The following is a 125,070-nucleotide window of genomic DNA, read 5'->3' on the forward strand; positions in this document are numbered from 1 at the left end:
AATAGTGGTCTTCTATTTGAACAGGGTATCATAGGATCTGTCAATCACGCTGGTGCAATTACTCAGCACCTAGCTTTGCTCTCTCTCTGTGAGGATGACAGGGAGGACAGTCAGCTACTTGGAGCTGCTCTACCAAAAACAGATTCCGTCCAACCTCCTGACATCAGCACCCTAAACCAGCATGGCTACACAACAAGTTCTGGGCTAAATGGACCTACATGAGACTCAAAAATCTAAAAAGAAAGAATGAAAAATCTAGTGTAGATGCTGGGAAAAGTTAATTAGTTTGATTTAATAGTTAGAGGTTACAGGGGTTATAATTCAGTGGTAGAGTGCTTACATAGCATGCCCAAGGCTCTGGGTTCCAACCCTAGTATCACAAAGCAAAAAAAAAAAAAAAAAAGGTCAATGCAGGTCAAATAGTGTAGAAGGTTCTGCCCTGACTCAGTTCTTCATTGAGATGCATGTGATGTCCTAGCACTCACCTGAGCATGATGCCGCCTAGACGGATGGCTCTCTTCCAGTCCTTCAGGGTGGACTTGCCAGCCAGATGAACAAAGTGCTTGGGGCTGATCAACTGATCATTGAACTAAAGTACAAAAGAAAAATCCAAGGTGGTCCAGTGTGAACATAGAAAGAATGAAATAATGCTACTTGCTCTATACAAAACCCCATACAATGCTATAAGCCATATCAGTGCCAATCAACCCCCTGTCCCATGATACCAAACACTATCCTTCTCTGAGTACCTGTCCTTTCCTAGGACAAAGTTACAGAGGATGAGGACAAGAAATAAACAAATCCATTTATATCATGAAACAGGGGGTTGGGTCTAGTGTTCCAGAGGCTGGTCAAGTAACTGAAGAAATCTAAGTAGCACTAAAGATGAATGGGCCAGGAAGATAACTCATATGTAAAAGTGCCAATTGTGCAAGACTACAGAAATCACTTAAAAAACGTGAACTGCATCTGTAGTTCCAGCACTCTTGTTGTGAGATGGGAAGCTGGAAGACTGGTTAGCCTGGAATACTCAGTCCAGCAGCAGAAGTCAGTCAGTCAGTCTCTCTCTCTCTCTCTCTCTCTCTCTCTCTCTCTCTCTCTCTCTCACACACACACACACACACACACACACACACACACACACACCACTTGTAGTGGGTAGCCATTCCAGCCTTGGCTTGGAAGTTCCAACCCCCATTGAGGCTTCGGTAATGGTCACGCCCACAAGGCGGGGCTGTGAGAGGATGCTGAAGACCCAGGATCCAAAGGAGAGGGATCTCTTGGTGCCAGGAGGTAGACAGAGCAGAGCACTCCAGAGAACACCGCCAGACTGCGCCATACCTTTGCCAGACCCTACAACCTACCTATCCCTTCATTTGTAAGTTACGCCCCAAAATAACCTCCCTTTTAACTATTTGGAGTGGCCTTAATAATTTCACCAATACACACTGAAGACCCTTATAAAGATTGATGTTTATCATATGTGCAAGGATGTTTTGCCTGCATACGTGTCTGTGCACCACACACGTGCACTGCCCACAGAGGCCTGAAGACGTGACAGATCCCCTGAAACTGGAGTTATATAGACTGGTTCTGAGCTGCTATATAGATGCTGGAAACTGAACCCAGGTCCTCTGGAACAGCAGCCAATGCTTTTAACACTGCACCATTTCTCCAGCCACCTAGTTCATTATTTCCTAGGGATTCAAGATGTTAGAGTAAATATAGTAGAAACCATGAACACTGCAGAGCCTCAGACTCTGCAGCCCTTCTTAGCCTAGGCTGGTAATACTAAACTCCCATGAGGAGGCAACATGACCATGTGCAGAGATCATCACTGTGGCCACCAAAGGAGGCAAAATGAACCACTGTGGCCACCAGTGGAAGCAGAATGAACAGCTATTTACAGATGCTCTGAGGAGATTTTTCTTCTTTAATTTTTTTTTTCCTGAAGCAGGATCTCACTGTACAGCTCTGACTGGCCTGGAACCAGACTGGCGTTGAACTCACAGCAATCTGCCTGCCTTTGCCTCCCAAGTGCTGGAATTAAGGGTGTATACCACCATGCCTGGCTCTCATGAGATTTGTTTGTTTTGTTTTTGGGGGTCAGGGTTTCACCATACAGCCCTGGCTGATCTAGGACTCCGTGAGTGTAGACAAGGTTGGCCCTGAACTCACAGGGATCCACCTGCCTCTGCCTCCAAGTGCTGTCATTTAAAGTGCACCACCATACCTTTTGGGTTTTTTGAGACAGGGTCCTACTCCATCACCTCTTAGCCTCAAACTTAAATCCTACTGCCTCCATGCTGGGATTACAGGCATGACCTATCACACCTTACTTATTCTTAACAACAATTCTGAATGAAGCCTATTATAATGCATACCAGTCCAAGGTATGTTACATTTATGATCTTGTTTACTATAACACAGTGTATGTGCTATATATATAGCTGTATGTATATTGATGAGAATGATTACTATTTTAATACCTAAGGCTCAAGAGTTTCTTTGTGCAGCCCCAACTCTCCTGGAACTCACTTCATAGACCAAGCAGGCCTCAAACTCAGAGATCTGCCTGCCCCTGCCTACCTCTGCCTCCTGAGTGCTGGGATTAAAGGTGTGCACTACAATGCCCAGAAAGGCTATGAAATTTTCATTATTAAACATCCTGCTCAAAATCACATGGCTCGGCAGAGATAGAGAAGGGTTCTGGCCATTCGTTCACTTACCTGTTGAACACTTATCAAACACTATTATATATCAGGTACCACACAGGGACAGCCTTTGTCATGCACAAGGTCCTGCCATCACCACCGAGGCATCATATGGACGAGGTTTGCCTTGGTGGAACAGACAATACTCTCTGCTTGCACAAGTCTCGTGCACCAGTGGAGCTAGGGCTAGACCCATTTTATTTCAAGATCCTTAGGTTTTTCATTGTGACGCCGTAAGAACAAAGCTGTGGGGACAGCGAGACAGCTCAGCTGATGAAGGCATTTGCCACCTGTAGGAAGGGGCAGACCTTGAAGGAGGGAGGGAAGCCCGGAAGGAATGAGTATTTTTGTTGTCGCTGTTTCAAGATAGGGTCTCACTATGTAGCCGTCTGTCCTGGAACTCACTCTACAGACCAGGCTGGCCTTGCCTCTGCCTCTCAAGTCCTGGGATTAAAGGTGTGCACCACTATGCCCGCCGGCTGAGGATGTATATTTTGACATGGGTGCAGCCATGCCAAGAAAGCCCAAAGCCTCAGACCATGGGGCAACTGACAAAAATCTTTACCCACACGGCCCAGGCTTCCAAGTACAAGTGCTTATGAATGAATACTTGATCAGTGTAAGCCCAGACTAGCAACTGCAGCTTCCAGATGTTTACACCTACACAGACCTATTGTACCAAGACTACCTAACCTTTTTCTCTGTGCTGTACCCAGATTTTAATACACTGAGGTTGTAGGTAGCAGTTAGAGAACTCCACCTGACCCCAGCTTTACTGTATATGTGGTTGTCTTTCTTCATCCCCTACATGCCCTAGCCAGGGTTCCAGGACCCAAACCATGCAGGAACTGCAGCTGCCAAGCCTGACAAGCAGAGTTCAAGCCTCAGATGAATCCACACGGGAAAGGAGAGAAGAAACCATGCTGCAAACCTCCTTTGCCCTGCGTGGGCGCCACGCAAAATAACTGAACAAATAGCACTTGCCCAGCATGCTCCAGACCCTAGATCAGAGTGCTCCATTTCCCTGCAGAAGCTGATCTGGTGAAAGACAGAGAGAAGTCACTGAAACAAAACCTCAAGAGGAGACAATTACCTTGACGCACTTCACATTTATTCCCGGACACACAAACTTCTTCCAGAGGAGGATGGCTTTACTCTCTCCACAGGTTATAGGGTAAGCAATTTCCATATCCTCGTTTGCTTCTATACTACTTGCATCTGAAAATGAAAAAAAGCAATCCACTGTTCACTGAACAATTCTTCCCTAAACTTAAAATCCAAATGTACAGTTTTCGGGTTCCTTTCAGGCCATATTTTTTTTTTTTTTAAGATAGGGTCTCATGTAGCTCAGGCTGGCCTTGAACTCAGTATACAGCAATAATGACCTCGAATAACTGATCCTTGCACTCTACCAACTGGGCAATATTTCCACTACTAACAAGGCACTCTTTGAAAAATAAAAATAAAACATTTTTTAAATTCTTATTTTATGTGCATGGGTGTTTTGCCCACATGAAAGTCTGTGCACCAGTTGTGTGCCTGATGCCTGCAGAGATCAGAAGAAAGCACTGGCTGCCCTGGTCCTGGAGTCACATGACTGTGAGTTGCCTCATGAGCACTGGGAAGCTAAGCCAGGTCCTTGCAGCAAGTGCTCTTAACACTTAGTAATCTCTCCAGCCCCAGGAGGACTTCTGAAGTTTGACATAGAGCTATGTCTCACCAAGGCACCAATGAGGTAACACTCTAATGACATATTCTCTCTCTATATTTTTTTAACTTAAAAATATTATTTGCTGGGCAGTGGTCACGCACACCTTTAATCCCAGCACCCTGGAGGCAGAGCCAGGTGATCTCTGTGAGTTTGAGGTCAGCCTGGGCTACAGAGCGAGATCCAAGACAGGCACCAAAACTATATAGAGAAACTCTGTCTCAAAAAACAACAACAACAAAAAATTATTGATTCTTATTGGGGAGGGCATGCGCATCATGCTGTGGAGATGGACAACTCTGGAGAGCATCCTCTTCTTCCACCTTTATGTGGGTTCTGGAGACTGAACTCATGTTGCAGGTTTGCCTCCATATACGAAGGCAAGCAATTGTAACTGCTGAGCCGTCTCTCCAGCCCCCATATTTGTTTGTTTTGCATGTTGTTGAGGATAAAACCCAGAGCATTATACATGCTACTTAAGTGTTATACCACTGAGCTACATGGCCAACCCTACCATAAACCTTTACATGTGCTACTGTAATTCTTTTGTTTGTTTTTGAGACAGTTTCAAACTGTCATGAACTTTTTATGTAGCCAAGGATGGCTTTGAACTCCTGTTTTATTTATTTATTTGTTTGTTTGTTTGTTTATGTGCATTGGCGTTTTGCCTGCATGTGTGTTTGTGCGAGGGTGTCAGAATCACTGGAACTGGAGTTCCAGACAGAGTTGTCATATGGGTGCTGGGAATTGAAACTGGGTCCTGTGGAAGAGCAGCCAGTGCTCTTTTTTTTAATCCCAGCACTGGGAGGCAAAGCCAGGTGAATCTCTGTGAGTTCGAGGCTAGCCTGGTCTACAGAGTGAGTTCCAGGACAGGCACCAAAACTACACAGAGAAACCCTATCTCAAAAAAAAAAAAAAGGAAAGAAAGAAAAATGTAAAAAAAGTCAGATTTCCTTAGATTCGAAGTTTTCTTTCATTGACAATTTCCCAGTCAATACAATGCCTCTTCAGTCTTCACCTGCAGCCTCACCTAACGACATGGACCAATCTAAAAGCTCCCTTTCCATTGTGGGATTACTTTTTAAGGCAGGGTTTTGCTACACAGTCCAACCTCAAACATAGTCTTCCTGTCTCAACCCCTCAACTGTTAGGATTTCAGGCTGGCCTCACCATGCCAGTGCGGATGAGGGGTGGAGGTGGGGATGGCTGCAGACTGAATCTAGGTCTTTGCACATGCCAGGCAAGCATTTTACTACTGAATTTACACACGTAACCTTCTGGCCTTAATGTACTCTGTAGTGCAGATTGGCCCCAAACCTGTGATTCTCTTGCCTCAGCTTCCTGAGTAGCTAGATTTACAGATTAACATCACAGGCCCCCATGGTCCTTTCTGTTTTGTTTTATCTTCAATCCCCACACCAACAGTGTTTAGGGATCCCACATAGAGACTCAAGCTAAATATTTTATCCCATGCCTCTTTATAGGATTTTTATAGACAAAAACATTTTTTTTGGCTCTTGTAGCATATTGATATTAGGTGATCAAGTGACAGGTCTGCCGTCTTTTTGGTTGGTTAGTTAGTTTTTTGAGACAGTTTTCTTTCTTTCTCTCTCTCTCTCTCTCTCTCTCTCTCTCTCTCTTCTTTTCTTTTTTTAAGATTTATTTATTATGTATACAGTGTTCTATCTGCATGTATGCCTGCGTGCCAGAAGAGGGCACCAGATCTCATTACAGATGGTTGTGAGCCACCATGTGGGTGCTGGGAATTGAACTCAGGACCTCTGGAAGAGCAGCCAGGGCTCTTAACCTCTGAGACATCTCTCCAGCCGAGAAGTGAGTTTCTCAAAAACAGTGAAAAATGTAAAAAAGCAGGCAGTGGTGGCGCACACCTTTAATCCCAGCACTCGGGAGGCAGAGGCAGGCGGATCTCGGTAAGTTTGACGCCAGCCTGGGCTACAAAGCAAGTTCCAGGAAAGGTGCAAAGCTACACAGAGAAATCTTGTCTTGAAAAACCAAAAATAAACAAAAAACAAAAAACAAAACAACAACAACAACAACAACAAATTTTCCTATGTAGTCCTTGCTGTCTAGGAACCTGGAACTTAGAGGTCTGTCTGCCTCTGCCTCCTGTGTGCTAGGATTAAAGCATGCACCACCATAAGTCTGCCATGTTAATTAGCAGTATTGGTAAGCACACTGCATTGGTGGAGACAGAAAGTAAGACATGAAAGGCCAGAAATGATAGGCTGGGGGCACAGCTCAGTAGTGGAGCACCAGCATGGCTTGAACAAGATCCCAGGTTTCACCCCCAGAAATTTAAAAGCAAAAATATATAGAAACTCTCAACCAACAAGCTGAAGTCAAAGGTACTGGATAGAACGGCAGAAAGACTTACCAATTCCTTCTTCAATTTTGTGTATCGTGTGGGTTTCTACAGCTACAACTGCTGCGTTGTTCTCTGACCCAGCATCATAAACCCTGTTGGAAAAATGTCCATCCATAAACAAACTCCACAGATCGTGAAAAAATTAATACTCACAGCACAGAGTTCAGACATTTGTTTTAATGTATCCCAAAACGAGTCAAGTAAGTATATTTTACAACACTACCTTAGTACTTTGACAAGTTTCCTACTGTACTTTAAACTCTAAGAGGTCCAGAACTGCTTAGCAGTTAAGGCCAGGAAAATGAAAACAACTCACCTCACCCCAAGTAAATTAGTATTTGCTATATGTACTCCCTTGCTACTGTATTACACAGACTTTTTCTGTAATAACTTTAAAGATTTGTTGCTTAAATGTACAAAACCACGTGATTGCTTGCACACATACACACTGGTGTATGAGAATGCGCATGAATGTGTGTATGTGCCTAGAAGAACAGAAGGGGGTGTCAGAACCATGGAGTTGGAGTTACAAGTGACTGTGAGCTGCCTGATGAACTGAACTTGGGTCCTACAGAAGAGCAACATGCTCTCTTTTAACTACTGAGCCAGCTCTCCAGCCCCTTCCTCAATAACTTTAAATCACTGGTTTTCAACCTTCCTAATGCTGCTACCCTTTAATAGAATTCCCCATGTTTTAGTGACCGCCGACCATAAAATTATTTTCATTGCTACTTTATAACTAATTTTGCTACTGTTATGAATTGTGGTTGTTGGGTTTTTTGTTTTTTTTTTTTGAGTTAAGGATTGAACCTAGGGCTTTGCACTTGCTAGGCAAGCGCTCTACCACTGAGCTAAATCTCCAACCCCTGTTATGAATTGTAATGTAAATATCTGTGTTTTCTGATGCTCTTAGTGGACCCCTGTGAAAGGGTCAACTCTCAGAGGGGTCATGACCCACATGTTGAGAACCACTGCTTTAAATGCACAAGATATAAGAGTGCTGTTTCAAGTACAAGATAGACTTTTTCATAACATTCATTTGCCAAAAGTAGAGTCAGCAGACAGTGCAAGACAGGAAGCAGCAGATGACCCAGAAACAATGACCCTTGCCGAAACCTGGACATTTTAGCATTGTTTTTTTTTTTTGGTGTTTTAGACTTTCAGGGCATCAGAACTAAATTATTGACATAAACCAAGCATATAGAAACAAACCAATCAACATGGAACTGGCCCAGGTAACCAGCAATCACTAGAGGCTCCACCAAACAGGAGGCTATCTATGCAAGACACCACTGGAACACACCCAATGCCATCTGCTCTAGGCAGCTAATCAGGACTGGGCCTATTTGGGACTTTGAGGGGGTAGGTTAGGTAAAGCAGATCTTCCTCAAGGTACATTCTCAGCTCAGGTAACCTAACACCTCAGATATCCTTCCTTTCATTTCTGTAATCAGCCTAACGGGTTAATTTGTAGTGGTATTTACTCTGTCCACAACCTTGGGCTATAGAGCCAGGAGGCGGTGCTTCCTTGTACTTGACCTCTATACAGCATGTATGACCAGAAGAGAGCACCAGACCTTATTAAAGATGGTTGTGAGCCACCATGTGGTTGCTAGGAATTGAACTCAGGACCTCTGGAAGAGCAGTCTGTGCTCTTAACCTCTGAGCCATCTCTCCAGCCCCATACTTGACCTCTTTTAAAAGATTTTATTTATTGTGTATACAGAAGAGGGCACCAGATCTCATTACAGATGGTTGTGAGCCACCATGTGGTTGCTGAAAATTGAACCTGGGTCCTCTGGAGGAGCAGTCAGTGCTCTTAACCTCTGAGCCATCTCTCCAGCCCTGTACGTGACCTCTTAAAGGAAAGGGAAAGGGGTCACATGGTCCCTTCCTTTTATTTATTTATTTCTTTATTATCCTGGTGTGATTGGACTCCAGAAGACCTGGGAATTGAACCTGGTTCCTCTGAAACATCAGTCAATGCTCTTAACCACTGGGCCATCTCTCCTCTCCTCTTTTTTAATGAGTAGTAGGGATGTATTAAGATATAAATTGAGGAAATACACTCTAAAATACAGAACAGAGTAGACAGCTGAAGTCGTCCTCTGATCTGACTGGGAGTGAATCCACCTCGAAGGCAACCAGAAGAAGGGGCATGTGACCCCTCTCTATTTCCTTTTAAGAGGTCACAAGGGCAAAAAGCACCACCTCCTTCTGGCCCTATAGCCCAAGGTCATGGGCGGAGCAAATCCCTCTACATTAATCCTTACATCTTGTTATCTGATAGCATGGCCTGTACACTCTTCTTTGCGTGGGTGCTGGTCCACCTCTGTGGTGACACTTCTAGTGCAGACCTCCCCTTTGAACTTCACACCACAATGCACAACGCTCAGTGAACAAGCAAGCATATTTGGACATTTTTATCTCAAAGAACGTCCCTGTGCTCATTATGCTTGCAATAATCACCATGTACTTTTTTATTCCTGAGCTGGCGTCACACACCTGCAGTCCCAGCACTTGGGAGATAGAAGCGGGAGGGCCAGGAATTCTAGGTCAACCTAGAATACACAGGAGACTGTCTCAAACAAAACCAAACGATACAAAAGCTATATACTCTGGGCTGCAGAGATGGCTTGGTGCTTAAGAGCACTGACTGCTCCTCTGGAGGACCCAGGTTCAATTTTCAGCACCCACATGGCAGCTCATAACTTTCTGTAACTCCAGAATCCAACACCCTCACACAGACATATATATACAGGCAAAACACTGATAAAATAAAAGTAAATCTTTTTTTTTTTTTTTTTTTGGTTTTTCGAGACAGGGTTTCTCTGTAGCTTTGGAGCCTGTCCTGTCCTGGACTAGCTCTGTAGACCAGGCTGGCTTCGAACTCACAGAGATCCACCTGCCTCTGCCTCCCGAGTGCTGGGATTAAAGGTGTACACCACCACCGCCTGGCAAAACAAATCATTTTTTTAAAAAAGCCATCTTCTTGTCTCTTGTCCCCCATCCTCTCCATCCTTATCACTGGTGTCACCTGGCACAGTGGATGGGACCTGGGCACTGCGCTAGACATACCTCTTCCTCTCCTTCCTGCTCTTGGGATGGGATGGCAACTGCTTTTATTTCTTCCCCTTTCTTGAATCCTTTTTTTTTCTTTCTTTTTTTGTTTTAGTGGAGATTAAACCTGGTCCCTTATGCATGCTAGATAGGCACTCTGTGACAAAACCACACACCAGCCCTTCTGCTGGAGTTCCCCCAGTTCCTGCGTGGTTGTCAAATCTTGCCAGACAGACCTTTGTGACACCAGTTGTTCTCCCTGCCTCTAATGCCACTGCTACCCTTTGACTCGGGCGTCATTAATGTCCAGCCTGGAACAGCTTGCCCAGCCCATCTCATCAATCCTGTACACTCCAGCAGAACAATTATGGGATTCTCCTCTTTTTAAAACACTGAATGCCAGGCAGTGGTGGTGCACACCTGTAATTCCAGCACTCAGGAGGCAGAGGCAGGCGAATCTCTGTGAGTTCGAGGCCAGCCTGGTCCACAGAGCTAGTCCAAGACAGGCTTCAAAGCTTCACAGAGAAACCCTGTCTCGAAAAGCAAACAAACAAACAAAAAACATCAAAAATAAAACACTGAAAATGTGTTTCTTCGTTCTTGTAGTTCTAGGGACTGAACCCAGAACCTGTCAGATGCTAGCCCAGGGTTCTGTCCTGGAACTTGCACTATAGACCAGTCTGGTCTTGAATTCACTGAGATCCACCTGCCTCTGCCTCCCAAGTGCTGGGGTTAAAGGTGTGTGCCACCACCTAGCTTATTTTTTACTTTTTATTTTGAGACAGGTCATAGTAAGTTGATTAGGCTGGCCTAGAGTTCAAAGTGATCCTCCTGCCTCCACAGTGTTGAAATTACAGGCATTGCCATCATTCCCAGCTTTAGATACAGTGTTTTTGTTTGTTTGTTTGTTTCTCAGTAGCTTTGGAGGCTGTCCTGAAACTCACTTTGTAGACCAGGCTGGCCTTGAACTCACAGAGATCCACCTGCCTCTGCCTCCCAAATGCTGGGATTACAGGTGTGCGCCACCACCTCCCAGCCCAACGGTGTTTGTTTTTGTATTTTTTGCATTGCTGGGGATAAAACTCAGGACCTCATGCTCATAGACAACAATGAATCAACTGAGCTCCACTCTCCACCTGTCTTAATAAACAGTTCACAGATTAGACTTCCACAAAGTAGCCCAGCCCCAGGCTTGTCACAGCTACTGACTAACACTGATAGAGGATAAGGAGACACAGAGAAGCAGGAAATGGTCCTTCTCCAAACAGGTATTCCACCTGCCTCAGGAGATGAAGACATCACCACGATGGGAACTCACTGCAGTGACTGATACTCAAGGCTCCACCCTGGGCTCTAACTTACTACAGTCTTCAGAATAAACTCTCTGTCATGTGTCCCTACTGAATGTCTCTAGTGTGTCACTGACTACAAAAGATGTTATTCTACACTAATTATTTGGACCAGGAAGTAAGTCATCAAAGGAGTGCAGTGTTTCAGGGAGACAAGAAAAGTCAGGAGCCACTCAGATGCCAGCTTGTGTGGTTCAGACATACTTGTCACAGTCACATGCAACTGTGTTACCAATAGTTTTCAGGTGTTGCCCACATTTAAGATGTAGACTGAGCTAAGGCTGGCTAAGATATTTAGTTATTTTCTGTATGAATTAGTTATTGATTCTGTGTGATCCAAAAGCAGAACTGGATGCTGAGGTTAAATGTATAACAGCTGTCTTTAGGTTTGTGATATGTTTGATGTGTTGCCAAAGTCTTTGAGTTCTGAACATAATTTCAATAGTAGTTATAAGACCACATGAACAAATCAAATAGAGGAATGCTAAGTAAAAAACTGGGATTAGGGCTGGAGAGATGGCTCAGAGGTTAAGAGCACTGGCTGTTCTTCCAGAGGTCCTGAGTTCAATTCCCAGCAACCACATGGTGGCTCACAACCATCTGTAATGAGATCTGGCGCCCTCTTCTGGCATGCAGGCAGTACAATGTATACATAATAAATAAATCTTTAAAAAAAACAACAACTGGGATTAAAGGTGTTCCTCATAACCAGGTGGTGGTGTCCCATGCCTTTAATTCCAGTACTCGTGAGGCAGAACCTGGTCTACAAAGTGAGTTCCAGGACAGCCAGGGCAACACAGAAAATCGCTTTATCAAAAAACAAAACAAAAACAAAGGTGTTCATCACCATGCCCACTTGAGATGCCAAGTTTAGTCACCAGCACCGAAATATAGGTTAACAAACATCTCTAACTCCAGGTCCTTTTCTGGCTTCTGCGGACACTGTATGCACCTGGTGCTCAAACATCCATACACATTAAAAACAAAGAACAACATCAACAAAATGAAAACAAAAACTGTTCATTATGAATCCAAAATGGCTTGGAAAGTCAAGAACGGTGACAGAATCTTAGGACCTTCATTTCTTCTGAGAACTCTAAATATGTTATAAAAGAGATTTATTTGAAAAAATTAATAACCATTTAGAGATGGTTTATTTTATTTGAAATGCTGAAGATGTAACTCGGGGCCTTCTGAATACCAAGGAAGTACTGGGTGACATTTCCAGGACACTCTTGTAGTTACTGGGCCTTTTCAATGGATTTTTGTTTGTTTTGAGATTGGGTTCCTTGTAGTTCAGACTGGCCTCAAATTTGCTATGCACCTGAGCATAGCCTTAAGTCTCTGATTATCCTACAACTCCCAAGTACTGGATTTACATGCATACCCCACCATGCATGCACTTCTCCCCAGTACTTACTCACTCTCTCTCCCTCCCCCCACCCCCTCTCTCTCTCAAAAAAGTACATGCTGAATATATTTTCTTTTATGCTATTATGGAAAGCTCTGGAAATCATCATTTGCAGTGATAGAAATGTGAACTCAGGGCCTTGCCCATGTCAGGCAAGTGCTTAATCACTGAAATATACTCCAATCCTTCCCTAGAATTAGTAAAAAGCTTTCTAGATATCTCATTGTATATGGGGGAAAACAAAGGTTTTGTTTTGGTTTGGTTTTGATACTTTTATATTAATAGGTTCACTTTATAGTAGGCCTACAGTGGGCTGGAGAGATGGCTCAGAGGTTAAGAGCACTGACTGCCCTTCCAGAGGTCCTGAGTTCGATCCCCATCTGTAATGAAATCTGGTGCCCTCTTCTGTATACATAATAAATAAATAAATCTTAAAAAAAAAATAGGCCTACAGCTTAACCTTTGTTTTCCTCCAGCACTCGGGAGGCAGAGGCAGGTGGATCTCTATGAGTTCAAGGCCAGCCTGGTCTATAGAGCTAGTTCTAGGACAGGCACCAAAACAACACAAAGAAACCCTGCCTCGAAAATCAAAAACAAAACTAAACAAAAATACCTAAAGTATCATCTCATACAGTATGCCAGCTTCTTTGTGTACACATGGGAAGACTGTTCCAATCTACCTTTGCTGCCTAATGCACTCCTGCAAACATGTACATAACAAATATCTGGAAAAGTTCAAATAGAAGTTTAGTGCTGCATGCCTGTAATTCCAACACTTGGGAAGCTAAGGCAAGAGGATTTCTAGTTTGAAGTCTGGGCTTTATAGTGAGTTCAAGGACACGCTGAGATCCTATTTGCAAAAAAAGAAAAAGAAGGGTACTGCTGAAGAGATGGCTCTGAGGTTAAGAACACTGTTTTTCCAGAGGACCTGCCCACATTCGGTGGCTCACAACTACCTATAACTGTAGCTCCAGGAGATCTGACTGCCTCCTCTGGTATCTATGTGCACCTACACCCATATGCACATGTCTGTGCAAAGATATACCCAGAATTTTAAAAATTAATTTACAAATATTAAAAACAAAAAGCTGGAGGCCGTCTTGTATACCCTAATATCAGCATTTATGAGGTAGAGGCAGATGGCTGAGAATACAAGGCAAATCTGTGCTACCCAGTAAAGACTCTGTTTCAAAAGAAACAAACAAAAAAAATAAAGTATAAATGCTCCTCCACCTCACCTCAACTCCACCCCCAGCTTTGGAAGCAACTATCCTACCTTGGTTGTCCTCGTACCATTTTTTGTTTGATGGTCCAGTTACACCTCAATGTTTCTTTCTTTCTTTTTTCTTTTCTTTTCTTTTTTTTTTTTTGAGACAGGGTTTCTCTGTAGCTTTGGAGCCTGTCCTGGAACTTGCTTGGTAGACCAGGCTGGCCTCGAACTCACAGAGATCCACCTGCCTCTGCCTCCTGAGTGCTGGGATTACAGGTGTGCACCACCACTACCCGGCCTCAATGTTTCTTGGTTTGGTTTGTGATTTTTTTTTTTTTTTTTTTTTTTTTAATGTATACAGCGAGTGTTCAGGATGCAGGCCAGAAGAGGGCACCAGATCTCTCATTGTAGATGGTTGTGAGCCACCGTGTGGAACTGAACTCAGGACCTCTGGAAGAACAGCCAGTGCTCTTAACCTCTGAGCCATCTCTCCAGCCACTGGTCTGTGATTTTTTAAAAGCAGATTTACTTTTATGAATGAATACCTGCATACAGGTACACTACATGCATACAATGCCCACTACCATGTGGGTGCTAGGAACTGAATCAGGGTCCCATTCAAGAGCAGTCAGTGTTCTTAACTACTGAGCCATTTCTCCAACGCCAAATTTTATACATTGAAATGTATGTGTGCACTTGGGAAGCAGAGACAGCGGATCTTTGTGAGTTCGAGGCCAGCCTGGTCAACAGAGTGAGTTCCAGGACTACACAGAGAAACCCTGTCTGAAAAAACAAAACGAAACAAAAATGTGTGTATGTTTTGGCTTTGTTTTGTTTTTATTTTTAATTTATATATATAAGGTATGAATGTTCCATCTGCATGTATCCCTACATACCAGAAGAGGGCATCAGATCCCATTATAGTTGGTTGTGAGCCACCATGTGGTTGCTGGGAATTGAACTCAGGCCCTCTGGAAGAGCAGCCAGCACTCTTAACCACTGAGCCATCTCTCCAGCCCGCCCCCTCCTTTTTTTAAAGATCTTAATTGACTTTAATATTTTTAGATCTAAAATAAATGTATTCCATTTTTTTCTTTTTAAATCTTTTTTTTTCTTTTTTTGCCGGAGCTGAGGACCGAACCCAGAGCCTTGTGCTTGCTAGGCAAGCGCTCTACCACTGAGCTAAATCCCCAACCCCTTAATTCATTTTTTATTTAAAAATTTTTTTCCTTTTCTTTTACATAGCAACCCCTGTTCTGCCTTCCATCCCTTCTCCCATCCCTTGCCATCTACCCCCATCCCACCCCAGGCCCTCCTCATAGGGAGTAAGGCGTCCCTTGGGTAGTCAACACAGGCTGGCACACCAAGTTGGGGCAGGACCCAGCCCCTCCTCCTTCCATCAAGGCTGAGTAAGGCATCACACCATAGGGAATGGGCTCTAAAAAGCCAGTTCGTGTACCCAGGATAAGTCCTGGTCCCATTGCCAGGGGACCCACAAACACATCAAGCTATGCAACTTTCACCCACATTCAGAGGCCTAGTTCCATCCCATGCAAGTTCCCCAGCTGTCAGTCCAGAGTCCGTAAGCTCCCACTGTCTTGGGTCGGCTCTCTCTGTGGTTTTTCCCACCATGATTCTGACCCCCTTGCTCTTATAATCCATCCTCCCTCTCTTCAACTGAACTTGAGTATCTTGGCCAAGTGCTTGGCTGTGGGTCTCTGCATCTGCTTCCATCAGTGACTGGATGAAGGTTCTATGATGACAATTAGGGCAGTCACCAATCCGAGTACAGGGGAAGGCTAGTTCAAGCATCCTTTCCACCATTGCTATGAGTCTTAGCTGGGGACAATCTTGTGAGTTCCTGGGTTTTCCCTATCTGCAGATTCCTCCCCACCCCCTTAATGATACACTCTGTCAAGATATCTCTTTCATTGCTCGCCCTCCCTGTCTCTCCCCCAACTAGGCCATCTTGAGCCCTCATGGTCCCACCTCCCATCCCCTCCCCTCTACTCCCTCCTCCAAGTTTACCCAGGAGATCTTAACCCTTTCCCCTTCCTGGGGTGATCCATGTGTGTCCCTCTTAGTGTCCTCCTCTTTACCTAGATTCTCTGGGGTTGTGGACTGTAGCCTGGTTATCCTTTGCTTTGCATCTAATATTCACTTATGAGTACATACCGTGTCTGTCTTTCTGGCTCTGGGTTACCTCACTCAGGATGATATTTTCTAGTTCCATCCATTTGCCTACAAATTTCATGATGACATTGTTTTATACCACTTCGTAATACTCCATTGTGTAAATGTACCACATTTTCTTTATCCATTCTTTGGTTGAAGGGCATCTAGGTTGTTTCCAGGTTCTGGCTATTACAAATAATGCTGCTATGAACATAGTCGAACAGGTATCCTTGTGGTATGATTGAGTATCCTTTGGGTATATGCCCAGGAGTAGTATTGCTGGGTCTTGAGGTAGGTTGATTCTCAATTTTCTGAGATCTGCCATACTGATTTCCAGAGTGGCTGTACAAGATTGCATTCCCACCAGCAGTGAAGGATAGTTCCCCTTTCTCCACATCCTCTCCAACATAAGCTGTCATCTGTGTTTTTGATCTTAAGCCATTCTGACAGGCATAAGATGGTATCTCAGAGTTGTTTTGATTTGCATTTCCCTGATGGCTAAGGATGTTGAACATTTCCTTAAATGTCTTTTGGCTATTTGAGATTCTTCTGTTGAGAATTCTCTGTTTAGCTCTGTAAATTTTTTTTTTATTAATTTTACATACCAACCACAGATCCCCCTCTTCCCATTCCCGCTTCTTGTTTCGTTTTGAGACAGGGTTTCACTGTGTAGCCCTGGCTGTCCTGGATCTCACTCTGTAGACCAGGCTGGCCTCAAACTCAGAGATCCAACTGCCTCTACCTCCCAAGTCCTGAGATTAAAGGTGTGTGCCACCACTGCCCAGCTTGAAAGAAAAACTTGTTAAATTTTATTTCTTAGGGCTAGCATATAGCATAGCTCAGGGGCAGATGACCTGTGCAGCATGAGAAAGGTTCCAGGTTTGACTCTGGACATTGCAAAAGAATCTTAGTCAACTTTCCTTTCTAATTGACTGTGATCCTCTGAAGTCCCAGGCCACTCCACTCTTCTTAGCCTTCACTATGTAAGGATTCCATACTATATACATGTATACGTTTGTTTTACAACTAGATGGCAAGCCTCATGCTGGCGAGGATCTTGTACTCTATTCTTCTAACACGTTCATAACGCATCATCATGGGGGCAGTGGACAGACACTTGTGATAGACTCAGCTCGATAATCTACCGATCAGGAGAATTTCAGAGCTTATAGTAGGAATATCTTTGGAGGTGCCTTGCTTAGTCTCTGAGTCAACACTGCATTTGAGAAACATGCAGCTGGGCCCTGTGTTAAATAGTGTGGACAGAGAAGATGAGGGAGCCGTGTAACTCACCCTCAGAGAGCTCACACTGTAAAGACAGAGAGGGACACTAGGAAACAGCTGCTGTAGTCAGAAGTGAGTGACAACTTGGCATGGTTACATACATCTGTAACCCTAGTAATTGGGAAGAAAAGGTAGGAAGATCAGGAGTTCAAAGCTACCCTTTACAACATAGTAAGTTTGAGGCAAGCCTGGGGCTACATGAGACTGTCTCAAAAGTTACAAAAACTAAAACTAACTAAAACAAAAAGCCCTAAGGTGACAGCGGGAGGGCCTATTCCTGAGATGAACCTCAGCCACCTCTGACTGACGCCAGTGCTCATGCTGTACTAAACTCCTGCAGTTCCTATTTCCCATCCTTTAATCTCCCAATAATACCTTTCAGAACAGCCAAATCTCCAGCTACTTACCCTTGTTGCACAGGCTGTAACTGCAAGATCACTTGGGTTTTAGTGTCTTCAGGGTTCTCCCCTTCATTTCCTTCAGTGGGTACCACAACCACATCTCCCACTGGGACACCCACTTCCGCATTAGCCATCTTTCACATGAAGTCAGCTAGCTGGGACTGCTGGGAGAAACAAGAAGCATGATGACTTCATCTTTGAAAGAAAGGAATGCCGAGATAACCAACAGTTCTGAGAGCCCCGGAGTCACCATCCTCTGTCAGGAATGAGGACTGAGAGGGAGCTGACAGAAGCTGACACAGGCTCTTAGTAAGCTTTCATTGTACATGTGACTCACCCAGTGGTTTGCCAGAACTAACTCTACCAGCCTCTCAGACCTCATTGTGCATCTCTTCTCCTCTCAAGTTAGAGATATCAAATTGGTAGCTAGCTTGTTGTTTTGTTTTTAAGACAGTCTCGGCTGGGCGGTAGTGGTGCATGCTTTTAATCCCAGCACTCGGGAAGCAGAGCCAGGCAGATCTCTGTGAGTTCAAAGGCCAGCCTGGGCTACCAAGTGAGTTCCAGGAAAGGCGCAAAGCTACACAGAGAAACCCTGTCTCGAGAAAAACAAACAAACAAACAAAAAACACAAAGACATAGTCTCACAAAGAAATGCTGTCTGACCTGGAACTCAGTATGTAGACCAGGCTCGCCTCAAACTCAAAGATGAACCTGCCTCTGTCTCCTGCTTCTGAGATCAAAGGCCTTTGTTTTCTTTTGAGAAGGGAATATCAATAAGTAGTCCAGGCTGGCTTCCATTTGCTGATCTGCCCACCTCTGCTTCCCAAGCACTGGCATTACGAGCATGCACCACATCTAGCTTGTTTTTCTGTGGATCAATTTACAACACATACTAATTCCATCCCAAAGAGTGGGCTCTGGAAAGTATGAATCGTACCTATTTTAAGACCAAGTAGCCATTTCATATCAACTACATGACATTGCATACAGTGCTCTCCTTCATAAATATTCAGTATCTGAGTTCAGCTGCATAGCTGTTAATAAATGTTGAATTCACTGTATAATCTCTAAGAACCTTTTCTTCCTTCCTTCCTTTCTCTTTCTTAGACAAGGTTTCTCTGTGCAGTCCTGGCTGTCCTGGAACTTGCTCTGTAGACCAGGCTGGCCTCAAACTCAGAGATCTTGATGCAGGGATTAAAGGCATAGACCACCACCAAGAGGCCAAAAACTTTTCTTTCTGAGACTAGGTCTCATTCTGAAGCCCAGCCTAGTCTCAAACTCAAAGCAATCCTTCTGCCTCAGCTTCAATGTGCTTGAATTACAGGGTGTGAGTCACCAAGCCTGGCTCTAAGAACTTTATGTTCTTGTTTTATTTTTAGAGACGGAGTCTCAAATGGCTGACTTGAAACTTGCTATGGAGCTGAGAATGATCTTGAACTCCTGATCTTCCTGCTCCCACTGCGAGTGCTGGGACTCAGGTGTGTCCCTCCAGGAGGGTCACAGGAACACCTCAGCTCCTCAGTGTGAATGGAGATGACCCTGTCTGACAGTTCCTTGCACAGCTACTGAGAAAACTATCACCAAGAACCACATGTTCCTTCAATCTAAAGTACTAACCCAGTCTTTTTTATTATTGTTGATGTTTGTATGTTTGTGCACACGCCACAGCACACATGGAGAAGTCAGAAGACAACTTTCAGGAGTCAGTTCTGTCCCTCCATCACGAGATTTGGGTATCAAATTCAGGTCATCAGGCTTGCATGGCAAGCACTTGTCCCCTTGTCCCAATCTTTATTGGGACACAGAGGGTCTCAGGATATCCTGCTACTGTGAGCCTTTAGAGTTCAGGAAAATCGATTTTTTCAGTGCTAGGGACCCAACTCAAAGCCTGGTGCATAGTGGGGAAGCACTCTAACACTTGAGCTTACCCTGAACTATGTCTGCAATCCTTTACATGTTACAGTTGAAAAGAATGGGGGCCAGGTGTTGTGACTCACACCATAATTCCAACACTTGGGAGACTGAAGCAGGTAGATTATGGGGCATTTGAATACAGCTTAAGCTACATAAATTGAAGACCAGCCTGCCTTTAAAAATAAAAGTTACTGGGCTAGAGAGATGGCTCAGAGGTTAAGAGCACTGTTTGCCCTTCCAAAGGTCTCGAGTTCAATTCCCAGCAACCACATGGTGGCTCACAACCACCTGCAATAAGATCTGGTGCCCTCTTCTGGCCTGCAAAGATATGTGCAGACAGAATACTGTATACATAATTAATAAATAAATAAATCTTAAAAAAAAAGTTACTGTAGAAAAAAACCACTGAATTTACTAAATGAATATATATGAACATGAACATGTGAAGGTGGGCAGGGGACAGCTGTGTTGATCACAGATGCAAACTAGAATATGTAACTGGCAGCTAGAGACTCAAGTCACTCCTCAGCTCTGCCAGTCTTGAAAACACACATACGTGGACTAAAGAGAGGGCTCAGAGGTTAAGAGCATTGGCTCCTCTTCCAGAGGTCCTGAGTTCAATTCTCAGAACCACATATGGTGGCTTACAACCATCTCTAATGAAATCTGGGGCCCTCTTCTGGCATGCAGGCATACATACAAGCAGAACACTATTTATATATATATATATGTGTGTGTGTGTGTGTGTGTGTGTGTGTGTGTGTGTGTGTATGGTTTGTTTTTGTTTATTGGGTTTTTTTGTTTTTTTGAGACAGGGTTTCTCTGTGTAGCTTTGTGCCTTTCCTGGAATTCACTTGGTAGCCCAGGCTGGCCTTGAACTCACAGAGATCCACCTGGCTCTGCCTCCCAAGTGATGGGATTAAAGGCATGCGCCACCACCACCCGGCTTATGAATATTTTTTTGAGACAGGAATTTCCTGTGTAATTTTGGTGCCTGTCCTGGATCTTGCTCTGTAGACCAGGCTGGCCTCGAACTCACAGAGATCGGCCTGGTCCTGCCTCCTAAGTGCTGGGATTAAAGGTGTGTGTCACCACTTCCCAGGCTAAATAAATCTTTTTTTTCTTTTGGACCTGAGGATCAAACTCAGGGCCTTGCGCTTGCTAGGCAAGCGCTCTAACACGAAGCTAAATCCCCAACCCCAAAACCACATTTTTTTTTGGTTTTTCGAGACATAGTTTCTCTGTGTAGTTTTGGTGCCTGTCCTGGATTTCACTCTGTAGACCAGGCTGGCCTTGAACTCACAGAGATACGTCTGCCTCTGCCTCCCAGTGCTGGGATTAAAGGTGTGAGCCACCACCACCCGGCTAAATAAATCTTTTTTAAAAAAAGAAAATACACGTACATAACGTGGGGCTCAAAGTGGACCTCACTGGCCTCGGAATACTCCAGTTTAGCTACAGCATTACTCCCCTACCATATCAGCCACTCACAGTACTCTCAACACTTAGCAATGTGCTTTCAGAGCTCCCAGCCCTTCTATGTTCTAAGCTCTAAGCATCTTCTTCGTCCCTAATGTTCACTCCTCCATGAAGACATCACTATACTTTCTTTTCCGAATGTCCCCTAAATGTGGACTGTCACTCCCGCCTGGTCTTTACACATTTCTCTTCACTGCAGTTCCCCACGGAGACCTGGACGGCCACAGCTATCCTGTGTCCTCTTGTGTGTGTGCTGCTGCTTCTGGGGATGGAACCCAGGGCCGTGCACACACCAGCAAGTGTCTCACAACTAAACTATAATCCATCCATATCTCCTGTTTCCTTCATTCCTTCCTCTCTTGGTTTTGTGAAATAGTTTCTGTGTAGCCCTGGCTGTCTTGTACTTCAATCTGTAAAACAGAACCTAAGAGATGCCCCTGCCTCTGACTCCCAAGTAAGGCATGCACCACACCACTCAGCTTGTTCTTGGTTTCTCAAGACAAAGTCTTGTTATGTAGCTCAGGCTAGCCTCAAATTTCAGCCTCTGACTACCAGGTGCATGCCATCAGTTTGAGTGCTTAGGCATTGTTTTTTCGTTTGTTTGTGTTTTGGTTTTTCAAGACAGGGTTTCTCTGTGTAACTGTCCTAGCTGTTCTGGAACTTACGCTGTAGACCAGGCTGGCCTCGAACTCACAGACATCAGCCTGCCTCTGCCTCCCAAGTGCTGGGATTAAAGGCGTGCGCCACCACTGCCCTGCACTTAGGCACCGATTTATCTAAACATCTTTGTGCCCTCATCACTCTCAACTTCGATGCTGATATGTTGATTCAATCACTTTTGCATGTATATACGACCTAGTCACATTTCTTCATATCTGGCTTTTTAATCCCATTAAATTTTTTTTTATGAATTCTATATCCCTATATTTATCAGCCTCTACTACATTAAACTGAACCCTATTTTCTCAAATCTGCTCCTAGATTTCCTGTTTCCCTAAGTGATGCTATCTTCTGCCTGTTTTCAAAAAGGGGGAACTTAGAAGTTATTTTTGCCTCCTCTTTCTAAATCGATTCAGCCACAAAATCCTATCCAGTCTACCGGGTGTGTGTGTGTGTGTGTGTGTGTGTGTGTTCCTCACATACACCATCTGTGCTGTCAAAATATATGTGGGCTGCCACACTGTAACCTGGGTTTTTCCAGCTACTTTCCCATATCCTAACCTTTGGTCTTGGATTCCTCCAATTCATTCCCCATATAGCAACCAAAGCGACCCTACTAAAGGCCACAGGCCACTTTCCCACTTAAAAATGTCTTACTGTATTCCTGTTGCTGTGAAAATAAAGTGCAAGCACTTTAACGTGGCCCACAAAGCTTCCTGGTCAGCCCCCTTCCTCCCAGCTAGCACCGTCACTGTTCTCCAGTTCTCAGATGTGCAACCTTTCCTAGACTGAGCCTTTGAACTTGCTTCCTGTCCCTAGGGCTCTTCCCTTCCTTTTGGGCTAGTCTGTTAACTCTCTGAAGCGTCATTCTTTGGAAAGGTCTTCCAGTGACTTCCATCACTAGGTTTCAGCTTATGCTCTAGTTTCCCATCATGTATTTCTTTCATGGGGGGATTGGGAGGTGGACTGTTGAGGAGTGAGGTGAAGGCTCTTCTGTTTAGCTTCAAGTTCAGGCTGGTCTCCAACTCCTGGGGTCAGAGAGAGCCTTCTGCCACAGCCTCCAGAGCAGGTGAAATTATAGGTTACTAATTTTGGGGGTTACTTGGGGTGGCCTTGAAAACCACTGTCACTAAGGATGCTCTTTGTGTTTGTTTGAGACGGGGCTTCTCTGTGTAGCCCTAACTATCCTGGAACTCGATTTGTAGACCAGGTTGGCCTCGAATTCAAGAGATTTGCCTGCCTCTGCCTTCTGGGTTTAAAGGCATGCACCACTTCTGCCTGGCTTAAGGATGATCTTGAACTCCTGATCCTCCTGCCTCCACTTCCAAGATACTGGTATTACAAATGTATGCCACTGTGCCCAGCTTTGCAGTACAATTTAAGAAGAAATCCTGCCAGGCGAATTTAGTCCTAGCATTCAGGAGGCAGAGGCAGGCGGATCACTCCAGAGCCAGTTCCACGACAGGCAAAAAAAAAAAAAAAAAAAAAAAAACCAAGAAATCCTGAGTTTGTTGCATGCTGAAACAGTAGCCTCTTAAAAGTTTGAAATAGGGCTAGAGAGATGTATTATCAGGTAAGAGCCCTTGTTGCTCTTGCAGAGGACCCAGATTGGAGACCCAGATTGGATTCCCACCACCTACATGAGGGCTCACAACCACCTTAACTCCAGTTCCAGGGGGTCTGATGCACTCCTGACCTCCCTAGGCACACATGTGGTAAATATGCATAATATGGGCAAAACACTAATATTCATTAAAAAAAAAAAAAGCAAACATATCTTTTTGTTTTGTCTTGGTTTTTTTTTTTTTTTGAGATAGAGTCTCACTATATAGCTTTGGCTAACTTGAAACTCACTATATCAGGTTGGAGTAAAGTAAAGTAACCCCCCACACACAGGGTTTCTCTATGTAGTCCTGGCTGTCCTGGAGCTCTGTAGACCAGGCTGGCTTCAAACTCAGAGATCCACCTGCTTCTGCCTCCCTAGTGCTGGGATTAAATGCATGTACCACATACTCATCTAAGAAAGTAAACCTTTAAAAATAAAACATGTTTTAGTAACAGAGAAGAGACCACGGCAACACGGTGATTCATAATCCTTTAGTAAATGAAGTTTAGGTCCAATATCTCTCATTACCTTATTTCTAGCAAGTAACCCCAAACCAACCCCAAACAGCAGACTACAGCAAGGCCATCTCTGTAAGCTGTGTACACAGAAAACTGCCCCTTGTTTCTAACAACACAAACTCCTGAGACAAGGTGAGGGAGCTGGTCCCATGGGTGTTTCACAGAAGAGACCTTGCAATATCCCTTGTGAAATCAGTATGTGCTCTGTAATTCTATGAGAACATACAAAAACATGACAAAATTTTGTTAAAACTTAGTCAACTGATGTGGAAAGAAGTATTGCAAGGGGAGTATAGCTCAGGGCAGATGCTTGGCATGGACGTGAGTTCAGTTTGCAAAAAAAGAGCTTCTCTAGTTTTGTTGCCCTTGCTTTGGTTTTGGTTTGGGGTTTCTGAGACAGGGTTTCAGCAGCCAAGGCTGGCCTCAAACTCACTATGTAGCAGAGGAGGACCCAAGCTCAGGAATTGCATGCAAGAATCCCACACTCAGTTACTTGGGGTTTTTTGTTTCTTTTGAGACAAGAGATAGTTTAGGCTGGACTTGAATTTTCAATCCTCCTGGTTCAGCCTACAGAACGCTGGGTTTATAGACAGGTACTAATGGGCTGGTGCTCTGTAGTTATTTTCAAGACAAAAATTTAAAAAAAAAAAAAATGCCTCTTGAAAGGTGCTTGTCCTGCAGGCCTGGTTACACCCTGAACCAGGCACCACTCCCAACATCATGCACACAGAATAAATTTAAAAATTTCAAAGTGAGCATGAAGCCAGGCATAGTGGGAAAGTCTGTAAACCAGCACTTGGGAAGCAGAAGGGTCAGGGGTTCAAGGTCTCCTTCAGTTACATAAGAAGGTTGAGAGTTGGGGATTTAGCTCAGTGGTAGAGCGCTTGCCTAGCAAGCACAAGGCCCTGGGTTCGATTCTCAGCTCAAAAAAACAAAAACAAAAAGAAGGTTGAGACTATATGAAACCTTTGTCCCAAAAAAAAGGAGTGGTGAGAGGGATGCCTGGTGAGATGGATGCCTGGTGAGAAGGCTCAGCAGGTAAAAGCGCTTGTGGTCAAACATGAAAACCTGAGTTTCATCTTCAGGGTACACATGGTAGAACAGAATCCAATCCTGTGTTATCCTCTGACCTCCACAAGGACACTGGGATATACACATCCTGCCACACACACATACTTTTTCTTTTTTTTTTTTTTTTTAGACAGGGGCTCAGTATGTAGCTCTGGCTGTCCTGGAACTTACTCAGTAAACCAGGCTGGCCTCGAATGCTGGCCTCAAATGCATGCCTCTGCCTCCCAAGTGCTGGGATTAAAGGCGTGAACCACTACCACCTGGCTTTATTTATTTATTTATTTATTTTTTTTGAGATAGGGTCTCATTATGTAGTCCTGGCTGTCCTCGAACTCACAGAAATCCACCTGCCTCTGCCTCCCTAACAATGCCAGGCTGTTGTGTATGTTTTTTGACACTGGGACTCACTGTATCCCATGTTAACGTTGAACTCACTATGTAGCCAGGCTGGCCTTGAGCTTTTGGCAATCCTGTCTCAGAGGCTCAGGTGCTTGAATCATAGGTGAGGTCATACCAGGTTTTTGTGCTTTGCTTTTCTTCCTTGCCATCTCACCTTGTGGCCCTGGTTTATCCGGAACTCGCTAGGTAGCCCAGAGATACACAGAGAAACCCTGTCTAGAGAAAAAAAAAAAAAGAACATATCCACCTGCTCTGCCTCCGGGAGCTGGGATTAAAGGTGTACACCATCACTGCTGGATGGAAAAAACCAAACCAAACACAAAACAAAACAAAAAAATCTCCAATGTGCAACTTTATTATTTAAGAAAAAACTCTTTGCCAGAGTGACCTCAGATATAATGAACTCAAGGATTACAGAGAACCACTTTGCAGAAGTATTCAGAGGAAACGAAGTTCTATATAAATCAGATTGGAGACTTCTATGTAGGTGTTTGGAGGAATCAATGGATGTATTTTTTTTCCCCCGAGACAGGGTTTCTCTGTGCAGCTTTGCGCCTTTCCTGGAACTCGCTTTGTAGACCAGGCTGGCCTCGAACTCACGGAGATCTGCCTGCCTCTGCCTCCCTAGTGCTGGGACTAAAGGCGTGCACCACCACCACCCGGGGGATGTTTTTTAAAGTCCTCTCTCAAGAGTTTAAGGAACCAAAAACCAGGGCCCAAACTAACCCAAAGATACTCTGGGGAACGCAGCTAATCAATGGACTTGATCAAGTACAGATGAAAAACAAGTTATTAAGACTGAAAAATTAAGAGCAGGCCCAAGCCCTCCTGAAAACGCTCCATAATACTAGCTAAGGCAAATGGGAAGTCTCCAGACATGGAGGAAACCCCTACTTCCTGGTTCTCTGAGACACTGTGACAAGTCTCCCTTTGAGAGTTTCCCTGGGCCTTGGACAGCCAAGCCTTCCTTCCTCGGATTCCTAGGTCAAGACCCTCGGGTAAGATTCTGCCCTCATTCCTCTTACCTCTCAATTAAAGGACACCTGGCCAATTCCTCTGTCATTTCTGAAAACAAGGGGTTCCCTATCCCCGTAATTACCTTCTCACCACCCCCGTAACCACAGGTCTCCCGGAGCAGAGGGCCACCCTGCTCCCCACCAAGCCACCGGACGCCCTCCATTCTGCGGCCCTTGGGGGGACCCCTTCCCCACTGCCCCTCCTTGGGGAAGGGCGCTCCTCCCTCCCCTAGCCCTCGAAAGGACCTGCCTCCTCCTCCTCCTCCTCCTCCTCCGTAGGCCCGGCGGCCCAGGCCTCTTCCCTCGGGCCAAGGCTGGCCCCTAACTCCCCACACTCGGCACACACACCGGCCCCCTCCCCGCCGGCGCGACCCAGGCCTGATCCAGCTCCGCCGCGCAAGGCCCGAGCTCCCAGACCCCGCCTTCGGGGGGGGGGAGTACCCCGGCTCCCCCGGCCCCTCCGCGGGGACTTCCGGGCTCCTCGGTGCGGGGGCGCCGAGCCTCCCCCCACCCCCCGCCCGGCACGCGGCTCGAGGGGCCGGGAGCCCAGGCCCTGCCGGCCACGCTGGGGGCGGCCCGGCTGCTCGGGCGGACCCAGCGGCAGCGTCCCCCCACCCCCCCCGCGGCGCCGCGACGTCCGCTCGCTCCCCGGCGGCGGCGGCGGCACGCACAGGGCGTGGGGAGGCGCCCGCGGAGGCAGCAGCCCCCCGCCCCCTGCGCGCCCGCCCGCCCGCCCGCCCTCGCCGGCCGCCGCGCGGCCCCCGCGCCCGCCCGCCCCCCCCACGCCCCCAGCCCTCGCCGCGCCCGCGCCGCGCGCCCACCCCTCCCCCTCCTCACCGTCTCCGTCGGGCGGGCGGGCGGGCGGCGAGCGGCCAGGGCGGGCGGGCGACGGAGCATGCGCACAAGCCGCCACGGCTACCGCCGCCACCGCCGCCGCCAAGCCGGGCTCCTACACTTCCGGCCGCCGCTGCAGCTGAGCTGGCGCCTTAAAGGGGACGCGTCCCTATTGTGGGCCGCTGGGAGGCTGCACACCTCAGCCAGGGGATTTGGGCGGTACGCGAGCTTAGGCCTTCTTCGGCTGCTGAAAGGCAGCGTTGGAGCGATCGCGGGAGACCCCTGGGACTGAATAAGGCCTAGATGCAAAGGTCAACTCGTCTTGGCTCTTGTGGAGGGCTAGGGTTTCTTGACAAGTGTAATTGTTTATTGACAATTACAGTTTATCGGGGTTTCGGGTCACTAGTGTGGAATCAAAAGAGGTGGCTGAGCATAGAGATCAGTCACCCCGTCCTGCGTTTGAACCATGGCTCTTGGCCCAGGCTTTCCTGCTTGTGCGGGTTCTGGGTTCAAGTTTGGGCTTACTTGGAACATGTACAACTGTAGAATGCAGCTCTACGCCTCTTATTTCCCAAAAGGTATATGTCGCGCGTGTTCAATGAAATGATACTTGAAAAGTACTTAGGAAAGTTCTTGAGGCCAGTAGTATTAAGTGACAAGCATTAAGACAATGTGGTCAGGCCTTGGGGTAGATGCTTTGGGTTTATAATCCTCACAGCAACCTTACTCTCTTTCATTCTCATCTTAAATATTAAACGTAAGCATCTGGGCATGGTGGTTCACGCCTTTGATCTCAGAACTCAGAGGCCGAAGTAAGAAGAGTTCCTGGCCAGTCTAGTCTACATAGTGAGTTCTATGCCAGCCAACGCTACCTAGAGGGACCCTGGCTCAAAAAAGCAAGCAAAAAGAACAGATGGGGGATGTGAGGAGGGAAACAGATCGGTGGTAGAATACATGCCAAACCTGGGTTCCTTCTACAGTGTTGGGCGGGGAAGCAGTGTTAGGCGGGGAAGCAGTGTTAGGCAGTAAGTTTTTTTGAAGAGGGAGAATTGGATTGTTTCTCCATCTTGCTTCCTATACATTGTATCTGTCTTCTTTCATTTAAAACGTGGGGGATGGAGGGTTGGTGGAGATGGCTCATCTGGTACAGGCTGCTGAAGACCAGAGTTCTATCACTCCAGCCCACAATGATGGAAGGAGATGCAGCAGACACACTCTAAATAAATATAATTTTTAAAAAGATATATAAGTATGTGTGATGGTTATTCTTGGTTGTCAACTTGACTATATCTGGAATGGGTTATAATCCAGAAATGGAGGGCACACTTGTGATCCGGATGTCGAGGCAGAAAGACTCATTCTTTTTGTTTTGTTTTGCTTTTGGAGACAGGGTTTCTCTTTGTAACCCTGGCTGCCCTGGAGTTCCAAAGTGCTGAGATCTAAGGTGTGTGCTGCCACAGGATGGAATCCCAGCCCTCAGGAGGCAGACTCAGGTGTATTTCTGTGAGTTCAAGGCCAGCCTGGTCTACAGAGTGAGTTCCAGGACGGGCACCAAAGCTAAAAAGAAACCCTGTCTCGAAAAACAAAAAACAAAAACAAAACAAAACAAAGGCGTGCTACCACCGCTCTGCTAAACCTACCCTTTCGATCAGGATCTTGAGGCAGGATGACACAGGCACTGAACCCAGATCCTGAGGTGGAAAGGTACATTTTTAATCTGGGCCACACCTTCTGCGGGACAGTGGAAGAAGGAAGGGTTCATTCATTCCCCTCCTTGCCCTCACCTTATCAGCACATCCATTCCATCACTGGCATTGGAACCTGCTTCTTTGGGATTCCAGCACATACAGAAGACCAGCTCATACACCCAGCCTTGTGGGATGGAGAAACTACTAGATTCTTAGACTTCCCATTGACAACTAGCCATTGTTGGACTGCAGCCTGGAAGTCATTCCAATATTCCAATAAATTCTCTCTCTCTCTCTCTCTCTCTCTCTCTCACACACACACACACACACACACACACACACACACACAGATTTATTCCATAAGTTCTGTGACTCTAGGGAACCTGACTAATACAGTATGTGAGAGGGTTTTAACAGGGTTTTACTTGAGAGCAAGCAGGAAAGGCTAGGAATCACTGGGGGCTGGAGGGCTGGAGAGATGGCTCAGCATTCAGGGTATATATTGTACTGCAGAGGACTCATGTGGGGATCCAACATCTATTGTGGTCTCTAGTGACACTGCATTCACATGAACAAATAGATACTTACAGTTAAAAATAAATAAAATGTTGACCCCCCCCCAAGGACAGGAATTAAACAGTAGAACTGGGTTGGGGGGAGGAGGGGGGAGACTACCGGAATTCCAGGCTTGGTGCTCGATGCTCTGGATCACAGTCAAGTCACACCTCCCTTAACTCTGCTGTCTTCACCTATCAAACGGTTGTCCCACAGTGCTCAAGACTGTCACCTGGGCCCAATAAGAAGATTCCGTACAATGTTAAGTCTGTGTTTGTGAGATCAGCACTTAGTAGTAGATGGTGACCTTGAAGACCTGCTTCTCCTCTCCTCTGCCTCCCAAGTGTTTCAAATAAAACCCAACACCACCAAGCCCAGTTTCTGAGGTATGAGGACAGAACCCAGGGCTTCGTAAATGCTTGTCAAGCATTTTACCAGCTGAGCTTCATCACCAGTCCCAAGTCTTTTATTTGTTTATTTTTAAGATTTATTTAGTGTGTAGAGTATTTGAGCTGCCCTACAGATGAAACCACCAAAGTCAAAATGGATGGGGTCACCCAGAAAAGAATGAACATCCAGAAATAGGGTGGGAACCAGGAGCCCAAACTTAGAGAGCACTGAGCCTAAGGAACCCTCAGCCAGCCAGAGTGGTTGGAAAGGTTGGGTCCCTGGGCAGAGGGAGAAAGGAATGCCACAGAGCAGACCGGAAGTTCCTAGGAGGAGAAGATGCCAACAATATCAGAACCTCAGAGAACTCTGGACGGGAAAAGGAACAGCCATTGGTTCAGCACATGAGAGCTGATCCTGCTGGGGTAGCGTCCTTTCTGAGGCTGGGAAGGAGGCTAGATGGCATAGGTGGAGCGTGGACAGAAAACACTGAGTAGAGACAACTTGAACTGGATTTATATGTATTTTGCTGGAAGGAAGGGAACAATAAAACAAGGCAATAAGATGACTGTTTAGGCTTTAAGAGGAAAATGGTGTGAAAGCCCCTCCCCGGCAACACCTAGTCATTCTTCCTGTAACTAAATGTTCACTGTGGAAAACTGCAGAGTACATAAAGGATGGAAAAACACAGAATGCATTTCTATTTATAACTGATGTGTTTCCTTCCAACATTTTCTATTAATTTTCCTCGTTTACCTTCGTGATTTATTATAAATATATAATTCTGAAATATACTTCTTTTTAGTCGACTAAATGCTGTTTCTTAAGCATTGAAGAGGTGTTAGCATAGTTTAGTTTTGAGGGTTTTTTTGCTATGCTGGGATCAAACCCAGTGCCTGGTGCATGCTAAGAAAGTGCCTCACCATTGGTTTATACTCACAGTCTTCTTGTCTCTTTACAATATGAAAGATGCACACACACACACACACACACACACACACACTCACTCACTCACTCGCTCATAATTAAAAATAAACCTTAAAAATAAACAAAGAAAGGAAGATGCTCGGACCCAGCCTGGTAGCCCAGCCTGCGATCTCTGCTACTGGGGAGGTTGAGTCAATAATGTTCACAAGTTCAAGGTTGGCCTGAGTTGCACAGTGAGTTCAAGGCTAGTCTGGGTAACTTAGAAAACCCAGTTTAAAATAAAAAGTAGAAGCCAGGTGGTGGTGGCACAGGCCTTTAATCCCAGCATTCAGGAAGCAGAGGCAGGTGGATCTCTGAGTTTGAGGCCAGCCTGGTCTACAGAGTGAGTTCCAGGACAGCCAAGGCTACATCGAAGAACCCTGGCCAAGGCTACATCGAAGAACCCTGTCTTACCCCCCCAAAAAATAAAAATAAGAAAGAAAAAAGTAGAAAGGGACCCCGTAGGAACCCCCATCAAACACACAATGCAAAGGAATAAAGATACTCAACACCCAATCTGGTTCTATTCTACCTGCCAGCATTTTTGGGTTCTGGTAGCTGATTTTGTTTAGGAGATGATTCTGTTTATTGAGTGAAAAAGGCAATTGAACAATGGAACAACCAAATTTTCTGAAGGAGTAACCATCAAGGTTAAGAACATTTCCCCGTGAGATAGTAAAGACCTCCCAAGCCCCATTGAGGAGATTACGGGGATAAACTGGACATAGGCCCTCCATGGCTGCAAGCCAGTTTGTCCACAGTAAGGACATTAGGGTCTCTGCTCAGGCTTGCTTCCAGCTTGCTAGGTTCCAGGCCTTGCCCTAAACACTGGATCTACCCAAACTCCAGGGCTCTGTTACTGCTTTTGGGGTGAGAAGCGAGGCAATTTCTTCAAGTTCCCAGTTATGAGATCTGAAGATAAGCAGGTGACCTGCAGATCCCCCACTACTGTCCCTGGCTGCATGGGGAATCTCCTGGGAACAGTATGTACACACAACCCAGGGCACTCCAGATGACCCCAGGCAGTATCTTTGGAGGAGAAAATGAACATGAATGTTTTATGTGTATTTAGTGTATTTATCTGATTTTTGTTTTGACATAGGCTCTTCTCCAGCCCCTATAAATACATTTTGTTTATACATTTAATATATATTGAAATATATATATATATATATTTTTTTTTTTTTTTTTTTTTTTTTTCCTCAACATCTGGGTAGGCTGAGGCAAGAAGTGTTAAGACTTTGAGACTAGCCTGGGCTACACAGTGAGTTCTAACCCAGCTCATGAGATTAGAATTGTCTCAAAAAACAAGTAAAAAAACAAAAAACAAACAAACAAAAAACCACCCCTCTTCTCTGTACCCCTACTTGGTCTTGACCTCTTCACATAGCTCCCTAACAGTCAGAGAGCCCCCTGGTGGTCTTCTCACTTCCTGTCCTGCTGCAGGAAGTAATAAGTATTCAGCCTTCTAATGTGCCCCCCATGGCCTTAGAACAAAACTCCGGCCTTCTCATCAGGCTACCTGACCTTGACTTGTTTTCTTTCTGTCCCTCTGCTGCCTCGCACTGGCTTCCCTCTCCCCACTTCCCACTGAACACACCCCAGCCCCACATTGGCCCTCTCATTCCAACACAGGAATTCCATAGCCTTCAAAAGTATGCAGTTTTCCCATGCCTGGGACATTCGTCCAGATCAGCAGCCTCCTTCCCAGGCTGAGGCCTTTCTGGTCCTCATTGTCCTCATGGACACTCCCTTCCACCTCTGTTTACCCATACCTGACCCGGCTCCCTCCTGCCTGCACTGGTCCCCCTCCACAATACATGCCCTCAACAGACACTCTGTGAGGGCAACACCAGCTTCTATTAGTCACAGAGGACGCCCTGGTACAAAGAACTCTCAAAATAATTTGTTGCTTAAGGACTACTGCACTTTTGTTCCAACCTCCCCACCCCCCACAGCTTGTCCCTCCCTTCCAAGATCTCAGAAATCTGAAACTAGTGACAGATGGGGTGTGAATCAGAAAAGGAGGCAGAATCAGAAAGAGAGGAAGCTCTGCAGTGGATTAAAAAAAAAAGAAAGAAAAAATCTGAGACTAATGTAGATTGGAGACAGGTGAGTCACCGCCTCACCCACCCACCCCACCCCTGCCCCATCTGCACCCCACTGTCGGGGGCCAAAGGAAAAGACAGACTTCTGGCTTAGGAGTCAGGGTAAGAGTCAAGGCCTGCTGGAGCTGCGCTTATGAGACTCTGCAACTACAGTATCCTTACATACAGCAGGGAAGTGGAGGTCAGGATGGTGGCCCACACCTTCAGTTCCAGCACTCCGGAGGCAGAGGCAGGAGGATCTCTGTGAGTTTAAGGCCAGCTGGTCTACATAGTAAGTTCCAGGACAGTAGAGAGACCATGCCTCAGAAAAAGGGGGAGGCAGTGGGGACAAGCACCTTAGACATAGGTGTGTATGTTGGGTCAGGGGTTGTAAAGAGAAAATGAGGTGCAGCACCGATTTAACCAACACTGCACACATGCAGAAACATCTTAGAACATGTCAAGAATGTAGTGAGTACTCTAGAAATGCCAATTGGAACTGGGTATGTTAGCACAAATCTTCAACCCCAGCAGATCTCTGTGAATTCTAGGCCAGTCTGTTTACATAGTGAGCCTTTGTCTCAAAAAACAAAAACACCCCCAACAAAAAAGAAATTCCAGCTGGCACCACTATTAATATTCCATGGGCACTCGCCACCTACCTACCCACCTAAGTGCTCAGTGCCCAGGAAGTGCTGCCTCAGCTACCTATGGGACCTGGGTTAAGACCAGAGTATCTTCCACAGCGGGCATTAAGTGAGCTGGTGCCATACATGCAGCTTTGTCCGCTGGAGTATGAGATCCTTGAGCCCGTGACCACTTTCCTGCCCAGTGCAGGAACATCAAAGCCCATAGGAAGTCCAAATTCTTTTTCTTTGCCATTTGCTTTTCTCTTTTCTTTCTCTCTGTCTCTCTAGTTTAATCCCAGCACTTGGGAAACAGAGACAGGCAGATCTCTGTGAGTTCAAGGCTAACCTGGTCTATACAGTGAGTTTAGGACAGACAGAGCTACAAAACAAAAAGAAAAATATCCCCCGTGTGTGTGTGTGTGTGTGTGTGTGTGTGTGTGTGTGTGTGTGTGTGTGTGTAGCTATTTCAAAGATTTTTGTTTTGTTTTTTTGAGACAGGGTTTTCCAGGGCTGTCCTGGAACTAACTGTATTTGTGGATCAGGCTGGCCTTGAACTCTTAGAGATCTGCCTGCCTCTGCCTCCCCAGCACTGGGATTACAGGTGTGTGCTACCACTACCTGGCTTATTTCAAAGATTTTTTTTAAAGATTCATTTATCTTTAAATTGATCTATCTGCATGGATGTATGCACAGCAGAAGAAGGCATCCAATCTCACTACAGATGGTTCTGAGCCATCATGTAGGTGCTGGGAATTGAACTCAGGACCTCTGGAAGAGCAGCTAGTGCAAACCTCTGAGGCATCTCTCCAGCCCCTATTTCAAAGATTTTAAAATTATATTTATTTATTGATTTATGGGGTGGGGGGCACACCATGACTGACCTATGAAGGTCAGAAAACAGCTGGTAGAGGTTGATTCTTACTTCCACCACGTGGATTCATGAGGAGCAAGATCCTCATGGACCCACACATGGCACACACACATATACATAAATAAAAAAATCTAAGCTCTCAAGGGGCAGAAGCAGGCAGTTCTATGAGTTTAAGGTCAGGCCTGACCTGCAAAGAGTAAAAAAGGTCAGCCATGAGTACTACATAGTGTGATCCTGTCTCAAAAATAAAGAAATAATTTTAAAAAGGGATAGGGACCAGCCTGGTCTAAAAAGTGAGTTCTAGGACAGCAGGGCTGTTATAGAGAAACATTGTCTCAAAAGCAACAAACAAACAAACAAAACAAAACAAAAAAGGGATATGGACACATATACACATCAAAATATGTATCTATATACATTAGGATATTTTAAATATAAATACACATATTGTATATGAAATATATATCAAAAGACAAAATTTTACAGTCAAGTGTTATGTGAAGGCATTTTGAAGTGGGATATTCCTTTTGCCTGCATATTACAGTGTAACCCTCAGTTTTCTAACCTGTGAAGTAGAGCCACACTCCTCTTAAGAATCAGTTGGGGGTCGGGCGGTGGTGGGGCAAGCCTTTAATCCCAGCACTCAGGAGGCAAAGCCAGGCGGATCTCTGTGAGTTTCAGGCCAACTTGGACTACCAAGTGAGTTCCAGGAAAGGCACAAAGCTACACAGGGAAACCTTGTCTCGAAAAAAAAAAAAAACAAACAAACAAACAAAAAAGAATCGGTTGGGGCTGGGGCTGGAGAGATGGCTCATTGAATAAGAGCATTGGCTGTTCTTCAAGAGGACCCAGGTTCAATTCCCAGCACCTACATGGCGGCTCATACCTGTCTATGTATTCAGGCAAAACACTCACACGTACAAACCAAAAATAATTTAAAAGTATGAAAAGATACTTAGGCATATCAAATATATTTTAAACTAGTCTTCACAAACTTGATAACTCATGGCCAATACTAGTTCCATAGCATTATGGGACTACACTCACCCTAGTAAACACAGAAAATGCCAAAACAAAGCCAGGTATGTAAAAGTCTGCTATTTTCCCACAAAAAGCGCAGGCGCCGGGACCAACGATCACCAGCTGCCCAAGTACCAAAAAATTATGCTTCCGAAATCTCTTGATGTCGATTCCGCACGCAGAGCAATCGAGTTGCCCTACGTGTGCCACTCACGACAGAAGCCCTTTTTGCCTGAGCGCCGCCAGGAGCAGGGTGGCACCGTCGGTCTACCCATCTTTGAGTAAAGGTGAAAATGAAGTCCAGCCGACTTTCAATTCTATATTGCTGACGCTAGCGACCAAAACTCTGGACTCTTCTGAGGCAGAGGAAGCCTTCACAAGAGAATTGATGTTTTTAGATTTTTGAATCGAAGTAAAGGGACGGGCGTGAGTCATTATGCAAATAAGAGCAGTGCTTGTCGGGAAGGCGCTGGCGGCGAGGAGGGACAGGTAGGCGGCGCTGCCAACAGCTGTTTCCAGCTCGCGGTGGGAAGATCCGCCCAGGGAAGCCTAGCTCTAGGAGACTGTGGGTAATTTACAGGGAGCACCCAGCCTCCACCTATCAAAACTGAAAATATGCAGTCTAGTGCCACTCGTAGCCGTCCCCATCCCCATCCCCACCCCGTTTTTCGGCACAGGTTTCTCTGTGTAACCCTAGCTGTCCTGGAACTTGCTTTATAGACCAGGTTGAGCACAGACATCTCATATGTATATTATATATGTAATATATATGTGTGTGTGTATATGTATATATATACACACACATATATATATATATATATATTAGTTTTGTTTTGTTTTTTCGAGACAGGGTTTCTCTGTATAGCTTTGCGCCTTTCTTGGAACTCACTCTGTAGACCAGGCTGGCCTCGAACTCAAAGATCCACTTGCCTCTGCCTCCCAAGTGTTGGGATTAAAGGCGTGTGTCACCACCGCCCGGCTCAGATGTATTTTTTTAAAAAGAAGTTGGGCAGGGCGGTGATTGCACACACCTTTGATTCCAGCACTTGGGAGCCAGAGGCAGGTTGATCTCAGTAAGTTCGAGGCCAGCCTGGTCTACAGAGTGAGTTCCAGGACAGTCAGGATTGTTACAGAGAAACCCTGTCTCCAAAAAACCAAACCAAACTGACCCCCCCCCCAACCCCCACAAAAAAATTTGGCCTGGTGGCTTATTCCTGTAATTCCTGCACTCAGGAGTGTGGCGATATACTGTGTACCCCAATATATTGTGTACCCTAATAAACTTATCTGGGGATCAGAGGACAGAGCCAGATTAGACAGAGGCCAGACAATGGTGGCACACACCCTTAGTCCTATCACTTGGGAGACAGAGATCCTTCTGAATCTCTGAGTTCAAGGCCACACTGAGAACTGAGTCAGGCTGTAGTGGCACACACCTTTAATCTCAACATGAGATCTCACGCCTTTGCTTGGAAAGCACACATGCCTTTAATCCCAGGAAATGACATGGCTGGGTGGACAACAGGTATATAAGGCTTGAGGAGACAGGTAGTAAGCAGCAGTTCAAGTGAGACCCTCAAGGGTGAGGACGCAGCTTTCAGTCCGAGGATTTGTGGATACAAGATCAGGTGAGGAGTTGGTGAGGTGAGGTTGGCTGTGGCTTGTCCTATTTCTCTGGTCTTTCAGCTTTTGCCCCAATATCTGTATCTGGGCTTTTTATTAAAAGACCATCTAAGGGGTTGGGGATTTAGCTCAGTGATAGAGTGCTTGCCTCGAAAGCACAAGGCCCTGGGTTCAGTCCCCAGCTTAAAAAAAAAGACCATCTAAGATTTGTGTTACCCAGGAGGCAGAAACAGGAGTACCATAGGGAATTCTAGCTAGCCTGGAGTAATGAGTTCCAAGCCAGCCTAGCCTACAAGACACCCTCTCTCAACCAAAACACAACCATTGGACCTAGGTCAGTGGTGCACGTAATCCAAGCCTGGTCTACAGAGCTAGTCCAGGACAGGCTCCAAAGCTACAGAGAAACCCTGTCTTGAAAAACCAGAAAAAATAAAAAAATTTAAAAAGGCAGAAAGCACCCCAAAAAAATGACTGATGAATTTTAATCTACTTATTTCTGAGACAGGGTGTTGCTCATGGTAGACTCCACGCCCATCAATCACCATCTTGGGGTGTTCAGCTGGACCCACTTGCAAAAGATCATACCAGTTAATTGATATCCCCTCAAGAAGGCGGTTGGGTTGCCATAAAACTCCAGTTGCTCAAGAACCACCCTGTCCTTAATTGCATGTGGTGTCCAGCAAAGGTGACGTACGTAGGCCAAGGAACACTAGGGGAGGGGTCTCATTCATGCCCTATAGGAGAGCCATTATCCCTGCTGAGTAAAGATTTTAAGGTATGACTTGTGGGGGACAAAAATGCCCACACCCCTGTTGCTAACCACTCACCTACTCAGTAAAGCAGCCCAATAAATTAATAACTAATTGGCTGCCCAGAGTGAACTTCGGTGGAATCATGCCTCAGTTTGGTTTGCCATTGGGACTTTGGGAAGAAGGGTTGATGTTATGTCTGCTCTTAGAAGTGTCTCGTTGTGTAGTGGCTGTTGCTTCTGCCTCCAGAGTGCTTTTTAAGGACAAAAAAAAAAAAAAAAAAGGCTCTCACTATTCGTTATGTCTCTGCAGCCCTCTAACTCTGAATCCAGTAGCCAGAGTGACCAGGTTACTGGAATGTCCCAGGAATGCTCAGTTTACTGTTTGTGTAGGCCAGGGGTCAATGTCGGATGTTTTCCCCATTCACTTCATTTTTTTGAGGCAGTGTCTCTCACCTAACCATCTTCAATTCATGTAGATGACCAACAAGCCCCAGGAATCGTCCTGTTCTCCCTTTCTCAGAGCATACAGGTACCAGTCTGGCGCAGCTTTCTGAGGATGCTGGGGCTGGAATGCAGGTCCTTATGTTTGCATCGAGTACTTTCCTCACTCCTTACCATTCTCACATAAACGTGTGTAGAAGCTAGGTACAGTGGCATATGCTTATTTTTGAAACAAACAACAAAAACAAAAACAGAATTTTGGACATTATACTTTAATATATTTTAATAACGTATAGTTCCCTGCCCTTTATGAAGTGGAATCTACAAAAAAAGGATACATGAATAACAGCTCTCACACTGCAAAAGGAGGAGGTAGTTGATACTAGTGAGTGCGATCAAGTGTCTGTCCATCAAGGAATCCTTCCATAACCCAACAGTGTTCGTGTGTTCCCAACCTTTTATTTGACACATGGTCTTACTGTGTAGCCCTGGCTAGCCTGGAACTCCGGAAATAGACCAGGCTGCCCTCAAACTCAGAAAGATTCACCTGACTCTGATTCCTGAGTGCTGGGATCAAAGGTGTGCGCTAACACACACACACCACAAGTGTTTCTGTAAATATAAATTACCATCTCACTCCTCGGTTTGTGCCTTTCCAATGCACACTGAATTAAATCCCAAATGAATACCATATTGTACAAGGTGTGGCCTAAAATGAATCCTCCTACCTCTTCAACCTATCTCTCACAGCTACCTATCAAGCTTCAACCACTCTGGCTTAGTCTGTAAGCTCTCTTAACTCACAGCACCGGCTTAGGAACCTCCATCCCTCAGGTAAGTTTGGTTTTTGTTTGTTTGGTTGTTTGGTTGGTTGTTTGGTTTTTCGAGACAGAGTTTCTCTGTGTAGTATTAACTTATTGATATTCTTACCTTTTGTGCACTTGCCTATAAACTCTTAAGGACAAAGGTGTCTGTCTTACCCAACAGTATATACCCAGCACTCGGCAGAAAAAAAAAAAAATTTAGTAAATGCAGAAATTCAACGACAAAAACTGGTATGCAAAACTCTAAAGACTATGATAGGAAAATAAGGGTATGGCTGGAGAAACGGCTTAATGGTTCGGAGCACTCCGGCAGAGGGGGATTCAATCTCAGCAGCCACAGGGTGGCTCACAAAGCATCTAGAAATTCAATTCCAAGGCTTCAGCTACCCTCTTCTGAACTCTTTGTGCACTAGCAATGCACATATATAAATGCAGACAAAACACTCATACATACAAAGTAAATTTTAAAAAAAGGGAAGCCACAGACAGTTTGCCACTTAATGGTAACTAAGCCCTTGCATCCAGCACTTTGGATGAGACTGGTAAAATAAGGACGGAAGGATAAAGACAGGGAACCAATCTGGGAAGATGTTGATAGCTCTGAGATGTCTTCTATACATTTGTTTGTGGGGGTCTCCATTTTACTGAGAACCCCGCCAGATGCTGAAACCGCGTGTTGCTTACTTGCCTAGCGTTTTTGTAATAGGATTAAAAAAAAAAAAAAAGTTGCGGGGTGGGGGTGGCGGCGGCGGCGCACGCCTTAATCCCAGCACTCAGGAGGCAGAGGCAGGCGGATCTCTGAGTTCGAGGCCAGCCTGGGCTACCAAGTGAGTTCCAGGAAAGGCGAAAAGCTACACAGAGAAACCCTGTCTTGGAAAACAAACAAACAAAATTTGTCACCAAACATTTAATGGATTAAAAAGACCCTCAAAGCTCGGAGCTTAACTGTTGTTACAGGACCAGTCCAGGCTTTGGCGTGAGAATTCTCAAGTTCAAGCAGAAACCCTGCGTCTCTTAGGTAGAATCTTGGTATAAATTTCACACAGGTTTCCCCCACGATTACATGACATACTGCAAAGAGGGACGTACACCAGTCCCTCACAGATAGCTCTCGCTCATCGTTATTAAACTACGATTTAACGGGCACAACCTGCCTTTCTAGTCCCCAAGTTCTCGCGCTGCCGACTCCCCTGTTGGGAGTCGCATGGCTGGTGTCTACACGGAACTGCGGTCCCACCACCAGAGCACCAACCGAAAACGGCGACTTTGAAGCCATCCGAGGCCGCCGACTACCGGTCACGCTAGTGAAAGGTAGAGGAGTCGGAAAGAAACATCGGGTGCAGGGGTTCACGCCGAGGTAGGAGACGCTGAGCTCGCCCACGCCAGCAACCCGCTAGCTAAATCCAGCGCCAGCCGCACAGCTCAACCACGTGTTGAAGTCTGCGCCTGCGCGAGGCAAGGCGCGCGCCCGGCGGCCGGAAGAGCCGCGCGTTTCCGGGTTGGAGGCGGGGAGCGGTGCCGGAAGTGCTTGGGGAGGGCCGCGCAGTCGGACCGGCTGCTGAGACGAAAGCTTCACTGGGGCAGTCTCCGCATATCATGGGGAGATAGACGCTGCTGCCTGTGAGTCTTGGGCCCTGGCAGTGGAGGACGAAGAGCGGGAGGAGGGCGTCAGGACCCAGACCCACCGCGGGTCCGTGCTGGAAGAACTAGGTTGTGGAAGAGACGGGGCTGTGAGGAGCCAAGCTCTTGGGACGGGACCTGAGGGGTTCGGGCTCGCAGAAGCAGCGGCTGTTGGGGACTCGGGCTCTGAACGAGACTTAGGGAACGAGGACGTGTGTGAGTTCTGCAGCATCTGAGGGAAAGCCGTTTGAGGGACAGGATGGTGAGGACCGCACTTTTTAGGAGGCGAGGGTAGGGTCGAAACGGGGTTTGAAGACTCGGGCTCCAGAGAGACAGAAGCGGGGCAGCAAAGTCCCAGCTCCTAAGGATTCAGAAGCAGGGCAGCAGAGACTTAGGACCGGAGAGACAGAAGCGAGCAGAGAAGACTTGATTTTGGGAGGGAATAGAAACGGGCAGTGAGGACTGGGTCTACTTTGGGACGACGGAATCGGGGCTTTCGGAGTAAGAGTTCCTGAAGGGACAGGGCTGTGAGGACCCGAGCCCTTAAAAGTGGAGGATCTAAGGGGTCGTGGCTGGGAAATCAGCCCCTAAGGGAAAGAGGTTTGAAAAAAAGATTTAGCGATCTGTTCTCTGTACCCAGAGTGATAAAAGGTATATTCGGGGGAAGACCTTGGCGCTGCCTGTTTGGCTTTTTGCAGTTAGGCTTTTCTTGTGGCAGATACTCATCTAGAAAACCCATATGAAACATCTTCGTTTTTTCGTCTTCATTATTGTAAACTGGATGTGAAGTTGGAAGCAGTTTGAACTCAGTTATATACTTGATAAGTGCCTTAAGCCCCATTCCTTTCAGCCCTATTGGGGGCTTGTACCGCAAGCAAACTGTCATAGATGGAAGGGCAGCAAAAGATCACTTTGAATTCTTTTAAAGGAAAGGAGTGTCCAAAGAAGGATTAGGGTCATGGTGAGCCAATTCTTAGGTTATTCAGTACTCTTATATGTGCAGCAATTAAGAGATGCTTGGTTCAAATTACTTGAATAAATGCTTTTAGAATCTCTACCCTCAGACTCAGAAGGAGCATTTTTACAGATTCTAATACTTTGATTACTATTTTGGCGTCGACATAAGATACAGTAAATGTCACAAGTGAGGAAGTGAGCGAACCTTTAAGCCAACCTTTCAGTGAAATGCATCTTGTTCTTCAGTAAGTTGTTGAGAAAGTCACAAATAAGCGTGGCCTGTATTTTTAGCAGGAACATTCTTAGAAGAGTGCCTTGGACCCAGCCCTTTCCCTTCATAATACCCTCCTCAGATGAATCAGGCACGACTCGACTGGAGCACTTTTTGTTTTGTTTTTGAGACAGGGTTTCTCTGTGTAGCCCTGCCTGTCCTGGAACTCGATCTGTAGACCAGGCTGGCCCCTAACTCACAGAAATCCAGAAATCCGCCTGCCTCTGCCTCCTGAGTGCTGGGATTAAGGTGTGCGCCACCACCCAGCAACTGAAGTACTTGCAAGAACTCCATCACTTCACTGTCACAGCTCCACATTAAGTATTGGTAGCTCTAGTGTACATAGAAGTGTGTCCAAAGGGGTTAAGAACTTTGCCTTAAATGGCATAGGAGTGATTTAGTCCCAGATGTGCCTCTAAAACTTCCTTGAACTTTTCTAAGTGGATTTCCTTCCATGTCTAGTTTGCATGTCAACAAAATAGTTATACAGAGCCTGCCATTGAATGAAAGAAAGCACCCCTCTCCTCCTTCACTCCTCCTTCCCCAACCATTTAGCTCCCCCTAACCTGGAAACTGCTATGTAGACCAGGCTGGCCTGAAATTCAAGAGATCCACCTGCCTCTGCCCCCTGAGTGTTGGGGTTATAGGCTGCACCACTATACCCAGCTTCCTCATCTCCTTCTTAACACTTTTTAATGTCAAAGACTGTAACTTCAAGGATACTTCAGTAGTGTAGTAGTTAAGATCTAATTCCTGTATTTTCACAGAAGCATAGACATTCAAGGTAGAAAAAGTAAAAGGAACATTTATAGAGTAAGATGTATTTAATTTTTTGAAAATCAGGGCTACATCAGATTAACTTTCCAGTTAATTGCTAGCATGCACTAGATATTGTCGACACTTGGGCTAACATAGCCAGGTGTCATGGTGCTTGCCTGCAGTCCCATTGTTTTGGAGGTGGAGGCAGGAAGATCTGGAGTTCAATGTCAACATGAGACTGTGTCTCAAAAGAAAGTTAGTTGTGATATAAAGATGATTGCCACCAAGGCTGATCCCTGAGTCCTGCAAGGTAGAAGGAGAGAACCAACTCGCAGAATTATCCTCTGATTACATGTGCACACACTAAATAAATAAATAAAGGAAAACAAGGTTTGGGTTTTTTTGTTTGTTGGTTGGTTGGTTTGGTTTTTCGAGATGGTTTCTCTGTGTAGCCCTGGCTGTCTTGGAACTCACAGAGATCCATTGCCTCTGCCTCCTGGTTACTGAGACTAATGGCGTGGGCCACCATTGAGTGGTGGGTCTATTTTTTTGTTTTTCTTTATTTTGTTTTTTAAGAAAAAGAAAATTAGGTTAACATACTTGAAGGTATTATTTTCTCAGTAGCTTAGCTGGTACTATTTTTTTCAAGACAGGGTTTCTCTGTTTAATCCTTGCTGTTCTGGAATTCACTTTGTAGACCAGGTTAACTCATATATCTTCCTCCTCTGCCTCCTGACTGCTGGACTTAGGTACTATTTTGTTTGTTTGTTTGTTTGTTTAAGGCTTTCATTAACATTGAGGAGACACACCAGGCCCACAGAGAAAGACCCACAAAAAGCAGAGGGAGGATTTGGGAAGTCAACTCTCCTGGCACTATTTTTTTTTTTTAAAGATTTACTTATATATTTCTTTTTTCTTTTTTTGGTTTTCGAGACAGGGATTCTCTGTGTAGTTTTTGCGCCTTTCCTAGAACTCACTTTGTAGACCAGGCTGGCATTGAACTCACTGAGATCCGCCTGGCTCTGCCTCCTGAGTGCTGGGATTAAAAGTGTGCGCCACCACCGCCCAGCTTATATTTTTCATTATTGGGAAAGGGTATTGAGACAGGGTATCTCCAAGTTCTGGCTGTCCCTGAACTCTGAACCATGCTGGCCTCTAACTCAGAGATCCACCTGCTTCTGCCTCCTAAATGCTGGGAGTAAAGGAATACAACACCACACCTAGATGTTTGTTTGTTTATGGGTGTGAGTGTTCTGCCGTAATATATGTTTACATATACATGTACCAGGTTCTGTCAGAGTTCTGAAAGGTCATTGGATCCCCGGGCACTGGGTTGTGAGCCACTCCGGGTGCTTGGGACTGAAGCTGGGTCCTCTGCCCTACCCCTCTCACCCCCACCCCGGTTTTTTGAGACAGGGAGTCTCTATGCAGCAACAGGTGCTCTTAACCACTCACCCATCTCTCCATCTCCTGGTACTGTTTTCAAATGCTTTTCCGAAGTGATCAGAATTATTTATACTAAATTATGAGAAAAAGCAAGCCCATATCACCATCTTGTTTAGTATAACGGGGGGGGGGGGGGGTGGGGGTGTTCCTTTTTTTTTCCAGAGCTGAGGATCGAACCCAGGGCCTTCTGCTTGCTAGGCAAGCGCTCTACCACTGAACTAAATCCCCAACTCCGTGGGTTGTCTTTTTAAGATAGGATCTCTGTATAACTCAGGTTAGCCTCAAAGTTCAATCAAATATTCAATCTCTTTGCCTTAGTTTCCAGAATGCTGGGGCTACAGGTATGCACTATAATGCCCAGCTTGTTAATTTAATAATAAAGAATTTAATTAGTGACAATTTTTGATGAGTTGGCATTCTTACCTGTATTTAAAAAATAGTTCAATTTTATTTTCTTTTTTAATTATTTGAAGGGGGGATTGGGTGCAGGTGCCTCTAGAGACCAGAGGAGTCAGATTCCCCCTGGTACTAGGAGTTTTAGGTGGTTATGAATCACTGAGCCACCTCTCCAGCCCCCTACAATCTCTACAATCCCTACAATTTCTGAGACAGGGTCACTAGCCCAGTCTGGCCTCAAACTCTATGTAGCCTAGGATGACTGAATTCCTGATCCTGTGAGTGCTGGGAATTACAAGCATATGCCACGATACCAAGTCTATGTGGTACTGGGTATCCAACCCAGGGCCTCCTCACATATGCTAGGCAAGCAGTCTACCAACCGATGCATTGCTAACTCAACGTCAGCACCTTGTGTTCTGCACTGTCAAACAGGTGTGGAGATAATACATTCTGAAATATTCACATATGGATCCATTGTTGAAGCTTGAAGGGACTTTAGAGTTTGCACTGGTTCAGCTGCTAAAACAGATGGAGAACCAGGGTCAAGGATGGCACCTAGCTCACCTGACTTGGGTTTTCCACGGTGCCTCCTACAAGACTCCTGCAGTCTATTTGCTGTTACCACCCCCCACCACACACACACACCCTTTTTTTTTTTTTCTCCTGAGAAAGGGTTTTTCTGTGTAACAGCTCTGGCTGTCCTGAACTCCATCTGTAGACCAGGCTGGCCTTGAACTCAGAGCTCTGCCTGCGTCTGCCTCTCGTGTGCTGGATTACAGGCACATCAGTGCTGTTACCATTCTTCAATTCATTCTTTCCTTTATCATTTTCTTGGTCCTTTAGTTTTCACACTGTCTCATGTAGCCCAGGTTAGCTTTTACCTGACTATGTAGCTCAATACTACCTTGAATTTCTTCCTGCCACTACCTCAAAAGTGCTGGAATTACAGACATTCACCCTCATGCCCAGGTATTTATTTTCATTCTTGAGATGGGGTCTTACAATGTGGCCCAGACTACCCTAGAACAGCTGGGCCCAAGTGATGTTACTGCCTGGTTTTCCAAGTAGCTGGGATTGCAGGCGTATTCCTCTAACCGTCCATCCTTGTGCAGAAGATCAAACCCATAGCCTCATACATACTAGGCAAAATGTCCAGTCTCTTCCGTAAAAACAAACAAAACATAAAAAATAAAAAACCCTCAAAAACAACTCCCCTCATTAGTGCCAGTGAGATGCCTCAGGATAAGTGCTTGCTGCATGCGGTAGTGGTGCACACCTTTAATCCAACATTTGGGAGGCAGAAGCAGGTGAATCTCAGTGAGTTTGAGGCCAACCTGGTCTATAGAGCAAATTTCAGAACAGGCTCCAAAGCTACACAGAAACAAACAAACAAACAAACAAAAAAGTGCTTGCTGCCAATTGTAACCTTACTTAAGTTTGACCAACATGGTGAATGAGAGAACGAACTCCAAGTTGTCCTCAGACCTCAATATTCACTATGATACAACATAACAAAATAAATAAATACAATAGAAAAACTCTGTAGTTATAAAAACAATTACAGAAGGCAGGCATGTGATAATATTGTGTACCCCAATAAAGGTTACCTGGGGAATCAGAGGACAGAGCCATCCACTAGATTAGACATAGAGGCCAGGCAGTGGTGACTCTCAACTTTAATCCCAGTACTGGGAAGCACACACCTTTAATCCTAGAAAGTGATGTCTGGGCAGAGAAAGGTATAAAAGGCATGAGGAAACAGGAACTCACTCTTTTGAGACTGAGGATTTCCTAGAGGTAAGAATGTGGCTGGCTTGTACTGTTTCTCTGATCTTTCAACTAAGCTTTATTGGGGTGCACAATATAATACCACACAGGCATGGTGGTCCATATCTGTAATCTCAGCACTTGGAGTGGGGAGGGGTGAGGCAGGAGAATCACCCCAAATTCAAAGCCAATTTAGACTACTAGCAAGTGCTGAGCTAACCAAGGGTCTGTAACAAGACTCATCTCAGAGAAGAGCTTGGTCTGGTGGTGCTGGCTGGTAATGCCAGCATTGGGGAGTCTAAAGCAGGCAGATGGTCCATGAATTCAGTTGTCCCATAGTAAATTCCAGGGCAACCTGGGTACATAATGAGACCCTATCTAAAAACAAAGAACAATAACCAAAAATAAAAAGATAATGGTTGTACTACATGGGTAGCATATTGAGTTAATACCAAGATGGACAAAACTTTAATATACTGATTTTTGCTACTGGGTATGATGGAGCACACCTTTAATGCTAGCACCTGGATCTCTGTAGCCTGGTCAGTACATCCTGGTCAATAGAGGGAGTTCTACCACCGCCCAGCTGCACACATATTTAGAGTACATTTGCTTGTGGGATGAGTAGAGGTAGAGAACAGGAGAGGCAGAATTTTCTTTTCTTTCTTTTTTTGTTTATTTTGTTTTGCTTTTTGGAGACAGTTTCTCTGTATAGCAGCTCTGGCTGTCCTGGAACTCACTTTGTAGGCTATCCTCAAACTCACAGAGATCCATCTGCCTCTGCCACCCAAGTGCTGAGATTAAAGGCATGGATCACCACCACCTAGTGTGCCACCCTGACTTTACAGTACTGTACTGATGTAGTACGAAGCCCAGGGCCTCACACATGCTAGGCAAACTCTAGCACTGAGTCTTCAGCTGGATTCTGGTTGATGAAGTTGCCCCATAGCACACAACTGGAATATTTCTGTAGCTGGGGGTGGTACTTGATGCTAGTTATTTATTTACAGGTAGCTTTTGAAAATGGCTGCCTCTCATTACTCCGGGCTTACAGCTGTTGCTGATGTCATTAAAGATCTAGACACTCAGATAGCAGTAAGTAAACTGAGGCCACTGCAGGCAGAACTTGGTGAATGTGCTTCTGGTCTTGACACCACAGCCAATGTTCACAGAGTCAGCCCCATGGCTCTGAGATTTAGGAGCTGCAGCTGCTTTAGATGACAGTCTCAGCATGTCTTGGAGATTGCTAAAACCAAAGGGAAAAAAGTTTTTTATGGTAAAGCAGAGCATTTAACAGTTGCTAAAAGTTGTGTTTATTCGGCAGAGCCCTACCTTGGATTAAAGCATGTTTTGAAATGCTTCCACATGTTTTGAAAATGAACTAATCGTTTTCTTAAGCTTTGTGACTGAGCTTTAAATATGTGATTGTGCTGTTTATTAGAATTTAACATTATTTCATACTTTAAAAAATGATGCATGTAAGTACTTAATATTGTGTCTGCTTGTATGAATTCCTCAAAAATGTCTTGCTTATTCTAGCTTATTTTTGTAAATAAGATTGCTTGTTTCATTTACTTTTTTCCTTATTTCAATTTTGTGAAGTATTTCATTTCGATTTTGGAGACAAGATGGTTTCTAAAACCAAGTAAGAGCAATGAACGTTCTTCAGTCCTTCCATTTTAATGTCAAAATCAAGTAATCCGCCCTCCCAGCTGCACTGAAGACTCAGTGACAGATCTGTTAAAACACACCATTACTGCAGATGTCCTGGAGTAATTCTGTCTCTGTTTCCCTCTCCAGTTGATTGGCCTTGGTCCTCACAGCTCCAAAAAGAAGCAGGATCTTGATAAGCTCTATGAGCTGAAGTCCAAAGCTCGGCAGATTATGAACCAGTTTGGCCCCTCAGCCCTAATCAACCTCTCCAATTTCTCATCTATAAAACCAGAGCCAGCCAGCACCCCTCCACAAGGCTCCATGGCCAATAGCACCACTGTGGTAAAGATACCAGGCACTCCTGGGACAGGCGGTCGTCTTAGCCCTGAAAACAATCAGGTACCTCTTAGCTTTCCTTCTCTCTCATTTGGACCTGTAGTATGTATGGGACATATGTAATGTGTATGGGACATATGTAATGTGTATGGGACATATGTAATGTGTATGGGACATATGTAATATGTATGGGACATATGTAATGTGTATGGGAGTGGACATAACAGGTGCTTTTTCTCTCTGCTGAAAAAGATCTTTCCAGGGCAGTGGTGGGTAACCCATGAGTTTAATCCCAGCACCCAGGAGGCAGAGCAAGGCGGATCTCTGTGATTTCAAGCCAGCCTGCTCTACAGAGTGAGTTCCAGGACAGCCAAAGCTACACAGAGAAACCCTGTCTCGAAGAAGAAAAAAACAAACAAACAAAAAATAGAATAAAAATAGAATAAATTAAAGGTCTTTCCCCTCTGGAATAGAATTTTTTTTTTTTTTTTTTTTTTTTTTTTTGACAGGGTTTCTCTGTGTAGCTTTACGCCTTTCCTGGAACTCACTCTGTAGACCAGGCTGGCCTTGACTCACAGAGATCCACCTGCCTCTGCCTCCTGAGTGCTGGGATTAAAGGCGTGCGCAACCACCTCCCGGCCTAGAATTTTTATTCAGTTATCTACAGTATCAATTTTTACTCTGTTATATGTGGCTCTGTGTGTGTGTGTGTGTGTGTGTGTGTGTGTGTATCCATATAAACACATGTAATAACAAGCTTTCATAGGGCAGGTGGCTGGGGTTTTGGTCTTATTTTGTTGAGCTAGTGTTTTAGTATAGCCCAGGGTGACTGGGACTCAAAGATGTAGCCCCAGGCAGCATTAAAGTCCTGGGCAGTCTTCTTGCCTCATCCTCCCAAGGGTGGGGATTACAGGAGTGAGCCACTGCACTCGGCAATGGCAGATATTTTATGAGTTATCTATCTAATATAGGACTCCTTATTCCTAAAACGAGTGTTTAGTTGTTCCTTCTTGTAGTTTATTTTACTGCTGCCATTATCTGCAGTGATTCTGAAATCTGTTCCCCTCTTTTTACCTATGACCCTGATCCCACCTTCCAGAGCAACAAGAAAAGATATATAAAGCTGGGAGGCAGAGGCAGGCAGTTCTGTGAGTTCGAGGCCAGTCTCGTCTACAGGACAGCCAGGGCTACACAGAGAAACCGTCTCGAAAAACCAAAAGAAAGACACAATAGGAAAGAAGGAAAACCCTTTGCCCTAGGATCTTGTAGGCTGAATAGGGTGGATGAGGAGACATCCAAGGAAAGGACTAGCTGAGCTGCTTGGGGAAGGGCTGGCTGAACAGACACCAGCCTGTGTTGACTATGGAGGCCACTGTAGAAGAGCAAGATGGCGCACACCCTCGATCCCAGCACTTGGGAGTTGGTAAGAGGAAGATCAGCAACTCCTCATCCTCTGCTGCAAAACAAGTTATGGACCATGACTCAAAAAAACTGAGGGCTAGCAAGATGGCTCAGCAAGTAAAGACACTTATTGCCAAGCTTGACAGTCTGAGTTCAATCCCCAACTCTGTATGATGGAAGGAGAGATCCTAATTCCTCAAGTTATCCTTCTTACTTCCATATATGTATGCTGTCATTTCCTGCGCGCGCGCACACACACACACACACACACACACACACACACACACCCCTAAATAACTGTAAAGAGAAGCCATTAATCCCAACACTTGGAAGGCAGAGGCAGCCGGGTCTACATAGTGAGTTCCAGAACAGCCTGGTCTACATAGTGATGCTCTGTCTCACAAAAAGGGGAGGGAGGACACTAAAGCACAGATATTTGTTTCACTTTATTTGTTGGGTATTGTGTCTTGGGTCCTTTGTTTTGTTTGTTTGTTTTTTGAGACAGGGTTTCTCTGTATAGCTTTGGAGCCTGCCTGGAACTCACTCTGTAGCCCAGGCTGACCTTGAAATCAGATATGGGCAGGTTTCCAAATCTGCACAGTGCCAGAGGATGCACAGAGGACAGAAGAGCTGAAGAGGGTCCTTTCACCAGGGTGGGCTGGGAGTCCCCTCAGAAAGGAGAACCATGACTTGAGCATTGAGGAAGAAGATCCAAAGGATATAGTGCATGGTGACCAGATAATGCAGACTGCTGTCTGCAGAGCAGGGAAGAATTAGATGCTTACCTCAACTCCAAACTCCTCTCCTCTTCCCTTCTGAACTGCCCCTGCCTCTTTCCCTTGAGTATACTTGGCAGTTGTACCAGCAGGTAGGACTAGAACTAAACTCAACAACTTGACTGACATCCTGTCTTTGTTAGTGAGTAATGAGGTTTGCTTCCTTAATACTTATGAAAACTCTTCCCCAAATCCACTTTAGGTGTTGACCAAGAAGAAATTACAAGACTTAGTCAGGGAAGTGGATCCTAATGAGCAGCTGGATGAAGATGTGGAGGAGGTAAGGTGGATTTGGGTACCAAAGATGATACAGCATGGCAGTTAAGAGTGGAGTCTGGGGGACTGGGGAGATGGCTCAGTGGTCAAGAGCATTGGTGGCTTTTCCAGAGGACTCGGGTTTACTTCCCAGCGTCCACATGGAAGCTCACACTGTCTGTAACTCTAGCTTGAGGCGATCTGACACCTTCTAGCCTCCACAGGCACCAGGCACAGATGTACATGCAGGCAAAACATCCATACATAATAGAGAGAGGAGACAGAGAGAGAGAGAGGGAGAGTGGGAGAGCGGGAGAGCAGGATAGCGCGCAGTTTTAAGTAATAGATAAAAAGACTTCTGGATTAGAACTTCACCCTAAAGGCTGAATCCTGTCTCTCCTGCTATCTGGATGCACAGCCATGAGCAGGTTGGTCTCAGTCTCAGTATCTTCCTTTAAAAGATTAGGGACAAAGCTGGGTGGTGGTGGTGCACACCTTTAATCCTAGCACTTCGGAGGTAGAGGCAGGCAGATATCCGTGAGTTCGAGGCCAGCCTGATCTACAGAGCGAGATCCAGGACAGCCAGGGCTACATAGAGAAACCCTGTCTACTAAACATGTGATGCAGGAGCACACAGTTGTCCCAAAACAGGAGCCTGCCCTGCCAGTGACATGGTTACTCCCCTCACTCTCCCTCTGCAGATGCTGCTGCAGATCGCCGATGATTTCATCGAGAGTGTGGTGACAGCAGCCTGCCAGCTTGCTCGGCATCGCAAGTCCAGCACCCTAGAGGTGAAAGACGTCCAGCTGCATCTAGGTGTGTGGTCTCATTTCTCCTTGAAGTATCTCCAGTCTGTGAGGACTGTCGGGGCAGATGTCAGAGAAACCCTCATGCTTGGATCAGACCTTTGGGCCTAGGATTTACCGTTCAGAAGCAGGGCCTAATATAGGAGAGGAAGCCTTTGTGGTAGGGGATGCCTCTGGACCACTTTATCCTTTCTGTTTGGTTTCTGAGAGTCTGTCTCCCTATTCATAAAGTGATGATCAAAATATCTTCTTTGCAGGTAATTGAGAATTATATATTATATTCATAAACTGGAAAAAATAGCACATTCTACAACTAAACATGAGTTGGTCATATAATATTTATATGCATTAAATGTAACATAATGATGCTAGGCGGTGGTGGCACACGCCTGTAATCCCAGCACTCAGGAGGCAGTGCCAGGCAGATCTCTGAGTTCAAGGCCAGGCTGGTCTACATAGCAAGATCCAGGACAGGCACCAAAGCTACAACAGAGAAACCCTGTCTCAAAAAAGCAAAAAAAAAAAAAAAAATACACACACACACACACACACACACACACACACACACACACACATATATAATGATAAAGTCACTAAATTTTTGTTTGGGGCCCAAGGAGAAAACTCAGTGGTTTTTTTATGGTTTTGGTTTTGGTTTTGGTTTTGGTTTTTGTTTTGTTTTTTTAGCTGAGGACCGAACCCAGGGCCTTGCTCTTGCTAGGCAAGCGCTCTACCACTGAGCTAAATCCCCAACCCGAGAAGACTCAGTGGTTAGGAGCACTTGCTATGGATGAATGATGACCTGATCTGGGTCCCCAGCACCCACATAAAACTGAAGTTGTATGTGTATGTGTGTGTGTGTACAGGTGTACCTGGGGGCCAGAGGACATCTGGTGTCCTCTTCACCTTCTTCGGAGACCATCTGTCACTGGACTTGGGACTCTTTTCTAGCAAGGCTGGAGTCAGCAAGCCCCAGCCTGCCTCCTGTCTGACTCCATAGGGCAGAGGTTACAGGCATGCACTAAAACCATGTATACCCATGCCTGACTCAAAGTAAAATAGATAAAAATGTAGTAAAAAAATGTAAAAACATCAGGAGTAAGATAACCAGTAGCAGTGTGGTGTCTTGGGCCCATAATTCCAGCACTTACGAGGCTAGCACAGGGCAAGGCGATGGTGGCGCACACCTTTAATCCCAGCACTGGGAGGCAGAGGCTGTGAGTTCAGTTCTGGTCTAGGGTGCATATCAAACTTTGCCTCAAAATAAATAAAAATAAAAACAGGTGATAGAGAGATGGCTGAGCACTAGACACTGTTCCTGAGGACTCCGATTGGGTTCCCGGAGCCTACGTGGCGGCTCCTAACCATCTTCAACTCCAGCACCCCCTTCTGGCCTCCTTGTACACAAGCTTGTACATGATACACATACATACACGCAGGCAAAACACTAATGCACATAAATAAATAAATCTTAATAAATAAAAATGTAAAAATGAACATTAAAAGGGTTCAAGGACTTGGGGGCTATAGCTCAGTGGTAGAGTGTTTGCCCAGTGTGCACTAGGCCCCCGGTAAGGAACCCTTGCAGAAGCTATGTGCTGCACAGTGGGTGCCCAGGGCTGCCTGTACCCTTGCCTGCAGCCGCACTGCCTTCTAGCTGGAGCCTCAGCTCTGCTCCTGTCTTCCTTGCAGAGCGCCAGTGGAACATGTGGATCCCAGGATTTGGCTCTGAGGAAATCCGACCCTACAAAAAAGCTTGCACCACAGAAGCTCACAAACAGGTGAGGAACCCGGGACAGCCAGGGCTGGTTAGCCAGCCTAGAACTGCCCCTGGGAGGGGTCCATACAGCTGTGGTCCAGGAGTCTCAGTCCCCTGTGCAGTCGACTTCACTGCACCAGTGGTCAGAGGCAGCACAGTGACAGCTCCCTGGTGCTGGGCTGCTACATGGGGGCTTTCAGTTTTCCTCTCAGCCCTGACAGGTTTCCAGGGCTTCTATGGGCATGCCCACCTGCTCCCACACCTTGGTGAAAGCCAGTTTGAATACCATACACCACCAGGTCAGAGAAAGAAGTATGGCAGGCTTGTGCATTCTGGGTCGTGTCCCGTGTTAGCAGCTGTCCGCTGCCCTTCTTGACATAATTTCTGATAGAGAAATTTAGTCCAACAGGGGCACTGACCTCCTCTTGACAAGCCTGGTGTCCTCTCTGTTGTAATCTAACTGGCTGCCCTGATTTTTATGGCTGTGCATGCCTGTAATCTCAGCCCTATGGAGTCAGACAGATCTCTGAGTTCCGTGCCAGCCAGGTCTACAGAATTCACCTTATTCCAGTGCAGTCTCTCCGTCTGAGAAATGGTCCCAGTGGCCTCTGTGACTGTCTTGACCTGGCATGCTGCTCCTGTGATGCAGACCATGCTACTTGCGAGCAGTCTATGAATATCCAGAAAGCTCTTGACTCAGAGCCTATTAACTGTTATTTCTCTCTCCTTTCAGAGAATGGCATTGATCCGGAAAACAACCAAGAAATAACACAGGGACAGTCAGGGAATGGACGACATGTATTTGGAGATACTTGAGCTGAGACCTCAGCCATCTCATCCTTGGATTTTTTTTTAATGCTTTACAGAGAAGCATATATTTTTTATTAACAGTGCAGCAATATCTATAATGACTGAGAAGATCTGCCAAAAGAATAAAGCCTCCTACCCCAACTTCTGGTCCCTTCCCTGCCGTCTCAAAGGAGGAGGCTTTCCTGTGGTTTATCTTATAGACTGACTGTAGGCAGAGTGGTGTGGGCATGTGGGTGAGCCAGTGTTAGCAGGTTTGTAGAGGGTTTGTCACCTTCTCCCCTGTCCCTGTACTTTGTAATGTCAGTGTTTATATGAATATGAACTTGATTTGCTTTTCCAGAATAAAGAACTTTTAATTGAGACACAGGGTGCCTAGCTGAGAGCCTTTGAGATGCCAGTGAGGACCAGCAAGGTGGAGCGCTGCCGTCAGCAGATGGCAGCACAGGCTCCTTCTGTGCAGTTCAACCGGGTTTTCAGTTGACTCCAGAGGAAGGAACCAGCAGTAGGAGCTAGTTCAGTCTCTCTGCCACAGGACAGGGTGGACTAGCCCCAAATAAACGGCATTCAGGTTCTGATCATGCCAGTGTCGTCCCTGGACTTTTTTTTTTCTTTTCTCTTTTTTTTTTTTTTTTTTTTTTGGTGTATTGAGGCAGGCTCTTGTGTAGCCCAGGCTGGCTTCAAACTTTGATATATTGCTGAGGCTATCCTTGAACTTGCCCTCCTGCCTCCACCTCTCAGTGTGCTGAGATTACAGGTGTGCATCATCACACCTGGCTTTCTAGAGCCCTTTTGGACCTCTTCTGGAACTCCATGGAAGATCATATTCATCCTTGGCACTGAGGAAGCATGTAAATAGCTTTGGGGAAAGTCTTGTTGCTGGGATTCTGTCATCAGAGGAAAGCAGGCCCTGTCTAGACCAGAGTGTTCTTCAAGGCATCATCCTGACCCATGCCCAGCACAGTCCTTGTGGATTGCAAAGGGTCCATGGGCTCTGGGGAGGGTGGCTGCCCTTCTGCCCAGAGGCCACAACACAGGCACATCGGCCTGGGTCCCTGCTTTGGTCCTCTTCCTCCTGAGGCTTGGTCCAAGATGGGACAGAGTTTGTAGATCTCTTGGGTGTGCAGCTCGAAGGCCATGCTGGTGTTGCTGTTGGTCTTGGCTGAGGTTTCAGCCTGGAAAGTCTGCAAGAGGACAGCCAGCTTCTTCACTGATCACACCTGACACAGAGCTCGGCCTGTGGCCTAGCACCAGGAGGAGGACCTTGGAGGGTTTTACCTTTCTCCAGAGCCTGCTGCCCCCGGGAGATGCTCTCAAAGGATGTTCTGTCAGTGATATCAAACACAGAAGGTTCCCACTGAGTCCTATAGGAACTAGTCACTGACTCCAGCAACCAAGGAATCTGGAGTGACTTTTGAGACCTCTGTCGGGGACAGAAAGGGACAAGGGAATTGGGGAAGTACAATGGACGCAAGTGAGGTACTCACAAGATGTCAGTTCTTGATCAGCTGTGTGACAGGTAGGTGGCTTCTTCTGTCTCAGTCGTACTGTTCTGTCAACACACTGAAGGGATGTTCATGTCTCTGTAAGCTGTGCCTGGGCCTCTACTAGGTAAGAGCCGCAATAATGAATTAAAACAAGCCAGGTGTGCTGCTATCCGAGAAAGAGGCAAATTCAAGAAAGGTTAGGGTTACAGCTGGAGGAGGGAGAGAGTGCCACAGGTTCCAGAGAGTCGTCTTTGTCCAGAAGTAACAGGAGCCATTAAAGCACTTTATAAAGTAATGCAATGTGCAAAGGCCCAGTGATCTCCAGAAGGCAGTGTACCTGGAGCTAGGGATGTAGTTTAGTAGTAGAGCCCACACTTAATTTAGCGAGGTCCTGGTTTCAATCCCAGAAATCAAAAAATAAAAAGAATGCATCAAGATGCAAGGGAATCACACAAGGTGCAAGGTTAGAGTACGTACAGATGGAAGAAAGGGGCATGGAGTGGACAGCCCTTAGACTCAGTGTGTGGCTTCATCCTGCTGTCCCAGGCACCTGGAGTCCTTGCTTCAGTGTTGAACAGGCTGTTCTTGGCTTCCTACCATCTTAACTGCTTAACTCCTTAACTGCTGAGACTTGGGAAAGATTACACTGGAAAGATGATATGGCCCATTCTGCCTCCCCGATAGTGTGGCATTGTGAACAAGGCATTGGAGGGAAGCACAGTCTTCTAAATACGACATGGTTGATACAACCTGTGTATACACGCATGTTTGTGTGTCTGTGCACTCACACGTGCACATACACATGTCTGTGGAGGCCAAAGAAAAACCTCAGGTGTCATCCTCAGGTGTGCCATCTCCACACTGTAAGACTAGGTCTCTCCTTGGACTTGAACTCACCAATTAGGCTAGAGCAGCTGGCCAGTGAGCCCCAGAGTCTCCTGTCTGCCCCTCCCCAGCACTGGGATTCCAAGGGTATACCACCACATCCAGCATTGATAGAGGCTCTGGGCGTCCAGCTCCGGTCCTGCTGCCTTCCCGACGAGCACTGAGCTCTCCCACCCCTGGTTGCCAGCTTGATTGTTTAGTTGTTGTTATCTTGAAAAACAAAACAGGTTTTCTGTCTACACTGCCAGGGCAACAGGCTGGGCGATAACTAGTGTGCCACCAGCCTTGTTTCATATTTTGAGACAGGATCTCCTATAGCCCAGGTTGATAACTGAATTTGGTATATGGCTAAGGATCCAGCTGCTTCCCTTGCAAGTGCGGGGTTACAGGTGTGCACTAGCAGCCTTGCAGGCTGTCACCATCTTCCTCAGAGCAACTGTGACTGTCTGCAAGTGCCACTCATAAGATTACGTCTGTTAATGTTCCCTCATAAAGGGAAGGGCTGAGGAGAGTCAATGGACCTTCAGCTAGGGTTCTAACCAGCCTCCCAGCAAGCTGCGTGTAATTCTGCCCCAGCTACACGTGGTCTCGGGGGGGGGGGGGGGGGGGGGGGGGGGGGAATACAGAGTGTGGATGGCCAGCTGAAGGGGAACTCCATCCCTGTGGCTTTGGAGAGATTGTTACCATGTTGGGGTGGGACCTTTCAGTGATGCAGCTGTTTGGGGGTCACCCATGCTCCTGTAAGTAAGCCCAATAAACTCACTGGTTCACCAAGGTAGACCTGGGTGGAACTGTTTCTGTTCTTGGTGAGTAGACATGAGGAAAAATCATGCAACTGAAGGGAAGTGGGACAACCAAGCCTGTCCACCTGAGTTCAATCCATAGAACTGTAAAGGTGGAGGGAGAGAAACATCAGACAATAACATGAACATGTGAAAAACGGTACATGTATGGGTCTTTGCCTGAATGTCTGTGCACCATGGGCATGCAATGTCCATGGAGGACAGAAGAAGCCATCAGACCCCCTGGAACTAGAGTTAGAGATGGCTGTGAGCTGCTGTATGGGTGCTGGGAATTAAATTTGAGTCCTCTGGAAGAGCATGTTGTCTGCCCAGCCCCAAATAAATAATTTTGCTTTTATTTTATTGAGACAGGGTCTCACTATGCAGCCCAGGCTGTCCTGGAACTCACTGTGTAGACCAGACTACCCTTGAATTCGAAGGATCCTATCAGCTCCTTCCTCCCAAGTGCTGGGATTTAAGACATGCACCAAGATGCTTGGCCTAAACAAATAAATTTTAAAAGGCATTTAGAATATCTTGCCAAAAATATTTGATGAAGAATCACCTATATCATTGAAGACTCTTCTGTGGGACTGGCTTTGTTCATGGCTGCTACTGGCAAATTATTTGTAGATGAACCAAGATGAGGAGTTTGATCGAGGGTATTTTGTTTGACATTTCTTGTTAGATTTTTTTGTTCTGTTTTAGTTGATTATTTGTTTACTTGTTTATTTGTGGTGCTATGAATCAAACTCGAGTCTTTGTTCATGTTAGGTCCGTGCTGTGCCACTAAGACACCCCAAACACTGGTCTTTTGAGAAAGGGTTTCCCTTTGGAGCCCAAACTCACCTCAAACTCAAGATCTCCCTGCCTCAGTCCACTGAGCAGCTGAGATTACAGATACACGTCACCATGCCTGCTGGTTTGGTTTGGTTGAGTTGCTGGATAAAACTTGGGCCCCCACCAACACCCCAAAAAAATCAACCTAAGAGAGATTGTGTTATTCAAGACTGGTCTATAGGGACTAGAAAGATGGCTAGAAGGCCCTGGCTTGATTCCCAGCTCCCACATGGCAGCTCACAACTCTGTAACTCCAGTCTGATAACCTCTCCTGGCCTCCTTGGCACTACATGCACATGGTTCATAGACGGACATACAAGCAGGCATTCACACACATAAATAAAGGCACGGTGCGTATGCACTTAATCCCAGTGCTCAGGAGGCAGAGGCAGGGGGATCTCTGTGAGTTTAATCCTTTAATCCCACCACTGGGGAGGTAAGGTAGAGATAGGCAGTTCTTTGTGAGTTCGAGGCCAGCCTCAGCTATTACATAGAGAAACCCTGTCCTCAAAGGAAATAATAATAATAATAATAGTAATAATAATGATAATGATATTAATAATTAAAAAAAAGACTGTCATATTGCTTAGGCGTAGTGGTACATGCCTTTAATCCCAGCACTTAGGAGGCAGAGGCCAGTGGATCTCTGTGAGTTCAAGGCCAGCCTGGGCTACATAGTGAGTTCCAGAATATCCAGTGCTATAGAGAGAGACAAACACAAAAAGGAACAAAACAAAAAAAGATTTACATGTTAAGTAGGAGTCTGTGACCCACTGCCCAGACAGCCAGAAGCCAGTGAAGTTTTAGGTGAAGGCTGGTATGCCTGTAAAGCATTGCCTGGGGTCCTGGGGTGTAGATGAGTTGGAAACAGAAAAGGGATGGCTGTGATGTTCCCAGTAGTTGTTTGGACTAAAGATAAAGGAGAAACCCCTGAAGGAGTCTTCAGAGGAAGAATTCACTAAAAAGCAGTGTGTGTGTGTGTGTGTGTGTGTGTGTGTGTGTGTATGTATGTGTGTGTGTGTGTGTGTACAGCTGGCTGTAACAAGATAAGTGCTGAAGACAGAACCACCTAGGACTAAGAAGCCATTATGAAGACATTCCCTGTGCCTGTACAGGGCGGGCCAGGAAAAGGAGGGAAGAACTGAAATGAGGTCTTAGTGCAGTTAGGAAAGACTAGGCCGCGTGGTGGCGCACGCCTTTAATCCCAGCACTCTGGAGGCAGAGGCAGGAAGACCACTGTTCCAGGGCTACTTAGTGAGCTCTTATCTCTAGAATAAATGACTGGGGATGTAGTTCAGTTGGTAGAGTGCTTGCTTGGCATGTCCCAGGCCTTGGGTTTGATCCCTCCTGTACTACAGAGACTAGGTAGAGTGGTTCATGCCTGTGATCCCAGCAGTTGGGAGCTTGTGGTAGACACATTGGGAGTTCAAGGTCACCTTTACCAGGACTTTGAAGTTTGAAACCAGCCTCTGATACAGGAAATCCCATCCAAGGAGTAGCAGGAGGAAGATAGTAAGGACAAAGGAGAGAAACAGGAAGATGGTGGAAGGGAATCCTGGAGAATAAGACCACCCCTCTAGGTGGAGCATATGCACAAGGACCGGACCGTGGGAGACAGAAGAAAATGACTTTTGGGGGATGTGGATGCAGGATCACAGGGAAGACCTTCACACCCTGAAGCCCTCCAGAGCGGGGCACAGCCCACATGGTGGAGAGAGGGAGCTACAGTTTTCAGGGCTACATCTTCCCAGTGCAGGCACACTAGGGCCAGTCAGAGTCTCTAAGATCGCCTCACATCAGTGCAGCTTGCCAGGATGGGGCAGAGCCTTGCTGTATGAGGTAGAACACATCTCAGGTCTGGCTACAGGAGTGTGGAACTGGCCTGCATTTACCAATTCAGCCATGTTAGTCTTCCTGACTGGCCATGACAGAGGAGTCTTTGTCTATACAATAGTCAGGACTTCTGGATTTGGAGAGGTTGCTGTGTTAGGACTAAGTTCCTAGCCATAGACGGTCCATGGGTGTGAGGCCACAGTGTGGGAAGAGGTAGCATACCATGTCAGTTTCAAAACAGCCCCGTGAGACCAAAACTGTTGGCAATCCCATTTTGCAGCTGGAAGCTGGGCTAAGGGACAGATGTGTGATTCTAGCCTGCTGGACACTTCGGGGAGACACTGGGCACAATGGGTCTTTTTTTTTTTTTTTTTTTTTTTTTTTTCTGAGTGGGCTAGGCCTTCTCCCAACCCTAACTAGAAGTTTTTGTTTGTTTTGAGATCTTTCTCACTATGTAGCTCAGGTTAGACTGGAACTCATGAGCTTTTTGTCTCCTCTTGTTACCTACTCTGAGCCAATCTTAGTGTCTATGACAAGGAACAGCTGATTCAAGTTACTCTGAATGATCTGTCCCATTGTGGAAGAAGTAACCAAACATGGTGGTACGTGCCTGTCATTCTAGCACTTTGGGAGGTGGAGGCAGGAGGATCAGGAGTTCCAGGTTACACAGTCAGAGGCCAGTCTATGCCAAATGAAACTCCGTCTCAAAAACAAGCAAGCAAACATTGCATAAGACTTTATGAATGGCTGGGCGGTGGTGGCGCACGCCTTTAATCCCAGCACTCAGGAGGCAGAGCCAGGCAGATCAGATCTCTGTGAGTTCGAGGCCAGCCTGGGCTACAAAGCGAGTTCCAGGAAAAGGCACAAAGCTACACAGAGAAACCCTGTCTCAAAAAAAAACAAAACAAAACAAAAAAGACTTTATGAATGTCTATAACCTCAGAACAAAAGAAATAAGTAAACCCATTTACTAATGACAAACATGAGCACATTGGATAGGCCTCAGCCAAATGGAGAAATCTCTACAGGTTTCAGATACTTTTTATGTTTTGTGTTTGCTGGTGTTTGTTTGGTTTTTCAAGACAAGGTCTCTCTCTCTCTCCCTGTATCCCTGGCTGTCCTGGAACTTGCTCTGTAGTCCAGGCTGGCCTCAAACTTAGACATCTGCCTGCCTCTGCCTCCCAAGTGCTGGGATTAAGGGCTTGTGCCACCATGCCCAACCTTTATGTTTTGTTTTTTTAAGAGAATTTTGCTCCATCACCCTGGCTGGCCTGGGAACGGTGGTCTCAAACTGGTAGTAATTCCTGCCTAGGCTCAGGCGGTACCTTATGGCATTTTTAGTCTTGGGGCTGGTGGAAGCTAGAGAGCTGATAGGCTTACATTCTTTTTTTTTTTTTTTAAGCTGAGGATCGAACCCAGGGCCTGGTTGTGCTTGCTAGGCAAACGCTCTGCCACTGAGCTAAATCCCCAACCCAGGCTTACATTCTGATACATTCTGAGAAGTAATCGAGAATGTTAGACCACTTAAGGTGGCACAAGGTAAGGCCAACCTAGACTACACAGTGAGTCTCACATTAATTGCTGCACTCCAGAGGCAGATGAAAGGACATCATGGACGTTAGGGACTAATCTGGTTTGCATAGCACTTTCCAGGCCAGCCACAAATCTTGCCTAAAACAAACTAAAACCGAAAGAAAACCATAAAATGAATCCAAAAGCAGCAGACAGAACAAAACAAAGAAAGGGAGGGGGTTGCTAGCCCTAAGTGCTGACACCCTGCCTGCTCAAGCCTGCTGCCACAGTTACATCGCTGACCATGCCTCTGGAGTCCCACCAACACTCCACATCATCAATACCGTCTCTGCTAGGAAGCCTCCACCATCGCCCCTGGCCATTCAGGCCTGCAGGTCCCAGTGCATGTCAGATTCTCATGCAACAGCCTCAGCTGGAGAGGATCATGCAGATGTTTGTCTAGGGCCAGTCTCCATCTCTGGGGACAAAGCAGAAGGAAGCAGGGCCAGGAAGAGGAGGAACCTGGCCATCATCACAATAATGTCCTCCATGAAGCCACAGAGTGAGAAGGTTTGATCTTCACACTTGTCCAGAGCGGAGGTAAGAGAATGAGGTTGTTTCTTCATTTGCTTATTTTTCAGTATTCTAGTCTGGCCTAAACTTTCTTTTTTTTCTTTTTCTTTTTCTTTTCTTTTTGGTATTTTGAGACAGGGTTTCTCTGTGTAGCCCTGGCTGTCCTGGAACTCACTCTGTAGACCAGGCTGGCCTCAAACTCACAGAGATCTGCCTGCCTCTGCCTCCTGAGTACTGGGATTAAAGGCATTTCGCTATCAAGCTTGGTTAGGCCTCAAATTTTCAAACTCAGTATATAGCTGAGGATGACCTTGAACTTTTGATCCTCCAGTCTGCCTGTGTGCTTTGATATGTATGTATGAAGGTATGTGCCACTGTGCCTAGTTTTATAAAGTAAGGTTTGTTTTTTAAAAACTTAGGTTTGTTTAATTTTATGTGTATTTAAAAAATAATACAAATAAAATAGTGTGGTAGCTCACTCCTTTTTTAAAAAATTCATTTATTGATGGGCAGTGGTGGCTCACTCCTTTAGTCCCAGCACTTGGGAAGCAGAGGCAGGTAGCTGATTTCTGTGAGTTTGAGACCGGCCTGGCCTATAGAGCTAGTTCTAGGTCACACAAAAAAACAAGAAAAAAAGTATAAAAAATGTAATTTATTTGTATAGGTATAGTAGTGGTGGTACACGCCTTCAATCTCAGCTCTTGGGAGACAGAGGCAGGTGGATCTTTAAGTTTAAGGCTAGCTTGGTCTACAGAGAGAGTTCCAGGTCAGCCAGGGCTATACAGTGAAACCCTGTCTCCAAAAAAAAAAATGTATATGTATGGGTGTTTTGCCTGCATGTATGTCTCTGCACCTGTGCTTGATGCCTTCAGAGGCCAGAAGAGGGCATTGAATCCCCTGGGACTGGAGTTAGACTGTTGTGAGAATTGAATCTGGTCCACTGGAAGAGCAACCAGTGCTCTCCACCCTCAGCACTCTCTCCAGCTCTCTGTATGAATGTGTTGCTAGCATGTGTATATGTGTACCATGTACATACCTGGTGTCCTTGGAGGCTAGACAAAGGTATCAGATCCCCTGGAACTAGAGTTGTGGATGGTTATGACCCGCCATGTAGGTGCTGAGAGTTGAACTATTTTGCTCCAATGGTAACAAATGCTCTGAACTCCTAGGCCATTTCTCCAGCCCCTGCCCTGCCACCTTTGCATTGTTTTGTTTTGTTTTGTTTTGATGGTGTCTCACTGTGTAGCTCAGCTGAGGCTGGCCTGGAACTTACTATGTAGATCAAACTGGCCTTGAACTTACAGAGATCCACTTACCTTTGCCTCCTCACTGCTGAGATTAAAGCCATGGACTTCTCTGCCTTGAAGGCAAGTTCTTTAACATCATCCTCATAGACAAAATGTTGGGTACGGGTAGCCCTAAGGATGGCCAGGTTCCAGGCAGTGTAGTATGCCAAAGTCCATCCTCCGAGACCCTGGTGGCTCTCCACATTATCTACCATGTGTCCAACAAATCTGTAGCTCATTCATGGTCAACTCCAAAATTTAACTCTATTCACTGAGCTTGGGGCAGGAACCACGAGAAGCAGCATGTGCTGAGGCCAGACTTATGCTACTCTCAGGGCTGGGGAAGTGCTAAGCCAAGCTTGTATTGGAATTCCCCAGGCTACCTCACCAGCAAAGCAGTGGACACATGATGGGCAGCTGTCTTCCAGCCCAGGAATGGTGCCATAAATGACCATGTTGAAGCCAAGAAAGGAACCGAGAAGCATGATGCCAGCTGTCAGTGAGGCAGGCTCAGAGTGAGCAGGCCAGGCCCTTATGTATTGCTTCCCCCCCCCCCACCCCTGGAGCTAAAGATCAAACCCAGGGCCTTGCACTTGCTAGGCAAGCGCTCTACCACTGAGCTAAATCCCCAACCCCCCCCCCCCCCCCAAAAAAAAGAATTTTTACAAATGTTTTTATTCTTGGTTTTTGCTCATGTAGCCCAGGCTGACCTTGAACTCTCTGAAGCTGAGAATGTCCTTGAACCCCTGATGCTGCCTCTGCCTTCCAAGTTTGGGGATGCAGGCATTTGTGTACTGCCGCATCACACATGACATTGAGTTGCAAACCTGACCTTAGATTTTTCTCTAGAAAGGGGTTGGGCTGAGAGCTAGAAACCTAGCAGAGGTCCTGGCCTAGTGGAACACGTCTGTAATCTCAATCACTCAAGAGGCTGAGCCTGGGCAACTCCCCAAGATCCATTCTGAAAATATAAAAGACAATAGGGCTGAGGGTATCTGTAGCTAGCCAAGCCCTGTGTTCAATCCTGACAGAGGAAAAAAATGCCAAGAATTAGAAGGCAGGAATATGTCAGGAGACAGACTGTCTGTCATCTGCCCTCCGGTCTCACTGGGGAGTCTGAGGCTGGCACCATTTAACCCTTCCTCTCCCAGAGTCAGCACTGGCATGGGCCCGAGTCCTGCTTTCTGCTGGGGGGTCTGGGGTTTGGGGCTCTGTGGAGGAGCCGGACACCTGTCCAGTCTTCTTCCAGCTTGATGTCCCCCTGCCGCAGGGCCTGCTCGATGGCAGTGGTGACAGTGTCGAAGGCCAAGTCCACATTGCAGTTACTTTGGGCTGAGGTCTCCATGAAGGCCATGCCCATGGAAGCAGCCAGCTCCTCTGCCTCCCGGGTGGAGACACATCGGGTGCTCAGGTCGCACTTGTGGCCAATCAGTAAGAAGATCACCTTGCCAGGGCTCTGAGAGGATAGGACCTCCTGGTGCCAGGCTTGGATGTGTTCAAAGGACTCTCTGTTCGTCACATCAAAGACCAATAGGACGCCCACCATGTTCCGGTAGAAGGATCTGGTGATGCACCTTGTGGGGGCAGGGGACGACAGTGTAAATTAGGAGAGTCTTAATGCCTTTAGACAGCCTCAGAGGGCCCCAAGATCCACAGGCTTCCAACTCCGTTCCAGCACACTCAACTCAGCGCCTCACGTGGCCCAGGCTGGCCTCAAATCCCTGCTCTCCTGCCTTCACACCTCCTAATTCCGGAGATTACAGAGGTGTGGGGAAAGGGGACAGTCCCCTCTTCCTACCTGTTCTGTGTCTGATTCCCTGGCTGGCAGCTCCTACCCATGGCTCCACACCAGTCTTGCTTCCTTCCCATCCCCTTGAGCTGTCTTTGCACCCAGGCATTCATCTCTCTGGGAAGTTCAATGTCTCAGTGCAAATCCCCTTATGCTGACATTTCCTTTAGGGCTGGTTACAGGCTTTGGGGCGGCAGGGGGGTGGGGCTGGGGGGGGGATATGGCCCAGAGACAGCACATGCTGGGGTTGGGGGGCTTTGTAGGATGAATGATTAGGAAGGGGTTGGTAGGGTAGGGACCACGGATCCCTGCTTGAGCCCCTGCGGGCGTTGACTCCCCCCCTCTCCCGCCGCACCTGAAGCGCTCGTGCCCCGCGGTGTCCCAGAGCTGCAGCTTGACCCGCAGCCCGGCGGGCAGCTGCAGAGCACGGCTGTAGAACTCCACGCCCACAGTGGGTTCGGGCTCGGGCTCCGCCGCCCCGCGAGCGCCCGCCACGTAGCACCGCAACAGTGACGTCTTGCCCACCGCCGCGTCCCCGAGCAGAGCGATTCGGAACTGGTAGCTGCAGTCCGAGGCCTCCATGGGATCTGGGCTCCCGGCTGATCATGGACGGTTTCTGTGCGGCCCCGCCTATCCTGTGGGGCCCTCCTCCCCACCCCGTCCTGGCACAGCCTCGAGGAAGAGAGGTTCCGTCTGAGGAGCCTAGTCAGGGAGACCAATCATTGGTTCACAGTCGGTAAGTCAGGGGGGAAATCACTACCTCTGTAAAATGGGGACAGTGACAAGCCCTGCTTCAGAGGACTTACACCTTTTCTTTCTTTCTTTCTTTCTTTCTTTCTTTCTTTCTTTCTTTCTTTCTTCCTTTCTTTCTTCCTTTCTTTCCTTCCTTCTTTCTTTCTTTTTCGAGACAAGGTTTCTCTGTGTGTAGCTCTGGCTGCCCTGGAGCTCGTTTTGTAGACCAGGCTGGCCTCGAACTCACAGAGATCCACCTGCCTCTGCCTCCCAAGTGTTGGGATTAAAGGAGTGCGCCGCCGCCGCTGCTGGGCTGGGCACCTCCGCAGGAGGGCATTGCATCAGTGCTCTAGGAAGTGGCTGGTTCGCACACACGTCTTTATTGTCCAGGTTTCCCTTTCCTGGAGTCTAACCAGCCCTGCCTGGGGCCTTCACCAGCTCAAGGGTCAAAGTGAATGATCCACAGCCCGTTATGCCTAGACAGCAGGGCCCCAGGACAGAGTTGCATGTGCTCTAGCAGAGGAGACGAGACACACAAAAGTGGTTTTTGTTTTGTTTTTTTGGGTTGTGGTTTTTTTGTTTTTGTTTTTGTTTTTTTTTTGTTTTTTTTTTTTTTTTTTTGAGCTGAGGATCGAACCCAGGGCCTTGCGCTTGCTAGGCAAGCACTCTACCACTGAGCTAAATCCCCAACCCCGAGACACACAAAGTGTAATCCTAGAGCGCACAGCTATCCTGCAGACAAAACCGTGTATGGAGCTAGCTGATTTCTGGAAGTAATGCTTAGATTTTGGCTTTAGTAGCCTATTTTAGGGTTTAGGAGGCCAAGACTCAGAAGTGTGGCTTATCTCAGGTATTATTATAGTGCCACTTAGAGTCACGGTGAACCAATGTCAGGGATTCAACCAACCTTCATGACTTCCTTGATGCCCCCAAAAAGAAAGGAACATAAGAAAGTCAGAAAACCAGGTCTTGGGTCCCACTTGGATTAAAAGCTCCTGTAAGGACAGCATGTCTGCATCTAAATCTGGCTTCCCCAAGCCTATGGAATCAAGGCTGGAGTTTTAGCTGGTCCCAGGCAGTTCATTCTCTTTTCAATCCCATCATCCCTCTGAGAGGGTCTTGCCAGTGTGATGTGAAAATTGGGGGTGCTGGGGAAGCTCTCAATGTTGCAAACCATTGTTGGATCATTATATTTCTTTTTCACATGACCTGGTGAGTAGGTGGTTATTCTACCCATTTCTTTTCTTTCTTTCTTTTTAAAGACTTATTTATGTATACAGCATTATGACTGCAGGCCAGAAGAGGGCACCAGATCTCATTACAGATGGTTGTGAGCCACCATGAGGTTGCTGGGAATTGAACTCGGGACCTCTGGAAAGAGCAGTCAGTGTTCTTAACCTCTGAGCCACCTCTCCAGCCCCTGACCATTACTATGGTTGAAGAAACTGAAGCTTGGAGAGATTCCAGGATAAGCCTAAGCTCACTCAGGAAAGAAGACTTCCACACCTGGCAAGCCTATACAAGCCCAAAGTTTTGTCTTGTTGGGTCAGAGTTTCTCTGTGTAACAGCCTTGGCTGTCCTGGAACTTGCTTTACAGACAAAATTTTGTTTATTATTTCATGTTCTCACCACACAGATCTGGGATCTGGAACAGGCCAGGGTTTCTCTGTGTAGCTTTGGTGCCTGTCTTGGCTCTCACTCTGTACAGAGATCCACCTGGCTCTGCCTCCCGAGTGCTGGGATTAAAGGTGTGCAGCATCACCACCCGGCTCTTTCTTTTTCTTTCTTTCTTTTTTTTTCCTTTTCTTTTTTTTTTTTTTTAATATTTACTTATTTGTGTGTATATGGGTGCACATGGGCCAGGGCACATATGGAGGCCAGAGGACAATTTGAAGAAGTTGGTTCCCTTCTCCTACCTTGTAGGTACCTGGGGACTGAACTCAGCAAGTGCCATTACCCAGTAACTCTTCTCACTGATTCAAAAAAAAAAAAAAGAAAAGAAAAGAAAGAAACAAAAAAGCCGTTTATATCACACCTCTAAATAATCCTAGCCAGTGCAGCTGGACAAGTGCAGAGGGGCATGAAGCGGCGGGACAGGAGCCCTCCCTAAAGACAGGCTGTACAGTGCCAGCATCACATTCTTTGAAGTTCCTCTTTCAGAGGCTCCCACTAGGGCTGGGGTCACGTGTCTGCCTCTGATTGCACCTGGCACCAGAATCCACATGTCAGCTCACCCATGCCATAGGTAAGACTATGAAGCCCCAGAGGCTAACCCTTCCCTGTGCCCTGTTTCCTCATCTGCTAAGGCAAATTCCCATGAGGCCCCTCATACAGAACTGTCTACCACAGCAGCTAAGGTTCTGCACATTTCCATGGGAAGATGTGGGTTGTGGTTCAAGGGCCACTACTGGTCATGCAATTGTAGCCAAGTTTCATCCTACAGTCATCACTGGGTGATTATTTCAGGAAGTGCTTGCTGGCTATCTTTTATCTATCTATCTATCTATCTATCTATCTATTTATGGTTTTTGGAGACAGGGTTTCTCTGTGTAGCTTTACACCTTTCCTGGAACTCACTTGGTAGCCCAGGCTGGCCTCGAACTCACAGAGATCCACCTGCCTCTGCCTCACGAGTGCTGGGATTAAAGGTGTGTGCCACCAATGCCCGGTCACTGGCTATCTTTTAATATATTTTAATTTATTTGCTTTACTGTTGAGCTCTCTCCTACCTATTTTTTAAAAAGATTTATTTATTTATTTATTATGTATACAGTGCTTTGTCTGCATGTATCCCTGCAGGCCAGAAGAGGGCATCAAGTCTCATTACAGGTGGTTGTGAGCCACCATGTGGTTGCTGGGAATTGCACTCAGGACTCTGGAAGAGCAGCCAGTGCTCTCAACCTCTGAGCCATCTCTCCAGCCCCCCATCCTATCTTTTATATTCCAGCACACATACAGCTTGGAGAGGGCAGAGGCAAAGTTCTTGCTCTTGGAGAGTTCCCATTCTAATGAGGAAGGCAGACAAACACATACCTACATGAGCTGGAGTGATAGCTCAGCTGAAAAAGTGCTTGGCACCTAAACCTGAATTCCCAGAACTTGTAATCCCAGCACTGGAAGAGACAGGAACATATCTGGGGCACTCTCCTACTCTACTTGGCAAACTCTGAGCCAATGAAAGAACCTGTCTTAAAAAACAAGGTAGAGTGTTAGGGTACATGTTTTTAACCCCAGCACTCAGGAGGCAGAAGCAAGCAGATAGCTGTGAGTTCAAGGCCAGCCTGGCCTACATATTGAATCCCAGGTCAGCCAGGGTTACACAGTGAGACCCTATCTCAAACAAACAAACACCCCCACAAACTACCACTCGCAGACACTATGATGTGGGTGCCTGGATCCACATTATGGTCTTCATGCTTGCACAGCCAATGCTCTTAACCTCTGAGGCTTCTCTCCAGCCTGAAACCTATTTCTTCAGGTGTACATAAGAGCTCTCTCTCTCCTCCCCTCTTCCCCCCCCCCCTCCCCTCCCCTCTCTCTCCTTAATTTCTAATCAAGTCTCTTATCCCTCATTCCTCAAGAGTTCCTGAGGTAAACTGGGCGGTGGTGGCACTCGCCTTTAATCCCAGCACTCGGGAGGCAGAGGCAGGCGGATCTCTGTGAGTTGAGGCCAGCCTGGGCTACAGAGTGAGTTCCAGGAAAGACGCAAAGCTACACAGAGAAACCCTGTCTCGAAAAAAAAAAAAAAAAAAAAAAAAGAGTTCCTGGGGTAAATAAGTGTGGGGGTTGGACCCCCACACTCAATAGCCTCCCTCAAGAAGCCCTCTACTCGCTCCTGCATCCCAGGACGATAAACCTTCCCGCTACTCCCTCCGGCATCTTAGGACGCTCGGGGCGGAAAACCCATTCTAAGATCCGTGTTAATTCAAAGTTGCCCGGAGACTTAATCCGCAGGGACGGCGGCGGCGGCCGGTCTCGGGTGTGAGTCCAACTCGCTGGGGATAGGGTGGAGGCATCTCCAGTCCTCGATCAGGGACGGCTCAAGACAGGCCTAGGCGGTGCGCGTGGACTACATTTCCCAGAGGGTCTGTGCGGCAGGCGGAGGGCGCAGGCGCGGGCGTGGGCGCGGGCGCGAGCAGTATATATGGCGGTTGCGGGCCCTGTTTCGTCCTTTCTTCCTGCATCCGCGTGCTTTTCTGCGTCTTCCTTGTCGTTATGTATCGCGTCTCCATTCCCTCCACAGATCGCCGGCCTCTGAATGCACTCTCTGGATGCTTCCCCAAAGGCTTCGGGATGCAGAACATGCCGCAAATAGACCTCGCTTCTTCATGTCGACGGTGGAAGCCTACAAGGTGGCCACGATGGCCGCTTGGGCAGTGAGAGTCCGCGGCCTGCGTACCGCGCCATTTGACGGGTGAGTGACGATGGCGGCCATCGCCTTGGTGGTGGGACGATGGGGGTCTGGCGACAGCATTTGCGGGCTGAAGGGGTACGTGCTTGGGTGCGATGACCTAATTGGGATGACGCCAACTGAAGGAGCCTGACAGTTAATTCTGGGTCACCTTTCGCGACTTAACCTCGCTCCTGTTATCTGGAGTAACCCTAGTGGATGCGAGGTATTGGGGTCGAACTCTTGGATCCTGGCACGTGCTAGGTTATTTATCCCCGTCTAAGCCCGTTTCCTAAATTAAGAAAAAATTTTTTTTCGGGAAGACCTTGTTTAGAACCTTTGTTGCATTCTGATTGCATAAGCAGTCATTTTAAGCTTACCCTGATACTAAAGCGAGTTAACTGAGATCTTGTGTGTTGGGAGGGGGAAGGGTGGAGGCAGTAGGGTCATGAATTTTAGACTTATGGTCAAAACCTATCCCAGTGTATTGAACTATTGGGAACTTTGGAGCTTACAGGATTTCTTTGGGGGGTCTTGGCGATGCCTCTAGTATACAAAAGCTGTAACTTAGGAACTTCTGTGAGCCGGGTGGTTGGTGGGTTTGAAGTCTTGTAACCCCCATCACTGCCTGTGGCCCTTATCGAAGCTGCAGCTGCTTCTACATAGCTGCTGTGGTCAAAAAGGAGGCCCAGAGAAACAGTTTTCCTTGACGGTCGCGGTTCTGTTTACTGTAACTGATCTGCAACATTTTGGGAAAAGACAGCTCTGCCTTAATTCCGTAGAGGTATCTAGAGATCTTCGTTAACCTCAGCATAAATAATAAATACTCCAGGCCTCAAAAATGTCTTGAATGTGGAGTTGGTAGACTAGGGCTTTTGGAAGTAGTTTGCTGAACCCAAGATCGATCACACAAGGGCAGTTCCAGGTATGTCGAACATCTGTTGGTACAAGCCATGTCATGGGTCACATTCCTGTAGAAGGCCGGTTGATGGTCAGGTGCAAGGAGCCTAAGATGAGTGGATAACTGTGGTGCCTTTCGTCTTAGCTTTTCCAGGTGAAGACTGAAGGTGGGTGGAGTAAGGAGACCAGAAGATGTGACAGGTGAAATGCAGTAGTAGGGCCTGGTAAGTGTGGTGTTGATCATCTGGTGAGAAGCACAGCATGTTTCCAAGGGCTATGGCCGGTTGTGGCCATGGGGTCTCCAACTGCATGCCAGAGAAACTGGAGAGACTTTGACAGCCCAGGCCAGCACGGTGCCTGCAGCTGCCACTCGGCTTTCCTATATATGTTAGGCCTGGGGTTGGAAGCTTTCTTCTACCTGGGACACTGTTGATTCCCTGGATATTCACAGCAGAGCTTTCCCTCTGCAGGTTACACCCAAGGCTCTTGGAAGTCCGAGAAGCCAGCCTGTCTGACTGCTCATTCACTAAGGTAAAGTTGCTGTCTGAGACAGCCTGACCCTCCGGTTCCCTTTCCCATCAGATCTTGATGCTGGTCTTGGTGGTCGTAAAGGAGGAAGAGCACACTGAAACTGGCCTCATAGCAATGTAGTCTTGTATAGAGCATTGGGTCAGATTCATACATGTATAAGCTCTTGGTAAAAAATTGGATAATCTGAGAATTATAGATGCCTCTGAGCAGTTGTAGCATTGTTGACTTAAATACTTGTATTTCTTTATTTTTTAGAGTCATGTAACCAGTGAAGGGGCCATCATTTATGATTTGATCTACAGTTGGTTGGGTAAGTTAAGGGCTGTTATGAACCCTGTCCTTAAGTAGTACAGCAGAATTAAAAAGATTGCTCAAGTTTGTAAAAACCTCAGCGTCTTAGTAATTCCTGCCTGGTCTGTGTGCTGTTAGCTGCTCACAACCAGGGCAAAGATGCTTGGCTGGTACACCGAAGGCCTCGAGTACGTTTGGCTAAGCAGCAATGCACTTGTACCACACGCTACCCCTGCAACAGGGAGATGGCTTGTGAGGAAGGGAGTGAGCGGGAGCTCAGGCACTGGTCCAGGATGAAACCTAATCTGAGTGGACATCTATGGATGATAAATGCGGATATGGGACTGAGACCAGTTTCTTAAGAAAAGCTTGAGGTGGAGATTGAGCCTAAGGTCAGAACTAACACAGACTTAACACTTCCTTTTCAGAAAAAAATCAAGCAAGAGGACCTTCCTGGAAGGGAGCAGCTTTTACTTAGCCAGGTTCTGCCAGCAGTGACGCATACAGTTCAAGGCTAGTCTGGTCTATGAAGCTAATTCTAGAACAGAGCTACACAGAAACCCTGTCTTGAAAAAAAACCAAAAAAGTGAAATGCTTTGTGAATTAACTTGTAATTGGGCCAATAAAGACTTTGGAAAGTGTCTTCTGTAATTTAAATGATGTAATAGCAATCTCAAAAATTCAGTTGTGTCTGAAAGTGGATGATGGTGCCTACTGAACTCATAACAGCCACAGATCCTTGGTGCTGGAGTTCCTAAGAGAGTAAAAGGTGCACTGCTAACCCATCTCTTCAAACTCTTTGTGAGTTGATATCCTATGAACTGTAAATGTATTGCTTTCTGAAATTTTCATATCTGTTACCATCCACTTTTGAACACCAGGATCAGGTCCCTTTGGGTTGTGTCTTTACAGTCAAGATGATTGGAAAAGGAGAGCCTTATCAAAGTCTGCCTCTTACAGAGATTGAGACATTGTACCCCCTTGTAGAAAAGGAAACTATACAAAAGCACAGCTTGTGGACATAAGCTAATTGCTGTTGTCCATATTTCTACCCATGTCTATTTTAATGGCAAGTAGTTCCCAGCTGCAAGAGAAGGATATATCTGACTCAATTTTTAAGCCCCTCCAATTGCTGAAGTGTTACTTGGGCAAACAAAGGTTGTGGTGCCTTAAGCCTCTTTAACTTTTTAAGATTTGGAAAAATTGGTGTTTTGCCTGTATGACTACAGGTCAGGCACCCTGGAATTAAGAGTTGAACTTAAAGAATACAAAAGGGGCTGGGGGCTTTAGCTTAGCTCTGGTAGCTTGCCTAGCCCAGCACAAGTCCCCCTGATTCCTTCCTCAGCTGGGGGTGGGGGGAGTTGTGAGCTGACAATCTGGGTGCTGGGAATTGAACCCAGTTTCTCTGCAAGAAGAGCCTGCGCCTTTAACCACTGACCTGTATCTCCAGGCCCAGAAGTACATTTTTGTTAAAAGTAGCCAACAATAAGTGAAGACATAACCTCGGTAAGGAGGTATTTAAGGCCTCGTGGTGGTCAAGTTTTTGTGCCAACTAACTCACCCTAGCTGAGGCTGGACCTCAGCAGATACAGAGGTGAATGTCTCCACCTTTGGCAGGTGGGGTGGGAAAGCTGCCTGACTTGGGTGCTGGGAATAACTAAGGTCTTCTGGCAGAAGAGTAACTGCCCTTGACAATTCTCCCAAGAATTTCAATGTCCTGTGACCTAACTTCCAAGTTCCTGGTTGAAAAGTTCCATGCATGATTTACAGCACAGCTTACTGACAAAAGAGAGCAGTAAGTGCAAGAGACTCAACCTCAGGAAACAGTAATTTATTAAAATTGTACAAACCATTTTCAAAAAGGAAAAAAAAAGAATCCTACTGCCCTGATAACAGTCCGTCCTGTGTCCTGGCTACAACATGGCAGGGATCTCTGAAGACACAGTGTCCAGGGGCTGCCAGTGACAGTCCATCAGTGCATCATACAGTTCCTCACTCTGCTCCATGAACTCCTTGTTGGCCTCAGTCACATCCAGCTGTGGTGCTGGGTCTGCAAGGAAAGGACAAGGTCAAGGAGTCCCAAGAACCCCAGGAAGGAGGGTCAGATTCCTGCCTTCAGGCATCTTACTTAGAATGGGTGTCTAAGGAAGATGGAGAGTGTGTGACATGTGATGGCAGCTGCTGTTTCTCCTTCCGGTTTACAGAGCTATGTAATTGTTTTAGATTGTCTGTTCTGCTCAGGTTTAAAATTCAATGAATACAGAGTGCCACCTTAAGAACTAACCCGGGTTGGGGATTTAGCTCAGTGGTAGAGCGCTTGTGCAAGGCCCTGGGTTCGATTCTAAGCTCAAAAAAACAAAAAAAACAAAAAAAACAAAAAAAACACAAACCCAAAACTAACCCAATGTCTGATGAAAAAGTGCTGGTCACATGAGCTGGGGATCTAGTCCTCTCTCTTTCAGAATCACAAATATATACATTTTCAAGATATGGTGGCATCCCTATAACTCCATTCCTTAGGAGGTGGAGGCAGACGGATCATGAGTTTCATCTCAGCATGAGCTGATACTCAGGTTTTTGAGACAGGGTTTGCAGTCCAGATGAATCTCATTTTTCTTTTTCTTTTTAAAGATTTATTATGTATACGATGTTCTGCCTGCATGTATGTCTACAGGCCAGAAGAGGGCACCAGATCTCATTACAGATGGTTGTGAGCCACCATGTGGTTGCTGGGGATTGAACTCAGGACCTCTGGAAGAGCAGCCAGTGCTCTTAACCTCTGAGCCATCTCTCCAGCCCCCCAGATGAATCTCAAACCCAATCCTGCCTCAGCCTGGACATTACAGAGGTGCTTCACCATGCTGAGCATGAAAGACGCTCATAAAGAGAAGTCCGCAGAGGAGTGTCTCTCTCCAGGAGGCTCACTAGGTGGCTGTCTGGTCTAGAACCAATGCTGGAATAAAATCTGGTACTACCACAGCAAGCTGAATTAGTTTTTTCCCCCTTCTCTCTTATAAAGTTTTCCTAGCACCATGTAGACCAGTCTTTGCCTCAGAAGTGTTTAAAGGCTGGTACCATCACACCTGATGATCTTTCTTTTGATACGAAGTCTCACTACGTGACCCAACCTGGACGTGAACTCAAAGGAATCATCCTGTCTCAACCTTCTATTATTTAAAAACTCAGCCTGCATTTAAGAGAACTGTTGTGGCTGGGTGTGGGGGCGCAGGCCTGTAATCCCAGCACTGCTGGGCAAAGCAGGAGGAAAGGAGTTCAGTGAAGACCAGCCTGGGCTTATATCTCAAACCAAATAAAGGCTATGTGGGTGTATTTCAGTTCCTGTTTTTTTCTTAAATTTTGAATCCCATTGATTTTTCTTGGATAACCAGCCCCCCACCACCCCCCACCACCCCCAAGACAGGGTTTCTCTGTACCTTTGGAGCCTGTCTTCAAACTCTCACTCTGTAGACCAGGCTGGCCTCGAACTCACAGAGATCAGTCTGCCTCTGCTTACTGAGTGCTGGGTGTGAACTTCTTGTATGTGTATATGTGTGTGTGTGTGTGTGTGTGTGTGTGTGTGTGTGTGTGTGTGTGTTTAATTTTTTATTTTTTTGCACCAGGTTTTCCCCTAACCCCAAATTGCCCCCTTTGAAGGACTATTTTTAACCCTGGAACCCACTGCCCAGGCTGGCCAAACACCAATGTACAAGAAATAAACAAAAGAGCCCAACAAATACAAAATAACAGTGTCACTGTTCCAGAGCCACTGGTTGGGGCAGAGTACCACAGGCCAGAAGTAATGGGCTTCCTGGGAGCAGCCCTCATTCACTGTAACATATGGCACCTAGTAATCATGGGTGTGTCCTAGCCCACTGGAAAGCACACACATCCTTAGTGTTCCTTAGTGTTCCTCAGCATCTAGCTGAGGGCCCCAGAGCAGACATCTGGAACAGGAGGGACCCTTACCTTCCAATGCATCATCCCCAACCTCTTCATATGTCTGTCAAGAGAGGAGAGGATGGTCAGGAGCCTGAGAAAATCCTGGCTAGTTTTTGACAATCAGAACTGGGTCTCTAGCCTTCCCCACCTTTTCAAAACCCAAGTCCACAACCAATTTCACTGATGGTGAAATAAGACCCAAGAGTCGCCAAGTGTGGTTACCTGCATGGTGCTCTGTGTGTAGCCATACTGGGGGTAGCTGTAACTGTAGCTGCCTGTGTTCTGGTCGTAGCCCCACTGAGCATAGTAGTTTTGGTACTGCTGGTAATACTGGTTGTAGCTGTAACTGTACATCTGGCTGTACTCAACTGGCTTTACACGGCTCCTTACAGGAAACAAAACCAGATATAAGAGGATTTCCCTGACCAAGGACTAAGTGCTCTGGGGGTCTTCTCCTGCTGCCCTCCACACTCTGTATTCCCATCCTTGCTGTAAGGATGAAGGCACAAGCCAGGACAGAGCATTTCAGTGACTGGTCCAGAGTCACACAACACAAACCCAGGCAGTCTGCCTGCAGAACCCACACTCTTAAGATACAAGCCTTTGCTGTCTCAGGTCGTCTGCCTTGTCAGATCTAATTCTTTCTTCAAGATCCTTTTTTAAAAAAAATTTTTAAAGCTTTGTTTATATATTTTATGTATATGGGTGTTCTGTCTCTATGCACATCTGCACACCAGAAGAGGCATTGGATCTCATTATCTTGGTTGTGAGGCCCACCAAGCAGGTGCTGGGAATTGAACTCAGGACCTCTGGAAGAACAGCCAGTGCTCTCAACCACTGAGCCATCTCTCCAGCTTGGGAGGCTCTTTTCTCTGATAGCTGCAAAAGCTCAGGAAAACAAAACATAAAAAATCTGGACTTTATGGGGCTGGAGAGATGGTTCAATTCCCAGCACCCACATGGTAGCTCACAACTGTCTGTAACTCCAGTTCCAGGGGCTCTGACACCCTCACACAGACATACAGGCAGGCAAAAACACTAATGGACATAAAATGAAAAATAAATAAATAAATTTTAAAAATATCTGGAGACTGGAGAGATGGTTCAGAGGTTAAAAGCACAGGCTGTTCTTCCAGAGGTCCTGAGTTCAAATCCCAGCACCCACATGGTAGCTCACAACCATCTATAATGAGATCTGGTACCCTCTTCTGATGTGCAGGCATACATGCAGGCAGAACATATTATATTACACATAATAAAGAAATCTTTAAAAAATCTGGGTTTAAGATGATTCAAGATGGATTTCCAACAATAGACTATATGCCATTACTTTCCCCACATTACAGCAGCCTTCCTGCCCCTGCAGTGATACTTGTGGTGGAGCTGAACTCAGTCTTGCCCATGCTAAGCAATGTTCTACCTTGAGCTTTCCCTTTCCTTGTGGTGAATTGTACACTATGAAGAGGGTCTTTGCCAAGGTGCCTTCCAGGCAGAGAGAGAAAGGAGGAGGAAGAACCTAGGTACAGAGGGGAGACCAGGAGACAAAGAAGAGGATAAAGGAGGTACCATGTAATAGAAGGCAGATTAATATAAACGTGTTAATTTAAATTATAAGAGCTAGTTGGGGACAAGCCTAAGCTAAACACTGTGCTTTCATAAATAATAAATCCTGGTGTCATTATTTGTGGGTTGGTGGTCCAAAGAATAACCTGACCATGTTCCCCAGCTATCTTTATTTGATGAGTTACTTGGGACTTATCGTTTGTTTTTGCAGTGTTGGAGATACATACAACAGAGGGTTATTATCGTTCTCATTATACTAGCGGGATACCTGAATCTCTAAACAGTTTGGAATTGACAAGATGGCTCAGTGGATAAAAATGCTTATGCCTGACAACCCACATAAAGATGAAACTCCACAAAGTTGTACTCTGACCACGTGATTAGTGGGGGGCCTGTGCACATCATACACATACTACAATAAGTTAAAATGAATTAAAATGTCTTAAAAGTTACAAAATAGAGCCAAGTGTGTGGCTCATACCTTTAATGCCAGGTCTTGGGAGGCAGAGGCAGGGCTAAATAGTAACACCATCTCTATAAAAAAGAACAAAGTTGCCAGGCAGTGCTGGCAATGTCCTTTAATCCCAGCACTTGGGAGGCAGAGCCAGGCGGATCTCTCTGAGTTTGAGGCCAGCCTGGTCTACAGAGTGAGTGCCAGGAAAGCCCAAACCTCTCTCACATTCTTAAGCCTCCCCCAGAGCTGGAGGTACACTTCCTTTTTAACATACTCTGACCACCACCACTCCCAACCACAGACAGAATGCCAAATCTACAAAGGCTCCTCCACTGCTTTCAAAGACACAAAAAAGCATGTGTGGTGAAGCTTCTGAAAGAGGCCCAGATCTTAGTGGTAATCTCAGGAACACAAGAGGAGCTCAAGCACATGACAATGGGTTTCTACTCGTGAATTTGAGCTAAGAAAGTCCTGTGACACCAAAAACATGCAAGGGCCAGAGGCTGACCCCACCATGCGGCTGGCTGACTCAGAGGAAAATCACTCTGTCCTCATGACTGGTATATTCCACTGCTATGCTTACCAAGCTAGATAGGAAACCAAGCTGTCAGCTGGAGCTGAGGATACCAGGCACTGCAAAGGCTGAAACACTTGACTGTGCGCTCCCCGCACCCCCATCTTGCTCTGTAGATCAGGCTGGCCTCAAACTCACAGAGATCTGCCTGGCTCTGACTCCCAAGCGCTGGGATTAAAGGTGTGCCCCACCACTGCCCGGCCTTGACTGAGCACTTTTAAGCCCCTTGATAGTGAAGGGGACTCAGCTAGTGCTAAGCAAATCCAACTGCTGATTTACTGAAGCATCCAGCTCTAGACCAGGAAATTTCACTGCAGGCTATAGGAAGATAGTCCTACTTGCCAAGTCCTTGGCTGGGTATATAAAATATTCACATCTTTGACCCCTTCTTTGTGGATCTATGGAGATCCATCACTCTATTGACAGTAATCAGGTTCAGCTTCCTGGCTTGGGCTGCTTGTGTCTCCTTCAGACACCTGCATTATAGTGAAATTCTCCAGGGCCTGCCCATCCTTATTCTGAGTGTTGGAGGGCACCTCCCCAGGGGTGGGCACTGATTACTACTAACAGTGTTCAGTATGGAATAGATAGAACCAATCAGAAGTTGCAGATGGGCCTTGGTTTCTGTTTATAGCTATATTGCCAGAGTCAAAGTATTGAACAATCAGGAATACACCAGAAACAGCCAATATGATCAACAACAGAGGAGCTGTTCGACAGAGCTTACATGCAAAAGAACGTGCTGCAGTGTAGTCTAACATAAAACCAGACAGGCATATACTTCAGTAGTAGAGAATCTGCTTAGCATTTATGATGTCTCAACACCCCCACTCCTACCACAAAGCAAGCAAAATCACACTCATACAATTGTGTAACTACATGGAAAGGCATATATAAAATAAACTGAGGAGAAAAATGAATATTACCTATGAAACTCAAAACTGAGTATAAGACTCTTGAGTTCGAACCCTGTAATTACAAAAGAAAGAAATTCTACCACATGTAAATGGACTCCAGTTTATAGCACATGTAGTGTATGGACAAGAAAGGGGTTGAGAAATGGTAATTACTTTTTAAAATTTCAGTTTGCTTGTTTGTGCCACAGGGTGTTGCAGTGCTGGCCTGGAATTCTGATCCCCCTGTCTCAGCTTCCTGAGCACTGGAACTACAGGTGTGTGGCACCACTCGCAGGACTACAGTCAACTCAGAATAATGAAATGATGACTCTAAAGGCTTGTATTCATGTGTGTGTCTCTGTATAGGGACATGTGTACCGAGGGCAGGAGAAAGGTATGAGATCCTAGGAGCTAAAGTCACTGGTGGTTGTCAGCTGCCTAAAGTCATGTTGGGAGCGAGAAGCAAGTGCTCTTAGCCGGGAATCCATCTCTCCAGACCTGTAACTTACTTTAAAAACAATCTTTGCTGGGCCTACTGGCCTATATGTTTAATCCCATCACTTGGGAGGTAGAAGCAGGCAGATCTCTGTGAGTTTGAGGCCAGCCTGATCTACACAGCAAGTTCTAGGCCATCCAGGACTACATAGTGAAATCCTGCCACACATTCACGTTTCTGTTGCGTCAACACAACCACTGGGAAGTCTGTCCTGAAGTTTGGCTGCCCTTGTACTTTGTGGTAAAGATCTCTCTGCCACTACTTCTGCCAGTGGTAGGTGTACCATCTAATCCCTAGCTATAGGACTGCCGTGTGCTGTAGCAGCTTGGGCAGCACCACTAGCTGTAACCTACCAGATGCCACCAATGCCTCCTAGCAAATGAAATCTCTACCTGCTTAGAAATACTGCATTGCTGAAGGATAGGAAATGTCACTCGGGCCAGGAGTAATGGAACACAGCTTTAATGCCAGCACTTGCTGCAGGCAGAGGCACGTGGGTCTCTGTGAGTTCCAGGCCAGCTAAGGATAAATAGTAAGACCCTGTCTCAAGAAATAAAACAAAGAAGCTAGGTGTAACCAGAGAGACCCTATCAAAACAAAAACATGGTCTTATAAAAGTTTTTTTTTTTTTTTTTGAGGCTCGAACCCAGGGCTCTACCACTGAGCTAAGTCCCCAACCCCTACAAAAGTTTTTTTTAACCTAGCTAGTATAACAAGTTAACGGTGAGACATACAATATTTCAAAAACTATTTAAAATTCCCTTTTTAAAATGATTTATTTACTTTTGTTTTATAAGCACTTGTGTTTTGCCTGCATGTATGTCTGTGAGAGGGTGTCAGGTCCCCTGGAACTGGAGTTACAGACAGCTATGAGCTGCCATGTGGGTGCTGGGAACTGAACCTGGGTCCTCTAGGAGAGTAGCCAGTGCTCTTAACCAATGAGCCGTCTGTCCAGCCCAGCTGTTCAGACTTCTTAACTGGTCATTCTCACTGCAACAGACACTCAAAGGAACTTTGTGGGCCTCAATACAGCTGAAACTGAAAGCAATCTTCCCCCTTTGCTTAATTCTAACAAATTCTATAGATAATTTCCCAAGAGCACCTGCTGGGCACAAAGCAAGGGCATACCCCTGCTCCTACCTCAGCGTCTGACAGGGATCCCTAACTGTAACGTCCAGGGGTGTGTGGAGGGATGTGTGTAGGGGTGTGTGTGTGTAGGGGTGTGTGGGCTGTGCTAGTTCATCCTCACACCAAGCCTGACCAAAGCATACACCTGTGCCTCTCTGCAGCCTATACCCCACATACAAATGTCCTGACCTCGCACACAGCCAAGAGGGCCCCGGGCGGGGCTAGCCCAGGCCTCGGCTCTCTGTGGGACTCACGCTTTGGGGATGGCCACACTCAGCCGCACAGGTTTAGACCCCAGTCCCACAGCTCCCTGGCACTCCGTCAAGGCTCGCTTCTGTTCCAATTCATCTGTGAATTTCACAAAACCATAGCCCCTGGAGGGAGAAAGAAACCAACACACTACTTAGATCACAAATGTGATGAAGCCTACAAGAGGAAACGTGGGAAGGAGGGGCAGGAGCACAGAGGAAAAAGGGCGGGAAAGGGAGAGAGTCCCATCAAACACAGAGGGCAGAGTAGTCACATGGTATGATCCTGACATTTGTGGGGATTCCTTCTTTTAGTTCAGTGCCCCATTCTCCTCCGTACCTTCATCCGGGGCTCCTTCTCAAACAGGAGCTTCCCTCCCAAACCAGTGCATGGCAACATTACTACCACTGCGTCGCCATGGGGTCGGGTGAAGTTTGCCCTGCCGACTTTTCAGACTTTTTGTTGTGTTGTACTAGGCCTGTGGGGAAGCAGTTACAGACAGACTTGGTTCCTGTTCCTCTGGGGTCAAACTCTACTTAGAGACTGTTGATGATACCTACAGTTAGTAGCACGTACTGTCTGAGGACACTCTCAGGGTAACCCCATCACTTGGAGCTCCATACCGCACCAAAGAGCAGCCGAAGTTCAGAGACGGTTGATAACTAGCCAGAGTCACATACAACAGGAGCAGGTTGAACTCTGTGTCACACTACTAAAGCCAGAGTAAAATGACTTCACTGATCAAGAATAAGCCTTTTAGCTGCTGGTGGTGGCGCATGCCTGTAATTCTAGTACTAGGGAAGCTGAGCATGGAGAATTGTGAGTTTGAACCAGCTATGGCCCCATGGAATAAAAAGGGGAGAAAGGGCTAAGAGGCAGTTCTGTGGTAAGGCACTGGATTAGCACACTAAGTACCTAGGTTCAACCTCTAGTACTGAAATACAAAGAGAACGAGTCTTTCTTAGAATGGGGTTGGGTATGGCTGGGCTCAATACCATGCACAATAAAGAATAAAAAAATAAAAGAACTTTCTTTTGTTTTGAGTAGGGAAATCAAACTCAGGACCTTGTACATTAATAAGCTACATCCTAGCCCTTTGACTTTTTATTTTTTTATATTGTTTGTTTTTTCAAGACAGGACAGGGTTTCTCCGCATAGCCTTGCCTCTCCTAGAATTTGCCCTATAGATCAGGCTGTCACCTTTATTTGCTTATTTTGAGACAGAGTTTTGCTAAGTTGCCTAGACTGGTCTTAAACTCACTGTGCAATACACAAGGACCATGAACTTGTGACCTTGCTGCCTCAACTGGGATTACAGACCTGTGCCAACAAGTCCAGCTTAATTTTTCTTGTTTTCTTTTTGAGACAGGGTCTTGCTGTGTAGCTCAGGCTGGCTTGAGTACAAAATCCTTAGCTTCCACCTTCCAAGTGTTGACAGGTCTCTCCATTTTCAAATGAAAAACCCTATTTTTTCTTCTCCTTTCTTTTTTTTTTTTTTTAAAGATTTATTTATTTATTATGTATACAGCATGTATGACTGCAGGCCAGAAGAGGGCACCAGATCTCTTTACAGATGGTTGTGAGCCACCATGTGGTTGCTGGGAATTGAACTCAGGACCTCTGGAAGAGCAGTCAGTGCTCTTAACCTCTGAGCCATCCCTCCAGCCCCTTCCTTTCTTTTTTTGGGGAGGGAGGAGGAGTGTGAGTATTAAGAAAGAATATTAACTAGGCAGTGGTAGTGCATGCCTTTAATCCCAGCACTCCAGAGGCAGAGGCAGGCAGATCTCTGAGTTCAAGGCCAGCCTGGTCTACAGAGTGAGTTCCACAATAGCCAGTGCTATACAGAGAAACTCTGTGTAAGGGGAAAAACAAACAAGCAAGCAAAGACTCTCATGTAGCCCAGGCTGGCCTTGAATTCACTATGTATTCAAAGATGCATGGCCTTGATTTCCTGATCCTTCTGCCTCCACCTCCCAAGTTCTGGGAATACAGGTGTGCATTGCCACACTTAGACTAAACTATAACATTTTTAACTACAAAGAAAGCCTTAGTAACAGAAATACAACAAACAGCTATCCATATTATTCTCAACCATATAATATTGCTTCAGTTTATAGATTAGGAAACAGTCAGTGAGTAGCTGTAACTTGTATAGTGCAGTCTCTTGCCAGTAATGAAGCTGAGCATCAAACCAGGATGTCTGGCTCAAAAGCTTGTAGTCTGAGCTACCACCCTCCTTGGTGTCTCTATAATACTTCCCCCCAGGAGGTAAGAATGCTAAACAAAAAGGAGACGGAAATAGCAGGTAAGGCCTTACTTAGACACGCCTGTCTGGTCCAAAACCACCTTGCCTCCCCGGCAGGAGGGGTAGACTTTGACAAAGAACTCATACAGCATGCCATCATCCACGTCTGGGGTCAGGTCCCCCACAAAGAGGGAGTACTCAGGGCTGAGAGGAGAGAAGAGTCAGAAAAAGAAACAAAAACAAAAAAAACCCTGCTGTCAGTTTCTGTTTCTAGAATCTTCCTTCCTACTCTCTTCTTTTATAAAACAAAAGGTTTTGCTATGGAGCCCAGGCTGTCCTCAAACTCCCAGAAATCCTCCTGCCTAAGCCTCCTGATTGCAGGAATTACAGACACAGTTCAGGTAAGCATCTAAGGCCTTCTCAGGAAGGCCACATCTGATTTGCCTACTTAATCTACTCTACTGCTTCAACTGAAACACAGTGCCTCATCCATGTGAGGCTTAGCCTAACACTATAGTTCAGTATACTTCTGACAAAGGATTATGGAAACAGACACTACACAAAACCTGTCTGATTCTAAGCATCAAGAGTACAAGGCTGGGTATGGTGGGACATGCACTCTGGAGGCAGAGGCAGAGGCAGAGGGATCTCTGAGTTTGAGGCCAGCCTGGTCTGCAGAGCAAGCTCCAGGACAGCCAGGGCTATATAGTAAGACTTTACCTTAGAGGGGTAGGGACGGGTGACATAGAAGCATGTCTTTAACCCCAGCAGTCAGGAGGCAGAGGTAGGCCAATCTCTATGAGTTCCAGGCTTAGCCTAGTCTACGTAGTAAGTTCCAAGCAAGCCAAGTCTACACAATGAAACCTTGTCTCAAGAAAGAGGGTGAGAGGGAGAGAGCCAGTGAGAGCAAGCAGAGGATAGATCAGAGGCATCTCCAAGGTAGTTTTTATTTTGAGACAGGGTTTCTCTATGTAACAGCCATGGCTGTCCTGGAACTCACTCTATAGACCAGACGGGCCTCAAACTCACAGAGATCCCCCTGCCTCTGCCTCTTGAGTGCTGGGATTAAAGGTGTGTGCCACCACCACCTGACCAGGACTTACTTTTTTTTTTTTTTTTTTTAAAGAAACTAGACATGTGTTCAATGTATATCTTTATTCCAATGATAAAATAAAAAAGACTTTTATCTCCTAAAATCTAATTAAGATGAAATGCTCAGACTCTGCTAGAATAAGTCAGCAAACTTTTTCTAGAAATGTTTACAAAATATTTAGTTTTGTGCCACCATGCCAAGTCTTAATTTATCATTTCAAGCATGATACATATTCTTTGTACAAAATTAGAAGCCAGATATGGTTTCCCATGCTCAGGGAGAAACAGGAAGATCCACAAGTTCAAGGCTGGCTTCAGCTATATAGCAGGTTCAAAGTCTCAATACCTATATACACAGTAGAAAATAAACTCTGGTCCTCTGCAAGAGCAATACACTCTCTTCAATGCTGAATCATCTCTCCAGCCCATTATCTGGTTTTTGAAAAAGTCTCGTGGCTCAAGCTAACCTCAAACTCCATTTGCTTAAAATGACCTTGAATTTTTGATTTATCTGAATCCACCTCCCATGTGCTAGGATAACAGACATGTCTCTATGCCATTTTATTGGTGCTGGAGATTGAATTCAGGGCTCTCTGCATAGACACTGTGTCTAATGAGCCACATCCCCTGTCGTTTCATTTACAAAACTTCAGTAGGATCTAGTATGTTTCATTTCTGCTATTTTTTGTTCTCATATATTGCCCAAACTGAGTGCAGTGAATCTCCCCTGTAAGTCTCAGCTATTTAAGAGGCTATAGCAGGAATCTGAGGTCAGTTTAGGCAACACAGCCATATTGCCAATATCATGCATCGACTCATGTCTTGTGAGCATTCCAATAAATGAACATATTATAACTAAGCCACTTCTCTATTATCAAGCTATCTGGACGTATGCTTTGATGAGCACTTAGAGGTTACTCCTTGCACACATCCATTAATAAATTCTGAGGAATGGAATTACAGGGTCAATAGGTAACAAGCCTGATAAAGCTTCTGAGAAGCTGTCTTTTTAAAACTTTCAAAATTCCTGAACACTAATGAGGGCAACTCAAGTTTCTTGTTTGAATAAGGGTTTCACTACATAGCTGAGAACTCAGTATGGAGATCAGGATGACCTCCAACTTGCCATGTTCCTCCTGTCTCACCTCTTGAGTGCTGAGAGCTGGAATACCTGACCACAGTGCTGTCTTTAGAGTCTGAGACAGGACTGAAGAACCACTGCTAAGTTAGAAGCTCTGTGAAACAAGCAGGATTGCTTCTAATGTGGAAATGCAAAACTGGACTGTCTATTCTGGCCCGGATTGTTCATTCCCTAACACAGCAACCAAATACTTCTAGACAGCTACCAAAAGGATAATCAATTCACATTCTTACTAAATAAAACTTCAAAAACCTGGAAAGTTAACATGGTGGAAGATTAAGGGGTGTTGGTGGGGGACTAAATACAGAAAAGACATGGCCTCACCAGGCATGGTGGCACACACCTATACTCTTAGGCACCCATGAGGCATAGAGAGGACTGCTGGGCGTTAAGGCCAGCCATTGTGGGCTACAGAATGAGACCTGGTTTCAATAACACAAAAAATAAATAGCCAGAGCTCAGGACATAGAGGCCTTGCCTTCTGTGAGGGTTTGAATAAGAATGGCCGCGCTGGGCAGTGGTGGCGCACACCATTGATCCCAGCACTCGGGAGGCAGAGCCAGGCAGATCTCTGTGAATTTGAGGCCAGCCTGGGCTAGAGAGTGAGATTCAGGACAGGCACCAAAGCTACACAAAAAAACCCTGTCTCAAAACAAAACAAACAAACAAAAGAATGGTTCCCATAGGCTCATCAATTTAAATGCTTAGTCACCAGTGAGTGGAACACTTTGATAGGATTAAAAGGGTTAGGAGGCCCGGCCTTGCTGGAGGAAGTGTGTCACTGAGGGTGGGCTTTAAAGTTTCAAAGCCGATACCAGGCCCAGTCTCTCTCTTTCTCTCTGCAGTTTTTGGTTTTTTTTTTTGTTGTTTTTAAAGATTTATTTATTTATTATGTATACAGAAGAGGGTGCCAGATCTCATTACAGATGGTTGTGAGCCACCATGTGGTTGCTGGGGATTGAACTCGGGACCTCTGGAAGAACAGCCAGTGTTCTTAACCTCTGTGCCACCTCTCCAGAAAGTATTTGCCCTTTTGCAAACATTTTTTTCCCCCAGAGCTGAGGACCGAACCCAGGGCCTTGCACTTGCTAGGCAAGTGCTCTACCACTGAGCTAAATCCCCAACCCCTCTCTGCAACTTGTTTACTTCTCCAGCACCATGCCTGCAATGCCCGCCGCCATGCCGATAATGGACTAAACCTCTGAAACTATGAGCAAGCCCCCAGTTCTTTCTAAGAGTTACCATAGTCATGGTATCTCTCTTCACAGAACAGTGACTAAGACACCTTCCATTTCCATGCATAGAGTTCTGGGTTCAATCACCAGCATTGTGTATCTCTAACATTCAATGAACTGGGGAGCACAAACATATTAAACATAGCACTTAGGAGGTAGATGCGGGCAGAGAACCAGAATTTTAAGGTCATCCTTGACTACAACAGGGAGTTTGAGGTCAGCCTGGGATATATGAGACCCTGTCTCCCGCACAAAAAGGAACCATCCAAAGAAGGAAAGACAGCCTTGACATGATGGAGGTCAGGGAGTAGGAGAGTTTAGTCTTTACAGCCAGATTGAACTCTCCACCCTCCTTTTGGCAGTAACTGGAACCATGACATCTGTGCCTCTACCCAGACATATACTGGGGCTTGAGCTACACTGGTGTGGCTCCCTACTTACCTATTGTCTGGTTGTTTTCCATAAGTGGCATAATTCAGTTTAAAACGTTTTGCCTGAAAATTTAAAAACACATGAACAAACTAAAACAGAGAAGGGTCTTTCAAAAGCCAAACAATATTTGAAAAAAACTGAAATAAATTACCTTGGCCAAAACATCTCCCCCTCTCTAAGCCTCAGCTTTTCTCCTGTATAAATGAAAGGGTTGCGCGGTTGACCATTAAGGGCACTGCCAGCTCCATGGTTCTATGAGCCCAGGTGTGCCAGCTGGTACAGCTGTAAGCTAAGTAACTGTGGGAAGAGCAGAATGACTCTTGAAATGTGTTCTTGCTGCTACCAGCCTGTTCTAGATTCTCAATCAGGGAAAAGACCTAGAGTTTTAAGTCTTTATTTTTGGCTGGAAGTTGAACCCAGGGTCTTGGGCATGCCAGGCATACACTACCACTGAGCCACACGCCCAGCCCAAATTTTGAGTCTTCTGTCATAGAAGGCAGTACTGCAGAGTGGAAAGGGCCAGGGTCTTATAGGCAAACAATTTTCCATCTGAATCTTGGCTCTGCCACTTACTACCTGTATTGCCTTAAGCAAATCATTGTACCTCCCTGTGCTTCAGTTTCCTGGTTGATCAAAGATAACACTACCTATTGTGCAGGTGGTAAAGGATTAAATAAAATGGTAAGTATCCAGTCGCAATTCAATATGTGGTGGAAATTAATGACAACAAAAATGGCAAGGTCATTATCACCAAATGTCCTTACAGGTGTGGCTCCTGGAAGGGGCTTTCCATTAATCTTATGCAAACACTTCTCGGCTGTGCCCAAATCTGCAAATTCCACAAAGCAGTAACCAGCTGGGATTCTGGAAAGAAAGCAGAGAAAAAGAGTCCTAAAGATGCCCAGGTACATCCTGGCCTGAAGAAAAAGTTTTCTTTCTATCTTTCTGGGTTTTTTGTTTGTTTGTTTGTTTTTTGAAACAGGGTTTCTCTGTGTAGCTTTGCGCCTTTCCTGGAACTCACTTGGTAGCCCAGGCTGGCCTCGAACTCACAGAGATCTGCCTGGCCCTGCCTCCCAAGTGCTGGGATTAAAGGCGTGCGCCGCCCAGCCTTTCTTTCTGTTAAGACAAGGTCTCACTATGTAGTTTAGGCTGTTCTCGAACTCACTCTGCAGACCAGGCTGGCCTCAAAGTTAGAGATCAGCTTGCCACTGCCTCCCAAGTGTATCACCACCACCCAGCTTAAAAACAAGTTTTCAAAGAGAGCCACTATTATTATTATTCTACCCATATTCCAGATCAGAAATAACTTGCAAATTTAATACAAGGACAGTGAATCTGGACAGTTCTTGGACTATTATTTTGGGGTGGGGGAGTTGAGGCCAGCCTGGTCTACAGAGCAAGATCCAGGTCAGGCACCAAAACTACACAGAGAAACCCTGTCTCGAAAAAACAAAAACAAACAAAAAGTCTGCTTTCACTCAGAAGGAAGAGGCAATCAGATCTCTGAGTTCAAGGCCAGCTTGGTTTACGGAGTGAATTCCAGGACAGCCAGGGCAACAGAGAAATGTTGTCTTGAAAAACAAAACTATAGGGGCTGGAGAGGTGGCTCAGAGGTTAAGAGCACTGGTTGTTATTCCAAAGGTCCCAAGTTCAATTCCCAGCAACCACATGGTGGCTCACAACCATCTGTAATGAGATCTGCTGGTGCCCTCATCTGGCCTGCAGCGATTCAAGCAGGCAGAACACTGTATACATAATAAATAAATAAATCTTAAAAAAAAAAAAAAAAAAGAAAGAAAGAAAAAACAAAACCATCTACATGAAAGCTCCTGCCACAAGGCCCTGGATTCTACGTTCAGTTTGTGGGGCAGATGAGTGTCATTGAAAAAGGAAAGACTGGCTTTTGTATGATGAAAATCAGAAGTTCATCATGGTGGTACAAGCCTGTAAGAACAACACTTTATAGAGAAGTGGTTCTCCACCTGGGATTGAGACACTTGGGGGGGTTGAACAACCCTTTCACAGGGGTCGTACATCAGATATCCTGCATATCAGAATCATATGTAATTCATATCAATAGCAAGAGAGTCATAAAATAGCAAAGAAGTAATTTTATGGTGTGTGTGTGGGGTCACCACAACATGAAGAACTGTATTAAAGGGCTGCGGCATTAGGAAGGTTGAGAACCAGTGCGCTAGTCAATGCAGGTTAACAAAGCTTGTGCACTGTGTTAGTAGCCTAGTCTAGAGGCTTTCAGGATACAGGAGGACTAGCACTCGTGCAGATATTATACCACATACGTGGGGGATGTGAGGGTCCTGGGGTTTGGCTATCTCTAGGGTCTTAGAACAGCTCCCCCATGAACACTAAGGGAGGAACCTGAAATTGTTCCCACCTGTCCAATCACAAAGAGCCTGAGGTAGCATGGCTGGGCATTCTTTACTATTTATAACTAATCATTTGAGAATTATTTGGAGTTTTTTTGTTGTTTGGATTTTTGACACAGGGTCTTACTATATATAGAGAGAGCTCTGACTGTTCTGGCCTTCCTTCCAGGTGCTGGGATTATAGGCCTGTGCCACTATCCCCAGCTAAATTATCTGAGGAGTCCATACAGTGTATCGTGTGTCCAGGATCTCCAACTCAGGTCAATGGGCTTATGAGATGAGCGCTTGTCCCTGCTGAGTCACATCACTGCCCTCCCTCACCCTGTACTTCTGAACCCTTCTGACTCCTTGAAAAAGAAAACAAGAGGGGGTGTGTGAGATGGCACATGCTCAGAATTAAACACAGGGGAGCTGGAGCTATGGTTCGGCAGCTAAGAGTTCTTCACTGTTGAGTTCAAGGCCAGCCTGGTTTATAGGGGGGCAGGACAGCCAGGGCTACACAGAGAAACCCTGTCTCAAAAAAAAAAAAGAAAAGTAAAGTTCTGAATTGCTCTCCCAAAGGACCTCAGTTTGATGCTCAGTGACCTTGAGGGCCACTTCACAGGATCTGACACCACTGGCCTCCATGGGCACCTGCACATCCTTATCCCCACATAATACATACACGTAATAAAAAATAAATCTTTAAACAAAGAGCCAGGATTGCTGGCACACCTGTGATTGGTTTGCACCTGGGAGGCAGCAGCCCATGTTCCTCTTTATAAGACTGTGTGATTACTACTCCTAGGTGAGAAGCCTGATTCCGTGTGATGTTTATTCCCTTGAAGGACGGCAACAGCAGGCTCTGTTAAGTGAGAACTGGAAAGATGAAAAGGGAGATGTACCCAGTGAGACGGTTTCTGATAATTTTGACGCTCATCACAGTCTCCCCCATGGTGGCAAAGGCTCTTGAGATGAAGTTCTCATCCATGTAGGGTTCCAGCTGCATAAAAAGCACAGCAGATGCTCAGTTCCGGGAGGCCCCCAGAGGGTCGAGCCTTCCACCATGCAGGCCACTCTCCACTGCACAGAAGGGTGCACGGCCCCATCCCTTACTTCAAATCGCTCCCCTTGCTGGCCGTGTGGTACAGGTCTTTAGTCCCAGCACTGGGGAGCTAGTGGCAGGCGGGACTCATAGTGAGTTCGAGGCCAGTCTGGTCCACATAGTGAGTTCCAGAACTGTCAGGGAGACCCCCATCTCACAAGAAAAATAACACAAACGCTCCTCTTTATGGAACTCCCCGTTGCCTCCGGCCCTAGAAACAAAGGGCCCCTCAATGCTTTGTGCTCCTCCCATCCCACCCCCAAAATCTCCTTTTCATTCCCAGAACTGGGAAGGGGGACCCCAGAACCTGTAACCCGTGGATTCTGCATCCGGTGACTCTTCCTGGGGACGCCCAGCCTCCCTTTCCTATTAGGGCCGGGGTGAGAAAGGGCCTCGCTACGAAGCCCAACCTGGAACTCTCTCTGCGCCGGTCCTCCTGCCTCCGCCTCGCAAGTGCAGGGACTCAGGCCTGCGCCAACACCGGGCCCGGCTGGCGTCACCTCCAGCCTCGGGGATCTTCAGGCCCCTCGCCCTCAGGCCCTCCCTCCCCTCCGTCCTCCGCAGAGCTGGGGCGGCCCTCACTCACGTCTCCCATCCACAGGCTGGCCGCCATCCCACACCCGGGACCGCGGGAGTCTGCGCGGGCGACACCTCTCGCGCACACGCAGACCCCGCGGCCAGACGCGCCGATCCGGGTTTTCCTCAGAGCGGTCTGCAGCTTCCGGCTCCGGGGGGCGTGGCTTCAGCGCGGAGGGGCGTGGCTACGGGTCGAGCGTGAGACGCCTGGCTGGCGACCGCCCTTAAAACAAAAAAAAAACAACAACAAAACACGTAAGAGTGGGCTACTCCGCTAAAAAACCCTTCTGTAAGTACTTCTACGATTGAGAGAGGTAAGGTTCGCTCTCCGGAGGGAATTGCAAGCATAAGCACGAAGGTAAATTAGTGACGGAACGCCTCGGCCCGCTGTCCTCTTGCGCTGCATTCCAGCTCGGAGAAAACGCTCGGGCTCTTTTGGAGATGTAATGAGATTCTTCATTCTCATAAAGCCCTATGGCGGAGAGGAGTAAGGGACAGTTAGTTCTCTAGATAATCTAATCAAAGCCCTCTCACCCATCATTTTGGGGAGAGGGGAAGGGCGGGGCACGGTCTCTATGTAACCCCGCTGGCCCCTAAGTGCCTAGTCACAGAGATATACCCGCTTCTGCCTGTTTTTATGAACTCCAGTGCTCTGAAAAAGCATTCCTTCTCTTTAACGCCTGAGCCATGTTTCCGGCCCCACGCTTTAATTTTTGATTTTCCCTGAGTCAAGGTCTCGTTATTTTGCGCAATCAAGCCGTCCTGTTACACACTATATAATCTAGGCTGGCTGCAAACTTTCGGCAGTCGTCCTGCTTCAGTCTCTGGCCCCTCCCACTTGCTACTGCATCACACCAAGGCTTTACTTCTGAGCACAAACCTACCACCACCCCCACCCCCCAAAAAAACTCAGTAAATTTGGGTTTTGAGAGCTCCTAAAGTGGGCTTATCCCAGGCTTCAACATCAGGTTGGTACTCAGTTCAGGTGCTAGTGCATGCCTTCAATCCCAGACTTGGGAGGCAGAGGCAGGTGGATGGATCTTTTTGAGTTCTAGGCCAGCCTGGTATATAGAGTGAGTTCCAGGACAGCCAGGGCCATGCAGACAAACCCTGTCTTGAAAAACGAAAAAGTGGGAAGCTCCTGTGACAATGGAGCCCTGAGTGCCTAATGGAGCCCTAAGGGCTTTCCATCCCCAAGCCAAGAACTCAAGTCTGAAACCAGAGGCTATGAGTCTCCAAATTTCATGTTCCCTTCTGTTGAGATGGCTCAGTAGGTGAAGGTTCGTGCCACCAAGCTTGAGGACTTCTGAGTATGCACACACACACACACCACACAAATGTAAAAAGTTTTCCAGAGGCCAGAGAGGGTACTAGATCCCACCGGACTGGAGTTACAGATGGTTGTGCGGCACCATGTGGGTGAAGAGAATTGAACCAGCGTCTTCTGCAAGAGCAGCCAGTGCTCTGAAATCACATAGCCAGTGTTGTGGAATATTACTTTTTTAACTATGTAAAGATGTGTTGCTTTGCCTGCCTAAGGCACCTGATTGGTCTAGTATAAAGCTGAACGGCCAATAGCTAGGCAGGAGAGGGATAGGCGGGGCTGGTGGACAGAGAGGATAGGAGGAGGAGTCTAGGAGAGGGAGAGAATGAATGATCGAGAGAAGAGAGAAAGAGGGAGGAGAGAAGGAGGGAGAGAGGGAGCCCATGGCCAGCCAAGCATCCATCAGCAAGCTAGACATGGAAGCAGCAGAAAAAATAGAACATACAGAATGAATGAAAGGTAAAAAGCCCTGAGGCAAAACACAGATGAATAGAAACAGGTTAAATTAAGTTATAAGAGCTAGTGGGATGAACATAAGACAAAACATTCATAACCAATAGTAAATCTCCATATAATGATTTGGCACCCCATCTTGGATGGGGTTTTACCTTCATTACAGCGGCTGCACTTTAAACTACTAGCTGCCCAGCTGCTCAGGCCACAGCCTGGGGGGAAATTCTGTTCCCCCACACAAGGGCTCTGTTGCTGCCCTTTAAGGTGGCTTTAACTGAGTCTCTATTGTTCTAATCAAACTTGAGATTTAAAGGCTGGAGTCAAATCCTGGGAGCTTAGAGGATTAAGAGTAGCAACTGACTGACTTCCTTTTTTTTTTTTTTTGGTTTTTTCGAGACGGGGTTTCTCTGTAGCTTTGGAGCCTGTTCTGGACTAGCTCTGTAGACCAGGCTGGCCTTGAACTCAGAGATCCGCCTGCCTCTGCCTCCTGAGTGCTGGGATTACAGGCGTGCGCCACCATCGCCCGGCATGACTAACTTTCTTTACCTAAGTTCCAGAAGCCTCTCTCCTTCCACACTGTCTCAACTAAAAAACACAAGTGCCAGGTGGTGGTGCTATACACCTTTAATCCCAACACTTGCGAGGCAGAGGCAGGCAGATCTCTGAGTTCAAGGCCAGCCTGGTCTACAAAGTGAGTTCCAGGACAGCCAAGGCTACAGAAAAAAACCGTTTCAGAAAAAAAACAACCAACCAACCAACCAACCAACCCCATGGCACTCCTCCCTCCTACAGCCTATCAACGAGTTAACCCTGCCTCTGAGCTCAGATTGATATTAACACAAATGCAGCATAAACAAATGACCAAACACGTCTTTGCCCAGTTATATATTCCACAGCTCTCTCCCCTACCCCACCTCCACTCACTCCTCCTCAGGTTGAAACATACTAACCTGCAGGGAAGACTCTTTAAGAGGCTAAACAACTCCAAACAGCCTCAGAAAGTTTCTGAAACTGACCAGATTTCTAGGCCCCTCCCTGTCAGAGTAAACAATAAAACTTGAGAGACCCTCTCAGACTGAGAAACTGCCCTGTAAGGGGAAGACTCAAGGTTGCAGACTCCGAGTACAGACCTGCTGTCTTTAGGCAGAAACAGCCGAGCTGCTTGGATTTAGACCAGGGCCACCTGGAAAGGACACTGTTCAACCTTTTAAGCTGCAGGTCCCCAGCTTTTGGGAGCTGTCAGCCAGGCTGGCTAGTGTGGACTACTATTTCTGCTCCGTAACTAACCCCAATAGAAAATCATTGGTTCACCAAGTTGGATTTTGGTGGTATTCATAATTTAGTCTATTCTTGGCTCCCTACTTTGAGTAGGCACATATGTATATAGCATCTTCCCAGGAAATGTCTTACCACAGAGCATCCAAGGTAAGTTTTAAGCAAACACACGAGCTGTAGAAATTGCAGGCAGCCCAGCATATGAGGCTGGACAATGGTGGTGCACATCTTTAATCCCAGCACCCAGGAGACAGAGGCAGGCGGATCTCTGTGAGTTCCAGGCCACTCTTGTCTACAAACTGAGTTTCAGGACAGCCACAGCTGTTACATAAAAGGAATTTGGGCCAGGTGTGGTGGTTGCACTACTTTAATCCAAAAACGCTGGAAGCAGAGGCAGATAGATCTTTGTGAGTTCAAGGCTAGCCTGTTTTACATAGTAACAGACCAGACAGGAATACACAGTAAGATCTTGCCAAAATCTAAACAAAAAACCTTGGTTTGGGATTTAAAAATTCCATCCCAAAGCCAGGCCTGTAATCTCAGCACTCAGGAGGGTAAGGCAGGAGGTTCATTAGGTCAGCCTGAGCTACACTGAGAGCCCATTAAAAAAAAAAAAATCCACCCCATCTCTTGTGCATTACGATCATGAAGAAACCGCAGTGGTTCCAAGCACCTCTTGTCCTTTCCAGAGTTTGGAGCAGCTGTGTTGGCCACAGCCCTGACAACAGGCTCCCACATGTTTACCCTGCCCCCTTAATGCCTGGCATCCTTTAAAGATGACACCACCACAACTCCAGGGAACTGCATAAAACAAAGCGCCCATTTTTATAAAACTCTAAATTTATTCAAAGTGTTAAAAGATCTCACTCTCCCCTCCAAAATATTTTCTTTTTTTTTTTGTTTTTTGGAACTTAGGACAGAACCCAGGGTCTTGCGCTTGTAAGGCAAGCGCTTTACCACTGAGCTAAATCCCCAGCCCCCCAAAATATTTTATAATTAAAACTATTTTCTCAGCCACTGTTACTTCCTTCTTTTAGGACCAGCCTCTGCCTCTCCAAGCCCTTTCCTCCACCCACCCTTACCCAATACCCTGCCTTGACTGCCCAGCAGAGCCCAGCATGGCTTCCCAGTCCTCAGTGGCAGAAAGGCCCAGGATGATGCCCAGGAGATAGTGTGGTGCTTTGTGCTTTGGGGAGAGCTAGTTGGATTTTTTCCAGTGGGTCATTGTTTTCCCCCATGGACACCTGTTTAGAGCCAACTATTTGGCTTAGGGTCACCCACAGCCTTGTACAGCTTTTGCATAGCTCTCCCCAGGCATGGGTCCATGACAACTGGATCTGATGACTACACCATCTGTCTCCTTGTAAACTAATGTTAGGAACAGAAAAAGTGGCACATGGGAAGGGAGGCTTGATAGAATCCCCAACTTTTCAAAGTGTAGGCACCAAAACCCCAGGGCAGGAAGTTTTGGGTTTTGTAGGCAAGAGCCAGGGCCTGCTTGGACCACAGGAGGCAGGGCAGTCAAGGGAAAGGTCTAACGACCGAGTCTAAGGTAAGCAAAGCTCCTTCTGAGACGCCTTCCTATCCCCCCTCATCTTGCAAGTCCCAGGATGACCAGAAGACGAGGACGAAACAGAAGAAAAGGATTCTGCTGGGGGATGGAAAGGAGATGATAGCTGCTCGGGATGGGGAAGGGCCTTCTGCAATCGGTAGCTGGCTGTTTTTCTGTTCTTGGAAGCTGGTCGGGGGCCAGAAGCCAGGCCCACAAAGACTTCATCAGCTCTGTTCCTTGTCCTTGACTAATAAGACTGTGTGCTGGCCCCCGCTGGACACAGTTAAGACCACTCGGTTCTCTAGCTGTTTGCCAGTCATTTCCACAGGGCTCCAGGCATCTTCATCCTGCCCTGTGCCCAGCTGGTAGTTGGTGCCCATGCCCCAGGCAAAAACACGACCTAGAAGGGACAGGAAAAGAGGCAGCTGTCTTTGGAGCCCTCAGGCCTGCCTACCCATACCAGGAGACACCTGGGACATGGGGGTCAATTTTGGCCTTGACCAATTCCTATTGGTCTGGCAAGGTCCCAGCCCAGGAGTTCAAGGGAGTTTGGAAGAGCTGGGGAGATTGTGTTCTCCACTGTATTCTTCCTACTCCAGGGTACAACACATAGCATTTGGGGGTTGGGGAGGGGCTGCATCCTAAATCCCTGTTCTTGGAACCGGCCACCTTTCAGACTATTTAGGATGCTCCTTGGTTTGATATACCACCCTCTGGTGGCTTTTTATTCTTTTTTTTTTTTTTTTAAAGATAAGGTCTCACTATGTAGCCCCGGCTAGCCTTAAACTCAGAGATGTGCTTGCCTCTGCTCCTGAGTACTGGAACTAAAAGTGTGTGCCACCTGGTCTGTCCTCTGTTTTCACAAAGGACACTGTCTCCATGCTGCAGTGCAAACCCCACGTCGTGAGGACATCCTCTCAGGTAAGCACAAACACCTCTCCAGCCTCAGTTCTCCAGGACCCCTGGCTGTGCACCTCTTTCTCAGGCTTTGGCCGCTATGTGTCCACATCCTCTTCTGCTGGACTAGCCAGGACCCACATGGCAGCTCACAACCGACAGTAACTTCAGTCCCAGGGGATCTTATGCCCTCTCCTGGCCTCTGCAGGCACCAAGCACATACACAGTATATACACATACATGCAGACAATACAACATAAACATAAAAAAAGTATTCTTGTGTTGTAGGATATATGTACACTGTGTATGAAGGTATATTGCTGTGATTAGTGTAATAAAAAGCTGAACAGCCAATACCTAGGCAGGAGGTATAGGTGGGATCTCCAGGGAGAGAAAGGAAGAGGAGGAGGAATCTATAGGCCAAGCTTTCATAATTAATAAGAAGTCTCTGTGTCATTATTTGGGAGCTGACAGGACAGAAAAAGACTCGGTTATATTCTTGAGGCCAGCATGACGGCACATGTTTGTGATTCCAACACTCAGAAGGCAGAGGCAGGGGAGGTGGATCTCTGTGAGGTCCAGGCCTGCCTGGTCTACATGGTAAGACCCCTGTCTCAAAAACAAAACAAAACATCAGACAAAAAACCCCAGGGCTCTGAAAGTCAATGGCAAAACAGTGTCATCTCCAATACAACCTAAAAAATGTGCTGGGAATCATGCTCCCCAGGCTCCAGTAATACCAAGTCCGAGGAGACCACTTACCATCCTTGGACACAGCATACCCCACAGAGGCCCCACAGGCCACTGAGGAGACGACGGGCAGCCGGGAAATGAGGGTGGGTATGCTCTTCTCCTCAGCACCCTCACCAAGGCCCAGCCGCCCATACTCGGCCCTGCCCAGGCTGTATGCTTTTCCTGTGGGATAAGGAGAGGTGAGTATCAGCAGGGGCAGAGCCTAAGTAAAAGAGTCTGTATACCAAGTGAACCCCCATGTCCTTGAGGGTCAGCTCTACTCTGAGGTGGTGAAGTCTCAGAGCCTGGGGGTGGGAGCTAGAAGACGCTCTATACAACTCCCCAGGGCATTCAGGACAACCTCACAAATGCAATCTATGTACGGCCCAAACCATAATTCTAGGGACCTGGCTCTATCAAGGACTACTGTCTCCTATGCAGAAGGACTTGGGTGTCCTACCTTCTGAATCCATGCAGATTGTATGGTGCTGGCCACCAGAGAAGCCCACCCAGGACTTGGTGGAATTCTTGAAGGATGTCAAGTTCTGAGGAATGAAGCAAGATCCAGTGCCTGGAGTTCCTGTTGTCAAGAGTAAGGTGTTTCAAGAGCCTCCATTCTCACTGCCATCCCCAGAAAGGCCATCCCCACCCATCCCCAGAAATGCCACTTTACACCATCGCTCTGAGGGGTCAGGTACCACACAAAGCAAAAACAAAGATTGAAAGCTTGATTGGAATCATGTCCATCGAGTCAAACGTGATGCTAGGATCAGTGCTCACCAAGCTGGTGATAGTTGGAGAGGCCAAAGCCATATACATGGCCCTCACGGGAGATGGCAAAAGTGAAATAGGCCCCACAGAAGGCGTCCTGGAACCGCACACGGCCGCGACTGCCCCTGGACTTCAGAAGCACACTCTTGGGGACGAGGAGTCGCTCTGTAAGTAAAGAGGGGCCGGGTCAGCGGCAGACACAGGGCATTCCCCCACAAAAGGAGCCAGGTCAGTGACAGACACAGGGCATTTTCCTCACAAGAGGGGCCGGGTCAGCGACAGACATAGGGCATTTCCCCACAAAAGTTCCTCAAGGAGGCTAAGCAGAGCCATCCTTATTACAGAAGAGGTAACTTAGGCCAGTGGCACTCAAACGCTGCTCCAATTTTTAACAGTCAAGAGAAGAAGAGCTTAAGGGGAACTTGAGTGCCAGGCATTTTCTGATTAAGTCATTTCTCTCTTCACAGTCACCAAGATGGGTGGGTGGGGCCGTTAGAGATAAGGAGTCAGCCTCCAAAGTCTGAGGGGGTCTCTATCTCTTTTTTTTTTTTTTTTTGTATGTGGAGCTGAGGACCGAACCCAGGGCCTTGCGCTTGTTAGGCAAGCGCTCTACCACTGAGCTAAATCCCCAGCCCAGGTCTCATTATTTATTGGCTGGCCTAGAACTATGTATACCAGGCTGGCCTAAAACTCAGAGACTCACGTTCCTCTACTTCCTGAGTGCTAGGATTGAAGGTATCTGCCATCATGCCCAGCTTAAAGCCTGAGGGTTTTTTGTTTGTTTGTTTGTTTTCCGAGTTAGGGTTTCTGTGTAGCCCTGGCTCTCCTGGAACTTGCTCTGTAGTCCAGGCTGGCCTCAAACTCAGAGGTCTGTGTACCTCTGCTTCTCAAGTGCTGGGATTAAAGGTGTGAGCCACCACCGGCCAGTCTGAGTTCCTAATGAACACTACAAGTGCATTGGATATACACCTCAACAAATCCCTCCTGCCTTTTACTTTGGCCAGGGAATAGCTTACGAAATCATCCCACTGGAGGTACCAAAGCCACTTACCAAGGCCCCGACGGCCACCACGGTTGGCAAATAACTCAGGCACACGGCCCAGCTGACCCTGCTCCCCACAACCCAAGGTGTAGAGGTCTCCATCAGTCGTCAGCATCACCAAGTGGTCGTTCCCTGAAGATGAGAGGAAGGCAGGAGATGAAGGGCTTATCTGGAAGACCCAAGGCTGAGCTGTCATAGCTCCTGTCCACAGTGTGCCTACCACTCACCTGAGGCCACCTTCACCACAGGCATGTCCAGCTGCACTTGAACGGGCACCATGCTTTTCTTCATGGGCTCCAACAACCCGATCACACCATTATTGTCCTAGAAAGGAGAGGCAGACACTCAAGCAGTCAGTCCCGCTGCTCTGTAACAGCCAAGCCCAGCTTGCTGGGACCATGACAGTTGCCTGGTGAAGGGCAGTGCGTGGTAGCAGATATGGACAGTGCTACAGGCAGGGCCCTGGCCACATAGGGACATATGAAGAATGACAACATGCAGAGTCTGGGAACTGTGTCAAATAAAGTAAGCCAGGGTAAAGATGTGAGTGGAGGTAAACTAGGCTCAAAGTCAATTCAATGATGAAGCAACATGGCAAGAAAACAGAGGTGCAATACATTGTTCTGAGCATTTCTGTGTTAAAAGTTATCCATAAAAATGTTTACAACAAACCAGGCGGTGGTGGCGCATGCCTTTAGTCCCAGCACTCGGGGGCAGGCAGATCTCTGTGAGTTCAAGTCCAGCCTGGGCTACAGAGTGAGTTCTAGGTCAGCCAGGACTACACAGAGAAACCCTGTCTCAAAGAAAAAGAGAGAGAAAGGAAGGAAGGAAGGAAGGAAGGAAGGAAGGAAGGAAGGAAGGAAGAAAGAAAAAAGGTTACAATAGTATAGGGCATGCTAACAAACTCCTTAATCCTAGCACTACCGTATGTAAAATAAGATCTCTGAGTTTGAGGTCAGTCTCGTTTACATAGTGAGTTCCAAACCAGTCAGGGATACACATCAAGACCCTGCCTCAAAAATAAATGAATGAATGAATGAATGAATGAATGAATGAATGAATGAATAAATAAATAAATAAATGAGAGCCTGGCATGATGGCATACAGTTTTAATGCTAGAGGCAGGAGGATCTCTATGAGTTCAAGGCCAGCCTGGTCTACAAAGCAAGCTCCAGGACAGCCAGAACTACATAGAGATGCTGCCTCAAAAAATAACTAAGTAAGCCATGTGGTGGTGCGCACGCTTTTAATCCCAGCACTTGGGAGGCAGAGGCAGGTGGATCTCTCTGAGTTCTAAGCCCGCCTAGACTACAGAGTTAGTTCCAGGAAAGGCGAAAAGCTACATAGAGAAACCCTGTCTTGAAAAACAAAAAAACAAAAGTAAATAATTGAATAATTGTTTTTACAACAGCCTTAATAAGGAAATACTCATGAGATTCCATTTTGTTTTTAAATTTACTTTTAATGTGTATGGGTGTTTTCCAAGCATATATGTCTATGCACCATGTGTACCTGGTGCCCAAAAGGGCTAGAAGGCACTGGACCTCCTGGAACCTGAGTTATAGACAACTATGAGTTGCTATGTGGGTGTCGGAAATTGAACTCAAGTACATAGTCTTAACCACCAAGGCATCTTTCCAGCCACAATACTGAAACTACATTTTCTGTGCTGGATTGTAGCTCCCTTGACACTGGGCTAGCCTAGCATACACAAAGTCCTGGGCTTGATCCCTGACACTGCACAAGAATGGGAGCTCTAATTCCAGAACCCAGGAGATGGGGGCAGGAGGATCAGAAGTTCAAAGTCATCCTCAGCTACATAGTCAGTATGGGGCTAACCTGAGATACATGAGACCTTGCTTGTCTTAGGAAAAAGAACCCACAAAACAAACAAACAAACAAACAAACAAACCCAAAGACTACACTCCCCTGCCTTAGAACAACCAAGTGGTACTCTCCATCCCCATAAATCTTTCTCTCAAAGCCTCTAGAACAGGGTTGAGAATGAGAAAGGGGTGAAAAGACACAGCAGCTTCCAAGATCAGCGGCAGCTCATAGACATCCTTGACCTACCCCTTCCCAAATACAAACATGTCATCACATTCAAGCAAATAGCCAGTGGTGTGGATAGTCCCAGATAAGATACCAAGGATTTAAATCTGGGCCCCACCTACGTATGTGGCCTTTACCTTCCATTCACACCAGTAAGCAAGCATAATGGGGACAGGAAAGTGGCTCATTTGGATATCTTGAGTTATTTTTGTCTGCCAGCCCCCCACACCTTTCCAGACCCAGTCTTACCCGGAAAGAGCCCCAGAGGAAGACACGGCCATCTTCAGTAAGGGCTGCTGTGTGACTGTCCCCTGCTGACACTTGTACCACCTTCTCTTGCAGTTCCACTTTCCCAGGGACCATCTCTGAGCCCTCGACCGATGTGTCCCTTCCCAGGGCTCCCTCATCATTGCAGCCGAAGGAGTAGACCTGTGCCCAGGTTGTCCCATTAGCAGAGAGTCTAGTTCTGTGACCTACTCATTTAGGCCACTCCTTGTCACACACCCTTGCACCCAGGCCCCATCCAACCTGTCCCAACCCTGTGACCTACCTGACCACTTCTGCTCAGACACACAGTATGCATGCCCCCAGCCTCAGCCTGCACAACATCTTGTAGAAGGGGCACCAAGGCCGGCTTCTTCCTCTCCAGCACACTCTCGCCCAGCCCCAGCTGGCCCACGTCGCCCTGGCCCAGTGTCAGCACCAAACCTGGCTCTGTGTTGTGGGACCTGTGTGAGACTGAAGGGTGGAGAAGACAGTCCCTGAGTGTGCAGGAGGAGGGCAGCACATGGGCTCTGGGATCGTGATGACCTGGGGTTCAAGCCCTTGCTCTGCCAACAGGCTATAGATAAGACCTCTGTGGGTCTAACTGTCCTCATCTGTGAACAGAGGATGACAAGGGTTATCTGTCTCAGGGGGTTTCGTGAGGATTGAAACCCAAGCACGTTACTGACATGAGGTGAAAGAACAAACAGGAGACACTGCACAGTGAGATGGATGTCGGTGGGCAGGGAGGGTACAAGATAGTTTCCCATGAGCCCATGTCACAGATTTGGATCCATAGTGCCAACCTTTTACTGACTGCTTACTCTACCAACACTAGCTGGCTCTGCAGACCTCCCAAATTTAGAAGACCCTGTTGCCAGGCCTGGTGGTGTAAGCTTTTAATCCCATCCCTTGGAGGCAGAGGCAGGCAGATCTCTGGGAGTTCACGGCCAACCTGTGTAACATATCGAGTTCCAGGATAGCCAGGGCTATTCTATCTCAAACAAACATCAAAAATAGAAGACACTGTTTTACAGGACACGGAACAGAGCCTCCCATAGGGTCAAACACCTGCCGGGGCTCATAGAGCTAATTAGCAGAGTTTGCACTGGACTCAGGGAGACTTCCTGGGTTACAGCATTTCCGGCCTCCATCTCAATGTCCCCACCCACCCACCCCCAGACTGTGATACAGGAGGAAAACAGAGCACCCCTTCGGCCAGCATGGGCAGCACACTGACAGCTTCAGAGGAACAGGAAGGTACAGTAAGAACCCACAGATGCATTTGCAGAGAGGTGTGGGCCAACCAGTAGATAGTGCAAAGCCTTGTGGCAGCCAATGGAACCCTGCCACAGCCCTCCAGTCAATGGCATCCAGTCCCTTCCCCAGGGGTGTGGCCTCAGCTGCCAGGGCCACTGCGGCTGCACAGAGGCTGCACCAGGCAGGCAGCCATCTGGTTGGGTTTTCTGGTCAGTTGGGTTTGGCCCACAGGCACCTTGGCAGGAGCGGGCGGCAGGACCGCGGTTACGAGCGTCTGCAAAAGACAGACACTGTCTGAGCGTGCGGCTACACTCCTCCCTCCCATGCTAGGGGTCAATTTCTCTTGTCTTCGCCATACTCTCGGGTTGTAGGAGAGAGAAAAATTACAGGACAAGTCCCTCAAATGAAGCTGGGACATTTCATCTAACCCCCAACAACTCAGACAGGCTGATGGAGTTCTCTCCATTCTATCAAGGGAAACTCAACCTCAGCCAGATTAAGTGACATGCCTGTGGTTACACACGACAAAGTGGGAGAGCTAGGACCTGAACCCACCTCTGAAGCCCAGTAGCTCCAAGAGCCTCAGGCTTTCAAGCTGTCAGGTCAGAGCAAGTGGACCTAAGCCAAGGACTTTCCCCATTATCAGAGGGTGGAGTCAAAGTACTTTAGACAGACCAAACCATAATGTATTTGCCTGGGGCCAAGTCCTAGCATCTTGGGGTCTTTTCTTTTTCTAACTGCACTGCTGAGTGCTCTCTGATCGCCTCAGCCTAGGCCTCTCTTCTGACTGCTACAGGGTTGGACTAGGTGAGATGTAAGAGAACCTCCACTGAGCAGGGGTCCCGGACATCTAAGACCCTCAGAGCCAGGGAGGAAGGAGCATGGGCCCAGAGAGCTCACTGTTGGTTCTGAGACCACTCAGAACCAGGAAGGGATCAAGGCCAGCTTACCTTTCACCTTCTTGCTTTTGGGGATGGCATCTTCGGGGGGTGATCTTCTCTTAGCTATGCGCTTGGGTGGCATCTTCCTGTCCTGAAACACCCAGCCAAATACTACACATCAGAATCATAAACAACTTCCTGTGCAGTATTTTCAAAAACCCTAAAAAGTGCCAGGTGGTGGTGGCCTACACCTTTAATCCCGGTACTAGGGAGGCAGAGGCAGCCAGCCTGGTCTACAGAGTGAGTTCCAGGACAACCAGGACTATTTCACAGAGAAACCTTGTCTCAAAAAATCAAAACAAAACAAAAAAACCCTAAAAAGTAAGAGAAGTCACCCAGCAGTTAACACCTGTCAGCACGTATCCCAGAACTGTGTGATAACTGTGTAGGTAATGACCGGGCTCACAAATATTCTCTACTGCTGTTCACTGGAGGGGAAGTAAGCAAACCACTGGATTAGCAGCAGTGGACTAAAGACTGGGGATACACCTCAGCCTGGTGAGAATCTGCCTAAGGTTCAAGTCTGATCCTGGTTCAAATCGCAGCACTGCATCAACTGGGCCTGGTGGCTCATACCTGTACTCCAGCACTGGGGTATGGAGTCAGGAAGAGTAGACTGGACACTCATGTAGAATATACATGATGGAATGGTATGAAGCCATCAAAAACAACATTTTTTAGAGATAAATTATTGAATGGAAAGATGTTCCTTGTGATAAAGAAGAGCAGACAGAAGCCAGGCATGGTGCCTACTCCTGACCCCAGCACTGTAGCACCCCAAATTCCAGGCCAGACACACACACACAGAGCAAAAACAAGTGGTACATGCTGGTAATCCCAGCACTCAGGAGGCAGGGGCCAGCAGATCCCTGGTCTACACAGTAAATTCCAGGCCAGCTAGGGCTACACAGGGAGACCTCATCTCCAAACAAAGCAAAACAACAAACCACAGAACACAAAACCCACACCCCTAACCCAAGCTAAGCAGCCTGAGAGCTGCCAGCTGCAGTTTATTATTAACTATTATTATTCTGAGACAGGGTCCAGTGCAGCTTAGGACGGCCTTGAGCTCCTCCCCTTCCTACCTACACCTGAGCTGAATTTACAGGCATGTGCTTCCACAAGTGAGTGGCTGACATGCAGGGTAGATGAATTGACTGCGCACTGCTGGGGTGTAGCTCATTTGGCAGAGTGCTCCTTTAGTGTTTCTGAAGCTCTGAGTTTCACCCATAACAGGAAAAAAACGTTTCAATTAAAATAAGCTGGGCTGGGTGCACACCTTTAGTCCTAGCACCCAGGAAGCAGAGGCAAGCAGGTCTGAGTCCCAGGTCGGTGTGGTCTTCATAGTGAGTTCTAGGGCAGCCAGACAGAAAAAACCCTTTTTTGAAAACCAAAATAAATAGATAAAAGTAAAGCTGGGGGTTGGGGATTTAGCTCAGTGGTAGAACTGGGTTCGGTCCTCAGCTCTGGGAAAAAAGAAAGAAAGAAAGAAAGAGAGAGAGAGAGAGAGAGAGAGAGAAAGAAAGAAAGAAAGAAAGAAAGAAAGAAAGAAAGAAAGAAAGAAAGAAAAAAAGAAAGAAAGAAAGAAAATTAAACCTGGAATGGGCGGTGGTAGCACAATGCCTTTAATCCCAGCACTTGGGAGGCAGAGGCAGGTGGATCTCTGTGATTTCAAGGCCAACCTGGTCTACAGAGCGAGTTCCAGGACAGGCTCCAAAGCTACACGGAGAAACCCAGTCTAACAAACAAAGAAGCTGGGAGTGGTAGGTCTTTAATCCCAGCACTCAGCAGGCAGAGGCAGGCAGACTAGTCAGCCTGGTCTATCTACATAGTGAGCTCCAGAACAGGCAGTGTTAAAAAAGCTCCAGAACAGGCAGTGTTATCTAGAGAGACTCAGTTTTACTCAGTGGTGGGGTGCTGAGGTGGTGTTTAGTCTTCCCCAGGTAATTCTGAGACACAAACCTACCAGAATCTAAGCAAGCTCACCAAGCTTCACCTGATAGGAAAGAAACCTGCCCAAGGCAGCAGTGGAAGTGGAAGGATCTGGTCAGCACCAGCCTGCTTCTGTAAGGAAGGTCCAAAAGCCTCAGGCTTCCCAGGGGTCCACTCAGAAGGTATGGACACAAGGCTAGACTGACTCAGAGGGAGGAGACCAGAAGGCATGTTAAACAGGCCCAGTCTCGTCATGGGGTGGCCATTCTGAACTTGGCACAATTTCCATTCTCCCAACAAGGGAGAATGGAAAGCCCTCTCCTCACACTGCAAATGACTGCTCTTTGGGGTGGAGCCGAGATGCAAAGCCAGAGGTGCCTGACCTGCTTCCTGTACTCATGGAACTTACCTTCTAGTAGTAGCCCTTGTTCCTCTCTTCCCACCCAACCCATCGTTCCCTCCCAAAGAAACCAGAAAATGACTCATGAATCTTTGCTGTGCAAAAAAGTTTTCACTTTTCAAAACAAGCTGAAGTCAGGCATGGTGGCAAATGCCTGTAACCCTAGCATTTGTGAGGTAAAGGTCATCCTCAGCCACACAACCAGACTGAGGACAGCCAAGGCTACACGAGACCCTGTCTCAAAAACCAAACCAAGAGGCTTCGAAGACACAGTCAGTAAAGTGATTGTTGTGCAGGCATGTGGACCCGAGTTCGGAACCCCAACACTCACAAAATGCTAGGCATAGCACACTCCTACAATCCTGATGCAGGGAAGTCAGGGTGGGGTGGGTATACAGACCCCTGAAGCTCACTGGCTAGCCCGTGTACCCTGATGGATGAACTCTAGTTTCAGTGACATCAAGAAGAACACAATCAAGTTAGAAAGCCTGTCGTCAAACCTCTGGCCCACGAGCACACGCGGTCCTCATGCCCATTCACATAAACACGTGCACACCACACACAACACACTCAACCCAGGCTACATAGCAAGACCCTGTCTCACCATCACCACCCAAAAATGTCAGCTAAAGGCACACTCTGACCCGGGGTAGGAATTTAAGATGGCCTGAGCAAGTGTCTCAGGATCCCTGATAAGTTTGGCCAAACTCAAGCAGCAGAAAGCAGAGCCAAGGGCGAGAGGGGAGGGCAGCTGGAACCTGCCTGGGTGGGCTGGTGCTCGATCTTAACAGGTCTTGAGTCCACTGCTGAGGGGAGAGGTCCTGAGGTACCCCCATTCTCAATGTGCACTTGGCAGTATGCACCAACCCAGAGCAACGCAGGTGAGGGCAGCAACTTCTATGACATGCTGAGTTGGGTGTGCTGGGCAGAGGCAGGATTTCTGATGTCCACAAGTTCAAGCCAGCCTGATCAACACACCTGTACCAACAAATAAGCCAGGGCAAGAGAGGCGGCTCAGCACTGGCTGCTCTTCTAGAGGACCCAGGTTTGGTTCCCAGCTGCTCACAACCACAGTAACTCTAGTCCCAGGAGATCCAATGCCCTCTTCTGGCCTCCTTGGGCCACTGCATGCATGTGGTATACACACACACACACACACACACACACACACACACACACACAGGCAAATCACTCATGCACATAAAGAACAAAACCAAGACCACCTGTCTTCTGTTAACACATCTGCATTCCCACATTCACTCCACAGGACCCATCTTCAAGTTTAAAGACTGGAAGAGTGAGCAAGACTCAGAAGTGAAAGCAGTCACCTTCCATTAATAAGCACCTACAGTGTAGGACCCTCTAAGAGCTCAGACCTGTCCTCACGGCAGGGACAGGTGTGCAGGCCATTCACGGCTGAGGTGAAGCCCCAGGGGACAACCCCCAGCAGAGCTGGGGCTGCTCCAAGCCTGTCTCCTCACCTGCTAAAGTCAAATGGGTGGACAATCTACCAGGAGCAGGGTGTTCTCCTGGGACCTCACCACAATCCCATTTCTGGAGTATCTGGCAACCCAGGCAGCAGTTCCTTCCCGCGCCTACACTCAGATTAGGGGCTAGACTCAGGAGCTGAAGAATGTCTTCGCGGGTCAGGCTACCAGGAGAGAAGGGATGCCTGTGCAGGCTGCCCCTGTGTGCTGCTAGGAACTGAGCTAGCACACTTCACACCAGCACCCAGGTCCTCACCCAGGTCCACTGAGTATGTGGTATTGCCTGGGACTACCTGTTCATTTTTTCCCTAGAGAGGAGCCATAGCTTCTAGCAGGTGCTTTGGAACACGTTACCTTCATTTTATAGGTATGGACCAGACTCCTTCCTGTTCTTCGTTGTCTCTGCAACCCGAATCTGGTGAATCACGTCTAACTCATCTTCCCAAGCTTCACTAGGATGCCCTGGGGTGAGGCAGCCTTCTTTCTCTACGTCCTCCACGCCCACTCCAACCCTTCTCAGAAGCGCCACGTAACCACTGATGTCTGTGACCCCCAACACTTCTAGGGGGTTGCAAGTGCTGTGCCCCATGTCTGGGTTAACCTGACCCCGTCATCCAAAACATACTACAACCTCACCACCCAAAGTCGGCCTCTACCATTCTACCAAAACCCTATCGGGTCACCTCACCTGGAAAACTATCCCCGCCCGGCTAAGGCTTCCGCGTTGGAGTCCCCAGAGCGTTTCACACCCTCAGCTTCTGCCAGGGCACACGTGGTCGGAGGACATAATTTCTGATGAACCAAAGACTCGGCAGCGACAACGCTCGAGTCCCACGGGCATACTCTGCTGATCCCAGGAGCCCCTAACTGTGGAACCACGCAAGTCTCGCTAGGGAGCCCCGGCGCTCCGCAACGGGCATGGAGGCCTGCCAGGGTCACCATTGTTCCCCACGGGCTCCGGAGCGGAACCGTCGGGCAGTAACCGACCGGGTGACACAGGGTCGATGGGGGTTAAGGGCAGGAGACCGTGGGCGGCCGCTGCCGCTCCCTCGCTGCCGGCGGCCGCCCGCGCGTCCCCGGCCGTTCGAATCTCCCGCCGCCCGGCGGGGCGCGCGCCCGGAGCGCGGCGGCTCGGGGGCTGCGCGGCCCGTGCGCGGGCGAGGCGGGGCCCACGCGGGCCGAAGCTCGCGCGCCCCCAGCGCCGCCCGCTTCACGTGCAGCCCGCCCCGCGCGACCCCACGCGGATGGCGACCTCGGCCCGACGCGGCCCCGCGTACCGCCCAGCTTCCCGTCCCCCGGGCTCCCCGCGACCCGGAGCGCGACCTTACCTCGGTGCGGGGCGGCCACAAGCAACTCTGGCGCGCGGCGGCCAGCGGCGAACTGCCCGGAGCATGCGCTCTGCGGGCCTCCGGCCGCGACCCGGGCCAGAAAGGAAAACAAAGAGCCGGGCGGCCCCTGGCGGCCAGCGCAGGAAGTGCGACCGGGAGTTCCCAGGTTGTACCCACTACAGTACTTCTTTATTTGGGAGATCTCAAAACGGAGAGACTTCCATAATCCTGGCTTGTTTGGGAAAACCTAGGGCGTGAGGTCTGTACGGAGCAAAACAAGGCTGATAGTTCTTGTCCTTAAAGTGCCCATTGCAGAGGGCTGAAAAAACCCAAGCGCTCTACCACTGAGCTAAATCCCCAACCCCTTTTTGTCTTTCGAGGCAGGGTTTCTCCGCGTAGCCCTGGCTGTCCTGGATCCACTCTGTAGACCAGGCTGGCCTACGAACTCAGAGATCCACCTGCCTCTGCCTCCCAAGTGCTGGGATTAAAGGCGTGCGCCACCACTGCCAAACTAGGAATGACTTTCTAGTTTAAGTCTACCTGGGAAAAGCATTTAGGAGGGGTAACATTTGCTTATTTATTACATATGTCTGTGTATCATGTGTTTATCATGCCTGCAAAGGCCAGAAAGAAGACTTGCCGGATGCCCTAGAATTGAAGGTTGTGACCTCTGGTGTAGGTCCAAGGTTAAGCTCTCTTAGTCACTGAGCCATCTCTCCAGCTCCAGAGCCCTCTTCTGCAGTCTGCCCGCACTACACTCACATGCACAAACACACACAGAGACATAATTAAAAATAAATGTTCTGGGGGCTGGAGAGACTGGCTGCTCTTCTAAAAGTCCTGAGTTCAATTCCCAGTACCTACATGGTGGCTTATAACCATCTATAATGGGATCTGGTGCCCTCTTCTGGCCTGCAGGCATACACACAAGCAGAACACCCGCTACATAATAACTTTGGGTAAAGTAGAACCAAGGAGAGGTAAGAGGCCTGGGTTAGGGGCACTGCCTATGCATATATAAAGTTCCAGAGGCTGAGGCAGGAGGGATAGTAGATTCAAGGCCAGGGGGACGCACAGTGCGATTCTCAGAAAGAAAAAAATCAGTAAGTGGGGAGAGGGACACTTTGGATGCAGCTCAGTCAAATATTTGTTGAGTGTTTTTCCTCCCTAAGCGTGAGGTTCAAGGTTCACCTACACGATGGTGAAAGGAAGGAGGGAGGACATAAGGTGGGGAACTATTGAAGTAAAAATGCCCTCTCGCCCCAGCATCTGGGGAAGAGCCATCTCGTGACCAGAACGTATCCGAATACTCAGTGTGAGGCCAAACCAGGGCCCAGCTGCCGATCCTGCAAAACCCAACAACTTGGAAGTGTTGGTGAGATTGCCCTACTAATCTGCTCAGCTGAGATCCATTCGGGAGAGGATTCAGAACCCTACAGTCTGCAGTCTGAGGAACATGCCCTCTCACCAACATCCTCACACAAGCGGCCCTGTAGGACTGAATGTGTATGGCCTTCCTGTCTGAGGGCAGTCACCTCTACAAACAGTATTTTCTGTGTTTCATGTTAATTCTGACTCCAAAAGTCATCCTAAATGGACATTTCTGGTGTGTTTCCAATTTCTTTCTTTACATTTGTTTGAGACAGGGTCTTATTTTCACTATGGATACCAAGCTGCCTGCCTGTAGATGTAACCATCTTGTTAAATAAGAAACACAGAGCCAATTGCAGAGTTAAAAGCCATGAGGTCAGAGCAATAGCTGAGAGCCTTACCCTTCACTGCTTCTGCTCTTTCCTCTCCACAGACCTACTTCTTGTGTACTTTTATATAGACTTTCTGTTCTGCCTTCTCATTGGTTGTAAACCCAGCCACATGACCTTCTCGTCACTGCCTGTCTGTACAGACCTCCAGGTCTTCTATGGTTGGTATTGAGATTAAAGGCCCGTGTCTCCATGTTGGCTGTATCCTTCAACACACAGAGATCCTACCAAGCTCTGCCTACCAAGTGCTGGGATTAAAGGCGTGCACCACCACCACCCAGCTTCTGCTATGGCTTGCTCTGACCCCAAGGCAACTTTATTAATATACAAATAAAATCACATTTCACTACAAATAAAATATCACTATACCTGCCTCTGCCTCACTAGAGCTGGGAATAAAGGTGTGCACCATCATACCCAGTTAAGAGCAAGGTCAGCACCTAAAAAGGCCAGTCCCTTGATTGTCTGTCAGCAAAAGTGAGGCTCACAGCTGTGGGGGGGCAGAGGGGCTCAACTACCTTTGTACACTCACCTGACACCAGTTTACATTTTTTTTTGTGTGTGTGTGTGTGTGCATGTTCACGCCAGCGTACTTGTGGAGGTCAGAGGACATCTTTCAGGAGTAAGTTCTCTTTCCAATATGTGGGTCCCTGAGAGCAAAGTCAAGTCTTCAGACTTGGCAGCAAACACCTTTACCAAGTGAGCATCTCTGAACGATGATTTCCAATTGCGTTTCCCCTATTATGTTGTGCCAGCCCCAAAAGTCCCCTAATTTTCTCTTACCTTTTCAGGTCTACCTCTGCCTCCATCATGACCTCCTCTCTTGGATGATAAACTGTGAAGTTTCTCCAAGCTTCACCCTGGAAATTCTGATCTCTCTGCTTTCTCCAAGATCTTAATCATTCACATGGCTTAATATAATTACAGAAAAATGATCATCACTTATCTTACCTTATAAAAACCATTTATTGTTTTGGGAAAGACTCATGTACCCAGACTGTCTACAAACTCCTCATCCCCCTGCTTCAGACTTCTGGGCTAGGATTATAGGGGGTGTGCCACCAAGCCCCTGCCCCTCAAACCCATTTATTTATTTTTAAAATGTATTTATTGGCAGGGTGTTGGTGGCACATGCCTTTAATCCCAGCACTCAGAAGACAGAGGCAGGCGGATCTCTGAGTTTGTAGGACAGCCTGGTTTACAATGTGAGATCAAGGAAAGGCACCAAAGCTACGTAGAGAAACCCTGTCTCAAAAACACCAAAAAGAAAAAAAAAATTTATTTACGCATTTTATGTATGTGAGCTTTATCTGCAGGTATGCCTGCAGGCCAGAAGAGGGCATCTGATCCCATTATAGATGGTTATGAGCTACCATGTGGTTGCTGGGAATTGAACTCAGGACTTCTAGAAGAGCAGCCAGTGCTCTTACAGCTGAGCTGTCTCTCCAGCCCCCAGACCATTTATTTTTAATTTTATCTGTGTGTCTCTGCACGTGTTAAGAGCATTGGCTGCCCTTCCAGAGGACCCAGCACTACCCACATGGCAACTCTAGTTCCAGGGGATCTGACATCCTCACAGACATACATTAAGGGAAACCACCAATAATACATTTTAAAAAATGATTTCTTCTGGAGACTTTAAAAATTAAAATGAGCCAGGTGGTGGTGGCACACGACTGTAATACCAGTACTTGGGAGGCAGAGGCAGGCAGATCTCTGTGAGTTCAAGGCCAGCCTGGTCTATAGAGGAGATCCAGGACAAGCTCCAAAGCTAGGAAAACCCTGTCTTGAAAAACAAGATCAAACAAACAAACGAATGAACGTATCTTGGAAAAAAAGAGGGGGGGACCAAAGTGGGAGTTGGAACCAGATTTCTATTCAGGATTAAGCTATCCTATTTCAATGTTGGAACTTGAACCCAGGACCTCTCGAATGCCATGCAAGTTCTTTTTGAACTAATCCCTAGCCCTTAGGCATACTTTTAATACATGTGTCAAATCCCATGATTGTGTTCATGATGGTGCCCAGGATGTAAAATCTGGTCATCGCCGAGCAGTGGTGGTGCACGCCTGTAATCCCAGCACTCAGGAGGCAGAGGCAGGCAGATCTGTGAGTTTGAGGCCAGCCTGGGCTACAGAGTGAGTTCCAGGAAAGGCGCAAAGCTACACAGGGAAACCCTGTCTCGAAGGAAAAAACAAAAAAAATCTGGTCATCATGGCTGACTGCATGTGCTCTATCTAACCTCTGAACTATTTTCTTAAGCCCCATTTTTCTTTATAAGAATAGTCTACATAAACAGGGTGGCCTGGAATTCAAGAATGCAACAATGGGATAGTTTTGCTCTTAGCTCAATGAAGCAACCTACATCTTCACCCAAACCCAGCATTTTTCAGGACAGGGTCTTGCTATGAATTCCCAGCAAGATCTTTTTTTAAACTGACACATTGTTTCTTACGGTGTAGCCCTGGATGGCCTTAAACTCTAAGGCTGAGCTATATTCCCAGCACTGTACAATTAAATAGTAAACAGTAACCTATTACTTACATAGTACATATAACAGTACTCAACTTATGAGCTGAGCATCATTGGTAGGTATCAACCACCAGAACTGGGGCAGGAAATCATGCACATTTAAAGCAGATTGAGACATTTCTGTAGCAGCATAGTACATAGTTTCTGCTGTACCTGGAAGCCTGTCCAGAACTCCTTGTGGGAAAACTGAGGGCAGTTTCACTAAGCCTCAAGGTACAAGTGTTCTTTATCCTCAGTACCAGGTATTATATTGACCTCCCAATATTGGCTTTCACTGTAGAGACCTGGCCCCCATACCTGTGGTTCTGCTATCACACTAAGGCATGCAACCTTTTAGACAAGGCCAGTCACCTCAGTTACATGCAAACTTAATGCCAGCACTCCCACCACTGAAGTTACAGCACCACTGATCCAAACACCCGTCTCTCCCCCACCTCCAGAAACAGCCAACAAGGCAATGTACCAGCATCTTCAAGGCCTACCTTCTATTCCACCATCATTCAGGGTCTTGACTTTCCCAAGGTAAGGATAGCCAGCACAGGAAGTCATCAAGACTTCACTTCCCATTATGACCTAGCTACCATCTCCACCACATCACAAGGCCAGTCATGGCTAAGTTGAACCCTCAACACACTGCTCACTTACTGGACCAGACTTATTAAAATAGTTATCACCAGAGCCAGGAATTCATTCTCAACCCTTGGGTGCATGAAATCCTCTCAGGGTTCATGACCAAATAGACACCATCTGCACTCTTCTGGACGCATGTACTGACATTAAACCAAGAAAGAAACAGAGTCAAAATTTCTCCTTTAATTCACATAAATATTAACATTAGTTTCATCAGGCATATCATATTTACAGGAATAGAAATTAAATTCTGTAACCCAGTCTGGTCTTGAATTCAGTGTGATCTTACAGTCATTATAGGCATGAACTAGTGCCATTTGTGTTTTATATGGCCCTGGGGAAATATCCTAGGAAATTACTTTCACACACACTACATGGACCTCAAAAGGGGGCACAAATAAAGTTCCTTAAACCTAAACATCAATAAGGTCTCTTGAACATATACAATATACATTGACCAGACTAAGAAATGCTTGCCTATTACTGACAGTTCTGGGTTGAACCCATAAAAACAGACAAAACTTTGCCAGACTACATATAGTTACAAGACTCCAAAGTCAAGCATCAAGTTAACCTTCAGCAGGTAGCTGTGCAGGTCCTCTTCTTTCCTGAACAAAAATAAGCACAAAGATTAGACTCCCAAAAATGTCACATTGAAACACTTAGCACCCCAGACTTTTGTTTCCTGCATGGTTTGTCTCCTCAGTCATTGTCCACAGGACTCTGAGAAGTCGTAGGAATATGCAGGCGCAGACTCGAGGCCCAGCTTCATCTCCAACGTTGTGGAAAGGGACTGTACATCACCGGGGCAGAGCCCTATGCTCCCCTACGCCACTAGGACAGAGCCCGGGGAGAGTGACCTCCCGGGGTATCCACGTTGGAATGCCCGGCTAGTAGCAATTTTTTTTTTTTTGTCAGCTCCAACCAATACTCAAGCCTTCAAATCATACTTGTCTGAGGCCCACAAGAATTTAAAGCCACCCACTAAAAATAATGTACAGATAGTGGTTAATATGCAAGTTCCAAAATGGAACAAAGATTATGGGACAGGCACTAGTGTTCAGAGTAAACTCACCTCAACCATAAGAGTTACTTGTAATCACTGGTCAGTTCTGCAAAAGAAAGCATTTTTTTCAGTAAGTAAAATTCTCAAGCAACTTTAGAAACAAACACGTCAGACTCACTCCCAGACTTCGAGATTTAAGACTGTTTCCTGCATGGTTTGTCTCCTCAGTCATCGTCCACAGGACTCTGAGAAGTCGTAGGAATATGCAGGCGCAGACTCGAGGCCCAGCTTCATCTCCAACGTTGTGGAAAGGGACTGTACATCACCGGGGCAGAGCCCTATGCTCCCCTACGCCACTAGGACAGAGCCCGGGGAGAGTGACCTCCCGAGGTATCCACGTTGGATAGACACAGTAAAGACTTTCTTTTACCAAAGGGCCTCAACTGAATATCTTTTCCTGACACTCCAGCTGGAGAAGCCCCCGATTCCCGAGTGCTGGCACTACAGTCTTGCAACTGAGACATCATGACCACCCTCGGCCTTCTTTGATGCAACTCGCTTCCCCACCAAACTGTCAAGTCATCGGCATGAATCGTGGAATAATTGTAGTGAAGTAACACCAAAATAAAAATATGCAGAAATTCGACTAACACGCGGGGAAGGGTAATAATGCAAAGCTTGGAAAGAAGGCGCAATTATTTCAAGTTAAAACCCTATCCACAATGGCCGCTAACTACTGTAGTCACGTGGCGGAGGAACTAGGGAAGAAAGCTTTTCTGTCTTTTTTTTTTTTGAGACGGGGTTTCTCTGTGCAGCCCTGGCTGCTGGCTGTCCCGGCACTCACTCTGTAGACCAGGCTGGCCTCGAACTCAGAGATCCACCTGCCTCTGCCTCCCGAGTGCTGGGATTAAAGGCGCGAGCCCCACCGCCCGGCTGAAAGCTTTTCTTCAGCAGCGGTAACAGTAAGGAAGAGCGCTTGGAGACACTCTAGTGAAGAGTTTGCCTGGAAAAATGCCTGTAAGGCCGGATCGGCTGGGAGGGAGCACGTGTCCGCCGGGAAGCCACGCTCCGCGACCGCACCCCGGCCTCCCAGCGGGGCCTGCCCAGCCGCAGCCCTTCCACTCAAAGCCTGCGCCGAACCCGGTCAGCAACCCACAGCAGCAGAGGACCGCGGGTAGACAACTCACCAAGCACGAACCACAGCTCGGGGGACACAGCTTAAGAGACTGGGACGCGCCGACGCCGCCATATTTATAGCTCCTGGAACGCCCGGAAGTCAGGACCTGCAGACTGCGCCTGCGCGACGCCGTAGGCTCCTAGGACCAATGAAAATGCGCTAAGGCTGATGGGCTCTTCTTAAACCTTTCCGGATTGGCGGTCTCTTGCGCTTCTGGGCGCTCTAGGCGCTGGTTTGTTGAGTTTGTGCAGTTTGTTTTCCCTGCTTGGATTCACTGGCATATGCAATTGAGAAAAGACCTCTAGAGGAGGAATGCTTTCCAGGTTACAGAGTTTGGATCTACTTTGTATGTGGAAGAAACGTTTGGTACAGAACAAGGGTGCTTCTACAATTGGCTACAGTTAAAAACTTCCCGTTGGAAGAGCTGGAGAGCTGGCTTCGTGGTTAAGGTCACTGCTCTTCCAGAGTACCTAGGTCCCATTCCCAGTACCTATATGGCAGCTCACAGCTCACAGCTCACAAATGAGCTGTCATTGGCAGATACGTGGTGCACATTAATTTGCACAAACACACACAAACAAACAAAAGATAAACAAACACATTAAAACACACAAACAAAAATCCTCTCACGCACTCTCACAGTAGGAGGACTCCTGCCTAGAATTTGAGGTTCTGATCCAGACCTGGTTAAAACGTTTAATGTTACACGCACTTTACACCCAAACACATAAAACTATAATATAAAGATGCTGACAATAAATCAAGGTATTTTTCACTGGATGTACGGGGTCCTGAACCCCAGCACTGCACACAAAAACCATGAAGTGCTGCAATGCGTACAGTGCTCCCCTATAATACATGCACAAAGAATAATACATGCATGGAGTATGGAGTCAGATGAATAAATTGATGGTATCATCAGATCAAAGCTGGCCTGAGCAGAAACATTGACCATGTTCCTCTTATATATTAAATTGTGTGCTGGTTGCTTTACATACATTATTTACTTTTTTTTTTTTTGTTTTTGTTTTAGTTTTTCGAGACAGGGTTTCTCTGTAGCTTTGGAGCCTGTCCTGAAACTCGCTCTGTAGCCCAGGCTGGCCTCGAACTCACAGAGATCGGCCCGCCTCTGCCTCCCGAGTGTTGGGATACGGCTACATTATTACTATTACAAGTCTAAAACACTAACGATATTTCACAGATTTTAGGATGTGAAACTAAACCTCACAGATTTTGTTGTGTAATAATATTTACTTGAAAGAATGAAGCCGGGCGGTGGTGGCGCACACCTTTAATCCCAGCACTCAGGAGGCAGAGGCAGGCGGATCTCTGTGAGTTCGAGGCCAGCCTGGGCTACAGAGTGAGTTCCAGGACAGGCTCAAAGCTACACAGAAAGAAAAAAAAAGTGGGATATTGAAAATAAAGCAAAAGAAGATAGCTTGGGTGCAGGAGAAATAGATAGATAGTAATTAAATAAGGGGAAGAGTGTCCCCAGGGACAGAGGGAGGAGAAATAACGGTACTGTGATGTGACAGGCAACACAAAGGCTGTCACCCGACTGAGGCTTGCTTTCCCTTCCTGCTTCCCAGGAGTGGAGCTGAGCCTTGACCACATGGACAATCTGATGAAGGTCTGTCTACACTTGAATTCCGTTAAGACACCTGAGATTTCACATGTTCACTTTTATGCTGTTTGTGCAGAGATAAGTCTAGAACACAAAAGGGTGCTAGGCACAGTGGTGCACATAATTAATCCCAGCCCTCGGGAGGCAGAGGCAGGCAGATCTCTGTGAATTCAAGGTCAGCCTGGTTTACAGAGTGAGTTCCAGGACAGCCAGGGCTGTTACACAGAAAGAAAAAAAACAAAAAAACAAACACCAAAGATGACCCTAAAAAGGGCAAAGTGTAAGTATTATGAAATACTTTTGACTTCATTTCCATCTAGGTAACAGCAGTAGTGGCCTTCTAAACTGGTCCTCCCCCTCTCTCCTTCTCTCTCTCTCTCTCTCTCTCTCTCTCTCTGTCTCTCTCTCTCTCTCTGTCTCTCTCTCTCTTTTGTACATTCTCATATTTTGTAAGACATCTAGTCCATTCAGCATCCACTGGACTTGTTTTTATTATTATTATTATTGAATGTGTATATGATGTATATGTGGGAATGCTCCTGCTACAGTGTGTGGAGGTCTGAGGAAAGCTTTGTGGAGGTGGTTCTCTCCTTCAACCTAACTCTGTTCATTTAGTGGCAAGCATTTTTACCCCTGAACCATCTTGCTGGCCCCGGCCCTCTCCTTTCTGATTTGGTCTTCCAGACCTCACTCACCACCTACAAAGGAAGCAAATTTCATCACTGTTCAGTGTGTACCTTCAGAACAACCTCTGGAGACATAACCCCAAAGCTGTAGTAACAACTGGAGACCTGATCATTCGGGCCACAGCCATCTGGGAGCAAAGAAACACCCAGTACCAAGTTTTGACTTGTGGTTTCTTTTCACTATTAGTAAAGGGTAATGTGCTAAGTAAAGTAGACTTGAGTGGGTTGTAAGTCTTTGTCCTCAAGCAAATGATTGAGGTGTTTGTTTTGACCTTGAAAAACCCTAACCTGTATAATCTCATTTTCTGGACGGGAGGGGCAGTGTGTGTGTGTGTGTGTGTGTGTGTGTGTGTGTGTGTCTAGGAAGGACAGGTACCTAGTGAAGTCCTTGGCACATAGGAGCTCCCAATACTTTCTCTGCAAATTTTCTAAAAAAAAGAAAGAGAAAAAATTAAGACAGAGGATCATATACCCTAGGCTATCCCAGGCCTTGAATTTGCTATGTTACTCAATGTAAGCATTACAGCTTAGATGGGAAGGTATCCTGGCAGTTGGGTGCCAAGGAATACCACAAAGTCACACCACACAACAAACCTCACACGCAAGATTTATTGGGAGGAAGAAACCCAGGAGGGTGGCTGCCTCTGCTCAGTAGGAAACAGCAGGGAACTGAGCAGAAGGCAGGGCTTATATAGAGTTTCTTGGGGGAGGGGATGGAACTTTAGAGGGTGCAGCTCTCCAGGGTGGAGTTAGGTGAGATTTCATGTCCAGAGATTGGGTTTTTTACTCTGTAGGGTGGGGGCAGGGTTCAGCTGTTAGGGTGGTTAGAATGTTCTGTGGGTGGAACCTGGCAGTTGGAGGTCCTCAGGAGAGGGACTTGGCCACTCATGTGGCCTGCAGAGAGCTTATATTTCCTCCTTTTTTGTTTATTATTAATAAACAGGGGTTGGGGATTTAGCTCAGTGGTAGAGTGCTTGCCTAGCAAGTGCAAGGCCCTGGGTTCGAACCTTAGCTCCAAAAAAAAAAAAAAAAAAAAAAAAAGCTAAACAATCAGGTCACAGGAAAGGGGGTGATGTTATCATTAACTACTTCCTGCTGAATTGGGGAGTCAAGTCCTTTAGGCAAACTTGATCTTCACCATCAGGGCATAAACAGGAGTCGTAGCCTTTGGCTCTGTAGTGAGGGGACAGTAATCCTGTAATAGCAACGGACTGAAAGTCTAGTTAGAGATCTTTTGAACCTGTTGTTGAAGAAATGGAGGCAAGAGGTTTATAAGGCAGGGTGCAACCAGTAGGATGAAGAAAAGCAGGAGAAGGGCTTAAGAAGGGTGACGTCCAGTTCCACATTGGACTGTCAATGAGCCACTGGCCAGAGGCATCAAGCTGTGTCTTACATTTTTGGGGATCCCGCTGGAGTTATCAGATCTTGTCTTTTACTGTGCCTGACTGGCAGCTGATACAGTGGTTAGAGCAAGTAGAGAAGAGAACAATTCCGGAAGTGCAAGTGTCTTAGTGAGCAGAATTGCACACTGGGGGGGCCCTGAAGGGTGTGGCAGGGAGTATGCATGCCTACTTGGTGGGCAGCCCAAAGGGTGGAGACGGAGAAGCCCACTTGACAGGTGGCCCAAAAGGGCATAGCCAGGAGAGATGGATGGCTAGCTAAGGTGGGGAGAAGCAGCTGAAAAGGCAGATTCTAGACAAACTTGGTAGGTGGCAAAAGCCAGCAGAAGCCAATGATCCATACATGCCTTAGGAGAGTCAGAGCAGCAGCTTGGGTCAGTTTGAAATGTTGGGACGTGGGCATAGCTGGAAGGTAAGTATAGGACGCTCTATCAATGCTCCCTGAAAAGAGAGCACTTAGATGAGGGTGGTGTGGAGACCCTTGTGCGTGAGGAGATGGGACAGGTGAAAAGAGAAGACAGCGTTGGGTGAAACTTTCTATTCAAGTGTAAGAAGTGCAGCAGATGGGGTTGGGGATTTAACTCAGTGGTAGAGCGCTTGCCTAGCAAGCCCAAGGCCCTGGGTTCGATCCTCAGCTCTCGAAAGAGAGAGAGAGAGAGAGAGAGAGAGAGAGAGGATTTATGCTAGGCAGTGGTGGCGCACGCCTTTAATCCCAGCACTCAGGAGGCAGAGCCAGGCAGATCTCTGTGAGTTTGAGGAAAAAGGCACAAAGCTACACAGAGAAACCCTGTCTCTAAAAACAAAAACGAAGAAGAAGAAGAAGAAGAAGAAGAAGAAGAAGAAGAAGAAGAAGAAGAAGAAGGGCAGCTGCAGCAGAGCACACAGACAAACCGTAGGCTCTGATTTTTGGATAAGTATGCAAGGGGTACAAAGGAAGGTCCCAGTTGGTGATCCAGGATCCGGAGGGCACATCCCTCCATTTCTGTAACCCAGAGAACGAAGGTGCAAGTTAAATCCAGAAGATGTAAGGCCAGGGTCTGGAAGGGGCCTGTTGAAGCTTATGAAGTGGCTTAGTAATGAGTGCAAGAAGGGGTTCATGTGAGGGGTCGAGGGCCACCTCATCTAGTGGGCAGGTGAGAAGAAAGAAGGAATCCAAGAGCAGAAGAAGCTGGTCATCTCTAGGAAGGACAGAATTGTCCTCGGTGGTGGGGACTGTGGGTGATTGAATCAAGTCTTTTCTATCTAGGGTAATGAATGGCCTTGTGAGTTGGAGTGATAGCTAATCCCAAATAAGTAACCTGAGGGGTGGACAGCTGGACCTTAGAGGGTGAGACCCTATGTCCCCAGGTGGACAGAAAGTTTAATAAAGTAGAGGTGTCGGCCCGGCTAATGTGCAGGGATCACTATAAAGTAGATCAGTTGTGTATTGTGCACGCTTTGATTTAGGAAGGGAAGAAGTCAGAGGCCAGAGCCTAGCCAAAGAGATGTGGCTGTCCCTGGGGGAGGACAGTCGAGGTGAGTTGGGTGGAAAGGTGAGTATCCGGGGCAGCCCAAATAAAGGAAAAGGTGTTTTGTGGTGGAGATTAAGAGCATGACAAAGGCACCCTTGAGGTCTAGAGCAGAGGAATAAAAGGTCTTGGCCAGGCGTGGTGGCGCACGCCTGTAATCCCAGCACTCGGGAGGCAGAGCCAGGCGGATCTCTGTGAGTTCGAGGTCAGCCTGGGCTACCGAGTGAGTTCCAGGAAAGGTGCAAAGTTACACAGAGAAACCCTGTCTCGGGGGGGGGGTGTCTCTGAGGGGACGGGGGGGAGGGGACTACAGGGGTAGGGTACTACAGGTGAAAGGGAGCCATGGCTGAGTGGATAAGTTGGAGATCCTGAACCAAATGGTAGGTTCCACTGGTTTCACCACAAGTATGGGATATGAAAGGGGGAAGAAGTGGGGTGCAGAAAATTCTTAGAGACTTAAAGCTGTGGAGAAAGAGAGGGTATGGAGCCTGGGTGATGTATTTGGTAGGGTTTGGTGAGGCTGGTAAAGCTGTCCCCCTACTCTGACAGTAGAGGAATAGGTAGAGGTGAATCCCTAAAACTGTCAGGACTAAGTAGGTGGTCCCAGTGTACAGAAGGAGAGAGCTAGATCACCCAGTTACTGTGGTATCTATCCGAGGCTCCCTGTCAAAGACAGCAGTGGTCAGGCCAAGAGAGCTCAGCCCCTCAGTCAGCCATGACCGGATCTAGGAGATCAGCTGAAGGCCCACCTGGCCTTGATGGTTCCATGCCACAAAGGACATGGGGCACTCAACACCCCAATGCCCCTGGATGGCACCTTGGACATGGTCCAAGTGGTTTATGGGGGTCTGGACAGGACCAGGCTTAGTGACCCTCGTGACTGCATTTCAAACAGGGACCTGGAGGTTCTCCGGCTTTAGGGAGCCTGGGCAGTTGCTATGGGCGGCCGACATGCCTTTGCTAGCATCAGATATTTGTTTTCAGGCTTTTTCATCTTATCCCTTGTTACTTTTTTTTGTTTGTTTGTTTTTTGTTTTTCAAGACAGGGTTTCTCTGTAGCTTTTTTGTTCCTTTCCTGGAACTCACTTGGTAGCCCAGGCTGGCCTCAAACCATGTTACAACTTAAAGACCACTGCTAAGATTTCCGCCTGTGGAGTCAGGGCTCCTTTCTCTAAATGTTTGTTAGGCCCTAAGATCAGGGAACTCTGGGAGAAGTAGGTCTTAAGGAGTTGTTTTCCATCAGGGGTCTTGGGATCCAGATTGGTATTTTATTATAAAAGGGTCTTTGTGCTGGGTTTTCGTGTTTGTTTTTTGTTGAGTTGGGTTTTTGTTTGTCCTGGATGACCTCTTGGATTTTTTTTTTTCATAATTTGCTGCTTTAAGGGTGTGTGGTGATATACTGTATACCCTAATAAACTTGCCTAAGGATCAGAAAACAGAGCCAGCCACTAGGTTAGACATAGAGGCCAGACAGTGGTGGCACACACTCTTAATCCTAGCATTCCAGAGGCAGAGATCTGTCTGGATCTCTATGAGTAAAAGGCCACACTGGAAACAGAGCCAGGCAGTGGTGACATGCACCTTTAATCCCAGGAAGTGATGTCTGGGCACAGAAAGGTATATAAGGTGTGAGGAACCAGGAACTCACTCTCTGTAGGCTGAGGATTTTGTAGAGGTAAGAACTAGTGGCTGGCTGCTTTGCTTCTCTGATCTTTCAGCTTTCACCCTGATATCTGGCTCTGGATTTTTTTTTTTTTTTAATTAAAAAGGCCATTTAGATGCAAACAAAAGGGTGAAGACCAGCCAGGAGGCAAATTACACATTGATCCCTAGCAGGAATGGCCCCTGGGTTATTGTAATTGTATTCAGGGTCCTGGGTGGGGACTGCCTCAGGCCTGTGCTGAGAAGGGAGAAAGGGAGCCAGAGAGGCTGGAGAGGAAGAGAAGGGACTGTGGGTTGATGCTGATAATGGGGAGGCTGGTCAGTGGAAGAATCATGGGGTTGGGCCTCACAGCCAGGAGGAGTTGTTTTCCTTGGATGGCTTATGTCACGTGGTCACTTTTAATCAAGATGGGAGTGAGGTCATATGACAGAATCCATCTTTCCTAACCCTAGCAAAATGGCTGTCACCCACATGACTGCCCCCATCCCAGGGGGGAAACAGTAGCTAAGACAGCAGCAAGCCACATGTTTCCTTGAAGGTCAACTATGTGTAGATGTTTAACTTAAATTAACCCTTTGTTACAGCTTCACAGGGTTTTAATCATACCCAATATGCTTACAAATCTCAAGGGACAGAAAGTTTACACAATAGTTTTACAAGTCTATTGAGATAAGATGTATACCTTAGCAAAAAATTTGTAACCAAACCCAAGAACGAGATGAGTACTAATAGTCCTTATTGGGGATAGTCTGTCCCCTTATTTTGTTTTCTCCGTCACATAGTCAGGTGGATCACCTGATGTGGACAGATTTTGGAAGAAACCTTTAAACAAAACATGCTTGGGTCTATACTATAGGAGGGGGGCCACACCCCAGCTCCAGAGCCAGATGTTAACTCAAGTGGGACAGTATAAAACAACAGTCTAATGCCTCTCATCCTGAATCCCTGTAAAACTGAATCCAGTAAGCTGAGAACAAAGAAGGATTAGGGATGGGACAGTTTTCAGTCCTGGCTATAGACAGAGGATGCTGCAGAGGGAGCGGAGATAAGCACCAGCCAGGGAGGAGTGTGTGCAGGGTGTGTGAATGCTGCAGCTGGCCTACTCCTTTGCTTTCTCCGTGTCCTGCTAGGTCTCACTTCTGGCTCCCACTTTGCAATAAACTTACAGATCCTGTATGCGTTGAAGCTCCAATGGAAAGGGATCCTGGCAGTTGGGAGCCAAGGATCTGTGTAACAGTCACTGTGTAAGCTTAGCAGGTTTCCCCAATGTAACAACTCTGCTCCAGCAGGGGAGGTTTCCCCAGCCAAGTTGATACAGCTCTGCTCCACTCTGCTCCAGAGTTCAAGGGAAAGTTTCCTCAGTAAAAGTGTTACAGCTCTGCTTAGGTGCCCCCAAGTGTAACAAACCTTCCGCTAGGGGAATGTTTCCCGGGCAAGTGTTACAATTCTGTTCAGCTCTACCCAGCTCCCACAAAAGGTGTTACAGCTGGGCTTCACTGGTGAAAATGTCACACTGTACAACGAACCTCATTCAAGAGATTTATTGGGAAGGAAGAATCCAGGAGGGTGGCTGCCTCTAGGGTGAGGTGGCAGCTAATTGAACAGGATACAGAGTTTATATAGGATTTCTGGGGCTGTTGGGGATGGGGTGGGGCTTTCCAAGGTGACTTGGGATTGGTGGGATTCTGTGCTCAGGGACCTCGGGGATTGGTGGAATTTCAATACCTGGTCCCAAATCAAGCTCAGGTGTTTTTCCTTGGCCCTTTTTATACTACATATCCATCTATGGTAACTTAAAAGACAGGAAGGACATTTACACTGTGTATGTGTGGGAGACTAGATTTAAAAAAAAGAGTTGGAGCAGAGAAAAGAGAAATAAGGAACGGGGAATCTCTTTACATTTCCTGATTGCTCATAGTATTTGTAAAGGTCCTGAGAAATATTAGGATCCAGGGTTCCATTAGGCAGTCCTTTGATTGCAAAAGTGAATGAATTTGGGGTGC

The 125,070-nt window shown here is 46.9% G+C and overlaps 5 protein-coding genes, 2 long non-coding RNA genes and 7 other non-coding genes across 21 annotated transcripts in view; 6 read left to right on the forward strand and 8 right to left on the reverse strand.

Annotated features, from left to right (window-relative positions):
* The window catches only part of Gmeb1 (glucocorticoid modulatory element binding protein 1), a 46,467-nt gene extending 19,239 nt beyond the window's left edge, over positions 1–27,228 (reverse strand). Inside the window, exons 1-5 of one of the 3 annotated variants that reach the window (XM_036179433.1) lie at positions 27,199–27,228; positions 17,705–17,859; positions 6,818–6,900; positions 3,808–3,932; positions 486–589 (exon numbers count right to left, since the gene is read on the reverse strand). In XM_036179433.1, coding sequence (XP_036035326.1) covers positions 486–589; positions 3,808–3,932; positions 6,818–6,900; positions 17,705–17,832 — 440 coding nt within the window. In that variant the 5' untranslated portion in view covers positions 17,833–17,859; positions 27,199–27,228. Of the gene's footprint in view, positions 1–485; positions 590–3,807; positions 3,933–6,817; positions 6,901–17,704; positions 17,863–25,381; positions 25,555–27,198 lie in introns of those variants that run through there. The other 2 variants (XM_036179434.1, XM_036179435.1) reach the window with 2 other exon arrangements.
* An 8,266-nt stretch (positions 27,229–35,494) lies between these two features.
* On the reverse strand, positions 35,495–35,628 carry LOC118579027. Its single transcript, XR_004944397.1, has one exon. It is a non-coding gene; the product is annotated as a U11 spliceosomal RNA (small nuclear RNA).
* A 4,929-nt stretch (positions 35,629–40,557) lies between these two features.
* Taf12 (TATA-box binding protein associated factor 12) lies at positions 40,558–54,628 on the forward strand. Its single transcript, XM_036178921.1, has 6 exons — positions 40,558–40,657; positions 48,057–48,308; positions 50,625–50,702; positions 51,379–51,493; positions 53,176–53,264; positions 53,976–54,628. The coding sequence occupies exons 2-6, from the start codon at positions 48,141–48,143 to the stop codon at positions 54,009–54,011; spliced, it is 486 nt and encodes a 161-aa protein (XP_036034814.1). The 5' UTR covers positions 40,558–40,657; positions 48,057–48,140; the 3' UTR covers positions 54,012–54,628.
* Positions 54,629–63,932: 9,304 nt separating this feature from the next.
* Positions 63,933–65,753, reverse strand: Rab42 (RAB42, member RAS oncogene family). The gene is made up of 2 exons (XM_036179468.1): positions 65,392–65,753; positions 63,933–64,821 (listed from the first exon to the last, which is right to left on the reverse strand). Exons 1-2 carry the CDS (start codon positions 65,616–65,618, stop codon positions 64,401–64,403), a joined length of 648 nt encoding a protein of 215 aa, XP_036035361.1. The 5' UTR covers positions 65,619–65,753; the 3' UTR covers positions 63,933–64,400.
* Positions 65,754–69,907: 4,154 nt separating this feature from the next.
* Positions 69,908–72,523, forward strand: LOC118577187. Of its 2 annotated transcripts, none has more exons than XR_004944177.1 (5): positions 69,908–70,182; positions 71,204–71,282; positions 71,529–71,589; positions 71,845–71,899; positions 72,309–72,523. It is a non-coding gene; the product is annotated as an uncharacterized LOC118577187 (long non-coding RNA). The 2 variants fall into 2 exon arrangements; XR_004944176.1 differs by lacking the exon at positions 69,908–70,182 and adding an exon at positions 70,189–71,083.
* LOC118579003 lies at positions 70,788–70,923 on the forward strand. Its single transcript, XR_004944376.1, has one exon. It is a non-coding gene; the product is annotated as a small nucleolar RNA SNORA16B/SNORA16A family (small nucleolar RNA).
* Positions 71,316–71,445, forward strand: LOC118579015. Its single transcript, XR_004944387.1, has one exon. It is a non-coding gene; the product is annotated as a small nucleolar RNA SNORA44 (small nucleolar RNA).
* Positions 71,616–71,744, forward strand: LOC118579016. Its single transcript, XR_004944388.1, has one exon. It is a non-coding gene; the product is annotated as a small nucleolar RNA SNORA61 (small nucleolar RNA).
* Positions 72,163–72,236, forward strand: LOC118579034. Its single transcript, XR_004944403.1, has one exon. It is a non-coding gene; the product is annotated as a small nucleolar RNA SNORD99 (small nucleolar RNA).
* Positions 72,524–73,700: 1,177 nt separating the features above from the next.
* Positions 73,701–91,599, reverse strand: LOC118577186 (tRNA selenocysteine 1 associated protein 1). Of its 3 annotated transcripts, none has more exons than XM_036177262.1 (9): positions 91,382–91,595; positions 90,596–90,693; positions 88,089–88,188; positions 87,334–87,386; positions 83,497–83,628; positions 81,185–81,304; positions 76,042–76,204; positions 75,847–75,880; positions 73,701–73,930 (listed from the first exon to the last, which is right to left on the reverse strand). In XM_036177262.1, exons 1-9 carry the CDS (start codon positions 91,406–91,408, stop codon positions 73,794–73,796), a joined length of 864 nt encoding a protein of 287 aa, XP_036033155.1. In that variant the 5' UTR covers positions 91,409–91,595; the 3' UTR covers positions 73,701–73,793. The 3 variants fall into 3 exon arrangements, with proteins under 3 accessions (XP_036033155.1, XP_036033156.1, XP_036033157.1); XM_036177263.1 differs by lacking the exon at positions 91,382–91,595 and adding an exon at positions 91,206–91,372 and having other exon boundaries at positions 73,705–73,930; XM_036177264.1 differs by lacking the exon at positions 81,185–81,304 and having other exon boundaries at positions 73,705–73,930; positions 91,382–91,599.
* A 3,787-nt stretch (positions 91,600–95,386) lies between these two features.
* Positions 95,387–109,138, reverse strand: Rcc1 (regulator of chromosome condensation 1). 3 transcript variants are annotated; one of them, XR_004944175.1, is made up of 12 exons: positions 109,082–109,138; positions 103,944–104,025; positions 103,229–103,267; positions 102,020–102,207; positions 101,719–101,898; positions 99,645–99,741; positions 99,427–99,549; positions 98,385–98,540; positions 98,065–98,184; positions 97,635–97,787; positions 96,950–97,074; positions 96,323–96,375 (listed from the first exon to the last, which is right to left on the reverse strand). XR_004944175.1 is itself a non-coding variant. In XM_036177259.1 (11 exons), the coding sequence occupies exons 2-11, from the start codon at positions 104,014–104,016 to the stop codon at positions 96,200–96,202; spliced, it is 1,305 nt and encodes a 434-aa protein (XP_036033152.1). In that variant the 5' UTR covers positions 104,017–104,025; positions 109,082–109,138; the 3' UTR covers positions 95,387–96,199. The 3 variants fall into 3 exon arrangements, 2 of the variants coding, with proteins under 2 accessions (XP_036033152.1, XP_036033153.1); XM_036177259.1 differs by lacking the exon at positions 96,950–97,074 and having other exon boundaries at positions 95,387–96,375; XM_036177260.1 differs by lacking the exons at positions 96,950–97,074; positions 103,229–103,267 and having other exon boundaries at positions 95,387–96,375.
* A 5,028-nt stretch (positions 109,139–114,166) lies between these two features.
* Positions 114,167–116,285, reverse strand: LOC118578310. Its single transcript, XR_004944247.1, has 3 exons — positions 116,197–116,285; positions 115,079–115,115; positions 114,167–114,611 (listed from the first exon to the last, which is right to left on the reverse strand). It is a non-coding gene; the product is annotated as an uncharacterized LOC118578310 (long non-coding RNA).
* On the reverse strand, positions 114,680–114,884 carry LOC118578989. The gene has a single exon (XR_004944364.1). It is a non-coding gene; the product is annotated as a small nucleolar RNA SNORA73 family (small nucleolar RNA).
* On the reverse strand, positions 115,208–115,412 carry LOC118578991. Its single transcript, XR_004944366.1, has one exon. It is a non-coding gene; the product is annotated as a small nucleolar RNA SNORA73 family (small nucleolar RNA).
* Positions 116,286–125,070: the final 8,785 nt, after the last annotated feature.

Source organism: Onychomys torridus, chromosome 2, assembly GCF_903995425.1.
Source record: "Onychomys torridus chromosome 2, mOncTor1.1, whole genome shotgun sequence".
Lineage (NCBI taxonomy): Eukaryota > Metazoa > Chordata > Mammalia > Rodentia > Cricetidae > Onychomys > Onychomys torridus.

Bases quoted from the DNA above. Each gene is read 5' to 3' on its own strand.
- Taf12 (XM_036178921.1), top strand. From the start codon at position 48,141: ATGAACCAGTTTGGCCCCTCAGCCCTAATCAACCTCTCCAATTTCTCA. The intron at 50,703-51,378 runs GTAAGGTGGATT...CTCCCTCTGCAG, and splicing joins TGGATGAAGATGTGGAGGAG to ATGCTGCTGCAGATCGCCGA. The intron at 51,494-53,175 runs GTGTGTGGTCTC...TCTTCCTTGCAG, and splicing joins AGACGTCCAGCTGCATCTAG to AGCGCCAGTGGAACATGTGG.
- Rab42 (XM_036179468.1), bottom strand. From the start codon at position 65,618: ATGGAGGCCTCGGACTGCAGCTACCAGTTCCGAATCGCTCTGCTCGGG. The intron at 64,822-65,391 runs GTGCGGCGGGAG...TGCCCCCACAAG, and splicing joins GCGGGGCACGAGCGCTTCAG to GTGCATCACCAGATCCTTCT.
- LOC118577186 (XM_036177262.1), bottom strand. From the start codon at position 91,408: ATGGCGGCCAGCCTGTGGATGGGAGAC. The intron at 87,387-88,088 runs GTAAGGACATTT...TTAAATTTTCAG, and splicing joins CCCTTCCAGGAGCCACACCT to GCAAAACGTTTTAAACTGAA. The intron at 83,629-87,333 runs GTAAGTAGGGAG...CTCTCCTCTCAG, and splicing joins GGAAAACAACCAGACAATAG to CCCTGAGTACTCCCTCTTTG.
- Rcc1 (XM_036177259.1), bottom strand. From the start codon at position 104,016: ATGCCACCCAAGCGCATAGCTAAGAGAAGATCACCCCCCGAAGATGCC. The intron at 99,742-101,718 runs GTAAGACTGGGT...TCTCCTTTCTAG, and splicing joins TCCTCTGGGGCTCTTTCCGG to GACAATAATGGTGTGATCGG. The intron at 97,788-98,064 runs GTAGGACACCCA...CTTATCCCACAG, and splicing joins AATCTGCATGGATTCAGAAG to GAAAAGCATACAGCCTGGGC.